This window comes from Myiozetetes cayanensis, unplaced genomic scaffold (assembly GCF_022539395.1).
Source record: "Myiozetetes cayanensis isolate MyiCay16 unplaced genomic scaffold, myiCay2020 scf2-11, whole genome shotgun sequence".
Lineage (NCBI taxonomy): Eukaryota > Metazoa > Chordata > Aves > Passeriformes > Tyrannidae > Myiozetetes > Myiozetetes cayanensis.
In genome coordinates this window covers 22,187,156-22,331,334 of record NW_026087411.1, presented here as the reverse complement: position 1 = coordinate 22,331,334, position 144,179 = coordinate 22,187,156, and the positions used below count along the sequence as shown (strand labels likewise).

General features: G+C 40.3%; 3 protein-coding genes across 4 annotated transcripts; all 3 read right to left on the bottom strand.

Moving 5' to 3' along the window:
- Window positions 1-1,782: 1,782 nt before the first annotated feature.
- Window positions 1,783-11,707, bottom strand: SLC30A1 (solute carrier family 30 member 1). The gene is made up of 2 exons (XM_050314381.1): window positions 10,967-11,707; window positions 1,783-7,616 (listed from the first exon to the last, which is right to left on the bottom strand). Exons 1-2 carry the CDS (start codon window positions 11,592-11,594, stop codon window positions 6,706-6,708), a joined length of 1,539 nt encoding a protein of 512 aa, XP_050170338.1. The 5' UTR covers window positions 11,595-11,707; the 3' UTR covers window positions 1,783-6,705.
- Window positions 11,708-27,419: 15,712 nt separating this feature from the next.
- NEK2 (NIMA related kinase 2) lies at window positions 27,420-35,374 on the bottom strand. Of its 2 annotated transcripts, XM_050314384.1 has the most exons (9): window positions 35,267-35,374; window positions 34,879-35,096; window positions 33,573-33,810; window positions 32,800-32,882; window positions 32,430-32,556; window positions 31,412-31,631; window positions 30,409-30,463; window positions 30,256-30,326; window positions 27,420-27,791 (listed from the first exon to the last, which is right to left on the bottom strand). In XM_050314384.1, the coding sequence occupies exons 1-9, from the start codon at window positions 35,360-35,362 to the stop codon at window positions 27,565-27,567; spliced, it is 1,335 nt and encodes a 444-aa protein (XP_050170341.1). In that variant the 5' UTR covers window positions 35,363-35,374; the 3' UTR covers window positions 27,420-27,564. The 2 variants fall into 2 exon arrangements, 1 of the variants encoding a protein (XP_050170341.1); XR_007628820.1 differs by having other exon boundaries at window positions 30,256-30,463; window positions 33,525-33,810.
- Window positions 35,375-63,939: 28,565 nt separating this feature from the next.
- On the bottom strand, window positions 63,940-130,721 carry LPGAT1 (lysophosphatidylglycerol acyltransferase 1). Its single transcript, XM_050314386.1, has 8 exons — window positions 130,566-130,721; window positions 129,898-130,165; window positions 103,055-103,173; window positions 96,008-96,103; window positions 92,372-92,645; window positions 84,116-84,242; window positions 74,561-74,667; window positions 63,940-69,701 (listed from the first exon to the last, which is right to left on the bottom strand). Exons 2-8 carry the CDS (start codon window positions 130,133-130,135, stop codon window positions 69,550-69,552), a joined length of 1,113 nt encoding a protein of 370 aa, XP_050170343.1. The 5' UTR covers window positions 130,136-130,165; window positions 130,566-130,721; the 3' UTR covers window positions 63,940-69,549.
- Between the last annotated feature and the right edge of the window lie 13,458 nt (window positions 130,722-144,179).

Here is a 144,179-nt window from a genome sequence, read left to right as displayed (position 1 = left end):
CTCAGCCAGGAGGATCACACGGTAACATCAAACCAACCCGTGGAGATGAATCCAGGTCTGCAGCAGGCCAGCAGCATCCGCTTACACTCAGCAGATGTACTCTGCAGCACGAACGGCTGGCAGCAAGTAAATATTTCACTCAGCTGAGGTTTTGCCTATACTGCAGAATGAAGTTGCCTATAGTGCAGAAGGCAACTGAAACGAGTGTGGGCCAACCCACAGCAAATCGAATCCAATAAATTAAATCTCACAAATTCACCCAGTGAGTCCAGCAGCACTAGCAAGGAAGATGAGGAGAACAGGCTTCAACTCAGGCCAGCAACACAAGCACAAATGCAGGAAGCCCAGCAGGTTGCACATCCTGTTCCACAGCATCACCATGGCTATTCTTAGCTGCAGGAGCTGGTGCAAGGGAAATGCTGGGAAGTCGACCAACACTGTAACTAGAAACAAAGCTTGGGTGATGGGGGCGGGGCGGGGTTTGCAATTCGGTCTCAGCACTGATTTAAGGTTTGTGCTGATTGTCACAAAAAAACCAACCAACCAAAAAACCCCAAACAAACAAAAACAACAAGAACACAACCCCCACAAAAATGCATATATATTAACACTAACCAAAGTTTCAGTGCAAGGGCTTCATGCCAAGTTTGGGATGGATGAGACTGAGAAGGTACCTGCTGAAAGTGCTTGTCTGCCTGGGGTCAGACACTGTTTCACTACCATCCTGCCCTTCTCCTGTGGCATCAGCTCCTCCGATACAAACACAGCAAGGAGCTGTTTTTCTGGGAGCTGGATCTGGTCCTTGAGGTGGTCAGGCAACTATCTGGGGTAGGAAGTCTAGGAACGACATGGTAAAGGCAGGTGTAAAAGCAAAAGTAAGCCACAGATCTGAAGCCTTCCTTCTTATTAATTAAAATTCCCAGAACAGCATGTCTCATAAAGGATATTCATATTAAGTTTAAATCACATCTTTTCATGATGAGGTAGAAGTAGCTTTGGAAAATGGCAAAACTCAAGCTCATGTGTGATGCTTACAGCACACCCAAACACACCCTCCTGTGCATAGAAATAATAATATGGGATCACCTTTCCTTGAAGCAGTAAAAGGAGCTGCTGAAGATGCACCAGTAAAGGGCTCCAAAATGAACTCATCATTGCAAGCTCATTAACAGCTCAAGGCAGGTATTAGTAACCTCACTACCAGTGCTGGCAGCCACAGTCAATCCTTTTCTCCCAACAAACTTCACAAACTGCAGTGCTTCTGAATTAAATCAAATGAAGCTGAAAGGTACCAAAGCATCTTCTGATCTAAAGTAGCTTTTTTCCAAAGACATTAAACAGAATAGTAGACTTCTATTAGGAAGCCTACCTTATTGACTCTTACATTAAATATTTAACCACAGCCAATTAACAGGACAGGAAGAATTTTTTATTCTTTTCAAAAGCTGTTTTTCTTATGGGAAAAAAAATGTGATTCTTTTGCATAATTAACTCTTCACATGATACCAGAACCGAGCAACTGTTCTTTTAGTTACACCTGGAATCCAGACAGTTGGAGGCCAGCACTTCACAACTCATTTACTAACCTCCTCTTCTATTTGTGCGCTTTGCATTTGTTTCTGAGGTTCTGTGAGACGGTGAAAGTGCATTCCAACCAGTTAAACTCCTTCCTAGGAACTGATCTCAGAAAGAAATCCCAACTAAAAGCATTTGATATTCAAGAGCTCCATTTATTTTCTCAGCATTTTAATACTTAAAAAAACCAAAACAAACAAAAAAAAACCCTGAACGTTATTATTTATTTTAAAAGAAGGCAAAAAGAAATATCATCAGTGAACAAGCTATGCCAATTATATTTTAACATTGTTCAGAAACAGGATCCAGGACATAAAAAAAAGAAGCCAAATTAATCCCATGTGCTTTTTGGAGACATATAGATGAAAGATATTTTTCAGTTTTGTGGTTTTGCTCTTCAACTAATTAGACCACATGGTGAATGCAAAAAAATATAAATGTGAGCCTGCTAAAACATAGTGCTGTACCTCATGGGCAGCTAACCACACAAAGCAAAGGTCACAAGGAATAATCAGACCCTTCTGTTATCAGTAAAGCTACACTTGATTTAGAAAATTGTCAAGTCTGGCTTTAGCCCAAGTAATTGGAGCATCCACCTCTTTCCATCTAGATGAGAAAGAAAAAACCAAAGATGTTATGGAGCTGACAACTTAAATGCATACCTAAAAAGGGTGTAGCTGATGCAATGCTATGAAACTAAAATAGTCAGAGTATATTTATATGCTTTTAAATATAGTTAGCATTATTTCCCATTCCCTCCACGTGGACCTTGGAACATCTAGTTAAAAAATTCACCCCCTCTGTCCCCCTGGGTCTCTCCATAGCTAAAGAGATTAGAAAGTGCAGTCAAAGCAGGGGGCAGGGGAACGAGAATGGCAAGAATCTTTATCCCTCCTCCCCAAACTCTACCAGGCAGTGTTTAATAAATTCAGATGGCCTGATTTCAAAAGCAAACGGCAATGTCAGTTTAGCTAAACTTGTTAACAAGTCTTAGGACACTCAGTGAGCTTTTTTCCCTTTCTTTTTGAAGAACGGGGAAAAGGAACAAATCCTGGAATTGTATCAAACTGACAGTATTTCTGCAGCAAATTTAGAAACACCACAGTAGTCCTGATTTTAACATAGCCATAAAATCTAGGTACTTTCACTCTTTAAAGCACTGGCAGAAGCTTTGGACTGACTCCCACAAGTAATTCTTTGCATGCAAGTAAGTACTCGTCAGCCCGATGAAACTATTCACGAATACAGAAATTTTCAGGAGTGAGCCCTTGCCATGACTTTTGGGGAGTCACAAGTCAGGGCTAGTTCTTTTACCTAACTCTGTGTCTGCCCATACCGCACACCGCGATGCGGCAGCAACAGTTACAACCAAAAGCCCAGAGTGGATGTTGAAAGCAACCGAGCTAAAATTATTAGGGGTTCCAAAGAAACAATTTACTCTGCTACAAAGGAAGCTTGACAGTACTGTGGCTAGCCCACTGAGTGTCTGAGTTAGTTCTGCACTGCACCTTAGGTGCAGATATAATCTAAGAAGTGATTCTAAAACAGCATGTTCCTGGATGAGACGCAGTAAAATATTTCACCCAGTGATGTTTGATACATCTCTGACACATTTAATCAGAAGCCTAAACAATCTAGACATCGAAGTAAAAACTTATTTTTCCTTAAAATCAGTGTTCCATAGGTTTTTTTATTTTAAAAATTCAGGAATGTGATACACAATACAATTAGCTCCCCCTCCACTGCAGTGTTCGCGTACATGAGATTCACAAGTTCCATGCTTTGTGGGAAAAAAAAAACCAAACAAAACAAACAAAAAAAAAGAGACTGTGCAGTGTTTTTGAATGATCTCAGTATTCTGAAACTGTGATCTTCAGAACAAATCAAGTCTGTATAACCCCAGACAGATCAGGTTAAAAAAAAAAAAATATCAAGCTCTATCACAAACTAGCAGGCTACAGTCGGGTCTCATACAGCCAGAACAAACAGAAAAATTGTGTTCCTGCTGCTGCACAGCCACCACCTTGACCTCACTATACGCTTTTAGGGAATTTGCCATCAAGGGCTAAAGAGACTAAAGGGCCCCGTTAACACCAGCTGGTGCTGCACATGCAACACAGCACATGACAGAGAGGCCACACAACTCCCCCTTCTGCCCCCATCACCATCACTGCATCTGCATCCCGTAACTAAAATAACGAGGGGGAGAGCTTTTTGTCTTTGAAGCTAGCCATTGCCTGCAATGGACACAGAAATAGAAAAATATGACTTCTGGCTCAAAAAGAAAAGATTAAATAGTTTAAAATGGAATAGTGACTACAACTTCATCTATCCAGATGCGTTTACTGAGACTGTTAACCAGCGATGGCAACTGTTATGACTTAATAGTTGCTCTGATTTATAAGAGAAATAGGAGAGAAGTCACAGTCAGTGCTACTACGGTTTGTCTTATTGGTATCTTTTTAAATAAACTAAAGAGCAGTAGTACTGTGGTGCATTAGAGATACACAGCAGGACCTCAACTAATGATTGAGACCAATTTTAAACTAGTGATCAAAATAATTAGTGAAAGTTTACCATAAAAAGCAAGGATACACGTTTAAAAAAAAATATCATTTGTTCCTTTCAATATTTACTTGCTTAATACTCTGTAGTATACTAGCAGTGGTAGCATATTCTGCAAATATAGTCTCATACAAAATCTCATTTAACAGTCAACTCTAGATCATATACAGGTAACAGAAGAAAAAGTTAAGATAATTCAGACAAAACAAAAACATATATAAATACTATATTAACATATTTAAGTTAGTTTATGAGACTGTACAACAAGCATAAACACAGCAAAAGGTGAGCAATGCTGGTGGCTGTGAAGCACCAACACCCCCAAGCCAGCACAAAGCTGAACCAACCCATCCACACTCCGCAGCTTCCTGCAGCTGCATCTGAGCAGCCAAGAGGCAAAATAAGTGCCTGGTGCTGTGCTGCACCCAGGCCAACACACCCTGTGAGAGGGGCTCCTGTGGAACCAGGCTGAGTGCCTCTGCCTTTCCAATGCTTTGGCACACAGCACTTGGCCAGCGCACGGCACGCGATGCAGGGCTGGTCTGGGCTCTGCAGACGGCACAGTTAATACACAACACTGGTAATCAACCCATGGATAATCAAGAGTTGACTGCAATGCTCTGCTGAGAGGTTGGGTAAGACCACTGACATGACTTGAGCCAATCCAGGTCCGATAAGCAGCAGGACTATTTTGAACTATTTAGGAGCAATTATGATATGAGACATGGTAGAAATGCAAACTAGCAAGGTGTTCTGTTTCTGGAGGCAAAGCTACATTCCCTTCACTAACAAAACATTCTTTTTTAAAAAACTCTACATTTAAATACTGTTAAAAACCTGAAAACCACAGCATCAAAGAATTTCATAAGGCCAAAACTACCCTCTGTTCCCTCTGGTTGTGCCTAGGTGTTACCATACATTTGTAGAAGTAGCAAACACTATGTAATCTAGCATCTTATACTCTTTTCAGTGCCTTCCAGTAACAGATCTCAGAGCTCTTCACACAAGAATTAAGCCTCACAACACCCCTGTGAGGTAGGTATTATCCCCATTTTAAGACAGGGAAACTCAGGCAAAGTGTTTATCATGTCCAGAGTCATAGAGCAAACAATGGAAGATCTGAGTTGTTTTCCAGTTTTGAGCATAGGAGAGTCAAATAATCACAAGACATTGGTTCCTGTACGTAACACGAGAATGGATCAAAAGGGTTGGGGTTTTAGATTACATTTCTCGTGTGTTTTATCTTCAGCTCTCACCTAGTCTCTGCCAAATTCACACAGTCCACCAACCAATTCGTCCTCTGATAAAGTGTAAGTTGGCAGCATACTGTAACAGCTTCTTTAGAGCCAGTTGTCAATTAACTGAGTCATTTCAAACCACAGATTTGGATATTTAATGAGTGAAATTACGTGACACATAAACATCTCAAAGTGTGAAATACAGTGAATGAAATCCTGCTCCCTGCGCCACTTCCTCAAAAGTCCTGGAGGGCTCCTGAGGACACAGTGGGGACCAGGACTGTAGTCACTGCAAGTGCTTCCACTCAACTAGAAGCAAAACGCACCACTGTGTTACTTGTTGCGAAGCTGGAAAGCGCAAATTATACTGTCGGTGCTTGGCAGACGTTCCCTGACTGCGCACTTACTGATATAACTAATTATTTTGTCTTAGTAAACTCGGCATCAGTTAAATATAAAGCTCCAGCTCTTGATTCACAGCACTGTGAGTCAAGGGTTCTTTAAATATTGAAGACTTCCAAGACACAACTTGGAAGTAAGAAAAGCCACCAGAAAATACATAAAATATGAAATTATGTGTTACTGTATCAATCAGTCTCACATCTTGATCACAGAGCAGTATGCAGTAGCTTGAACTTCCATTCTGGTAGAAAAAAAACTCTTTCGCATCTGTTGTTTTCAATTACTTTGCTACCTTACCAAAAGAAGTGGGAACCATTTCTAACAATCACAGGATGTTCTCTTCAAAAAATGCAATAAATTCAGTTGAAAAGCCTTCACATTTATTATTATTACATAGCTTTAAGAAAAATACGTGAAACTGCAAAGTGTTTTCCTGTTTTTAGTAGCTATATCTTTTAAAATGTTCTATGAACTTTGGTTTTCTTAGGGCTTCTAAATAAACAATATATTAAAACATCTACAAATCAAATATTAAAGGAAAAAGTAGGTCCAAGAAATATGTAACACAAATTGAGTTCCTACATGCTTATCCCTCAAATACCTTTTCACTTGAAAAAAATATCTTAATTTGAAGCACAGCAAAAAGTGTCTCTGCTGAAATGTTGAAACTGGTTTTCTGAAGTTGCTACAGCATAGGTGCACTTTCTGTCTGTCTCAGTCAAACAAAGTCAACACAAACACATTGTATCATGACAGTGACATTATATTCTTTAAAACGAGCATTCTATATTTAGCAATATGACAAGAACAAGGACTTCAGCAATTACACTACTTGGCAAAATTGCATCTCAAACGTCTGTCTCTTCCTCTTGCAACACAGCTGTTGACAAAGTTACCACAACTCAGGTAGCACCCTTCAAGGGAGTTACAAAGATGACTCAAACTGCTCATTTTGATCGGTGTTTGCCTCTAGCTTCACTGAAGGGATGCTCTCCGACTTAGTCCTCCTCGTTTTTGGAAATTCAATGACAACTTCTGAACAAGAAATACTAAGTGACGAAGATTTTTCTGTCTTCTTTGTAGTACTATCTTCCCCTGTTCCGCAACACTGCTTCAGAGCACACTGAGTCCTGCAAGGCAACTCACATTTCCCTCTCCCTGATTCAGAGCCAACGCTGGCAAACTCAGGCTGAATGGTAGTCGCGTGAATCCCTTCGTCATGAAAGATCTCTTTAATGCGCTTTGCCACCATCATGTATGTGGAAGGGTCGGGACACTTGATGTGAGCAGTGCCAATGATCCTGCTGCCTGCTAGCTGCCAAATGTGTAATTCGTGGATTGCTTCAACTCCTTCGAGGGTACGTAACTTTGAGTTCAAAGAGTGAACATCTATCTGTTTGGGAACAGTCTGCAGAAGTATAAGGGCTGACTCCCTAAGTAAAGGGTAAGTTGTGTAAAGGAGTATACAGACCATAATCAAACAAAGGACGGGATCTAAATATAGCAACCAGCAAGGACCAGCCACTGTAATGCCCTCTTGCTCAGACTTGTTAGCTCTGCCAAGTGTTTGGGATAAAGTAGCATTTTCCATGCAATGATTATTGACACATGGATTAAAGCAAGGCCCATCTTCAGGGCATGGATTCCACAACCCATAAAACAGCAAGGCATTCACTACCACAATTACTGAACCTAAGGCATCTCCAAAGACATGCAGAAAAACTCCACGCATGTTAAGTTGCGCACTGGAGTCTTCTTCAACCTCCTCTTCATCCAGAGGATAATGGCCAGCATTCCCGTTCACTTGTAGGTCAGCCATGTCATCTTTCATATCACCTGACAAGAAAACAATAAAACAATTAGGCAGATGCTAGAATACTACACATTACTGTAATTCCTTATAAAATAATATCCAACACTAGCATGCCACACTGAGTATGAAACCGAAAAACAAGTAACTCTACCCACACTTGGCAACATTTTCTCTGGCTGAGAAACATTCAGTTGTCCCAATAAGTGATCTAAACAGTCTAGAAGGCAACTGTTTCTACATGGAGCTTGAAAATGTAGATTGGCAAAGAATGAAGATGACCATGTTTTAATTTATTCTACTGAAAAACGATGGTCACCTTTTCCAGCTGTTTAACCACTTGACTATGTTTGTTTCTTAAACAAGAGCATATGTAAAAAAGCTGGTTAGGTAGCCCAGTTAGTTACATTAGTTCCCTCTTTCGAAACACTAGAAGACTAATCACACTGCTAAAATCTCTCTTAAACCACAGGACTGCATTGCTCTTTTGTATTACAATTTGAAGCCAGAAGCTCAAAAGCTGTATGAATAACAGCTGTATAGCAACTTCTCTTCAGGTTCAGTAATGCGTTTTCAAAAGGCTTCTGAATTCAAGGAAAAGGAAGTTTTTCTGAGATGGTGCATGGAGCCAAGCAGGACCGTGAGATACAATCAGCTGAGCTTCTAGGTCTGAAACACAGAATTTATCAGCAGTATTGACTACAGGACAGTGCAAGTTATCTCAGAAGCTCTCAGAGGCTATGAACTAGTGTTATTTATGTTTCAGAATGTAATGTATAAATAAATAAGTAGTTACTAAAATTACTTTTTTTTTTTTTTGCAAGTGACATACAACTTCTGATTCCAATGCCATATGTCATGGACTGTGCAAAACATAAATGAACATTTCAGTGCTCTTCTTTGTCAAAACTGCCTGCGCTATTTACCATTCTAATACAGCTAAACAGCTACAGGGGAATAAATACACACATCACATTTTCTGAAAGAAAATCACGTTCCGTTGTTTAAATTTGAAAGGATTTTACATGATTAACCTCCTGCTTTTCTTTGAAAGTTTTTATGTGGACACTTCCAGTGCTAAAGAAATGCAACAGGCACTGGCCTCCAGCCTGACAAACTGCAACAAGGAGCTCTTACTGCTTTTGAGGTTATTCAGTTCAGAGCTTTGTAAACATTAACACGTTAATAAGACCTGCAGCTTCTGCTGCTCTGCTCTCGTGGCTGCAACTCTGCAGTGGTAAAGTCCTTTCCCCTCTGAAGAAGGGGTGGGCTCTTAGAAGGCAGCTGAGCACTGAGTTCCAAGCCCCAGGCTCATTACCTCATGCATCCTGCTTCTGCCCTAAAGCTCCAGCTAAATTTTCCACACTACCTCTAGGAGTTATGGAACATGGGACCTGTAACTTTCCAGAGAAGTCAATAAATTATATGAAAATATCTCAGGTTACAGAGTTCAGACCTCAAGGTCCATGATGGAAGTAAGGAAAGAGGAATGCCCTGCTCTATACCAAGTGCTTGGAATAAAGGAGAACTGAAAAGCCAGTAGAGCTATCTATAAGAGAGGGTAACAGGAAACACAGTTCCAGAAAGCTCTTGAGATTTTTTTAAAAGGCAAATGGTTAAAACATGTCTATCTGAAATATGCTCATTGAAATAAACTATAAACTGATTACTTTACATAAAGTGTATGCACAAAAATGCCTGTGGAGGACTAGCCCCTAAGGCTATCCCTAGCTTTCCACTTCTACCTTAGGAAATCAGGGACTACCTCTCTTTGCAATTTCCAGTGAAGGCACAGGACCACCCTAGTCTTTACCTATACATCTTGCACCTTTTCTTCCAAGTCTCCAATCACTTTTACCTGTAACCTTTCCATGGGTAAACTATGAATAACTCCATCCATTACATAATCATGACAGGGCACAGAAGGAAATACAAACTTATTTCAAAGTTTCACTGTGACCAAAATTATGCCCTATTACCACCTAAATACCCACAACAAATTATTTGTTATTGCCAGCAGCACATCCATGAGACATTCCAGACAAATTAGGTCAAAACAGTATACATTTTAATTGATGCTGTAAGATAATCTTTTGGTCTAACTAGTCCAAAACTTGGCTAAAAGCACAACTTTTCACCATGTAAGAATAATTCCCAAGGCAAGATATCTATCAAACCAATGGTTAAGGGAATTTTACATTGTTTGAAACTAATTATTAGGATATCTTTGTTGGAACTAAACCAACATTAAGAGCTTATTACGTGGTCAAGAAAATGGTGTTGTGTATTCAGAGGAACTCTCCTATCCTCTTACAAAACCTCTCTTTCCAAAGCCAACATGGAGTCAGAAAAAGAGAAACTGCTAAGTTTCTCAAATGTATACTGGAACCTCTGACCACAGAAAAGCGAAACTGTAGCAAAGTTCACTCTGCTCAATTAAAGCCCCATTGATGTCATCCTGAAACTGAAGGAAAGAGACTTGGGTTCCAAAGCCTTAAGCCCTTCCTCGAGGTGACAGAGGATGCCACATGCATAAAGAAGTGGCAATCACACACCTTTCACTCTGCTACCATGCAGGACTTAGGCTTCGACCAAGCAGCTTCAAAATCCAGGCTTTTGGATCCTTCAAAAAATAACCCAAGAAATTCCCACCCACGGAACAGACAGTTTGACCACAATGGGAAAGGGAGGATTTTAAATTTGTGTCTGTGTGAAGCTGAGTGGGAAGATGCATGCATGCTTTTGAAAGCTAAAGAAAACTCATTCCAAGACACCATGAGTGTGCTCTGACACCAGTGAGCTCCACATTCCGACTTCCACAGTTCTGACTGGCAATTTCCAAGACTCCTATTAATACCGATGCCACGAAGAGTACAACATTACTGCAGTGGAATATACTTCAGATGTTGCGTTCGGATGGAGAGCAGCTTCTCAGGTGGCTGCCCCAGTGGAGCTGCCGGGACCAAGGCGCTGAGCCGAGCTCCATTTGATGTGCAGCCAGTTCAGATGGCATTAGGGCAGCGTCTTGTGACAGTTCCTGTCGCTAGGCAAGAAACGCTCGTCATGTGCCTTCCCTAGCAGAACCAACTTTTCCCACGGCACACCGCTTTATCCCAAGACTCTTTCACACTCTGACCCGTCTGCAAGACAAGCATGCAGCTCAGGGCATCTGAAGGAAAGGTGTGAGGCAGAGGTGCGGCAGCCAAGAGCCCAACAGCGCTGCCGAGAAAGTTTCTAGCCTCTTCCCCGGCAGGAGGGACAGGTGGTCCTCGCACAGCCCGCGGCGGGTGTGACCGGGATGCCACCGCCCTACTCGTGGAAAGGACCCCTCCCGCTTTTCTATGCTCGGACGGGGCAGTGGCGCGGCGGGGCTTACCCAGCTTCTCCTGGCTGACCCCGTTGGAGCTGCTGCAGTTCTCCACCAAGGTGCTGGTCTCCTCGCGGTGCAGCGCTGCCTCCCCGTCCCCGGGCGGCGGCTCGCACTTGGGGACGGCGCGGGGGTGCTGCTGCCGGGCGCCGTGCGAGTGCCCGTGCCCGTGCCCGTGGCCCCCGACGCCGTGGTGGTTGAAGAGGCAGAGCCCCAGCAGGTTGATGATGAGCCCCGCCACCCCCACGGCGATGACCACCAGCGGCTGCTGGATCTCGTGGGGCTCGGTGAAGCGCTCGATGGCCTCCAGCAGGATGGTGAAGCAGAGGGCGGTGAGGAACACGGCGTTGACGAGCGCGCCCATCACCTCGGCCCGCACCCACCCGAACGTGTTCTTCTTGGTGGCGCGGGTGCGCTGGGCGAAGCGCACGGCCACCAGCGCCACGACCAGGGCCATCACGTCCGAGAGCATGTGGAAGGAGTCGGAGAGCATGGCCAGGGACGACGTGACGCGGCTCACCGCCACCTCCACCACGAAGAACAGGAAGGTGAGCGCCAGCATGCACAGCAGCCGCGCCCGGCGGTTCTGCCAGCACCGCGGCCCGCCCAGACCCCGCGCCGCCATGCCCCCGCACATCGCGGCTGCCCGGTGGGGGCGGTCGGAGCGCGGCGAGCGGTGGGAGCCTCGGGCGCTCGGGCGGCCGCTCCGCTCGGCTCCGCTCGGCTCCGCTCCCCCCGCGCCGTCGCCGCCGCCGCTCCCTCCGCAGGCGCCGGGCGAGCAAACTTTGCACCCGAGCCCCCTCACTCTTTCCACACGGAACACAAGCGCCGCCTCGGCCACGCCCCCGCCCGCGCCCCATTGGCCGCCGCGCCCCCGCCCCGCCGGGCCCTCCCGCCCCCGCGAGCGGCCCCGCTCGCCATTGGCCCGCACGCCCTCGCGACAGGAGGGCCCCGCCCCGCCCGGTAACGCCCATTGAGCCTCCCATGCCTGGGAAAGGGGAGGGGGCGGGGCCACGCGTGACGCGCCCGGGAGCGGCGGCTCCGATTGGTCGAGCCCGCCGGCTTTCCCCGCCCGCCCCGCCCCCTCAGGCCCCGCCGCGGCGAGCGGGACTCGTGCAAAAGGTGCGCTTCACACGGCCCCGACCCGGCGCGCGCCCGGGGGCGGGGCTCCCCCCGCGGGCCGGGAGGGCGGGGCCGCGCCTGAGGGGGTGCTGTGACGTCACAGGCTGCGAGCGGTGAATTTCGTGAGATTTGACCCTTTTTCTGTGAAGTTTGGCCCTTTTTGCAGTCCTTTTTGCTGTTTAGTTCTTCTCCCATTCGTACCACCGAAGACAGCGAGATGAATCACTCATTCATCTCATGAGAAGATCAATAATAACCGATGAACTGCTAAAAAAAAACTGGGAGAGAAGATAGGAGTTTTACGCAAAGTTTTGAGAAGCTGAATAATATCATAGAATAATATATAATAATTATAATTGTTATTAAATAATTATTAAATATTATTATTATATAATAGACAAAAAATCAATGCTAAAAGGTCAGTCCCTGCATACTGTTTGGCTTAGTGCAGAATCACAAAATCAATTAGGTTGGAAAAGACCTCTGTGATCAAGTCCACCGTTTGACCTAACACCACCTTGTCTACTAGGCCATGGCACAGAGTGCCATATTCAGTCTCTTCTTCCGCTTGTAGTTAGGGAAGGGAAAGAAAGTGTTTTGAGACATCCAGCCAAAAACAACAGCAACAACAACAACACACATAAAAATGTAATTCTCAAAAAATTTACAAAAAGGCCGAGCTGAGCTCATACTTTGCCCACTGTGTTCCAGGGAGCCAACAAACACAGCAGCCAGAGAGAGAGTGCCAAAGAATAAGGAGGGAGATAGAAGAGCCAGCCATGTCTCTTTGCAGCTGTAGAGGTGTAGCTGTGTGTGTGAATACATAGAGGCAGGAAGAAAAATGCTGCCCTGAGAAGGAAGATCTAGCAAGAATGCAAAAGCCTGTTGCTATGCTTGGAGATTCCAAAGGGATTGTGATTTGGGGTCTGTGCAAGAACTCCTGACTTCATTTCGTTAGTAAGCCGACAGAAGGTGTTCACATTTTGACAAGGAAAGATTTATGTGTTCACATTTTGACAAGGCAAGATTCATCAATAGGCATAACTGAGGGCAGTAATTCAGGACAGGCTTCCCCTGAGCTCGGCAGTGACCCCATGAGCCCACACCTGAGCACCATGCTGCTCTAATCTGTGTGTACCATCCCCTCACATTTACTTAATTTTTTTTGAATGCCAGACGTGGCTTGGGCATCACAGGCACTGCTCTACTGACCTGTGACCCTGAACCCTGTTGTCTGTGAGATTATCCTTGTGTCAAAATCCAGGTCTGCTGTGGAGTGTAGTGGTAGGGACCCACAGGGAATGCTTTAATGACTGTTGTAAAGAGAGTCAGCAATTAGATTGCTGTAACACTCTCTTCCCCTGCCTTGCTTTCTGTATGCCCTGATGTCACTTACTAAGAAGCAAATAATCAGGAAGCCAACCGGCAGTTATATGGAAACGGAACATGTCCGTGTCCTCTCCTCCTCACTCCCACATGAGGCCATTAGTTAACAAGGAATAATTACCCAAATTTAGGATATATGGGTCAAAGAAACTGGTACAGCTCAAACCTTTTTTGTTTCCTGTAGGTGAGGTGGGTTATCATTTTGCAGGGATTGGTGTTAATCCAATGGAATTTTGCTAGGAAGGCAGGGAGGACAAGGAATTTAATATCTCTCATTGGCTCTATCTCAGGAATTACTGAAGCTGTTAGTTGGTCGCTCCCATGATGTTGTCATAGTTTTCTTGATCAAAAGTACTCAGTCCCCTCCTGGGGGAAATAAACAGGATATTGATATCAGTACCACCCTGATAAATAAAACTTCACCAGCACTGAACATAAACTGTGTTAAGAGCTTTGCCTGACTTGAGGAAGGGAGTTAGAGCCTTTGGGGCTTCTTTCTTGGTATGTAAAGAATGTCCAGATCAATTTGTCACCCTTTTAACATTTCTTCACGGTGAGACCTACTAATCTTCTCAAGGATACCTCTACCACTGGTCCATGTACTGCAGTCTTCCCTTTACTGGATGGCACGCTCTTGTTCCTTATCCATGTCCAGGAATGGCTTTTCTTCCTACTATACCAGGCTGAATGCTGAATTTCTTTTGGGGCCAAAAGCCACAAGGCATGGACCGTATACCTTAGCAGAATGGAAGGAGATGGTTTCTTCCCAGGTGGAGAGTAACAATGTTCCTCAGGCCTTCCATTGCTTCCCAAGGAACAGGGCTGCGCATATAGTTTTGACCCACCAGCCACCATTGTCTCCAGGGCCTTCAAACACGGGGGCTTAATGTCTAATTCCCCTGTGGCAACCCAGTCCTGCTGCTGGACATGCCAGGCACAGACCAGCAGCTGGATCACACAGGAGTTCACATCGCTACATCTTCCCCAGACTCTTTCTCATAACCCAGTGTGCTGCATGCTGCTGTTTCCACGCCTTTGTATTGTACTACCATACCCTGGCAGCCAAGAGAAACAGGGATGGTTCCTAAATTTAGGGCTGCCCATCTGGCAACACTATCAATTTTAAGGTTAATGGGAAAGTGACTGATAACAGTAGCTAATGATGCCATAAATGGTGTGTTACAGAAGAACATTTTGTTCCTGCTTATGCTTTTGAGGGGAATAATTTGTCTTCAAACTAGGGAGGACTCAGGGTTTTTGTTGTGTTTTCTCTTTTAGGCTTCCAGGCATTGTTTGTGACTCACACAATTCTTTCTCGGCTCAGCTTCTGATCCACACATGTGGAAGGACCCATCTGAAATCTGTTTACTTATCATAAATGCTCTGTGTTCCGGGGGGAGAAGGGACTCTGGGTCTCTGTCACACAGCTCCATATCACTCCAGAACCTGCTGCCAGGGCAGAACAGAAAGCTGCTGCTTGTCGCCAGTTCTGAGAGGAAATGTATTGTACTGAGTGCTGCTGAGCCCTCCTAAGCCAGCTGAGCACTGTAGGAAGAACAGGATTTTGGCTGGGAGTTTTGCTATTACTCAGCATGTTTGCTGAGCAAATAAAGTCACTGCTTTTTTCCTTTGAATTTCTGCACAGGTTTGCAAGTGGAGAGATCTCCACCACGGAGGGCTCTTCATCACTCCATGCCTTTCCACTCGGAAAAGGTGAAACCCTGCACATAAACCGCTGATGAAGTCCCATATTACAGAGCACACTGCCTCCTTTTAACACCTAACTTTTCCCCTTTCCATGCAGTCATCAGACCTGTCTGCTTTTAATGAAGGCCTGTGGGACTCTGGCAAACATGACTCCATCTGCCTGTTCCACTTCAAGGCTGTCAGTATTCATTTTAGGCTGTGTTCCTTGCAGGCAGTGTCTCTCTCTGGTAGCTCTCCTTTCAAGATTTCTTTAAATTAGGTCCAGTCAGCAACACCAACACCAACAGAAGCATTCACTGCCCAGTTACCTACATAAACAAGTTTGTTCCTTGTAATGAAAAATAAAACAAAATGACAAGTGAATATTACTGTTCACATTGGTCTGCATGGGATTCACTGTTATGTCCTGGTTCAGGAAAGCACCTTTATCAAGGAAAGGACTTAGACATGTGTTTGCAGTTAATTCAAAGGCCTTTGAACAGAAGTGAGTTAAGGGTGAGCTTATAGGCTTTTGTGACCTGTGAAGAAAGACTATAGCTGTAATTGGCATTAAGATAGGAAATTAAGGACACCTTGCTCTATAAAGAGATTTCTTCTTCTACATGGTTACCACGTCTGTGAAATATGGGCTCTTTGGAATTGGTAGAACTCCAGACAAGTTGAGGGTGTCAGTACATCATCCACTATACTTCTTCTGAACCTTGAAAAGCAGATTAAAAACCCCACTTTTTTCCCTTCCAAGATATTTTCACCTCAATAAAGAAAAAACTGTTTTTTAAAATATGCCTTTCTTATGTCCAGTTTTGTTTTTTTCTAGGTTAGTTATTTTGCTTTCTTACTCTCCAGATGTTCATTTGATCCAACGGCATTCGGAGGCCTCTAACTGCCTCATGATTTCTGGCACAATTAACTGCACAACCAATCTATAACTGTTTCTAATAAACAGTTGCTTTTTTCTGGTGGACTTAAGAGTATTTCCTGTCTGCTTTGATTACCAATTTGTCTGCTTATGATACAATTAGTATTTTCTAAAATCCACTAGTAGGCAGGCAAAATAGTTGCTCTAATCAGCTGTAAAGTTAATACTAATAAGGTATTAGTTAGAACTAATGCCTTATTCAGCCAATGCTTAAGTGGATCCTACTGGAAAAATCACCACCATATTAATCATTAAAGGAAAAAAAGTCAAGGAAACTTGCAGTGTTACTCACTTTGGCACACAGTGTGGCTCTCTGCTTGAAAGACAGTAACAATGATTCAACAGGGACAGGAAAATTCTGTAAATATGGAATTCTGAAATGAAAAAAATTCTTTGCAGCTGATTGGTTGGTAATATTTTTTATTGTTGCTGAAATAAATTATCTTTCATATAGCATTTTAATAAATCATATTGTTAACTCTGCTTTTTATTACCTTTAGAAAGGACATGAGATTGCTCCCTGTAATCCAAGCCAGTTCTCTTGGAGCTGTGGCAATGAGTGTCCATGAATCAATGGGTAATTGCCAAGGACAGACACTGAGAGATATGTGCTAATCACTGTAGCGCCTGTTCCACCTACCTACAGTATCAGGCCCTGTCAGAGAACATATGATACTTTCTGGCATCTGAGCTGGTTAATTCAGGGCGGGGATTTTCACTGTCGCTATAGGAAAGAGGATTTCATTGGTGTAGGATCTCTAAAAGTCTCTCGTTGGAAAAAGATCACTCAGGTCCTCCGAGGTAAGTCCTTACAAGAACATGGAATACTGTAGGAAGTAATAAACGTGCATGTTCTGGCATTGGAAAAGTCAGTTCAAACTAGTTCAACAAGTGCAGCTTTGAACTGTGCGAGGGTGCAGAGCACCTACCTCTGAGTAATGCTGCCAAAGAAGTAGTGCCCTATAGTGGCACATTTTGCCCTGAGAAATGGGGCTGTGCTGGTACACCTCCATGTCTCCTGGGAGCTCAGTGACATCAAGGGAACACTGTGCAAAGACCCGACTTTGGTCCCAAGGACTGAACTAGGCAATGTTAGAACATGGTACAGGAACAGTACTGGCCCAGAAGAGGAAGATCCCCAGGCAAACTGGAATGGAAGCCGTCATGCTGGCTGTGGATTTACAGAGTTTACAGGGTGGTTCCTGGCACAGCCATGAGCACAGGATATGGCACATCCTATAATTTCTGCTCTGCAAGACAGGCCTGCCTGCAGCAAAGAGCCTGGTGGCACAGGATGTGTAGGGCATGCTCAGGCACGGGGGCCCCTGTGCAACACACTTTGACAGGCTCCCACTCTGACCTGGCACCAATACATCTGATCTGGAGGGCAGCCTCAGGCTCACCCTCCACCAGCAATCCAGGTACTCCTGGTGTTTCCAGCCAGCTCGCCTGCTCACATATCACTGCTGCTCTTGCTGCCACAACACACCAGGCAAGAGCTGCATCATACTCATCATTTTACCATTTGTGTATTAGATATTAACTGCATCAGCTTGACATAGATGTATTTCACTTTATTACACTGTAAATGCTGCTGTTTTTATTTGGAATGTGCTGCAATCCCAATCTGAGACCTGCTGGACACCACTTCTTTCCCCAAACACCAAATGTGACCTTCACATAAGGACAGAGACATGAAGGCCTCTTTTGAAGGATCAATTATATTTGATGTTTGTCAAATCATATCCCAAGGCAGTAAGCATAGACATATTATCTTTATGTTCTGTAACTACATCTATTCATTTTCAGAACTGCCTTCTACAGAGGCTATTTTGTGGTCAATTTAAGCTGGTCCAAATAAAAGCTGGTGCCAAAAAGGGCTACCACAATTCCTTTTTAGAAATTACATTCCTGCTCCCAATCAGGCCTCCGACCTAGAAATTAGGGCATGTGAGGGGCATCAGCTTTGCCTGACAGTGCAACCAAAACCAAATTCTTTTTCTTCATCCTTACTTCTCAGCCAGTTCAGCAAGTTAATCCTATTTACCTAGGGCTGCAGGCTTGCTAGAACTGACACACAGAACCATGTGGTTGGGGCAGGGAAAAGTGTGTGACTGTATACTGGCAACAGCTGATGCTGATCCTGAAACCACAGCCTCAACTGGACAATAAAGGAGGGATTCATGCTTGGGAATTGGTAGCTGATACACAAACATCTTCAGATCATGAGTCTCCCTTTAGAGTCAGCAGAGATCTAATCACATTTGTCGGTGGAGTCTGCAATGTGGTTTATCTCCTCCTACAGTGCTATGTACTTGATTAGATGAATCCCATCCTTAGAGTGCGCATTTCTGTCATGGATTATAATGAAAGCCTGGTGTAAATTCCTTGGAGATTAGTTCAATGGTTAATAATGTGACTCCTGCCCCAAGTGTTAGTTCTGCCCATTTTAGGACAAGGATTTTTCTTATTCATACATTAAAGCGTGAACTAAGTAAGCCCATTAATGTCACAAACTGAATAATGTCAGAAGAAAGAGTAGAATCCAGTGGTCTGTCCTGCTAATATTAACACTTATAGCAATATATTACAAATGTGATGTTCAAAGCTGTGTCTCCAAGCTAAAATTCACAGGCATAGAGGAAGTGTCTTGATTTAATCAGTCCCGGGCAGTTCCCTCAGAAGGAAACACAAGGGGTGGCTGCTTTTGGAAAGCAGGTCATTTATGTAGATGATTAAGCATGGAGGAGCCTCACTTGGGGCACGAGTTTTCAAAACACCTTCATTTAAATCTTACAAGCTAATTCTATACAGTTCATTATGAATGGCTATTTGCATAGCAAAATAGCAACTGTGAACATTGCTTCTTGCAAGCTTTATCTGTGTCGACCTGCTTTACATTTAGCCAGATGTTTTGATCTTAATGTTTGGGGAAACTAGAGTTCACATCAGCATGGGTGGATTAAATGCAGAGCCAATGGAGGGAACCCATTTCTATCACTGCTAAGATGACAAAGCAGTTATCAAACGCAGCACTTATCGTGGCTGTCCCAGGAAGGACTTGTCAGTCAAGTTTCCAAGTAATCTGTTTGTGAAATACGTGCTCCGTCTCCCTTACTGACTAACAATGTATATTATCTGGTTAGTTAACTGTGGGGATAAAGGTCTTTCTTCCTGTCATTTGTCAAGCTCTTGTGCAAAAAGCTGCAGTTAAACTGTGTATAACCTTAGGATCCTGAACAGTGCCAGCTAAAGTTCTAGGAATATGCTTATTCAGTTTTTTATTAGCCACATATGGTAGGCATACTTTGTGCCTTTGCCAACTAGATAAACCGGAGCCTATCTCTTTCTTGGAAATTTCCTTATAGGAAGATATTCTCCTTGTAAACAGGGGAATATATAAATAATTAAAATGTGTGCCTATTTGATGATAATAATAATGGCCAGTCTTCGCGAGCGAAGATCCGGGGAAGGTCTTTACACCTTCCAGCCTGCGCATTGGATTTTTTAGGTGAGACACAGTGTGCGCGGAACTGAGCCCACCCTTTAATCCTAAGGTTCATCTGCCGGGGCCAAGCGAGCTTGGACGGTGGCAGCGAGGTCCTTAGGACGTAGGTGGGTTGCCTTTAAGGGCTAACGAGCCCCACCTGCCCGGGAGTGGCCCTGACCGGGAATCGAACCCGGGTCTCCGCGGTGATAGCGCGGCGCCTTTACCACTAGACCACCAGGGGCTAACTATTTGATGAGAGGTGTTGTTAATGCACAAGTGCATGCATTTTACACCACTGTAGTCATATGAAGTCATCATAAACACTACCAAAATACATAAAGACACTCTTGTTAAAAGTAAGTGAATTAGTGGATCTTTTTCAAACTGGTCTTCAGAGCTTCTGTGTTATTAGTAGTTATATCAAACACCTTTGTATTTAATCCTAAGTGGTACAAATGTTTCCTATATGGTATTTCAAACTCATGGAGACTCGATTGCAGCATATAAGCACACAGAAAGGCAGCCAATAGTGTTTGTGTGTTCACATTTCCCCAAGGAGTTGTAACAGATTGGGCTGACACAGTCCTCCATGGCAGACTGCCATACCAGTGGATTGTCCTCTAGGACACTGCGTGGGTGAACAAGGATTTGAGTGTGCACGTGTGTGGCCCCTCCTGAAATCTTCTGTATGGCAACATGCAGGCAGCATGTAGGCTGGGAAGTGTTATGGCTGGGGAGAGGAGGAGCTACTCGATCTCTGTCATTATAATTTGCCATAGCCATATGTGATGGGTTCCTGACTCTGTCCTGCTCTAGGAGTCAGGGCAGCAGGGGCAGTCTGGCAGTGCTATGTCGCGGTCGAGGCGGGAAGGCGACATGGATTTCAGGATACCAGCAGCTTTTTTATTGCAACAGTACAGCTACCTTTATACAGTTCTGGGGTAACACATGTACACACAGCATTGGTTTACCACTTCATAACAACTCATGATTGGACATACAGCCACATGTCCTAACACAATAGGCTAACATTCTAACAGGAAATCCACTGTGTCACAGTCCTACTGTCCGTGGTTAACCCTCTGCCAGGTGTAAGAAGTTCCATCTTCAGTATCTCAGTTTACTGAGAGCCCAGAACCAGCTGGGCTCCCCAACAGTGCTACACGGCCCAGCACTTCCTACCAAGGTGTGTAGCATGAGTGAGCCTTCCCTCTACTGAGGTGACTCATCTTAGCCCCACATTACATAGCATCCTCCTGACCTCCTTAGTCCTCTTGGCCTCCTTAGTCTCTCTCTGACCTGCTCTTACTGTGTCACACAGTTTGTTTGTGCTGGTTGGGATGGTGACACAGCTCACAGCACATGGACATCACTCTCTGGCAGCCAAAACCCAGTGCTCAGCCTGCCTGTGGGAGGGAGCAACCCTTTAAAGCACCTCAGTGCTGTACCCCCTGACTGACATGCCCCAGTGTGACTCCAAACTTGGAGGCGGCTCTGTTTGATGTTTCTTTGTTATCTGCTCCACCCAGCAAGGGAACCCTCTGGGTCAGTGGGATAGCATGGGTGCTTGGAGATCCTCCTGCCTGCAGAGTGGCAAAAAGCTCCTTATATTCACTCCTGCACAGGTGTTTATCTGGGAGAGATGGAGCCTCTTGTGGGGAATGGAAATCTCCAGCTCTTCCTTTCAAGACTACCTGCACAGCCTTTGGGTGTGCCTGAGTGCCATGATCTACAAAGTCTGCACTCAGCTTGCTGAAGTCACCGAGGTGGCAAAACAGCTAATAATTAAACCTGCTTTTTCAGTTTTACTGCTGGAGAAATGCTTCTGTGGCAAAGCACTGAGAAGAGTACAATACTCCTTTCACATCAAAAGAATATGCAGATCCCCAAAGTAAATAGTGGCCTGCATTGAGCACACTAATTTCTATGCTGCTATCTACTTACCCTGATGGTTTCAGTGAACGAAGTGAGTTCTTCAGCCCTCTAAACAGTTCTCAGCACAGCAGTCAAACAAACAATGTAATATTCTGGGTTTTATTTGTTCCAGATTAAATAAAGAAAAGGGTGACTGAAAAATACAAAGGAAGTGGAGCTGAGAGTGAAGATGGAACAAAGACAGCAAGGGCGGGGGGGGATCAGAAGCAAGTAATAGGCAGTGTTAGATTTAGTAATTTCTAGTAATTCCAAAGTTCTTGCTTCCTTCTGCCAGCCTCACTTGATTGCTGGGCAGTGTGGGTGGTTTCTACAGGTTTCTCTTTACTTAAAATGATTTGTTTGAAGACATATTATTTGTAATAAACATAAGGGTATCACTTAGTAAAAACATTCTTCTTCAGGAAGTAATAAAACGCTTGCTCAGTTTAAAGTCTGTCCTCAAGTGTTTTTGCTGGATGGGTGTTATACTCCTGTGGCTTTATTCCACTGAATCATCCCTGGGGAAAGTAAAAATGAGGGATGGTGGGGAAAGAGATTTGGAAACAAATAAATGCTCTAAATCAAAAAGACAGGACTTTGTACACAGCCCAGGCCACAATAGCATCAATGGCTCCCACAAGAGCATTTACAATCCAAGGACAAAACCTCATAATCTTGCCCTAGCTTTGCATACTGTCACAACTTTCCTCGGTAGTCTGCAAACCTCGGTTCGTCAGTGTCTGACGTACGGCAGATGTCTCCCAGAGCTGCAGAGCACCAACACTGTCATTCTTCTGATGCCACTCATGCCTGAAACTTAAAGGACTTATCAGCGGGGGAGTGGGGGAAATGCATTTATCAGCAGCTCTTAGTAGGATAGTTCTTAGCAGGTTATATATTTTGTGAGTAAGGACAGGTTTCTTTGGGAATCCCTTGTCCTTCACAAATGCTCTAAGGGAGATGAAAGACAATTTACAGAAAATCTCGAGGATTCTCAAATTATTGCTCAAAGGTTGATCATTAGGAGCTGCAGCATTGATACAGCTTTAAACCCTGACTCAGAGATTCTCACATCAGAGACTCCTGCCTAAATTGTGAACTGACTTTTTGAAATCCAGCCAGCAGTGATGGAAAGGTTTCAGGTCATGGGGAAGCCGACTCATTCCTCAGCATTTCAGCCCTGCAGTGTGACTATCCCCTTGCAGCCAGTGCCTTCTGGCAAGGGCAGCCCCAGTCACTCAGGTCCAAACACTTGAAATGTTTCAGAAGCAGATAATCAAAACATTAATTAGGATCATATAAGAGAAAATCCAGAAGCAATACACTGCAAATGGATGACCCTAATATTAGGATACTAAGCCCAAATTTTGAAAAAAAGCTTTGTGAAATTGGTACTAAATTATACTTTCCATTTACAACACATGTCTTGCAAAGGCAATTGCATGGAAATCCTTTGCTTCCAATGGTGTTGAATTAGGGTTAATATTTCTACCATTCCAGAAAAATTACAGTGAAACCCTAAGTACCTGTAAATAAACTACTGGTTTTTTAACAACTGCTCTCCCTCCTGTACCAAAAGACAATTAGCTTAGACAAGATCAAAAAAAAAAAAAAAAAAAAAAAGGAAAGTATATCAAATATTATCCTTTGCTTCCTCCTCAGGAATATACATAAAATTACTTAAAATTATCCTTCCTCTGTTTTTCAAAGAAGTAACCACTTCCTCAAACAGATAAGTAAGAGTGACACTAATCTGACCAACCTACATGAGAAAGCAGAGCACTGAGTGCAGGTAGAGACAAGTTCTCCCTGTTAATTCAAAGTGAATTTCCTCTCATCAAGTACTGGGCTTAATTTAAGCAATAAAATAGAAGGGGTAGATGTTGCCTTGGAGATATTTTCACTTCCACCAAGTGGTCTGCATTGGTGTGATGCGAAGGACCCAACAGGTGTGCAAAGACAGTATATCAGCATGGGGTTGTTCCTACTAGCTACATGCTTAAAACCAACCAAAAACCTCACTGCCAGGTTACACAAATCCTAAATATGAGTTTCCTTAGATTAACTCCCAGGTTAAGAAATGTCTAGTGCATTATTATATTATATATTTATATTATAAACATTTATCTATTAGACATTATATTTTATATATTTATATATTATATTATATATTATCTCAATTGCCGAAAATAAACATTATATTTTTGGTCCCCTTCCTTCAAGGTAATATTTTTGTGTCCTTACTCATCAGCTTCATTACAGTTAGGAGGGGGTTAAGCAATGCAAAAAATGAAACAGCAGCCCCTGTTTCAAACTGCAGCAGCCACTTCAGTGGCCCTGAAATGCTACCCAGGCACACGTGCATTCATTTACTAAGCTTGATGGTCCTCTCTGTTTACGTTTGATTTTCTCTGAGCATTTTGCCTGCCCAGCACTTTCACACTGTTCAAGCATTGTAATCACATGGAATGGACTGTCCAACTGGCTGCAGAGGGGACACTTGACCAGGCTAATCGTTAAATAAATTACTTTGGTAACTCACCACTATTTTCCCAGTAAATTCTATTCCCTACTAAATGCACACCTGTCTGAAGTACGAAACCAAAGTGGTTACACCACTGTCACCAAACCTCAGCACTGGGATGCTCTACAGGTCTGCATTTGAGCAGTCTCTGAGCACCCTGCTGTGACAAGCCTCTTACACATGGGAACCTAAGGCCTGGGACAGGATACTGATAAAGGTCACACATGAAGCCTGAAAATTGGGAAACTGGTCCAGAATTTTCAAAGATGATGCAACATCCCCTCTAGACTATCCTTGAGCTAAATGATGTTCTTATGCATATAAACCTGTAATTTCAGAAGTGCTCACAACTAATCATATTATTAAAATTCCTGACATCTGTATTAAACATTAATTTATCTCACAACATTCCACATAATAATGACGTACACCATAATAATGTATTAGTAGTGTACACCATTATTATAATCCTGTAAGGCTTAAGCTGTACCATATCCATACGTACAAACTTACCTTCTCTTTTAAGATACAAGTATGCCCATCTCATGATGGCAATGTTTTGCAAGCACTCTACAGGCAGTCACTTTTCCCATAAATATTCTATTTATGAATGTTCTAATTCCTGAATATTTTTGCAAACTGCATCCTGAATGCAATTCCAACGCTACACACATCCTATTTGAAAAGCAACTATGCCCTTGTGGAAAAATGTCAATTTCAGGATTCTAAAGCAAAAATCTAGAAAGAACAAAGACCATCTCCAGGATACCTTTCCTCATACTTGACACATACTGGTATGAAGTTCTTATTTCAAAACCCTCCAGAAACACTGCGTTTGTGATAATACTTCAAGAAGACATCATAAGTAATACAGCTGGATAGCTTAATGCTACGGCTGTAACTTAAGCTGTTCTCAGTTATTACTGCCGTTGTGATTGATACAGTTTGCACTCCCTGTAGCATTTTGTATTCATAATAGTGTAATTGTTAACTGGGACTTTGATTCAAGTATTTTTTATGAAACATGTATAAAAGATGCAAACTGGCAAATCGGGGATAATTACAATTAATTGCACCAGCAAGTACTAAAGCATCCGTGTCCTAAGAAAATACAGATCTTGCAGCAACATGCATAGAACAAAACAGGTAAAAATATGTTTAAATCAGACGTTAAAGAAGAGTCTCAGCAAAGACAAGGCAACAGTGCCATCTTGAGGTCACTAGAGAATTAAAGGAGGAGGAAAGCTGCAAGCATTACTCTGAAGGTATTTTAAATGCAGAAATTACTTGTTCCATCTGAATGTTCCAAGAGCAAAGAAAAATACTCTCAAGCCGTTTTCTTAATTTGGTGTTGTTAAAAGCAAAGCATTTGCAGACACCAGCCCTTTCACAAGTTGATTAGAGGGAGGGAGGACCTCTCCTATGAGAAAAGGCTAAGAAAATTGGGATTGTTCAGCCTGGAAAAGAAAAGGCTTCAGGGTGACCTAATTGCGATGTTCCAGTACCTGGAGGGAAACTACAAGAAAGATGGAGAGGGACTTTTTACAAGAGTATCTAGTAACAGGACAAGAGGGAATGGCTTCAAACTGAAAGAGAATAGGTTTAGATTAGTTATTAGGAAAAAGATTCTTTGCTGTGAGGGTGGTGAGCACTGGAACAGGTTGCCCAGAGAAGCTGTGGATGTTCTCTGGATGGTCCCTGGCAGTGTGCAAGGCCAGGCTGAATGGAGTTCTGAGCAATTCAGTCCAGTGAAAGGTGTCCCTATCCATTGCAGGGAGGTTGGAATTATGTGATCTCTAAAGTCCCCTCCAACCCAGGCCATTCTATGATTCTACGGAAATGACCTTTCATGACTTATTCATTATTAATTTATTTTCTCGGCTGCTTGGTTTCCTCCTTTCACTAATTGATACCTGCATTTTACAGATAACAAAGTATGCAACATTCTTATATCATACATATTTTTTCAGATTGGACTCACACCAATGCATATCCTACCCTTTAATGTTTTATGGGTTATACCATAAAAATGCACATGAAGGCCAGTAGAACTGCATTGCAGGTCTTCTGACTGAGGCACAGAACAGAAAGATCCAAGTGTACAAACATGGTGAGAAAGCAGGGATTCATCCTCCACACATGTAGGAGGAGCTTCAGCAATATTAAAAAATGCAGAAGGGAACCTGCACTGATCCATTTGGCACAGCTACTCTGGCTGTGCATATATACGTGCCAGACATTTCCACCACACCTACTGCTGGGGAATGGCCACCAGGATGGTGGTAATCTTAGACTAGCAAACAAAATGGTCCTGTTCTAATTCTTTTGTGCAAAGGTTGTGGTGAAAACAGCAACCTCTACGCAAGCAAATATGGTAAGTTCTGCTAGGTGGTTAAGAATCAGCCAGAGCAGAACTATTGTTTGGTGCCACAAGTACTTGTCCATCAGCAAATCACAGAGTGATTAGGGTTGGAAGGGACCTTTAAGATCATCTAGTATGTCAAATCAAATTGATGTTTCAAACAAGATTTGTCTCTTAGGAAGTAAAAACCATCTTGAATACCTCTTTAGATAACATCCATAGCCCAATAAGGAAAAAAAATCCTTATATAAAACATATGCCAGACATTACAGTTTCAAAGGATATTTTTAAATTCATGAGTCTGAGTTAGTTCATGAGACTTACATCACCTTAAGTGAGCAACTGCTACTCTGGCAGAGAATTGTTAAGGGTAAGATGAAGATACCTCATAAGCTTCAAGACAATAAGGATTTACTATTCAAAGCACAACAGCTGCTCTGCAAAACACAGATGCTAATATCCAGGATGGTGTCCCATCCTGGACAGCAGTCTCAGGGGATTGGTTTATAATACGGTTTCAAGGCAAAGCAGAGATGTTATTTCAAATGCCACGCCCTGAAGGAACCAATGGACAAGACATTCAGCTGCTGAGGCAGAAGGAATATAAACTCATAATTTACATTATGCTGACCCATCACACTCATTAGTCAGAGACATTGAATTAAAAGTAGCCTGCTTTGATAGGTCATTTACTTAGTAGGAAGAGATACTATCAAATCTTTTTGCTCTTTTGTTAGAAAACATTTAAAAGCACAGAAAAAAGTCATTGTTTTTCCACATGTACAGAATATCAATATTTCCTTTATCAATAACTGTGCTTTACATACAACATCATTTAAACCTATAGATTGCAAAACTCTGTATATATTTCACCTTAAGTTTTTCATATCAGATTTTAAACAAATCATTTATATATATTCATTCTTTATACTTTCAGAAGAGTAATGCAGGGTAAACAGGAGGACCAAAATATTTTTTCTTTAATAATACAATTACTATAAAATACCTATTTTCATAATATAACATCTTACGCTTTTATCATAAACTACCTGTCACAAACTAAGAGTTTGTACAAAAACTGTTAAAATCATTTTTCAGTAGGTTCTAGCTTAAAAGAGGGAGGCACAAGGATCTTCCTATAGATTTAATTATCTTTTAAAAGGTAAACACATCTTTTACAGTTTCAACGCATGCCCAAGATTTGTCTGCTCTTTAGTTGGTAGTTTTTTTCCAGTTCAGATAGTGCTTGAGCTCGTAGATTTGCAGCATATAGCCGTTTTTTGAGATCAGAGCTTTTTCCTTTAGAAAAGAGATAGTTTTCCATATTATTAGGAGACACCGCTTTCTCTTCACTTCCTTCAAAGGGTACATTCTTCTTGGTTGTAGAAAAGGGAAGCAGGAGTGGGTTATCTAAAGAAATCAAAAAGGAAGTACTGAATTAGTGCATCTTCCAGCATTTATTGCTTTTTATCCTGTTGCCCATTTTGTCATCTTCCTATGGCTTTGAGTGATCTAATTAAGCGTATTTCAGTTAAGAGCAAAAATTCTATTTTTTGAGGAAAAATTAAAACAAGGTTTTTAAATTATTGTGGTAAAAGGATATATGCCAGAGTAGTTTTTAGGTGCACATCCCAACACCAAAGGGAATATTAGTTGACATAAGGAGAAAAGACATGATGTTTCTTCTGAAGGACAGAAGTGAAACAGTAACATTATTCAGTTCCAAAAGAAAATAGAGAAGTAGGCTCTCCATACTGAAAAGAAATTATGTTTCCTTCACAGCAGGAGCAGATCCAACCTGTTCAGTGGTCTTCCTACATTACCCACATTGTTCCAACTCTATCTTTGTACTAAGCCAATGGGGTACAAATTAGGCTCTGACTTGATGAATAATGAGTTCAGGTGCATTAAAAATTAACAAGTTACTTTCACTGCAGCCTCCAGAACAAGAATTTTCATAGTGCAACCTATAGCATGCCACAATCAAAAGGCAGTTAGTTTGTTTTTAATGACATGAGTACAAAGACTACCGTATAAAGCCATTATAACAGTTGAGTTGCCTCTCATAAGAGTCAATTTCACAATACTCAATTTAAGGTGTGATTTTTATTTTTATTTAATCAAAGTTCTAACTATTCTAATCTTAACACTGTTGAAGCTCTAATTTTCAATTTATTAGGCTACAGCAAGGATGCAATAAGCACAAAAGAGCAAGAAGGAACTGAAGAAGCCAGTGCATATTTTAGCATTTTATAGTTTCATAGCAGTAAGCCAGATCTGTTTTAAAAGTAAATCTTTTCCTAAAAATTAGAAACCCCCTGTAAAATAGGATAGTGCCTAGGTCACTGTCTTAGAAAACAGAATTTTACTGTGAAGTAAACCACACAACAGACTTTAAGGAAAAATTAGAGATCTAAAAGATGTGTGAGATGTAATCTGGTTGTGAAAAATACAGTAATGTGAGCAACTGAAGATAACAAGTAAGTGATCTTGGTACCCTACTGGAGAAACACTGAGTCTATTTATACAAGAACAGGGAGAATTTTGGAAACAGTATTGCAAGAGCACCATGGAATGAACTGGAAGAGTAGCAAACCAAGTACTCTACAGATACTGCAAGATATCTTGTAATAACTATGTTTACTTTTCTGTACTATCTATCTTGAAGTATTAGCTGCCCAAAGTAGTTTTGTCTATCTTCAAATACTCCTGATAAGGTCAAAACATTATGTGAAAGGGTGGGAGATACAGTAGAGAACAGAAGCAAGAGCTGAAGCTCATTTGCCTTCAGGCATCTGGTGTTTGATGCAACATCAGAAAGCTAAAAGTAAGTTTATTCCCAAATTAAATTCTTTAACATATCCAAGTCAGACAGTATATTGAGAGACAGGTGGAATTCCCAAAGTTGACAGAAGTGTTAGAAATCGCTCAAGTACCACTCAATTCTAGGGGCATTTTACTTGTGTTCTTTCCTGTTGTGATAGGCACTTTGTAGGGAGGGGAAAAAAAAAAAAAAAAAGCCCCTTCAGTTTTATTCATATTGGAGGCAGGGACATGCTTATCTTGCTTTATTGGACCAAACTCAAGGAAGAGAGTGTTGCTCCGTATTAAAGGGTGTTCATATGTCTTTGTTCTAGAGTACTACTTCTGACTCAGTCATTCACTGTTCCTACCACTATTTCAAAATGCATTTAGAGACTTGAATCATTTCTAATAGTAAAAGATGGGTGCAATGAACAGATGATAGTACCTCTTATGATAGTGAGGACTGAATAACCAAGGCGAAAGTCAGTGTCAAATATTACTGTAAAAACAATTGGACTAGAAGAAGGTAAGGAGCGTTATAGCGTATTTTCAAACCTAGAGGGTTTTTTCCTATAATAGCAGTTTGCATTCTTTATACATCATATGATGCACCAATGACATCTGAGTCACTTTCGACAAATAATATTGTTCATGTTGAAGTTTTTGGAAGTTTAATGAAAGCTGAATTGATTAGACATATGCAATTTTATTAAAATTAACTAAATCAAAGGTCTATAAAAAGACATCCATCTGTAAAACAAGCACAGCTCTGAGAAAGGTTTGGGTTACAAGTAGGCACTTCTCTTAGCTTGCCATAAGAACTTAATTTCCAAAACAGCAAAAGACTGCAGTGCAAACAGTGGTAACTCAAAGACTTATGGTTGAGCATCACTCCTGAAGTCCTTTTGCAAAGCAGAAAATCAAAAGTCTCTTCCCAACCATGCAGGGATAATTGGGCTTTGTATTGCCCCGATGGGACTATGAACAGCATGTTGAGCATCAGGGACATTCTTCTGGTCATACCAGCCTGCATTTATCTGGGCAAGTGCATTCTTGCGTATTTGCATACCTGGACCATCTGCGTAAGTTACCGCTCGCTGCTGCTTGTGGAGATTGTAGCTCCTCATAAGGCTTTCAGCTCTGTTTGGGAAAGAGAAATTTAAGCTTTTTGTTGTCAGACTGTAGATTTTCTAACACAGACAATTATAGGTTAGTAGGATACCTAGCAAGTTTGTCTTCTGCCAGTCTCTCTCGCACACAGAGCTCCCGTTCTCTCTCTGGAAGTAGAAATATGTGGTAGTATGTAGTGTTAAAATGTTAGAGTGATTGTGCATGATGGGTTTTTCTTGCAGGAAAAGACAGCAGCAATAGACAGCTGCACACATATTTCTGATTCTATGGCTCTAAACAAAGGTAACTGCTGTGTAGATACACCTTTATCAATGCACCAGCAAAGCACTGGATGAGTACTCCGAAATGCCAGGCATGCTCTTGTTCCCAAACTTTGGCATGTCTGCAACAATGAAGCCAGAGTAGTTTTCTATTCTGTACATTAACTCATGGCACACGACATCAGATTTAAATATTTATATGCTAGATACAATGATTCAGCTATAACTAAACACCCTGTTTACAACATCAGCAGATGTCATTCAGGCTCAGAAAAAAAAATATAGTTAAAAACTGTATTGCAGAGCCTACTGCCTATGCAAAGACATTTTACGTGGGCAGGAAATACCAACATCTGAGAACTAACTATCTGTACAGATTCACAGGTAAGCTCCCTGCAGTGCAGCCTTTATAAAAGCAGTTTACAGTTTACTCAAAGATGTTTTTCGCCAACATCAGGCTCACCTTAGGTTTCATTTTAGTACAGTCAACGCTAACTTACACAGTGGGTGAAAAGCAACCTACACGGCACAGTGAGGAACAATATCTTCAGACCATGCTTTTCTGTATATTTTCCTAATTGCCACTCATGTTTAATAATCTTCACAAACCAGACTGCTATATCTAAACTGCCAGTTATATCTTAATAACCTAAAACCTAGTATAGATGACTAAGTCCCAGGCATTCTTGCTTTGGTCTTTAGACTCAATTCTAGTAGTGAATGCAATACCCTAGTGCATTAAAACAAGGGTTGTAAAAACTGTCTACCTTTCCTTCCTCCAACTGAATCAGAATCCCATGCCAATCCCCCCCTTCCCAAAGTAGTATATCATACGCTCCAAACGTTGCTCTCTCTCCTTAATGGCTTGTTCTCGCTCCTGTAGTTGCTGTTCCTTCCGTTTCAGCTCATTCACTGCAGCATCTGAGTACTGCAGCCTTTCTGGCTCCCACGATCTCCAACATCTTCTGTCAGAATTCTGCTTTTGTTCTTCTGTCACCAGGTCTGCTATCAAGGGGTGCTGCAGAATATCTTCAACAGAAGGTCGGCAATAATCCTAAAGGAAAGACATTACCAATAGATTCCCTCTGTAACCAAGAAACATTATGGCCAGAGATTCCCAAGCAAGAACAGCTGAGATGTTATACAGTGAAGAGGTTGTGGAAAAATGGAGTTATGAAGGGGTAGCACAACCAGATGACAACAACTAAGGGAGGAGTCTGTTACCAGCCTTCAGATCCATAGCCACAAGTTTGTCTCCCCAGCCCAGACACCCACTCCTTTCAGAGCCTAAATGGGGTGGGTGAGCCTACAGAGACAACTGTCAGTAGATTCTGGAGCTACCACTCTGCATTTCTGCCTGCCACTTGATTCCTGAAGGATCCATACCTGCTGGATACTTGGGACAACAAAGCTGTAACAAGCACCCATGCAGTATTCTTCTCAACACCCTCATGCCAGCAGCAGGGAGCAAGCTATACATTAGCCATATAAAGAAAAATCCAAAATGAAGACAAAACAACCCCTTCCAACTTCCAAACACACTAGAACCATTTTAACCCTGAAATTACAAGACCTCAATAGCTTATTGAGGTTCTTAGGAAATCCTATATAGGTCAATACTGAGGCAGCCTTTTTGCATCCTTTGAACCTGACATAAAAGCTTGAGCTGCTCCCCCTTTTTTCCATGGACTCAGAGCACAACTTCTCCCTCCTTTTCCTACAAGTGAAACTGCCAGTGACAAGGTGATAACAACCAGTGCCTCAGGTTGGTTTGTTTCATAATTGAGAAGAAAATCTAGTAATTTGAACTAATACTGAAATACAGGTGCAAACATTAGTAATTGAGTCATACCTTTACATTCAGCATCTGCTTGAGAAGTTCGTTCAACTCCTCTGAGTAACGATATGGTATTCTTCTGAACTTCCCTTCCCTTATCTTTTCTGCCAGTTCTTTTTGGTTGTAAGCTGTAAACGGAGGCCTGAAAAAGAAAAATTTTTCTGGATTCTTCCACTGGTTTCACAGAACGTATTTTCAGAAAAGAAGTATCAGACTAAAAAGCTGCAATCAAGGGTTGGTTTTCACTACCTGACGTCAAGACCAACACAGAAATAAAAATCTAGGACTAGACCCTGAAGCCTTTAAGCTTTCATCTATACAAAATTTAACCATACCTGCATTAACAACTATGTTTCCATATTCCTTATTACACTACCATACTTACGAGAGAGCACATAGTTCATACAGAAGACATCCTAGAGACCAAATGTCAGATTTTTCATTGTATGACATGTGGTTCATTTGTTCCTAAGAAAAGAGAACAATCTTAGGTTTAATAAAGAAGACAGTGTTCCAGTAATGCAGGATAGTCAACTGCTATTCAAACCTGAATTAAATCATTACTTATGGGGTTTACTTCTAAGATTCCATCTTAATTAATCTCCACATTTAATCATACCAGCAGGATTTTAATAAGTTGCGGCAGTACTCCACTGCAGAAGACTGACATGTTGCACCAGTCTTTAATCAACACAACTCTATTTCAGTCAAAATTAATCTTCCCCCCAAGAAATGCATTATATCTGGGTAATAAGTAATTCCTGTTCACTTCACTACAGACTAAAATCCTACCATCAAGAGGTAACTTAAGCTCTTTACCTTAACAGTACAAAACATAGAAGCTCTCTAGATTCCCTGTTTCTTTTCAACATACTCCAATACCTGCAATATCCCAAGAACATAACAAAGCTTATACAGTAAAGAGTAACTTTAATTAGAAAGCAGTTGACTATGTGGGGAAGAAAGGAGATGAAAAGAACCGCAAAATAACCTTGTGTTCAGAACATATACAGTCTATGAAAAAAGTCATCTGCATTTCAGACTAGTAAGTCTTCATTAAAACATCCCAAACGTTCATGGACTCTGAAACCAACCCTGTAGAAAACACACCTTGGAGGGGCAAAAAAGGGAAGATAAGGCATAGAAGGGAGGTCTTACTGGAGACATATAATATGGAGTTCCAACAAATGTTTTGGCAAAGCTGGTATCGTGATGCAATATTCTAGCCAGTCCAAAATCTCCAAGTTTCACATTCTGTTTGCCATCCAGAAACACATTTGCTGGTTTTAAGTCACGATGCACAGTGACTGCACCATCACTCCGTCTGTGACACTCCTTCAAGGCCAATGTTAACTGAGTCAATACTCGGAGAATAAAGCTTTCTTCCAAGAAATGCCTGAAAGATGAACATATTTTTTAACAAACAGATTTTTTGAACGTAGATCAGTTCAAGTAGTTGCTGCCAGTCTTAGTTCTGTAACTTTTTTTAATATTCCTATTATAAAACATCACTGAAACAACCACTATCAACAACAGGTATCTATTAATTTTATTTTTAAAATTGTTTTTTTTTTAATCACTGCAACTATGTTGGAAGACATTTATACTTTTGTTGCAAAATCCCTGTAGTATTTCCTTCCTCACCCAAACAGTCTCTTGTATACATAGTATTTTCATTACTTGTAACACAAATATCAATTTGATCCTTTTGTGATGGTATTAGTCCCTGTGATCACTTAAGGTATATTGTCAGCTGTTTATAACAAGCAACATCCAATAACAGAGCCAAGACATGGCTGATTTTTAATATAACCTTCCTGAAACGAAAAGACTAATGTTGTTAGGCAGCTGCAGTACTATTTTAGACTATTCTCACAAAGTAACAGCAATGGAGTCATGTACTTGTTTAACATGAAATGTGAAAACTGATACTATACTTAAGCAGGCTCCTAAGTCTAAAATTAGATCAAGGTGAAGCCTTATCAACTTGACGTCTCCCCAGGCTTTATATGCAAGCACATAAAGTAGCTTTTCACGTTGTGCTCATAATCACTTTTCCCTTCCACATATTTTGGTGTTCTAATACAACACAGGATCCAAATCGTTTTACTGACAGGGAAGCCAGAACCCGCGGACCAAGCAGTCTCTAGGACTTCCTGATTATGTTTTCAACCCCATGTATAGCCAGAACCCCCTCAATAGCTTCTACCCCACAAGAGACCTATATTTTTAGTTTTTTACTATTTCAGCATTGACATCCAGCCTGATACAGCACTCAATAGCACAATTCCCATGGCTGCTGTAATTTTGTACAAAACCTTTAACGTTTGAGAAGAGTTGTTGGGTCCAAGGGGTTAAACCCGAAGCTGCTCAGAAGTTAAGAGATGCATTCCCTTCCTCCCTGGATTGGCCAAGACTCCTCGTGTAAGATATTCCAAGCGTGCCACAAACAGATTTCACGTGCCTATCTTTTGAGCATTTGGCAATCAAGGTCGCCAGGTCTCCCCCATCGCAGTACTCCATCACGATGTACAGGGTGGTGCTGCTCCTGTCGATGATCCGGTCGTAGTACCGGACGATGTTCGGGTGCCGCAGCTCCCTCAGCAGGTTCACCTCCGAAACGAGCATCTGCTTCTCCGACTCCGTCATCGAGCCATAGTCCAGTTCCTTCCATACCAAGATCTGGGGAGGGAGGAACACCTTATGGAGCGGTGGGGGTGCCGGCCGGAGCCTCGAAAGGGGAAGAGAGAGGGGCTTCCAGAGCCGCCCGCTCGCGTATCTCGGAGAGGCGGCAGCGCCGGGCTGGGACCCGCGCCAACGGCACAGCCGCGCCGCCCCCGCCTCCTGCTCACCTTGCCGTCGGCCTTGCGGCGCACCTTGCGGCACTTCCCGTAGGAGCCGGCGCCGATGGTGAGCAGCACCTCGTAGTCGTCGGGTCGGCCGGGCATGGCGGGCGCGGACGGGGCGCAGGATCGGTCCCCCCTGGGCTCCGCTCGGCCCGCCCCGCGCCCCCGAACCCGCCGCGCCGCCCGCGCCGTTCAAACGCACCGCCCCGCAAGCCCATTGGCCGCGCCGCGCGCGCGCCCCGCCCGCCCATTGGCTGCGCCGCCGTAAACAGCTCGCGCCGCGGTGGGGCGGGTACGGCCGTTACCACCGGGGGGCGGGGCCCGGCGAGACCCGGCGAGACCGGCGAGACCACGCAGCTCTCGCGATGCCCTTGGCCCCGCCCTCCCACGCCTGGTCCCTCACACCCTTTTCCCTCCCTTTTCCCTTTCTTCCTCCCCTTTTTCCTCTGTCTTATTTTTTTCTTTTTTTTCCTTTCTTTTTCCTTTTTTTCTTTTTCCTTGTTTTTTTTCCTTTGCTTTTTTTCTTTTTCCTTTTTTTCCTTTCCCCCCTTATCCTCTTTTCTCTCTCTTTTTCTCTTGTTTTTTCTTTCTTCTCTTTCTTCTCTCTTTCTTCTTTCTTCTCTCTCTTTTTTCTTTTTTTCTCTTTCTCTCTTTTGCTTTTTCGTTCCCTCCTTTTTTCTCTTTACCCCCTCTCTTTCCTTTCTTTCCTTTTTCCCCTTTTCCCCCTTTTCTTTCTCCTCTTTCCTTTTCCTTCCTTTTTTCTTTCCTTTTTTCCCTTTTTTCTCTCTTTTCCCCTTTTCCCCCTTTTTTTCTCTTTTTTCCCTTTCCTTCTCTTCCTTCTGCTCAGATAAACCACCAGGCCAGAAAGTATGAATAAATAACTCACATACTTATAGCTCCTCAAGAAAATACACTTTTTCCCATTAAAAGTGACGTTTCCTGAAAAACTTACTTCTGGTGAACAAATAGTGACAGAACATTGAAAGATCTTAGCAGAGTTTTTTTAATACTAAGAAGTGCTAAAAAAACCCTCAAACTATTTGAAATATCAATCTGTTCTGTACTTATTGCAGTCACAACTTCCTCGTGAGGGGAAGAGGAGGGGCAGGCGCTGATCTCTTCTCTGTGGCGACCAGTGACATGGCCTGAAGTTGTGTCAGGGGAGGTTTAGGTTGGATATTAGAAAGACCCTCACCCAGAGGGTGACTGGGCACTGGAACAGGCTCCCCAGGGACGTGGTCACAGCACCAAGCCTGTCTGAGTTCAAGAAGTGTTTGGATGATACTCTCGGGCACATGTTGTGACTCTAAGGGATATTCCTGTGCAGGACTAAGACTTGGACTCAAAGATCCTTCTGGGTCCCTTCCAACTGAGCATGTTCTGTGAGAAGAGTCCTTTAAAACCATGAGGAAAATTCCTCATGATTCTTCAAGAATCATACATTAAAAACTCCAAAACTCATGGCAGCCATACTGTCACACCACATATGAACACCTGTGTTATACCACACCCAAACCACCTGTTGAATATAAACCAAATAATGTAATGGCTTAAATTGCAAAATTTGAAAACAGGAATGTGTGGGTTCATGTCCAAACACTGAGCCAGTAAATACTATGGTTACATTAAATGGCACTGAATAACACCTCAGTATGACATTATAGAAATTTTAAGAAGCATGTAGTGTATTTTCTAGCATCATTTATGATAATTCTGGAGTGGTGCCAGGGTGCAGTTCTGGATTCAGTTTAATCTGTCTCCACATGGAAGTGGCTGTGACTGAAACAAGAACTCCTAGTTCTTCAGCAAAGAATTGTAACACACTTGTATAATTATAGAATCATAGAATGGCCTGGGTTGGAAGTGACCTTAAAGATCATCTAGTTCCAAACCCCCTGTCGTGTGCAGGGACACCTTTCCTGAATGAGGTGTAAAAGGGAACAGTTGTATTTGTTGACCGAGAAATCCAGCAACAGGACAGAGCAGTTCCTCATAGTGCATCTCTGCATGGCCTCAATCATTTCCAATTTTATTTCAGGCTTTGAAATAGGTTTGAGGGGATTAGGTGTCATGTTATTACTGAATATTTATGAAATATTCTTCTATTAGTCTTTAGAAAAATCTAAACCTTTACTTTCATCATCAGGAGGTGCAAAAGCTCCTGCTGTCCATAAAAATCCTATAGCTTTCTATCTGTAGATAATGTCTGTTCATTAGAGGAAAAAATGAGCAAATGAATTATACAGTGTAAAGACATTTTAGTTTTGTTGTTAATGAGGAACAGGGTGATCTAAAGGGTTCATTTCCATCACCAGTTTCAATTATCTTAAAAGAAAATCCTCACATACACCATTAGCATAGTAAATAAATTATGGTATTATACAATAAAAAAGACAAGCAGTACAGTATGTATTATTCAGCTATAAGCTTCATTTCTGGTTTCAGATATCTCCGTTTCAAACTTCTGTACTGTCAAATTAGCAAAAGGTCATCATGCATTCCCACTGTTACCAATGGGAGCCTTTCTATTTATATTTCAAAAGAAATAGGGTAGGTTTTCAATACTGTGTTTTGTCTATGGACTGTCTTGAAAGTTTCTTTAGAAAGGTTGGTTTGAATCACAGAAATGTCAAATGTCATGCTTTTAAAATCAGCAGCAGAGTAATTTTAATTTTTATTATACTTATTTCTAAGAGCCAGCTAATTTTGAGGAAAATGCATTTCTAAAAGTGGTCATTAAAATTTTCAACAGGCACTCCATTTTCTTTCTTTCTGATTTTCACACTTATAAGAATTATAAGACTTTTTTTTTCTTACATATGGCCATAGAAGTGAACCTAGATGCCAGTGATTCCAAAAATATATATTAAGTTTTAAATGGAGGCCTCTTCTGTCGGGTATTGTATTTTCAACTTTGGTCTCTAGTTCAGGAGCAACCTCAGATTTCTAGTCTTGAAAATACATGTACTGACTTCAGGTCTTTGAAAGCCACTGAATAGTTTTTAATAACCTACTTATAATATCGCTTCTAATATTTTATTCTGCCTTTTTTTGTTGTTGTTTACATCAAATGGCCCATATAATTTCCCAAAACTTAACCAAAAAAAAATTGCTCTGTAGTTCTCCACCAAAGCTCGTCAGTTTTGGTGACATCTCTCCTTTGTGCTGTAAGGAGTACCCTTTCCCTTATTCCAGGGTCTAGTTTATCTGACAAAATATTAAAGACTGAAGATAAATAATATGGTAGGCAATTTGGTATTTCTCTGAAGATGTTTTCTTTTTTGCACATGGAAATAGGTAAAAATAAATAGCTAACACTTTGCTGTGGGAGCCCAACACAATATAATTATACAGATAGATAGAAAACAAATGTAGTAAGGCACTGTAGCAAATTCAGTTATGTTTCTGGCAGCTATTTTTTTGCTTTCCAATCAGAGAAGATTACATAGGTTCAGAAGCCTTAAAGGAGCTCAAAATTGAAAATAAAACCAGACAGATGATGAATAATAAAAAATATATGCTCTTCATAAAAATAATTAGAAAAATAGCTGATAAAAATCTTGAGGTTTCTGTTCAAAGAGATGAAATATATGTAAAATCATATTTCAGGATCTCAGAAATGTGCCCAAGTCTTCTAGCAAAAAGGAGGAATTGAGCACTTAATATTGACAAGGTAAGATATCTTAAGAATGGTTTTACATGACAACCAGAGGAATTATAAATATTGGAGTGACTGAGATGTGAGAGTTTTATTTTAGCTCATTTTCTCCACATAAGTAGTTTGAGTTTTTTAATATTCAATTGCACTTGTGCTTACATGTCTTCATGCACACTGAGTTTTGTTCCTCACTTTCTCTTATTTGGTCCATGCCAAATTTTAAATTTACCCAGGACTGTTGTACACAGATGACACCATTTTTTTTCTAATGTTCTAGTAACTGACTTTAACGTCTAAACTCATACATAGGATTAACAAAACCATATAAAATACTGGCATATTACACAGAAAGACTCTAAAAAGTACCAGAAGGTAAAATTTCTCACTACTTTTCCTCTATTGCTCTGTGAGGGAAACAAGGAGTATGTTCCTTTAAGAAATTCTGCACAGCACAGCTGCGGACAGGACAGCAAAGGAACAGAATTTAGCAGCATTAATTAAAGTGCTTAAAACCATGGTACTTTTCATCTTTCATATCGTTTGCATTCAAAGCCAAGTGAGACTCCAAAAGCAATGTGTGCAGCAAGGCAAGCTTCAGTAAGGGAGTTTGTTGCAGCAGCTGTACCTTCATGGTTTTGCATTACAAACCATTTAAATGAGGAATACATAAACCCACATGAAATAAATTCAACAGCAGGTCAAGTTTTTACATGAAGGACTGAAAAATCAAAAATCTGACAGCATGGGAATTAATGAGAAGGAGAACGAGGAGAGTAGAAAAGACTCATTTTTGCATTTGGAGAGGGGAGCATATGAACTCTACTAACTCCAGATTTGCTTTGTTATCCATTCCTTATGTTCTGTAAAGTAATATTTAAATACAATACATGGCTGGACATTTTGAGTTACTTAGCTCTGTTTCTTGTGATCAAACTAACAGCCCTATCCATTATATATCTTCATATATATGCTAATTTTCAAAATCGTGAACAGAAAGTGCTTCAGTTGATCTTTAAGACCATTATTCAAACTGATTAGAAGACCAATTATTTGAGGTGCATGAGGTGCACAGAACTTCAAAAGTGAAATTCCAGAGTATCCTTAAGTCCTCAGTTAATCAAAATTTGAAGAATTGGAATTGTCTCTAAGGAAGAATTCTAGTATGACAATCTATGATTTCTGGTTTTGACTTGCTTACTAACTCTCTCCTAGGAAGGTAAACAAGTTCAGGACCTATGCCTCAATTTGGCCTCTTTTGAAAGGGAGATAGTGTACTACCTCTGAGATTAAAATTTGTAGCTAGTAGCTCTCAAAATATTTGTCAAAAATGCTTTAAATGATACAATAAATACAGCAAATACTTTGCTGACTTGAGTTGCCTAATTTTTCTAAAAGCAAAAATATTAGGTTTTCTTATTGTAGAACACCTGGTCTCATGTTTTTCCATGAATTTATTTGTACTTACACTCCCTCTAGGTATATTGGGACAAAGGTTTTCAAGTACAGTCATCACCAGATCTACGTGCACCATTATTGTCACAGATTTTCATTACCATGTCACTATTTCTCCAGCTCCCAATGTCTACAAACCCATGCTGTGATACAAATAACATGATTTTCCTCTGCTTTGTTTCTCCTTCAGGAAAAAAATGCACAGAAATCACACGGAAGTGATATTGCTGGGAATGACAGGAGAATCTTTTCCACATTCTCTCACAGGTCACCACACCAGCAAAGTGTTGTGCAGCTCAGGCTTGCCCTGAATCCAGCAGCTTTCTGTGCACTCAGAAGGCACCAAGGCAGTATAATAGCATGCACTTAGAGCCAAGTATCTCCTGCCTTACAAGCCAACATGCCTGGAAATACAGGCAGCAGAGCCTTCTAATGGAAGGCTTCAGTGTACTTTGGGGCACCCTTTAGTCATAGAATCATAGAATCAGCTGGGTTGGAAAGGACTCTGAGATCATCAAATCCAACCCTTGATCCACTACCACCATGGTTACTACACTATGGCACTAAATGCCACATCCAGTCTCATCTTAAAAACTTCCAGGGACGGAGAATCCACCACTTCCCTGGGCAGACCATTCCAGTGCCTGATTACCCTCTCTGTAAAGAATTTATTCTTAACATCCAACCCAAACCTCCCCTGGCAGAGCTTAAGACTGTGCTCTCTTGTCCTGCTACTGGTTGCCTGGGGAAAGAGATCGACCCCCACTGGCTACAACCTCCTTTCAGGGAGTTGTAGAGAGTGATGAGGTCATCCCTGAGCCTCCTCTTCTCCAGACTAAACAACCTCAGCTCCCTCAGCCTCCCCTCAAAGGACCTGTGCTTGAGTCCCTTCACCAGCCTCATTGCTCTTCTCTGGACCTGCTCCAGCACCTCAATGTCTTTCCTGAACTGAGGGGCCCAGAACTGGACACAGCACTCCAGGTGTGGCCTCACCAGTGCTGAGTACAGGGGCAGAATCACTTCCCTCATCCTGCTGGCCACACTGTTCCTGATACAGACCAGGATGCCATTGGCCTTCTTGGCCACCTGGGCACACTGCTGGCTTAATGACACTAAAGCTTCTACAAAGTCTTGATAACTCAGCTTTTAAGCTTGGAAGACAGCTAAGCCCTCTGTAGTTTCATTCACACCACACTTCCTTTGGCTAATACTTCCACTCATTGACTAAAAGTAAAAAAAAAAAAGACTGCAAGCAGAGACACTGTGTGACCCCTATTCCTAGTCTGTTTGGACAAAAACAGAGCTTAGTTCTCATCAGTCCTACATTTTGCTTATTTTGTAGCAAAAGGAGAAGAGAAAACCTTAGTTCTAGCTTCAACGTGAGTTTTTTGGGAGCAGATGCTGAAGGAATCGTTTTGCATACCGTACTGATCTCCAATTACAATGCCTAGTTTTATTTGGGCACTGCCCCTAATTGACTGTCAGATTTTGTAATGTTAAAGGTTACCAGTGCATTAGATAGAAGGGTTAGAGACAGTATTTTCCATGGTGCAAGATCCATAAACAGCTGTAGCAGTATTTTAGCAGGTGGCAGCTGTCACTGTTGGTAGCCTTGACAGTACAAGTACATGATATATGATAGCTCCTGGTAGAAACATGCAGAAACCTCATAACAGCCCTTTGCTTTTAGAGACGGGTAAATTCTTATACCAAGAACATCAGTTATATCTGATGTAACTGACTGTTAGGAAAAAAAGGCCAAGTGGTTGTAACAAAGGATTGGGAGACAGAAATTTTTTGCAGAAGACAAATATTCTGGTACCATATGGTACAGAACTCCCTGGTGTCCCTAAACTCAAAATATGGGAAACCGGCTGCCTGATTTTCAACAGTGAAGACTTGAATTTTGGAGCTGCTGTACAACTGTAACACCCATTGCCTTAGTGGGGATCTTGGTATGTGGGTTTCCCAATGACAATGACAAAAATAGATTTTGAAAACAAGGCAGTTCAAATAGAATAATCTGGAGTGGTATTTTCCACTGCAAAAGTTTAAAACCCAGAGTTTACTTTGCATAGAACTGATTTTCTTTTTTTGGTCTCATCCTTTTTCATGGAAATGTAACTTAACTGATCATATCACCTGAATATATTTCTCTTGGTCTCTATATCCCTCCTCCTCCTATAAGTTCCAAGAAAACTAGTCAGCAGAGAGAGAAGAAACATCCCAAAGTGCTCAACTAAATTACTAGACCAGAGTCCACATGGATGATGATGATGATTTGATGATGATGAAGAATGGGTTCACTACTGGGAAAATCTGGTTTTTGTGATATTTGCTCTTGAGACACCAGAGAATCTAACTACAAGATACAAATCCACAGGAAAACAAACTTCATTAGCTCCACTGTTTCCTGAACTACATGTTTTTTCCATCTGCCATGTATTATTTTGAAACCAAACTGAAATCCAGTCCCATTTATGTTACAGTAAGATGATTACAGTGAATAAGTACTTTCATATAATAAGTGAATTTCATGAATAAGTGAAGAAAATGCCTGGTACTTACAAGCTCTTGAGGCTAATGGAGAAAAGCGCAACATGAACCGATTTTTGCAAGATGAAGTCAGACAAATTAGGGGGAAAGGCACAGATTTTTAGCTGAGAGAACAAGTAACCTTAGGAGCAGGTAACTAAGGTAAACGGAGATTCTCTGATTTTTGGTGTTTACAAATCAGGACAGTGTTTTTTTTGAAAGATAAACTTTAAACCATAAACAGGTTATTAAGTTCTGTCCATATTGGCAGGGTGAAATCTAGTCAGGAAGTCAGACCAGATGACAACACGCTTCTTTCTGGCTTAAACTTTATGAGCAAACAAGAGGAGGGCAATGAGGCTTGTAGAGACACTGTAATCAGTGGAAATAACAGAAGGGAAATAACGTCTGAATACAACCCTTTAAATAACTCACTGCCTCAGCATATCCCTTGTGTAAGGCAGGACTCATCTATGCCTGTAGAACATTTTGCACCTGACAGATATAGTTTAACAAAATTTGCTTTCATGCTCAAAGATGTTTAAATATTTTCTGCTGTCCTCATTTGAAACAATTAGCAAACACAGTGGTTAGACAAAAGTATTTAAACAGCAAGGGGGACACGTTACTTTTTTTTTTTTCCCCTCGCAGTTTTTAAGCTTTATTTCTGTAGGAGGCTTCCAGGAAGATACTTAATGACATCGGTATGACCTCTTGCCTAGGGAGCACCAAATTCTGAGTGGAACTCATTATGGAAAAGACAGCATATTCAGGTTAATTGGAGAAAGGAAGCCAACTACTGCAGAGCTGATATAGCCAATATGGTTATGAAATCCTGTCCTTCGCATAAGATTTTGTTTATATAGAAATATCTCAAGAAGGAGTACTTCAAAACAAAAGTATATCTCTACATATCTATCTATACATCTCTCTCTCTCCCCCTCTGTATGTGTATATATATATGCATGTATCTTATGCAACCAAAAATTTGTTTGCCTTCAGTGGGAATCGGTTGGGCTGCTTCTTAAGAGTAGCACAGCCCTTTAATGTAGGATTCTCCAATACTCACAGTGTAGTTGACTTTTCTATTCTTCACCCATGAACCCAAATGCCATACTGTAGCAACAGCCTGATTTATCCTCTCAGAGGATACTGATGTGTTGCCTAGATATACATTAAGCTCACTGCAGAGATGAGGTATGAGGCTAGGACAGGGAAATCAGGCTCAGAATGCTTCAGTGAGAAAACTAAAACCACCTATGATCACACGTGGGAGAACTTCAGCAGTTTCTGCATAACCACAGGCAACAAGCAGGCTCAGCACTAAGGCCATATCCCTATGACTCATGTTACCTACCACAACTTGACAAACAGTGAGACTTGGCTGCTGGTCGCAGCATCGGAAGTTCAAGGCTAATCTTCCAAGGGGAAGAGAAGAAACAGACCATGATTTTCCAGGTCAGTGAAGCTGTTCCTGTCATGTTCAGAGGGGAGTTATTTTGGCACTTGGCAAATCCAACAACAGAAAATGTCAAAAGCTACCTGGAAATATCTGTGACCAGAGGGAGAACCTGCTGCATATCAGGACTGATATCACTTTCCAGGGGATTACCTATTCAGTTTGGTTATTTGGTCTCAGCCCTGTGACAGAACACAGGGGAAAAAAGTCAATGCAACACAGGGTATTTTTATATTAAAAAAAATATCTTTTGTCAGGCTTTCCTGGAAAAGCTGGACTACACTATCAGAAATTAGAGGCACCTCAGAGTGCTTATGTATTGGACAGTAAAACGTCCAATAGGGACACAATTCAGTCACAGATGGCAATGGCTATGCTTCAATTATCTGTGGAGGGAGTGGACCCTCAAACACAGCAAGAGCACTTATAAAAAGAGCAGAGCTGTCTAAAGAAGCTAAATGCATCAGGAATGACTGAATTTCGAGTGAGGACAAGCTCCTAAGACAGCATCCTCAACCAGCATCAGTCCTTGCCACTCACTGCTTAATGTCTGATAGAGTATTATCTCAGAATCATGTCTGGTTGCCATACCAGTTGACAACATGTTATGCTAAATCCACTGCTAAGGATGAGTGGGAAACAGGAAAGCAGCTAGCCTGTGTTTTGCTCCCACTCCTTAATGCTGTCTCAGAGTTTAGAGCCTTTTTCTGGGGAGGAATGAATTCCATCTGGGGACAGACAAAAGTTGATGGAATGACTCACCCACCTGAAAGACCCCATGGCCCACCATGAAAGCCTCCATGCTAGTGAAATGTCTTTCTAAAAGGTGCTGGCTGTACAGATGTCTTCTGCTGCAGAAAGGCCCAACTGCCTTAAGAACCTCTGCTGGAGGTCAGGGTACCAGAGGTAAAGCAACAACACCCCATTTGTTCTTAAAGGATGCCTTTGTGTTTAGAAACCTCGTGCCCTTCAATCTGACAATCACCCTGTCAACCTGCTGGGGTTATGGGGAAGGCCATAGTCTTGGGTATGTCAAGTCCAAGAGAATGTCCCTCCAACTGCTGTTAACAGGGCCGTAGGTTCTCATGTTTAAGTTATACAAACTCCTTTTGTTTCACCTGTACCAAAGACCTAAAGTGTTCTTGATTTTTCATGGCAACTGTCTAATCATACATCCAGTAATTTAGGATAGTCTGGCTGTTTAGCAAGTCCAAGTGGTACACAGCCTCCCTCCTGCTTCTGTTAACATGCATTGCAGCAGAAAATGGGGGAGAATGCATGGCTGATATTTTAAACCTGGTAGCATAGCAAAGAGGTGAGGTTTCAGCCTCAAACTACGATTGTGTAACAACCTTCCCAGAGGACTCCAGGTAGCCATAGGCTCCTGAGCCCCGGCTGTGCACAGCACGATGCCTTGGGCACCATTCTCAGCTAGTGGGCCACAGTTCTGGTCTCCAAGCTGGGTATGAACAGAGTCACTAGCTGATGTCCTTGGCCTCATGCCTGCCAAGGTTATTCCCTGTAGATCTACCTGCTGTGTCAAACAGCCGCCACAGTAAGCCCCTTCTGCAGTTTGTACGGGTGACTGGCACTCCATCAAAAGTCAACTGTGGAGCTGTGGTTACTCTTACAACCAAAGCTCTTTCCTACAAGGCTTGTGCAAGATACTTAGGAGAATTCTATTAAAAAAAAAAAAAAAGAAAAAAGAGAGAGAGAGATGTCCCTGCCTTGGGGGAATTTATTCCTATTTAAGAAGTCTTAGTGTTGGAAAAATTTTTAAGTATTTAATGAGGATTATTCTGTGGCCTGTCAGAGTCCCTTTAAATGCTGTTGGTAATTCTGCATTGCCCTTGCTATCTGTCACCTCCAAAATACTTATCAGCAACTGCAGCTACCTATCAGCTGTTACAGAACCATCTGTGCAGCCTTTATTTGTGTATACTTTTCTTCCAGATTGCTACCATCCTTCTGGAAAGAGAGAATGGGACAAAATGTTGCAGTGGTGGTGTACAGTAGGGCAATTTATTGTGAGTGGCTACAGTATAAAAGAGACAGTTAAGAGTAGTGGCTGCTGACACCTCAGGCAGTCCACAGTCCCCAAATCTGCAAAATTAGGATGGTAACAATTATTGTGGTATGTGACAAATACCTAAATCAATGGAAATCTTCTCTCTCTGAATGTGAAATCTGGTTTCTACAAGACCTTTCAGTTTTGGAGGGGGTGAAACTCAGAATCAGAGACTATTTTATTTGTTTCCATGTTGGTGATTTCAGTATCATCTCGAACTTAGCTTGAAACCTGGAAATATGTAATAAAAATCCAAATTGGAATGTAATTTTATGTGTCACATTGTTCTGTAATTGCCCTCTCTTTTTCTTCTTACAGAAAGAAAACTTTACTTGTACCTGCATTCTTAGGTACAATTTTCAAGAACCTGATTACTTCTGTTAGAAGCTTATCTCGACATTAAAAAGGATGAAGAGTCATTACAGGCACTGAGGATCAAAATTCAAGAGCAGCCACACAGATTACTGATGATTTAAATCAGAAAGAACAGGGGAATTTTTTAGAAAATAGATGCAGAGTTTCACAAGGAAAAAGATGCAACCTTGACGCAGGTTTGCGAGGTCAGCTAAAAATAACAACACTTTTTGTGGTCAAATGCATATTTAGTTAATTAGATCATTTGATTCACAGAATATTACTTTGAATAAATACAGGGCTCCAGGGTTCTGCAAAGTTAATTTCCTTTTGTCCTCAGGGAAGTACCTACATGGTGTAATCCCAGAGAAGACAGCAGCTTTGCCTGGGTCCCTGGGGCATGGTGCTCATCCCTCAGCACACGAGTGCATGAAGTTCCTTACTATTTGCCATCGTGAGAAGCCGCTAATTCAATTTCTCAGCATCTTCCAACCTTCTCTCTGATCTTTTAATCTCGAGAGTTCAAGGAGTTAATGTGTTCTCTGCGAGAGGTGATTATTATGTTAATTAGTCATGCTCCAAAGCTTCATATGGATAAGACTGAAGCACTTAAAAGTTACAATGCCACTGCCTAGAATTATGGCAAAGTGACCCTGCAAATAAAATCTTCGCCGGGTTGCTCACCACAGAAAAAGCGATTCTCCCTCTGGCCACAGGGAGCCACACAGCTACCACGATGAGCCCAGGGAAGAAAGCAAGGGAGAGGGCAAAATCCGTAGTCTGTAAACTTAGTGCCAGGGGAGTTTACGACAGGGGTTGCTCTCTCCTTGAGGGTACCCTACCAGTTACACCTGGGCTCCCATTACCTGTTTTCTCACCGGCACCTGAGGGTCTTGCACTGTTTTTAGCCAGGCATATAGAATGTACATGCAGCAAAATACTTGCACCTACTTGCACCCACACAGAGTAATTAGTGCAGACTGTCATTTTGATCTCTAAGTTCCTTTTTGACTGCAATTTAAAGGTAACTTTGCAAGATGTAGAACGACCATTAACCTGTGAAGCCTTAAGCAACAACAGCAGTTGTTTGACCCCAGAGAATAATCCAGGGTTTGTGTAATCAACCCCAGCATACAACTCTGAAACATTTAATTCTCTCAGTACCAGCAGCATTCTCACCAGTAACATCATAGATCAGAAGGCCTAATCATTATCTCCCCTCCATACATCTAAGATAGTTCTGGCATTAATGTACAGGTCTGGTAGCACTCAGCTTCACTGTGCTTTCTAGACAAGACCATCACATTAAACTCTTCCAACATCATTACCTTCTTTCTTGACACCTCTACCTGGCTCACTGAGGCAGAACTTGTGCTGCACCTTCCCAGTGTCTCCTTCAATGTTGACCAAATCTCAGTTTGGTAAGCTGGGGGAGTCCAAAAAAACTTCCTGTAGATCTTCAAGTGAGGGCAGGAAACAAAATTTCAGCGTACCAGCAACTTGACAGGGAGGCATCCAGGGAATAACTAAGGTCCACGGAGGGATCAGTTTCCTTTGTTTTCAGCACATGCTTATCTTTTCCTTATTTCTTAGACACAGTATGTGCACTACAAAGGTAGAAACAAACTTCCTTGTGGATTTTAATTCTAACTAGGCATCTAAATAGGTATTCTTTCAATTATTCAGATACTTAAGGCTCATTGTCATGCAATCTCATTTATCAGAGTGTGTAAACACACGTCAAGATATCGCCTAAGGGTGCAAAGACTGAGACAGTTTGGACTAGAAGGTCTGCTGCACTGATTCTCACTGTGTTGGATTAGAGGAGTGCCGACAATATTGTGGAGCTGCCTGGTGTCACATGCCCAGTTAATTGTTTATCCAGAAATCAATCCTGCTAATGCTGAATTTCAGTCTGTTATCCCATCTACTGATCTTTGCTACTCTCAAATCATAAGTATAGCTGCTTGTAGGTGCAGATTTTATCTGTAAGACCAAATGACATTGGCTCAGTTCAAATGTAGCCTCAACTCCAAACACACCCAGCTTCATCTGAAAGCTGATACTTCCTAAATGAAAAGTTCCCTCTGTTTCATATATCTAGTGCAGATAAAGTGTATAGAGCAAATAAAGTGTATAGAGCAAGGACTATTCCTTGAAGGACTTTAAAAATACTCTTTGACCAGATGATATTTGACATTTCCTTTGCCACTCTGCAAGGCTCCTCAGAGGGCTGAGCTCCTCTCATTTCTGCCACGGAAGCAAAGCCACCATTTCACTTCCCTCAAGCTAAACAGTGTACGATGGGCAACAATTCAGAATTAATTTGACAGTAACGGAGTTGACAACTATTACTGTGAGGTATTTCTGCTATGAACATTATCATCCTGTCCTCATTTCACACACCCTCCACATCCCCCCTCCAAGTTTTTGGTGTTACAAGGAATCTCTGAGCAGTGGATAACCCCACACACACGATGCATACACGTATACTCTGCTGTCTAGGCACAGCAGCAACCTGGGATTCGGCTTCTTTGGATACAGCAGCTCCAGCTTGGAGACAGAAAACAGCCCCATCAGCATAGGGCTACAAAGTGCATTCACACACAGGTCCATGGGAAGTGGCAATTCCTTCTGAACAGGAGTCAGGCACAGAATCATGGACTAATTCTGGTTGGAATGGATTTTTGGAGGTCTTGTGGTCCAACACCTTGCTCAAATCATGGGATATCTAAGCAACAACGCTTTTTATTTTCTTAATGGTTCTATTTCTGCTTAAAATGCCCAAAACAAACTGGTGGTAAAAAGATGCCTTCTGTGTACATAGCTAAGAAAAGCAGTGAAGGTTAAATTTGAAATATGAACAATTCCCTTTTTTCATGCAGAATGAATAGCACTGAGACCAGCATAGTCATAAAACCAGACACAACTGGCTACAATCACTACACAGTATCAGAATGGATCTACAATGATTTCATGTATTAAAACACACACAGTAATTTAGGTCTTGCAACCCTGAGAATGAGGGTAAAGTCCTGAAATAATGAATGGTCTGAGCAGCAGTCTCTTTATACCACACTCAAAACAGCTTCACTTCTCTTTGACTTCTCTTCCCCTTTTTAAAATGAAATGTGATTCAACCTTCCTTGTGGGAGCTTGGCTCCTGCCATGCCAGATATCCCTACTCAGCAGAGATCTGCATTCCACCCAGCCTTAAACACTTACCCACAGAAAGCGCAGCGTGGAGCTGCTGGAGGCTCACTGCCAATGTCAAAGGCACAGCCTCTCCTTGATCCCAACCTGCTGTACATAATGAGTTTGTGCCCTTTCTGTGGAGAACCAAGCTAAAGACAGCTTGCAAGGATGTGCAAGAACAGGCATTGCAAGCAAGGCAGAGCCAGGTAAAAGGGCTGGGAAGAAAGAGTTTGGTCTGATCTGCTCCTAACTCATTGCCCTGATAGCTTCCTTTTAGCTCAGAAAACATTTCAGGGGTTTTTATATTTTTACAAAACAACATGGACAGGTTCCTATCCAGCCAATGAAAGAAATTTCCTTAGCTCTTAACGTCTTAACAGCTGAATTTATAAAACCAGAACTTAATGATCTACCCATGAACATGAAGTCTCAGCTCCATTCAAGTCAAGAGGTGCCTCATCTCTGACTTCACTCTGAATAACTAGTGAAGACTTATTTCAGTAACCGGCCCTGTTATCACAGCAAATATAATAAAAAAAATCATGTAAAAAAATCAGTTTGAGTATTATACTTGGAAAGCTTCAGGAAACAAGATGATTCCAGAGGCTTCTGTAAATGTAACTTCTACAAGAGTAACAGTATCATCTTGGTCTAATCTAATATGCAACACGATTGCCAAATTCAGGTAGCAATTATTTCAGTAGGCTCAACTGGAACACAGTCACCAAGCTCCATATTTGATTAAGTCCTTTCCTTTCCTTTAAACATGGACAACAGGAACATCAGTTATCCACATGCTGCTGTTAAAAACAGGGAGGCTTGTTTTTCTCAAACCCTCCCTGCTGGTTTTCCTGTGTGGCCACAGGCAGGTCATACATGGAGACTGTGTGGCACTTCTGTTTCCCTGGAATAAAATGAGCTCTGCAAGTAGCTTCTCAGGAGGCAGGTAGGGATCAAGATTTTGATCTTTTGATGGGCTGCAGCATAGAAGAATGAGATGCTTTCATTGTTAATATTCTCATACATTTATACTGTAATAATTTATTGCACGAGCCAAGAATTATTCCTCAAAGATATGTAGAAGATAAATCCTCTCGAGCTGTTCTGTGGATTCCTACAGATTTGAGCTCTTTGCCTCCTAAACTCTGCTACCTGCCCATAAGAGTAGCTATGCTGCCTGTTCCCTGCAATGCCCACTGGGCAGGCACAGCACACACTGAGCCATCCACAGACTGACCAGTTGACCAGGTTATATAAAATGCCTGTATTCTGCCTACTTTTTTCTCATGGGGGGTCACTTAAGCTGGGAAGTCTGTCCTCCATGTAGCTATCATTTTTTCAGTAAAGAAACCTCTTTAGGTCACACTTGAGACTTCTGCAGGATTTAAACATAGCTGAAGATGGCCAATAGGCCTGGAAGCTATGGGTCAGGATAAGAACAGATGGATTAACCACAAAAATCTTCTCCCTTTGGGAAACTAGGGATGTTCCTCCCAACCCTAATGTGGGTTGGAAATACAATATCAAGACTCCGAGACAAGCTTCTGTTTTATGGCAATAAAATGCAATACAATAAGCTAAAGGTATCTGTATGTTTTAAAGATAATTTCCCCATGTTGCCATGACAGGGCTGAATCTTTTTTCATGTTCTAGATAAGCATTTAATAATCCCGTATCTTAATATAATAATTCTAGATTTTCAAATCTCTTGGTTTGGGGATAATTCAACATTCCTATAGCATATATTATTGCAAATTGCTAATATAATGGATAGATAGAGACCATAATTTTGTCTGTAAATTTCATAATGAAAAATGTTATATATCAAGAAACTACACTTCTAATGCCTTGAAAATATAAAGTATTGAGCCTAATTCTAGAGCTGTCCTTTTCACAATCGAATCTAGCTTTTCCGTCTTAAGATCAGTATTCCATTAAGTCACAGGCTGATGAAAGAAGTGCAGATAAAAATAGAAGAAGCCTGTTCTTTGGCCTGGCTAACTGCAGACAGTCTAAATAGCTAATTTTAATACATCCTCTTGTGTTTACAATGTTAGCACTGACAGGAAGGTCACAGGTGAGTTCAGTTTTTTATCTGAGTGTGATTTTTACCTAAGCTAATAGCAACACTCAGGAAAGCCTGCAGCTGTGCATACACCGAAAGGGAGTAGTGCTGCTGTGAAAGTGCCAGAACAGTATGGATATTATTCATCTCAGTTAATTCAGTCAGTGTAAAATGTTGTTTATGGAGATTAAGTGCTGAGCTAGTGTGTCCAGTTGAATGTGGACAATGACTCACTTCAGAAGCAAAGGAGCAAGAGTAAAACTTAAATGGATGTGATGTTAGACTTTCAATAGGAACTTTTGGGAATACAAACCCCAACATTTCTTCTTTCTCTTACATCAATGTCTCTAGTAGAAATTGCTTTTCAATTGCCTTCCTACACGTTAAACTTCCTTCTTTAAGTGTAGCACACTTGCTTTGCCTTGTTGCTCACTTTGCTGCCATATAGTGTGTAAAAAATATATAAAAATGGATTCTTACCTTTCTATAGATCACTGAAACTACATGAATATGACTCAGACAAGATTGTGTGAAGTGACAGTGACTTTTTTTTATTAAGTCTAGTAAAATACATTTCTTTTCCCAAGAGACTTTTCCTAATGTCTTCAGTGGAAAAACATACCATATAATTATGTGACTCCTAATTTACAAGGACTGGCTCTGAATCCTTCTGCTTAAGATGTGCTGGCCTGCACTGCTGCAAACTGTCAGCTTTAACTCAGTATATTCAATAACGATGTGACCACTTGCTCTGTGCTTCTCAGTGGGACAGATCACTGAATTCCACACAGTCCCTGTGATATCAATCAATCCTGTCTCCTGTTGGCTCACACGGGCAGCTTAGTCAGCTCCAATGAAAGGTTTCATTTTTTAAATGAAAGATTCAGATGAAGATTGCTGCTTTAGCTGTCTGTGGTTCAGCTGCTTGTGAAATATAGCAATGTCCTCTAATATTCATTGTTTGAATAGTTCTGGTGTAGTGGAGTGACAATCAAAGTAAGATAAATTGTAATTTTGAGTAAAAATAAGGTCTCTGTGTCTAGAGCATCTGAGGACACAATTTATGGTCACATGGAATATCCAAGAAGAAAAGAGGAAGCCCAGGAGACATACCACAAGGTGCAGGACTCCAGTTTAAACCTCATTTGAAATGGAGGTGTTGGTCCTGTGTTTCTTAGGCAAAAGTCATAATGGTCACCTCCAGCAGGAAACACTGACTCCGTTACCTAACCTCTGTAGTTTCACTGTAGACAGAATCACAAAATCTGGTGTTTGTTTGATGCCTCCACAAGCTAATTTAGCATATTGTGCTGGCAGAAAATTGCTAGTTTTGGTTTGGGTTTTTGTCACTCTTATTCAGTGCAGAACACAAAAGCATAGGGAGGCAAAGCCACTTGCTAGGCCAGAGTGGCATGGCTTTCAAGTCTTTACCAAGGCCAATCTAGTGGACTGACCATAAGAATTCATGTGTTGTTTAAAATATTGAAGTGGCTTCCATCATTTTAGTGTCAAAAACAAGAGCATTCTGATGAATTGGGACATTAATTTTCTTTTCCTCCCTCCTTTCCATATTTTTAATCTCTTTCTCTCTGTTGGTGTACTAAATATGTTTTGAGGTTTCAGACAAATTTGGAACATATTAGTTTTTAATTTTAATTAGTAGACATCAGAGGACCTGACCCCTTTTATAATAACTGTAAGGGTTGAATAATTGAGGTCTGAGTAGTCAAGGTCAAAATATATTGCTTAATGTACACCTAACAGATATCTGATACAAACTCTATATACCACTAATGTGTATGATATTAAACTACAAAATCTTTAGAACCCAAAGATCCATTTTTTCTTCTGTGAACAAATTAAACAAGATACACTTTTTAAAATGAAAATTATTCATGGCATGGTTGCCTGACATTGCATGTCATAGCAGTGCATCTGCTCATGTTTAGGTCTGTTCACATTAACAATAATACTCAGGATAAAGCTGCTTCTGTCTTTAATACAGGATCTGTTATGTCACGGGAGGTTCAATGTCTGCAGTACAAGCACAATTACATAACGATGCATCTATTAGTGTACATTAGTCAGCAAGGACGAGAGGCATACGCTTAGAGGGATCAATGTTCCTGTTAACACACTGCATCAGAGATGTGAACAGACACCCCCATGAAAATGGGTCCAAGGAGCAGGTGGCCTGGTTTCTTAAGGCATTGTTCTCATTCTTCCTAAAAGTAAGAATGAGATCATTTATGTTTGATTATGCTAATCTGTTTTCAAAGCTTGATACAGTTTGTCAGAGCAGGCTATTTCACCTTATAAAAACTCTTAACTCGGGGTGCTTCTTATGCAGCAATGGATTTTAGGAGGGAGAAGGGAGAAATTGGTCTACACACAGAGCTACACAGCAGCACCAGTTCATGGGACTGCTTACAACACTACAACTAGTGCATTTGGACACTTAAGAGGAACACTGGAAGCTAAATAAATGTGCTTGCACATGCACCAGCCAGTTTAACTAAACCACTGCAAGCTTGTATATAAGTAGATAAGGTCTTTTCCAACCTTACTGATCGTATGATTATTTCTACAAAGCTGCTTCCTACCTCTAACATTCAAATTACCTGCCTCAGTCAAGTAATTATTTTTCTTCAGATTTTTAGATAGAATAAACTAAAAATTATGTACTTATATTAGAAAAGAATAAAAGTCAGGAAAATACAAATTGTGATACAAATACTATGGGTCCGGTTCACAAGGAAGGGTTCAAAGGAGGGCAGGGTGGGGTATTTAATTGCTGCTGAATGGCCAACCAACCCCCATCAAGGTGAATACTAAGTAGTCATCCCATAACTTCATCTTCAGTGATGAGCTCACCAGACCCTTGTCCTGAAGTGTATTTTTGTATCACTGAACTTTTCTTCCCCTCCTCTAGCTCTGTTTGGAAACTCCTTGGAGCAGTGCAGTGAGACATAAAGAGCACTATTATTCTGCTCCCTGTTGCTTTGGTTCTTGGCCTGGTGTGTTAATATGGACTGAAATCAGGGCCTGTTCAAATCAATATGCCACACTCTGAATGGAATGTCTGAAGGCAAACTGCCCATCTACAGTTTTTAATGCAGTGGTCACCACTGGCAGAAAAGCTGAAAGGTGCAGTAGTAGGCTCTGCATCTGCCACAGATAAATCAGATAAGGAAAGTGAATTAGGAACTCAGTGCTGGCGGGAGCCAGCACTGCAGAGAGGAGAGGCACTGCTATGAAGAGGCATCTTTAGAGGCTGCTTGTCAGACTGCACACAGCACCAGGAACTGATTGCAGACTGTGTTTTAAACACTGCCCAGTGATGTACAGGTGACTTGGTTTGAGAGATTGTGCTTGAGCAGTACTCTTCCCCAGGGTGTCTCACCCAACTGAGGCAATCAGCTGGCCCAGGCATTTACTTTGAAATTTACTCCCTCCCTGATACATCTTTTGTTGAGAAAAAGGCATTATACAACAGAAAAGAGGAATTAAACCTCAACACATTTGCTACTCCTAACATTTGCTCTATACAAAACCAATGCTTCTTCTAGAACCTGAATGATGTACAATAAAAACAGAAGAATCAACGTTTCATAAAGCTGAAAGAAAAAAACTTTCCAATACAGTGCAAAAATGACATGCATCCCTCACATGTTTACTCTTCACTTTAAGCAGCTGTAAATGCCATTCTTCTTTTTCATTTTGCCACATATGCACTTACAGCCTTTTCTTTCAATTTTTATGTAAATGTTAAAGCAAATTGCAGTTTCTGAATAGCCTTCTAAGTCCTTCTCCTGGGTCTGTGACATGACCTTGAAGCACCTTTCCACCTCTTTACTTTCTGTGTTTTACCAGTGCAGTCCTGAGATAAGCAGGGGAGCTTTCTCTTCGAGTGAGGTTTAAGTGTGAGCTATTACTCAGCTAAAAATCCAGAGGGAATGTTGTCAGCAGAGCTCTTTCCCAGCTCTGGGACAGCATGTGGGCAATGAGAAAGCAAGGCTGATAAGAGAGCAGCATCTCACTGGCTATTTAGCCGAAACATTTATTGTAAAATCTCTCAGTCAGTGAGATTACGAGCAGCTCATAATCCCACTGGTCTGAGGAATTCCTATTTGGAATAGGCCAGCACAGCACAGCAAGTGGTACCAACGCTAAACCAATGCCCCAGGAGCCCAGGTCTAAATCGTAAATGTGGCTGATAGTCACCTTAACAAACACCTGATATCTACCAGAGATCAGGTGAATGTAATATAATTAGTAACCTGCTACATCACCAGAGAAAACTAATGCCAGCAAAGAAATCATGCAGTTTGAAAGATCTTATATAACAAACAAGTCAGGTCCAAAAATCTCAGCACAGATGTAATAATCCTCTTATTTATATATCTCCTTTTGGAGGGGATGAAGTACTCTTAACATTTCAGTATTGGAAACTTCCACTGATGGTGCAAGTTGGAAGAAAGATACTCAGCGTCCTAAAGGACTGAGGCAGCTGAGCCTCTGCTGAACCACTACAGGCGAGGTAACGCTGTCAGGCTGCACTATTCACACAGAGGGTACTGAGCAATCCAGGTGCAGCTGGTGGCTACAGGATGCTCTTTAAGGAATGTTCTCCCACCTTGAAATGAAAATTAAGAGAGAAACAGCACCTTTCTCTCTAGCTGTGGGAGATGATTTCCAGAAGGATTTTGCATTTGGGATGTGTTTAGCAGAGATTTATCATCTTAAAGGAAACAGTGGGCTTTGCCCAAAGTCAAGACAGGATGGCCTGTGCAATTATGTTTGTGGCAACTCTTTGGACTGCAAAGAATAAACAATAGCCAGTGAGAAGCCTAAAGCCTTATGCACAGCTGAAACCATAATTTTATCCTTTACATTAAACTTCATTTTTTCCCATGTGCTCTTAAACTTCTGGTTTTCAACCTAAAACAGGATCCTGGGCATGAAATAGCAATCCAAAAGTTAAACCACCCAGTTTTTAGTACCATAGGGATTTACTTGACTAGAAGTCAAGTTTAAATCAGACCCAAGTTAACTTTTGCCGACATTAATGTCACATTCTGATACAGGAAAAATTCTGGTCTATGTCTTATCTGAAACAGTAATATCTAAAAAAGGCTAAATAATCAACTGTTATTATAAATCCCTACAGGACACCAGGACTCACCCTAGTTTCCCAGCTAAGATTAATCACCAGAAAATATTTTGTCCACACCAATGTTTGTATTGCAAATGATGCCACCAGCTCGTGTAGCATAGCAGGAAGCACTTCATTATCTTTTCATCTCCCCAGAAAATGTACTGGAATACAGACACCTACCAGAGTGTGCCAGTTTTTTGAATCACCTACCCAAGGAGAGGGTGCCCTCATGAGATCCAGTCACCCTAAAAATATATGTGACTTTGTTCAGGTAAGGATAAAACTAGTGATAAAAAGTGTGAAAAGTGAAAAAAATTTATAAAGGTTTATAAGGACGGGAGAAACAGTTACACTTTACTTTTCTGAACCCAATCCTGGAAACTTTCAAAGGCAGGTATTAAGCTGACAAACTGTAGCTGCTGGGCCTACCCACTTAACCTGGTGTGGGTTGCAAGTTCCAGGCTAGATGGTATTTACAGAGAGATGCCAGGTGGAAGAAACAAGCTGGCTTTCTATCCCCATCCCTTTCTGAATGTGATTTAATGATCCTTTATAAGCTGTGCGCTCCCTTTCCCATCTCTTAGGATGTAAAAAGTTGTTTTGACTTTCCCACTGATTTGCTTTTGTCTGCCTCCAGCTTTTCAGCAATGCAAATGTCTTCCTGGCAGAGAGGAGACACCATCTTTGATGTTTGATTTAATTACCAGCAGTCAGCACACGAGGCAGGAAAGAGAGTAAGCAAATCTCAGTGTCGAGCTCTTCCATACAGAGAACATATATTTTACATAAGCATGTAAGTCCACTCCCACTCCTTATGGAAACACCTGCCCAAGGCTCCTGCAAGTACCTCAGTGCTTGATCATTAATTTAGCCCTAAGTAACATCATCACAGGACCAGGCCTGGAGGAACTGACATTCAGCTTCACCTTCGAGGCATATACTGACAGCAGTGACCTAAAAACATAGGTTCCCATTTCAAAGAAACGTGGGGTGGGTTTATTTTAATTTTCCTTTTTTAAAAAATTGAAATACCTTGTGCTTTCTAGGAAGGAAGTCTATGTACTATCCTGTATCCTGATTGTGAAAGACTGGGGTGCTCAATAAAGCATTTTGGATTAACAATATTTAGTCCTTTCACAAAGGCTCAATGCTTTAAAATTATTTGATTTTTAATTATTTTTATACAAATCATAATTAAAAATCAATGCAAGCCTAATCATGACAGGACACACTACAAAACCAGAAACAGATTCTCAGTTGTAGCTTACTCAGTTGTCAGGTTTAGGCAAAGTAACCTTATTGCTGGAGTTTGTTCTGGTTCACTTTCAGCCTGTAGCCTGTGAAACTGCTACATGGTTGTGCTGCCTTGGGACATTCTCTAATCCAGTGCCACAGACAGTAATGACAACTAATTGACCAACTTACAGGCAGGGCATCTCATTCCTTAAAACCACAAAGAATCCCTGATGAAGTTAAAACACTAAGCTTAAACCCCATTTGTCAGATTGTAACACAGAGAAAGACCGATTTGTTCAAAAGCCGCATTTTAATACAGCTCCTTTTTGCTGTTACTTTTTTTTCTTTTAACAGTTTTAGCTTTCTTAACCTTCAATAGAAAATGATGCAGCAATTAGAAGAAATAAGTATAATTAACCATTAGTAAAATGTATTTTGTTTCCCTCCTGACTTGTAAACACTGAAGTGTTAAAGAAATAAAAAGTCTTGTCATACTAATTTCCTAGGTGGGTGCCACACTTGTACATTACCTTGTCACTGTATGTCTCACACGTACCTTCAGTAGCAAGTAAGGGTTACTGCCATAACCTGGAGAGTTCCATGAAGTGCTGTAAGTGAGGAACTTCTTTTTCCTGCAGTTTTGATAATTTAGCTACAGCTCTGGCCTGTCTTAGTATGCAGCTTCTTCCTGATTCATCTTCTGAGCTTACAAAATACCATATAAAAATAGATTATTGTTCTATCCAAATTCCCATAATCCTTGTGCTCTTTAAAAATAAAGTCTTGTAGCTGTTCTTAGTCAGGATTGTACTAATTAGTACAACTGGCACTTCTGACCTTGTGATATCTACCCTTAATACACTCAGGTTGGCTGTGCCACCTGCATTACCATACACAGCATATAAAACACCTCCTTACAAAACAAAGTGCCAGAGAGAGAGATGCAAAGCAGAAAATAAAGGTCAGGAGCCTTTTGCATGGTTGTATGCAAAGAATCACATCTTGATTCTTTGGCTTGACTGAATATTTTGTATTTTTTTTCATATAACAAATTAAAGGGTCACAAATAAAAATCAGAGGACAATTTTTTATAGATTCTTTAGGGAGACAGAGCTGTTCCCAAAGAGCTCTTGGTGGCCCTGGTTCAGGTTAGCAGCATGTTGGTTTCTATAGCAGCTCCCTGAATCTCAAAGATTTTGGGGAGATACCAGCAGAAGCTTATAAAACTTAACCTGAATGTTTTCTAGTTTGTTTTTAAAAGAAAGACATACTAGGACCAAGAAAGCAATTTCCCTCTTCTCTCTCTTTACCTTATGAAACAGCTTTATCTGTTTAGTCTTCTTCAGTGTACAATAAATTTAAATGCGTGTATTTTTGTGCAGGAAATGGAAAACTATTGGTAGCAGGTTTTTTTTTTTTTTTTTTTGGCTGTAGCTGCTAACATATTTATTGTTTGATTTATATGTGTCTCTGGAGTCAGGAAATCACTGATGCATTAATAAATCTAATCCTCTCAACATCAAGTTGTATGGATAAGTATTTAAATAAATTATACTGATAGGGCAATCAACTCTCTGAATGTTATAATAAAAATCAAAAGGAACTTAACTATGCAGGTGATGGATCTACCAGAATGAGAATAGAAATTTAAATAGTTCAGAGAAATACTCAATCATGGTAGAATGAAAGAGGTATATAAAACAAGGAAAAGTAGGAAAAAAAGAGCTACATCAGGATTTGGTTTTTTTTAAAATCTCTCATAACACAAGAGAGAACAATCAACCAATACAAACCCAGAATATTTATAAAGAATGAAGCTTTTTCTGAAAGAAAGTGGACTTTTGACAGAGCTTCTGAGTGGCCTGCAGGACTCATTCACCTTCCTAAGCTCAAAAATCATCAGGTCAACAAACCCCCCCCCAAATCCTGACACTAAGGAGGCAAAGTAAAAGCAAAACAAAGCAGGGAATATAAATTTCAGTGGGCCAAAACATTAGGCAACTTCTAATTAGAAGGGTTAGGAAGAAAATTCCTATATATAGCAAGGTTATTCGAGGCTTGTCCACTCCAGGGATCCTTACAGTTTTCCCTGAGGCACTTGTCCTGGCTATTCTGGGTGAGGATAATGGCTCAGACATATCTGGGGCCTGATTTTCTATGCAGCTCTATTCATCTGTGTTTACATAATAAAGGAAGGCATTTTAATAGTTACTCCAAAGATGAAAATTATGAAATATTCTGAAAAATTAGCATTATATTTATTGCTATTTCTTGCAGAATCAGGGTTTGTAAACCTAGAGCAGAAAAGAGAAACATTGCATTGAGACCGTAAAAGCATAAAGAAGGAACTTGCCATCTAGCTACTAATAAAATTAAAAGTTTCATAGGCTTTTGGGCCAAAGCCCATCAATTATGTAGTCTTGTTACCTGCATAATGTAGGTCACAACCTCCCACTGTAATTAGGCTAAATAGTATCTACTTCTATTTCAGCTCTGTAATAAAATATTTAAGACAACAGTTCTGATTTCAAGACTTGAGGAACAGAGAACAGAACACACGCCCGAGCTGGGGCTTTCCTTCCCTTCCTCGTCCTGAGCTTGGCTTTATTCTGCACTGAACTGCTGCACATTCAGTAATTTTTTCCTGACTGTATTCCATGACAGCACCTGCTGAGCATTTGTACATAACATAATGGTATTTTACTAAACTCTTGGATAAACTAAGCAGACTAGACTCTCTTCTTTCACTTAACTAATTTTTTCCAGATTTCTTTCATAGCTTTAATTGGCTTAGTTTGGGGTCTTTTAGGGCTTGTGTTGGTACAGCTTCACTCTGTGTGTGTGTGTGAGTTTTATTCAATGAATAATGCTAAAAATTGATCTTGATAGAGATCCTTCTCTCAGCACAACAGAGAGACTTGTGTAAGGGGCACACAGCAGCAGGTATTATAGGCAACCTTTGGTAACTGTCCTCATAAGCATGTCCGTCTGTCCACTCAGCAAATATTTAGTTGCCTGCAGAACACACTGATGTTCTGAACGCTTTGGTAACAGCTGCAGTGCAACCACGAAACATCAAACCCCACCTTACTAGTGTTACTGCAGGGGAATGGCTGGAGTAAGAAAACCCATCAGTTACAACCTTAAGTGACAATGGAATCAGTACTGGAATAAACAGAAGTGGGAGAAAATTTATTTGACGGAAGTTAATCCAGCACTAGCTAAGCGGCATTATTTCAGCAAATGTTACTGCAGGCTTGTGGGCAATTAACAGAGCTTATTTCTAAGATTCTACTCAACATTAAATACTATTTACACCTATTTTTGTTGTTAGTTTTGGCTTAGAACCTTCCTGAAAAAACAACCCCACCCGAGTTACAGGATACAAGGTTCAGCTCCGAAGGCTCTTAAAATTGTGCTTGTCAGGCGAGGCCCTCTAAGCTGTTGGCTGTGGTGTAACAGCAGAGCATTGTACATAAAATGTTCCACTACTTTTGCCAGCTGCAAGAGAGTATTTAGTCAGAGCAGTGGAAAAAACCCCCAAACACCAAACCAAATCCAAACCCAAGCCATCAGTTCCGTACTACAGATTTTAGGTTTGCCATTTTCAGTGCAGGAAAACTACCGTCTCGTCCAGTGGAGGGAGTTCTTTTTCTTTTCGTGGGTGCCTAGCATCTTGTGCACTTCAGACAGAGGTGCAGGACAGCCCCTATCTACTAGCTCTGGGTTTCTTCCCATCAAATCCTTGCTGACAGGAAAGGCCTTGTGTGTTGGCCTAAGAGAAACACAGAGAGAGGGGAACACAACAACAATGAAAGCATCTTCAGTGTTTCCAAAAGTGCAGAGGGGAAAGAAAACACAGCAGCTTCACCCTGGGGGAAAGCACTGGCAGGCTGTGGGTTTCGCTGTCACCTCCTCCTCAGGAGAGATGTGTGCAAGACAAAGGGAACAGGAGTGCTGAAGGGAAGTGAGGGTGAGACAGATATTAATCAGCAGGAGTGTTTAACACCATTGCATCTGAATCTGAAGTTTAGGCTTCTAATGTCTTGTGTAATGGTGTCTACTCCTTGAGTGGATAAAAACCAACTAAGAAGGCAGGGCAAAGGGAGAAAAAGAGGGTTCAGAGTATAGCAAGCCAATGACTTAGAGAGCCACAGCTCGGAGCTGGAGTGTGCAGTTCCACCAAGGGGAACAGCTGGAAGGAGCAGGGAACAGCCAGCCACCCCTCAGAGGTGAAGAAAACCTTGCTAAGAGACCAAACAGTGTTTCATTTCAGCTCAAAGCCTGCCAGCCAGCCATGCCTAGCCTGGAAACAGTGAGACACTGGGGACAGAAACATTGGTTTAGAAATTCTTCTCTTCCACCTTGCCTAGCCATTTTGAGTCAATATTCAAAATACGGTCTCACTAATGCACAATGGGAAATTCTACTACTCTCTCCTCCTAGTTGGTCTATCTGCTTAAAGGGTTAAATCTGCCCTTCTATTTATTTCTATGTCAGGATAATTTCTCTTCCTGGGCCAGATGACCCTCCTTTTGGTCAGTATCAAACACACACTTTACTAACTGATTTGGGCCACTCAGCAACTTGTCCTCATTAATAACAAATTGGTGGACCAAAAAAATTGTATTCTATTTCAAGTCATTTATGAAAATATTGTACACTGTTGAACAGATCTGCAGAATTAGTTCACTGCAAATGAAAAATTTCCTCTCCTAAAGTAATTTAGTATAAATTGACCTTTTTATTTTTCTCCTTGATTCTCAAGTGAGATTACAAAACCCTCAACTGTACTCTGTCAGACAATAATCAACTCTGCCATACAATAATCAGCCAGATTTGCCATCTCATTGACTTTAGTCCTGTAGTTTTGTTTAGCAAAGCCAGAGTTGCTTTTTCCCAAAGCCACGTGGAAGGGCCCTACTGAGGTTAGCTTATTATTTACTCACTGCAGAAACCTAGAGTTTGATCTTATTGATCCCTGTCACACCATCCAGTTTTTTGGAACTTTCCCAATTTTCCAAGGTAAATTAAAAATCACATCATCACCATTCAGGGAGCTCCTTACCACTTTAGTGTTCATAAATCCACTATTTGCTCTTGTCAGCCTTTAATACTTGCACAATAATGTCCTGTACAACCAACCTCACGATTTATTTTTAAGCAAAAATATCAGTAGCCTTTATTCAGCCGCACCTGATGCTACCACTAGCTGCTCTGAAATTCCTGATGTACCACTTCTCCAACCTCACGGAGAAGTCTTAGGCAAACCAACTGGCTAACCTGGTACAAAACCAGACTGACATTAGAAAGGACAACCAAACCAAGAGACTTCTTCCTCATTCCACACAGAACCTAAGGACATATGGGAAGTTTAAGTACTAACAGATTCTAGATACAAAAAGGTATTAACAAGAAAGCCTTTTCTTTTCAGGAGATACCTTTTCTTTACTTTTGAGATCAAAGTAACTGCAGCAGAACAGTAAAAATACAATAGAGTCCTGAGAGATAAAAATTTATTTATCTGATCAGCATGTCATGATATGGTCACAACTCATACAGCTGACATTCTCATAGCCAAAAGAGGGATGTTTTTTCTTTTTAAAAATACATTTTTCTTTCCAGCAGGAAGGATTTTTTAAAACAAACATTTCATACTAGGCAGGAATTAAAAACAATGGCTTTTTCAATATGACAACACGGCTGGTAAGCACTGGATCCTCCACCAGTGTCTTAATATTCAGATTTCAAGAATATTTTCCCTCCCGCTCCCCGATTTCCCCCACCCCTCACAGAAAAACACCACACAGAAAAACAAGACAAAACCCAGAAGGGAAACAAAGAGGTAGACGTCACTACAACCATGGCGCTGTTTTGGAAATTGTGCAAGATGTCTCATGATGCTCCAAGGAGTTCCTTTTTCCTCTGTTACACGTTGCAGTATTGCACACCACCAGTTAACACAAAAGGTGACATGGAGCTAAGAGCTATTGTTAGGGAGAGATGCCAGGGCCACAGAATGAATGGTGCTGTTCCACTTGATATTGCTTTGCCCAGCTAGAGAGTTGTTTAAAAACAGACCACTCTTTAAAAATACACGTAACTCAAAATAATTATGGACTTGCTTGCAACAAGGTTGGAGTCACATCATTTTAGGATGGTGGCAAATCCAGGGTCGTTGGGGGCTCAGGTTCTGCTCTTGGCACACCCTCAACTCAGAAACTCAAAGATTCATTGCTACACAGTGACTTGCAGAAATTCTGCAGCCTGAGCACCGGCACAGCTTCCAGAGGGAGCTGGAGTGAGTGAGGGCTGCAGAAGCTGCTTTCCCCTCTCTTCCCTAGTGCTCCACACTTGTGCCCTTACCACTTCTGGCATAGAAACATTTGTCTCTGTGTCCTTCCTCATGAACGCTCTAATAAACAACGATATCTATCACAAATTAACACTGCAGCTGTGTAGTGACCCAAAGTGTTATTTTACTGTTTTTTGTGTTTATGGTAAGCACAATAAAGGGTGTGTATCTATTAGTTATAAGTATAATAAATATAACTATCAAAGAAAATCATCTCATCTATTAAGGATTAGAAGCATATGAAATAATCTTGGGGGAAAAAAAAATCAACCACACACACAAAAAAGAGGGAAAAGAAACCTAATAATCTTCACATAGAAATGCTGCTTCTGGTATCTGTCTACATTTCTGAAAGACATTTTGGCTGCTGAAAAGATCTTATTAAAAATCCAATGAAATAAATTCAGCAAAATAACTCCAAACACGACCAGCCCTCTGCAGAACCACTGACAGTCTCTCCAGGCTTCCACATCCATTTTATCACATGAAACAAAACCACAGGTAACACAGGAGAGGAAGAAATTGGAGGTGAAAATAACTGGTACAAAAAACCCCTGTTGGTCATACAATACGAACATCATGGTAGAGTAATTTTAAGGAACTAACTCACTTTAATAAGACAGTTGTTCAGTGAATAATTATTTCATTATCCCATGATAAAATAAAAGGTCTGACTTGAAAATGCATAGAATCCTTTCAATGACTTATTTTGTATCACAGCCAGGTAGTCTAGAGTTTCTACAGAAGAAGTAGAGCTGCTCAGAAGCATTCATAATGTGTGCAGACATTTTAAACCAGAGTAATGTTTCCATTTGCTGTTCCAATTGTTGTGTTTTGTTGGTTTTTTTTTAAAGAAGTGTAAAAACTATCAAATATGCAATTTTGCAAAATAACCCTTTATTTCATATGGCTCCATTATTTCCAAACAATACAGAACCCCAAATGTATAATTATTTAATGTGATTGTTTCAGATCACCACAAAGTCTCCAGCTGACTGTCAAGAGAACCCACCCAACCCTGGGCTCATGATTTGGAAATCCCAGTTTTAAGTACCTTTGGTCCCAAAATTGTGTCAAGGCAAAGCGGAGCAGTTGAATCCTGTCACACACAGTGATTGGTATCTGTTATTGTCTCGTACAAACAGGTGAAAAAAGTTAGCAGCACTTTACGGCAGTGTCAGACAAAAAAAAGTTACATCATTTGCAAACTAAGTGAATAATGAACAGTGCCACAGCGATGGCTGTATTTTCACTGCAATAAGATGCATCTTATTTTTGATGCTGGGGGTGGAGGAGGGAGAGGGAAGCTTTTAATTTTCCAGTGAAGCGAGCAGAACTGAAATCTCACTTTTCAACATCTGGTGAGAGCAACTTAAAATAAAAATGCCTCCTGCAAGAGACACCATGGCTGCAAAACTAGACAGAACCACATGTGGAGTCCAAGTACGCCCACAATGAAGGCACACTCACCCCAGGGCACTGAAGAAACACTGCTCTATGTGGATGGGCAGATGCTTTTCACATAATTAGAATTCAAAGAGCAGCAAAGCTAAACCATGAGGACTTACATAACTTCAGTTGTAACAATGTGTTTATGAACAATTAAATGTAGAAACGTAGAGATGTTTTGTGCGCAATCCTGGCGGAGAATCACCTTTATTTGCAATTCACTCAAATTGCTCTGTTCTCACTCCTGTATGTAACAGCTTTCAGTTAGCATTTTTTTTCTGTGAATTTTTCATTCTTGACCATTTTATACATTTTTACGTTATTTTTCCCCTTAATATAAATTCAAAGTTATATTCATTTGTGATCAACTGTGTGGTTCATTAACATAATTTCCATCAAACGCATTTTGAACTCTCCAGAGGAGGAAGCCCATGGATGGTGCAGCAAAATGCCCACTATATCCATAACACCAGCCAACTGCCAGCAGGTAGAACCGAACTGCAACCGACAGGAATTCACGTTTCACAAAGTAGCCTGCTAAGCTCCACACAGTCTGGACCAGCATGGTATTTACAGCACAGAATTTCCTAGATATTGTATCCACTTTATGTTTTCCCCTTCACAGCAAAACTTCTATCCCATTTATTCTCTTTCATGAAGCAGCATCCGAGATCACGCTGGGAGGGTACGCTGGAGTTGCTTAACAACGGTTTCGTTGCACTGTCGTCTACAGCAACTCGGCCGTATGGAGACACAAGTCAGGCGCTCTTCACATTTTCCAGTGCAGGTAGGAAAGAAGCCTAGGACCTAATGCTATTTACTCACCCTACTGAAACAACAATCAGTGCTTGAAAACAAAGTAAGAACTGCAGAGGAACAAACTGAAAATGAACAGGACCAGATAAATCAAATGCTTATCTGAAACATTATTGCGCATTACTAATTTCTTTAGGCAGCAAGTGAACACTCGCTATTGACCTGCAACCCACTGTGAAAAAAATAAAAATACTGCTTTTGAAAAAACAAGATGCTCTTACAAGGAGTTCACAGCGTTTGTAAAGAACAATCTCCTGATGTGAGTAACTGCTGTGCAATCTGCTTATATAAACTTCCCTTTTTATATCACTCCAGTCTGTCCTAGCTCAAAATAAAACGAGCTGTACTATGGCCATCTGTGGTTCTGATCAAACTACCTGGTGGAGGACAGTAATAAGTAGCTTGCCACCTGTGTTTTGCAGTGTAAAGAGTCAGTCCCACATGCAGCTGAAATAACTACTTACAGGGTAATGGTGCTGGGCTGCCCCAACACCCTCCTCTACAATAGCAGGTTAAATACATTCATTCCATCAGCTGGACTTTAGCAAGAGCAATATGAAAAAAACAAATACTCCCCAGACTGCCTCCCTGTCAGGGCACACCTACCTCTTTTATATGGGTTTTACGCTACACCAGAATTCTGGTGTAAAGAGATGGTATTTAGAAACGGTATCTTGCCTAAAACAAAGAAGCTGTTGGCAACCACTATCTTTCACCTCTAGGCTGCACTGGTGCAGCTACACTGCTGCATTTGTGAGGACAGGAGTGGCATTTTTGACAAGTTGTTCTTCCATAAAGCCAGGGAAATTGGCGTTGCCTCGTGTTTTGGTATGCTCTTTGCTCCCCCACAGAAAGGGAACAGTAGCTAGGTTTTGTATTCTGCACGCCACCTACTGTGATTCATATAGCAGCAGAGGGAGTGAGAAGGGGAATCAATATTGCATGCTCAGAGCCAAAACTACTGAGGGCTTACTTTGTTCTCAACAAAATTACTCTGTAAAAGGCAGTATGCCAACATCTGAAGTTCTGGCTACCCTGTTTGTATTTAGACAGATTAGTTTTATTTTAGGAACAGTTCTCTCAAATCTCTGTATAATCACATAAACACAATGCCAACCAGACCTGCCAGAAGCAAGGCTGTACATCACAGACATCCTTTCAAAAGTATCCTGTGCTACACATCTGAAAGTGTCTTCTGTTCCCATTTGCCCTTCAGTTCAACTCATCTTCTTTCAGTAAGATTTTAGCACAGTGGTGAGCTAATTAATACTGCCCTCCATGTAGTTATTCAGAATAATTACCATACTTTTTTTTTTCAGTAGTATCTTCTTATAGATTTATGATAGCAATTATACCTATTTTTTTCTTTTTAAGAAACTAGTTTTTCTTCTATTACTCCTTAGTAAAACATTAAGATGGTTGGCATTGAATTATTTAAAAACTCTCCCACAAGTATATTTAGCACTGTTGCAACTAGCAGGGAGAAAAAGGCCTCTAGAAACCACTCAAAGGTCACCTTGGTTGGACTGCAGTATACAAAATACAAAGGTGGCTAAAAATCCCCAGCAGCACCAGCAGACCTTCAGCAATAGCTAGAATTGCTCTGGCTTCCAATGTGTGACAATAAAGCTTTCTTCTATTCCCTAAGTTTAATGTCTTTCCTTCACTGTATTTTTACCTTTAAAAGTGCATTTTCAAAACTGATGTTGATCACTGAGAAGCATTCTGAACAGAGAGAGAAAATTAACCAAGTGACTTTATATTTTCCAAGTTTCCTCACAACACGAGATACTGGTAGCACACGGAATTGGGAGAGCTGATGGTAAGACCACAGCAGGGATGGGCTGATTCATCATATGTGGACAGCTTTTAATCACACTACGATGCTGCAATGCATTTTTGAGGACCAATTCCTCACAAAAGGGACCTGACATTGGATCTTATTTGGGTCTTGGGTTTAGATCAATGTGTCTAGTACAACAACTGCTGACTGTGTAGCCAAAAAGATACCGCTACCAGCTCTGTTGAGTATCTTTGACTACAGCACAATGAGCTGCAATAAAGTACAAGTTGTGCAAATGAGGAATCTCTACCACACCAATGTTGTACACACTACTGAAGAGACAAGTTGCTGAATTTTCTGAGCTCTAACTACATGCCAAGAAGTGCTTGTGGTGACAAAGCTTCCTTGTCACAGACATTCTTCTACGGTGGTTGTACGATTGCACCTTTTGTCCAAATGCTGAATTTGCTTAAGTGTGGGTGAGAGTATACATTTTTAAAAATACAGACAATTCTTAAAATAATACATCATCAGGTCACTATGTTACTGATCTTCACTTTTAGTGGAGTTTAAAATTCCCTCAAAGAGAGGTAAAAGTCCGTCCAGTATTTTCCTTTACGCTTGAATATTCACATTTGCACATACAACATGATACTCATTTGCAAGAGCCTGGATTCCCATTGTGTCCTCAGGTCCCATTCCACTTTTAGAATAGGCAATGATACAAATACTGAAAGATGCAGTACCACATACCGCCTGACAAAAATGCAAGTGATTGTATGCCAACTAGCCACAGGTTACTGAGGGTCATCTCCCGAGAAATAGCTTTTGTTTGACCCTTCGGTGGAGGAAAAGCTCCTACAAGAGAAAAGAAAACACATTTAATGCTTCTGTATGGGAACGACAGCCTTAGTGCACAACTCTTTACCACCACTGCTTGTCCCCAGCAACAGTGCCCACAAATGATTATTTAGTTTCTTATGTGCTGTGCTGTTAAAACTTCTAAAAGATTCTCCAGCATTACTGGTTATCTTCAAGAAAATAAAAAAAACCAAAAAAACCCACAAACAAATCAAAACCCTTAAAGAGAAAAATTTTCATTTCCTTAAAAACTCTAAGCATAAACTTCAAAGCATTCCTTAGAAGCAGCAGTCCTCATTGTACTCAACATTTGCAGGGATATCCGACTGTCAACTAAGTTTTCTGTGTTATTTTTGAAGTTTTATTGATATCGGTACGATCAAATTGAATGGATTCCACATTAAACTTTACAGCTGCCTGGTGATGGGTTTGTATACTGTGAAGAAGCAACATAGACATTCCTGAGGTTCCTCTTGAAAACATAAATACACACACACTTTTTTTAACACCCGTTTGCACGTGTTGTTTGAACATTCACTGGCCAGTCATACAGACTAAGGAAACATTGTAATTTGCCATGGATTTTCACACAAATACTTTACTGAAATGCTTGCTTAGATGGGAAAGACTGGCAAGAGATACAGTTGACAATAATAAAGTTTAATTTTTCCATATTTTCGCTTCTTCTCATTTGCAACACTAAATTAAATGTGTCTGAATACATCAGAGCTTTATGATCACAAGCAAACTATTTGCATATATTTACATCAGCATATTAAATAATTTGTTTTACATTTTACTGAGATGCACAATGCCTTGATGATACAAACCACTTTCGTTGTTGTTCATCCTGAGCACTGCATATAAAAACTCTTAAATATACCAGAGAAGATGATGTATTTGCTGCAGCATTATGGAGTCTCTGCTTCTCACAGAAGAACATGAAATTAATGATTCAAAGAGTCAAGATGCAGCAGTCTCAATTTTTAATCTCAGGAACCACATAATTTGGGCAATTAGATATCATCAGCAGCTTATCTCTGTGCTTCACATTTGCAATCACTGGAGGAATTGCAATCAAGCATTTAAGACTAAGCTTTTCTTCCTACATGAATGCTCTTTAATAATAATTAAAAAAACAAAAAAACCAAAAAAACCCCACACCAAAACAAAAAACGAAACAAAACAAAAACTCAACTAACTAAGAAAAAGCCTAAAGAAAACCCTTTCAGTGATACATATATTCACACACAGGCAGAAGTGCCACATCATTTGTTCCCATGGCAAGGTTCTGTTTGTCCACTCTATGCTGCATTTGTACTTCCATGGCCCATTGGTTTTTCTGTACCAACAATGACTTCTGGTTCAAATATCTTTCCTTTTTCTTTGGTACATACAGTTGGCAACTGTCTCTTTCCCCTCTCCCAAGCCACCTTGTATCTTTGATCCTTCACTTTCCCAGTTGAGATAAACCAAGTACTTTCAGTCATCCTTCACAGAAATGACAACTCCTTCCCTTTAATCATCTTAGCTTTTATTATCTGTCGCTCTTCCCAGTTCAACTCATATTTTTCAAACAGGGATGATGGACCTATATGCAGAATGTCCACATGAGGTTTCAGATTTGGTATAATGAGGAGCGGAGCCCCTGGTGGTCTAGTGGTAAAGGCACAGCGCTATCACCGCCGAGACCTGGGTTCGATTCCTGGTCAGGGCCACTCCCGGGCAGGTGGAGCTCGTTAGCCCTTAAAGGCAACCCATCTACGTCCTAAGGACCTCGCTGCCACTGTCCAAGCTCGCTTGGCCCCGGCAGATGAACCTTAGGATTAAAGGGTGGGCTCAGTTCCGCGCACACTGTGTCTCACCTAAAAAATCCAATGCGCAGGCTGGAAGGTGTAAAGACCTTCCCCGGATCTTCGCTTGCGAAGACTGGCCATTATTATTATAATGAGGAGTGTTTCCTGTTGCCCTGTAGGATGTTGCTGCTTATTTTTTAGTTATCTCACACCAGTTGGCTTATGAGCATTTAGAGGAAAGATGGGCCAAGAGTATTTACAAGAGCATCTAGTGACAGAACAAGGAGGAATGGGTTCAAACTGAAAGAGAGCATGTTTAGATTAGGTGTTAGGAAGGACAGTGAGGGTGGTGAAGCACTGGAACAAAATGCCCAGAAAATCTGTGGATGCCCCATCCCTGGAAGTGTTCAAGGCCAGGTTGGATGGAGCTCTGAGTAACCAGGTCTAGTGGAAGGTGTCCCTGCCTATGGCAGGGGGATTGGAAGTAGATGATCTTCAAGGTCCCCTACCAAGCCAAACCGTTCTATGATTCTATGATTCACAGTGAATGAGAAGCACAATGACTTCAGTATACAATTACTCCTAGTTTATGGCTGTTTTTTTTTAATTAGTCCCCAAGTGTTTTTGTCCTGATAAATGTAATCTCACTTGTATTACTCTGATGTTCAAGGTTATCCTGCTGAAAGCTTCAAGGAAATCAAGAACTTGCCAAATTTTCTACCAGCTGCTAAAATATGAGTCCTTCTGTTACTTACACCTAAAGCTATTAACCCTAAATGGTTTTAATTTTATAAGTGAAATGTATGAAATGCACCTGTAAGAAATTATGAGATGGTTTCATTTCAAATTTTAGGCATATACTTTTCTTTTTTGGTTTAATATCAGGAGGTCTAACATTACAGGTTTTCCCCAGACAATTAAAGTTCTTAACACTTAAGTATATAGCAAAAAGGAAAAAGGTGCTTTAGGCTTTGTTTCTTTCTCTTCCCAAATAAAAATATGCCAAAAGAATACATTCCTGCTAATGATATTGTCAATAAAAACTTTTAAAGTTTCATGTAGCATTAAATGTTACTCCAGCTTTATGAAATAAGCTTCATGAACAGAGACATGTTCCTAAGTGGTGTGGATTTTAAAATAAGAAAAAAATAAGAAAAAGAATAAAATAAAATCGAAATGCTGAAAGAGCACTAAGTCTTAAAACCACACTAACTTGTGAGCATGTAACAGATCAGTACAAAGAGGGCTCTTGAGCAGCTTCAGGGATTCCCCTCACATTTGGCCTCAGGACTTTTCCAGGGGGTTTCCAAAAACTCTAACAGCACTTTTCCAGTAGGCCAACAAAATCAATGCAAGGAAGTTCTCAACTGGCATAAATGGTAGTAACTTTAAATTATGCTAATTTATGCCTAATAAGGTCCTATGTCAGAGAATTTATATTTAAAACATGTCTTATTAATTCATACTGATTAGACTGGCAAATTATAACCAATTATCCCATTTTGGAAGTATATTTCCATGAATAAATCTGATTATATTCATTATACTCTCTGAAATTCTGGACTAGTTAGATTTTCTGGATATGACTTATTTCAGTGGTTTTTATAAAATAATGTCTTAGTAACAATAATTCTTTACAATCTATTGACTAGACTTGTATTTTTAAAGACATTCACAAAGTTATTTGTCTAATAAAGTCCGATATATACATTTGGATGCGATTTATATAGCCGGGTCTGACTTTTGTCATCAATGATGGCTGAGTGACAGCAGAATTTCATAAAATAAAACTCTGGGTTGTTGAATAATTCTGTTCATCTTTTTAAGCACTTGACAAATTAAGCACTCAAAAGTGAATTAAAGCAGCCTTGGCAATAAATCATCTGATAGGAGCAGCATCTTTGTATAACACAGTCACCCCGGAATACTAAACTCAGCTGATTTCAGAGACTGAACACTTTCCTCCATCAGCAACCGTGATTTGCGAATGAAGAGAATATTTTCCCTTAGAGACAGTCTACATTTTATAAACTTTCTTGCCTGTATATCAAAACAAAACAATTTTTTTCCTCTCGGGACTTTGTTTTTCTTTTTTAATGTGATGAATTCCTCCGTTTTTTATCCTGAACACATCCTCTCAAATCCTCCCCACTGGAGGGCAGATGACATACTTCAGTATCAACTGGATGGAAAAAAAGGGCCTTGAGGAAACTTCTCCAGCTACAGTTTCAAAGTATTTACCTGATATTTTAAACCACGTTTGCCAGTATCCCTTCAGTAACATTATCAATCCCCCAAGTTTTTTCAAATTTCTCTGATCCATTAACATTGAAAGTTCATGTTGACAGAAGTGATCCTCGCACAAGGAGACCAGTACTGACAGCACACGGCTGCAGAGCAAGGCTCCAGACTTTCTGCAATGTCATTTTCACAGACCCTTCCAATAACAGCATCTTTTGGTTTACTTTAACATGAAACAGAAGAGGACTATGGGTTTGGAATAGACCTGCAGACAACTTTGATCAGTTTTCTCTAACAGCACAAGTGTCAGAGGAACACAATAAATAGCCAGACTAAGCAGATAAAATAACCTGCCTCACACAAGGGTCTTATTTAATCCTTTTTAGTCAAAAACTTGCTCATTTTGAATCCTGAAGGTTTTATATCCCCTCCAAGCTTAACATAAGCTCTGAATACTTTTACTATACATTTTAATGCTCACTAGCTCTTTGCATCTTGTTAAATTATTCCACTCCATGAAATCTCATGGCAGCAAGGTTCACAGTTGAGCTGTATGTTACTGCAGAAAAAAAGTATTTCCTTAGATCTGCTTTGAATGTGACAGTTTCAAAACACTACCCTAATTCTAATGTTACTCATTAGGTAATTCACCTTCCCTAGATAATTTTTTAATTATAGTTCTTTGCCACATAAAAAGTAGTAAAAATTATATCTCCTGTATTCATGTGAAGAATGCTTCCATATTCTTACACCATTTTGAGATCCTTGTAACAAAAGTCATTAGCAAAGCACGATTCTGTTTGCCAGATATTGTCCTACCTGTTTCATAGAAATGTGTCAAGAGGTCCTCCTTTTCAATGAATCGTTGATACAGCCAGTCTGTGAGAGCTTCAGGCTCTGCAGGTACATCTTTAACTGGAAAAATCCTACCAAAGAAACAAATGTAAATTGAAGCTGAAAATGTATTCTGTGTGTGAAGAATAAAAAACTGTTCTCCTTTTGCCTCAGCCCCCCACAAAACACAGAGAACAAGACTTTTTTTTAAATTGAACTGTATGGTTCATGCATTCACTGCAATTCACAGACCACATAGGTATTAAGGATAGAAAAATGGAATACTCCAGGTTACCATCCAAAAGCACATAGAAGACAAAGGCATTAGTCTCTATCAAATAATGTACTACAGCATTTGATAAAACCTAGTAAGCTGCTGGGGTTTTTAATAGAATACCACCCCACACTATATATATTACTATCCATAAGAAAAAATCACAGACCAAGGAGCAATGAAGTTCATACACTGAATGAAATAAAAGAATGAGAAAATTCATCTGCAGTTTTGAAGAAACATTTCAACAGGCAAAAGCCACATAATGACATCACTAAGTAGCAACAACTCTTCCATATAACCCCAGATAACATGTCTTCTGTGTTTTTCAAAGGATGCCAGCAGCTTTGTTTGAAATTTTTAAGGCAAGTTTTCCACTGAAAATTGACCACATAAGTAAGTGTACTCAAACATTGCTGCTCTACTTTGAAAACACCAATGGAAGAATTACTTGATGTTTTTGTACTTCTATGCAGAATACTTTATCTGCTTAGAAAAACATATCTCCAGGGCAGAATCCACTGAGGTACATACATATTGAAACCCCCAAAACCCCTCACTGGATTTTTTTCCAAGTCTTACAGTAACTGTGAAATCCCCTCAGCAGACCCCAAGTGCCTTTTGATATATACAAGAACTTATCTATCCACTGTGCTTCAATGGGAGGCCAGTGCAGAAGAGATCTGTGTATCAGGTTGGCCTGAAAAGTTCATACTTTGAAATGCAAGGTCTTTACTGTATGTTTCTCTTCCCAGGTGAGCTCCCACTTAGCCACGTCATTTGTCTCTCCTCCCTTCTGTATGATGCATGGAAAAATAGGCTGTAAGTGGGGGAGATAAGCAGCAAAGCATTGCTCTAATGAGGGAATTAAAAATAATGGTGCTTCGGTACACAGAGGTAGCTCCAACATAAGGAGATGAACAACTTTATTTACCACCTATGGTATCACCATGAACTCAGCTATTTCTGCAGCCTTTGTAGCAATTATACCTACATCTTCCTCACACTGTGGACTTCTCTGTGCTCCAGCAAAGCCACTCTCAGAAAACAGAAATTAACAACTGCTATCTCAGATAAAACAGAATCTGAAGAAAAGTCTTTGGCGAAAGACAATTGGTATGAAATGCCGGTTCAGTAAACGGTTCAAGTCTTAAGTGTGCGTACTACGAACAATGACAAAGACAGGCAAAAGAGAACTATTTTATCTTGAAGCCCAGACGTTCTACAGCAGGTTAAAATTAAACCATGTAGAGGCAAGTCAAAAACACCAACAGAGAAAGGACCATTTCTGTTGAGGGTATAATACTCTGAAAGACTTACTCTGTGTCCGCAAACACAACCAAGCTGCCAAGCACTATTTTTACTCTCTTCTGCCTATCTGCTGTGAAGAGATAAAAAGGCTCGGCAACTGAATATTGTGTTTCACAGTATATTTTTGAAGGACAGATGCTTGCTTACGCAAGTTTTAAGATGGTTCAGGACTGACAGAATGTGTGTGTGGGCTCAGGACAAAAGTCTAGGGTTACCTGGCTTTATATGCAGTCTCCATGGTAAACTGTAGATACTCTTCACCTCTGCCTTCACTTCTCCCTTACCTAACGGGTAACAACTCTACAGCTCAATCACCTAGTTAAGCCTGATATTTTGCCAAGAATGTACCTTCTAGTCGGAAAATATTATCATATGACCTTGCAAGATGCCCACTAGAAACAATTTTTGAGCTGCCACTTCAATGGAGTAGCAGAGTAGCACAGGTGACACCAGTACTGTGAGAGATCAATGGAACACAGCACACCACCCTCCTGCTTGAATCCATCCAGGCTCTTGTGGGAATCAATAACAGTGCCATAATACTTGAATTTCTGGATATAAAATCTGCTGCTAAAAAGTTTAAGAAGCAATCACTGTTACAACCAGTTTGAATGCATATTAATAGAGCGGAAAACAAATGGCTTTCTAATAAAGCTAAACTGGCTGCCACAAGTTAGCAATGGTGAGTGCTAGTCTATTTAAAAGCATTTTCGAATGTATTTTTAGATTATCCAGAGTTATTTTTACCGGCAGAACATTCTTACTAATGACTGAGCTAAATTAGAGATTAAATATAAAAAAAAATAAAAATCCTCAAACTCTGGAAACAAGCCCTTTCTGTGCTAGATAAGGCAAAGCTACCCCCCCCCAGCCCCGTATTTATACTAGACATACTGAGATATCATCATTCTCTGCCCGTCAGATGGCTCAGCTGGCATCTGTGCTTTAAAAGAACACTCTCTTTAAGGAGACTGGGTTCAGGAAAGGTAACTGAATAAGGCTATTGTTACAAAACTCTAGATAGATGATCCAAAACAATGGCAGAGAGCCATTGCTCTGACTGGAGCAGAGTCATCCCTGGTCATTGGATGTGACATCTGCCAGGTCTAGTGTTAAAAGATGCAGGAAACAGTTTCTGCTTTTCAATGAGATGTGTAAACAAGTGTCACCATGATAATTGCATGAGCACCACCTTGGCTCTATCCTACTTCTGAGTATGCAGCATCAGGAACGCCATTAAAAGCAAACAGACTGCTGATCTCCTCAGGAAAATAAAATGTCATCATCACATAGAACTGCCCAGACAAGAAACAAGGTCAATGTGTAGTATCTGAAGTTCCTAGAGTCTCTTGGGCTCTTGCATCTTTCTAGCTTTTGGACCAAACTAACCTCATATGGCATGAAAATAAGAGCATCTTGGTTCTCAGTGTAGCAAACAAGGAATTTAATAGCACTGGATAAGATAAATTGATGAGAAAATTCAAGTGGAATGGAAATACCTTCTTTCATTTCTCATCACAGGAACAGCTGCTTTGCTATCACTGGGGGGAGTGGGGAAGAGGCTAAAAGCAGGGATACCACAGGCTGCACCCTGAGAAGTTAAAAGTGGTGTCAGAAGTAAAGAGGTACTCTGATGAGAATCTGCAAAGCTGTTTCAGTAATGAAGCTCCATCTTCTAGCCGGATGTTCCCTACCAGCAGCTGAGAGGTGACAACAACTGCAGGACACTCTGGGTAGGTGACTGAGGGACAGTGACTTCCTTAAACCACTACACAAATTGTATCTATGTGCCAAACCAGAACATATGAGGATTAATGACAGTCTAGGAAAGAAGAAAGGATTTTAAAAACTAGGAGATGTAACTGCCAAAGATGTGTTGGCATACATATGAAATTGTGGAGAATTAGCTACCGATAAGCCATTTCTCAGAAGACACCAAATAATTTTCAGAAATACAGCATTTTCAGAAACATTTAATCTCTTTTAAGTGGACCTTATTGGAGAAACAACCTCTGATTCTGTATTTAAATTCTGAAGTTCACAGATACCGCTAAGTACTACTACGTGCCTTTTATCATCTGTCCTACCCTGAATTCAAGTTCTGTATTACCTGCTACTCTTTATAAATCATATTACTTGCTCTTTCAGTGACTCCAAATAAATTTAGGACAGTGAAGGTTGTCAGTAGATCTCAGGCATGACCAAAAATAAGTTACTTGCGTAAAAAAATGTATTAAAATATACTGCCAAACGGGATGCCCTTCACAGACACTTCTGCGAAACTCATTCAACAACTACGATGTATTTCATCTTATCTACAGCTCGGAGCCTCGTTTATTTCAATAAATCTGTATTAGCGTGGACACAAAAAAAGAACCTCCTCAGTAGCTGAAAGTTGTATAAATTCAAGAGTGGCACAGTACAAAAAGTGGTATGAGGAACAAAGGTGACAGAGCACTCATCCACGTTATGGCACAAAGACAGCCGAGTTAGCTCGGGAATAGCGAGGCACCTCCACATGGCACAGACGCAGCACGCTCTGAGTCAGAGGTGACTTGGGCTGCCTCTGACGTCAGGGCTGCCACACCACAATCCCTGTCACATAGTGCCGAAGTGGGATGTGGTCATCCGAGGGCAGCACTCACCAGGAAGGTAATGTAAAAAAAAAAACCAACCCCACGCCACTCCTGAGGGGACGCTTTGAGTCAAATAAGCTTTATACGCAGCTTTTTTCCAATTTTTAACTCTCGGGTTTTGGCAACAGAACTGCAGCACGTGGGAAATCTTACTAGTGGAGAAACTTGGACACCAGCTGAGAAACACCAAGTCAATTAGGCTAAAGAAGTGCTTGGTGTAAGAAGAAAAGAAATAATCCCGAAACTCAAGTCACGGTGGGGAAATGGTGGAGTTGAGAATAGTAGCCAGTACAAGGTCTTGCTACATGGACACCAAAATCACTCAGTTTATTTCTGCTGAGTGGAAGCATAGGGAGTTTGAATTTAGGGTCAAACACATCACAAAATGACCCAAGCATAAAACTAAACCATCTGAGAAGAGGAAACAAACCTTTCCAACAGACTCATTACAAGGCAGGTCTCATAGTAATGCCTCTAGTTAGAGATGATTTGCACCTTCCAGCCCTTTTTTTTGGTGCTTACTGCTTTAACAGGTGGATTGAAATCTCCCACAAAAATGCCAGTAACATCTGACCTGGAATAAGTTCATTAGGTATTTTCCTTGAGTTGTTTCAGAAAGCAAACCCAGTTTTGCAGTACTTTCCATTAAGTTTTGAGACAAGTCAGTCAGGGCCAAAAAGTCATTCAATAGTTAGATGCATAAAGTTCTTACACCTTTGTGTTTTGAAGATTCAAACTTGGCAAATGTTCTTTTTTCTACGGAAGTTTCTGACATCCTGAGGAAAATCAGGCCACAGCTTAGCCTAATTATGAACTTCTGAAATACATACCATTTGTACTGAAAATTGAAGTTTGAAAACCAAGGTTCAACTCATTATCAAAATTGAGCCTTTAAAAAAAAAATATTACTGGTTTAAACTGATCCTTCTCTGCCATTTTCATCAGCTAGAAAACCATCTACAAATGATAACATAAGACTCCTTAATGTGTTCTCTACACTCCTCTGTTTCTCCCTAGTAGGATGTAAAAGAAATAATCCTGCAGCAAAGGCACTGGCTGTGAGAAAAGGAAATCATTAGATTTGAAAGTCTTTAAAGCAGAAGGAGACAGGTTGTGATCAAGGGGCACAGCAGAAGGGACTGACTGAGACATCAGAACAAAATCAGCTCCACAGTCTCCTCTGCTCCAGTTTGAGTGGCAAGAAAATGTTCCTTTTTTCCCCACTGCTGTCATACATCAATACCTCGCTCTGGACTACTCTAGAAGGGAATAAGCATGTTTAAATCCCAAGAAGAGATGGCATCTGGACAAAACTATTCTTTATTTTTTCCAAAGGGGTCCACTTTTTTTTCCTACAACTTAGTTAAAAGAAAGGACAGATGAGAAAACAGTGTGCTCTCTTCCCAGTTATTTAAAAATTACCCTTAAAATTAATTTAAAATGTAATTCCACAAGACATTATGAATTTTAAATTATGAGCAAATTTTTATTGCACTAAATTCAGGAAAAGGGGAGAATAACAACAATCCATACGTACCCGAGACACATTTCATGAAAATTTCAGGGGCCATCCATGTCAAATGTAACAGAAAAACAGAAACACACCTCTGACAGTTTCCATCTTTTTAAAGATGAAGTCCACTTTACCTCAGGTTTTCCTTTGGTAATGGAGTTTGTTTCAAAGAGTTAAAGAAACTCTTTAACATCAACTTTAGCACCAACTTTACCAGGGACATCTCAGGGCTCAGCACAGCACAGGCTTTTTCAGACCTCAGTCAGTGATTTAATCCTCGCCTACACTGGTAAGGGCAAAGATTACTTAATACCCAGTTGTAACCAAAATTAAAAACTACTGAGGAACCACCTTGAAATAGCAACCTCCAGAACAAGTGCTGGCATTCCCAGCTGACAATCCCAGATACTCTCTAATGGCTCTGTTACACCAATGTTTTGGTCTCCATAGGGAAGATGACCTTAAAGAAGTAGTTTAGGTTTCTTGGTCAAGCTGTACAGCTATGCAGATGAGGTGCATCATCTTCCACTCTTGGCTTCACCAGTTCTCAGGGAGAAACACTGTACAGAAACTTCCCTGGACCCTTTCCAGTACATTAAAAGGCAGTTCTGTGTTTCCAAACAAAAGTGGCAGGGACGAGAGGAAGGAGGCTGACATGGCAAGGATCAGCTAGCTGGTCACAAAGTACAGCTGTTGGTAGCATGCACTGCTTAACTAGCACAAGTGGTTTGGTGTTTTCCCAGAACTGCTCCTGACTGAGATGTGACGCAGACACAGGCTCAAGACATCATGATATTTCTGGCCAAGTGAGGACGCTACCTAGGAAGCACACGTGCAAAACTCCTGAGAGACAGTTATCCACTGTTTTCAAAACCAAGCTCTAAGGAATTGATGTCAGCTCGCTAGTCTTTCCAGTCTTGGAGAAGGTTCAATAAAGTGACAGCAGAGCTGTAAGGTTTTCTTTAACACCAGAAACCCTCCATGAGAGAATAGTTGTTCCTTACTCTTCCTATCCACCACTCCCAGTTTCCCAGGCATGCATTCTGTCTTCACAGGTTGACAGTGGCACCAACAACTCTGTTCAAGTCATCAGTACATGGTGTGAAGCTGTAAAAAGCCTGAAGGTGCCCAACAGATTGCAGCACTCTACTAAAAAATAACCCTTAATGAGTAAGGTCATCTGGGAAAAAAAAAAAAAAATCAGTTGTTGTAATGCCCTGGAGGGAATCCAACAGGAAAATTTCCATATAGGTAGAAGAAGAAGATGATGCAACATGAGTAAATTCATGTACACATGCTGTTCAGTCGCTATCTGCTAATCCTGCCATGGATAAATATAACCTTTACGTAAAACTGAAAAATATTTTTAAAGCCACACAAAAATATCTAAAAATAAATGTTATTGTCAAAAACACTGAAGGTGAAAATTCACTATATTATTTTCAAACTACAGCTCTAATTCCGGATACATTGATTAGCCTTTAGCATATCATATCTAGATGCTACACTAAATCTGAAGAAAGGATACAGAAGTGGTATGACTTTTTTGGTATAGAATTATTCTGAGTAGTCAAAGAGAAAGGACATGACCATAGTTGCAGATGAAATTAAATACCAAGAAATGCAAGGCAATGAACACTGGGGAAGGAAAAAGCACCAGCAGTTACACGTGTACTGCTACAGCCTCTAAGATTACCTATTATTACTCTGGTAAGTGATCCTGAAATCAGGGTGGGGAATTCAGGATGTCAGTGAACTTAGAAACTAGTTATAGCAGAACCAGAAAAGGCACAGACAAAAGTAACACCATAATGACGGAGAGGTTTTTATATAAGGAGACATCAAACAGATGAAGATTCATTGGGTTGGGAGGAGGGATGGGGACAGCTAAGGCAGGATATGAGCAAGCTCTATAAAATCATAGAGGGCGTAACTGAGGAACAGCTCATCCACTACTGGCAGGATGTGGGAAACAGGATGCTCCCACTGAAGGCATCAGGAGGAAAACTTCACATGATCAAAAAAGGAGATGGTCCTGGTTGCCACCCTCACAGTCAGTTACAGGTTGTGTCATGGGACACTGTACACGTGTAAGGAGGTTAAAAGGAGTACTGGAGGCCAGGTCCATCAGCACCTACCAAAGAGTGCTCCAGGTGCAAGGCCTGTTTGGAACAGGTTACAGCACCCACATGTCCATGTGCAGAGGGATGGGATGGCACATAGGCAGCCTTCCCACACCTGTGCTGCTACTGCCCCACTGTCACAGCCAAAGCACTACGTTAAATGCATCTTTACCAATTCCTACCCTGCATCCAACTAAAGCCCTTGCAGTCGAGAGGATATCTGCCTAAAGAATTACCAGGACTGGAAAGTTAACCAAACCTCCAGTTAAAACCAAAACACCCTGTTCTCATCTCAGAGCTATCACACCCCGCACTTGGCCTTCAGAGGATGCTGCTGCATTAGTTTCCATTCGGGGCATACTTCAAATGTTTTTACAAAGTCAGCCAAAACAACTAGAGGTTATTTTAAAAAAATAAAATAAAATAATCAAATAGAGAGGCTTGCTCCATCTAAACCAGTGACTTACACTGTCTGGAAGAAAACAACAAACCTACATGCACCAATAAATTTCTGATATTTTACTTAGAATTTCAGTACTACAAGAACTTTAACATTCAAATTCAATCTAATGAAGGTTGCATCATATTTATGTTTGTGCTCAGAAATAGGTTTGAATATATATTTAGAAGCAGGAAGTTAATTGAACTTAAGATAACTTTCTCTTGTTTTTAAAGCAAGTATTTTTGGAAATACTCTTTAGTAGAATTCTAAATACATCTAACTTGCAATTATCCTAGAGATCTGAGAGAGTACTAAGGTGACCTGAATAAAACATAATGGATAAAATGATATCTTATATAAATTAGGGTGTAAGTATGTTCACCTTCAGAAAAACTTGTAAGGCAGCTTTCTATAAAAAGTAAGGACAGATTTAAACACGGTCGTGGAAAGGAGCTCCAGTGAGCAGCCTGCACTCTGCATCACACAACACTGACACAACAGTGATGCTGCACAAGGTCATTCCCACTTAAAACTGCCACCCAGGGGATTCACACTAGGAAATTTGAAAGCTTACTTTAAGTCTAAAAGCTCCCCAAATCATCAAAACGGAATAAGACAAAAATTTATAATTTTGGGATAAAATACAACTACTTATTTATTATGGTTAAAGTGTTAAAATACTTCTGCATATTTCAGAGTTGCAATAAACTGCAAAACCAAAAGCAAAATGCAGCTTTTCTCTCCATCAGTTCAGGTCTTGAGACAAAGAACTACTGATGAGAAAAGTTTTAATTAGCTTCCATTCTAGGTGTCAATGAGAATTGCTACTTTTTCTAGAGTGTTGCTCTGCTCAGGAGTATGGTTTGAGTGAAAAAAATCATATTTCTTTGTCAGAAAGTTAAACATAATTATCTCTTAGGAAACTTATTTATTCAACAACAGTGATTTGTAATTTCTTGTTTAATTTCTTGTCTTTCTTTATTAAAAAATAAAATAAAGTAAAAAAATCAAGTTGGGTTTATCAGCACCTGAACATTACAATGGAAAAAATGACCAAGCCTTCAAATATATTCCCCATGACTGTGTTTAGATAACATGAGTCACCCACCTGTGTGAGACCCATTAAAAAGAACCCTCATTGCTATTGATTTCCCATTTCCTGAAACATGATTTTACCAATTTGTGAATACTTGTTTTTTAATATTTGAGTTCAGTGTAAGAGTAGAAGGCTTATTTCCTACCTGTAATGTACATGTGTGACTGTTGGTTGTCGATAGCCAAGAATCCAAGTTTGGATGTCTATAGGTTCACCTTTGGGATATGCAATAGTTGTATCTATCACCCACTGGAGGCCTTTTGCTTTGCTCTCTAGGAACAAAAAAAAAAAGAGATATTAAAGGTAATCAGAAAGCGCATGTCACTTATTTGAGTGTTATTCAATTTTTATATTACTTTATGAGGTACGAGGCACAAATAAAATAAGACCTTCAAAAATCAAATTCAGATTTCATTACAGAGCACAGAAATACTCTTAGAAACTTCAGTCAGACCTAGATTTTACTTGCATGGTTATTTCTCTTATTGCTACACACTGCAGTACACAGAACAAGTACTATACTGGGTATGAGCACAGTCATGTGATGTGTTGGCCCCAAAGTTAGGTGCTTCCCACTCCTCAGCAAAAGAGAAAATTCCAAAATAAACATTCAAGCTTCTTGGTCTGCATTTTAAGCACATTTACACCTGTGCCTTTGTAAAAACTTGCATTTGCAGCTTCCTGATGCAGTAGCAGCCAGACACATCCCTCAAAGGTTCTTAAAAATCTGAGTTACAGCACAAAGAGGAAAGATACCACTTTGAGTATTCAGGATAAGAAAGCAAGGAACAGAAGATGGTCAGTTTTCAAAATGGAGAAGATACTGCACCCACAAAGTCTCAGGAAAGGTTGATACCAGTACATGCTAATATGCTGCTCAGCATATTTGCAAACTGAAAAAAGGATCAAGGACGTGAAAATACTTGTTATGAAGATTATCCAGGAGAGTCAAATTTAAATCTGAATATAGGTTACTACCAGCAATAGTTCAGGTCACATATCAACCTAGCCACGACACCTCTCTGGCATGTCTTCAATTCACAGGTTTGCAAAGAGGGAGAGCAGCAGATTTGTAAAGCAAACCAGGAAAGAGGGGCAACATTGCCAAGGCGATGCTTTGAGTTTAGCCTGTCAATTTTTATATCTGTTCTGGAGCTGCCCTGTATTTGAGGTCATGGTATGTTTGGACTAGTATAGTTATGCTCACTTAATCACACTTGATACACTAGTATACCAATATGCTTACATCACACCCAGCAGTATCTCTAAGTATTCAAAAAGTTGACTATCAAAACCAGACACCCATTGGCAAAAGCATGTTAAGAAGTGTTAGCTTTTAGTACAAAGTACAATACTCTTCAAGCCTGCAGCTGAGATAGCTAAGAAACAAGTATAACAGAGGCTGACAAGAACACTGTCAGCATGAAGAACATGTACAGGGATTGACTGTTCACCATCTTTCTCAATACAAAAACAGATGCATTCAAAACTAAGCCAAAAGGAAAAGTTTTCAAAGGAAACAGAGAAACTATTTTTTCAGAGGAGAATAAAAACGTGGGGAATCCCTTGTTAAAGGATGTCAAGAGTTGGGTTCAAGAGGGAATTGAAAAACTACATGGAAGAAATCCACTGGAGGATTAACTAAGCAGAAACTCCCATCTGGCTTGGGAAACCCATCACCCAGGAAACAGTCAGAAGCTAGGAGTGTATGTGGGAGAAGTATGATGCATGTTTGCTTTGTTCACACTCTTCCTCTGAAATCCACTTGGAGCCATGGACAAGACGTTGGGCGAGACAGATGCTTGGTCTTGCCCAGAGTCATCGCCCTAATTCTACAGAAGACCTATGATGAAATCTGCAACACACAGTCTCAGCAGCACTTGGAAAGCCACCCTTATTAACTCCAACTAGAATGCACATGCAAGGACTGACTTGTGAGTTTCTACCTGCATTTAATTTAATTTAATTTGCATTTCATTTAATTAAGTGTGAAAAGACAATTACAGCAATGTATCTATCAATTATTTTAACAAGCAGCTGGTGTTTTCGTGATGTCTGCTCATCAGTGGAGTGGTGCACTGCTTTGTTACAAATGCACAGGCACTACTTGAGTCAGCCTTTCCTAAAATTTAGGTTATGAGTTGCTAGCAGCAGGCAACATGCCATTCCAAAATTTGACCAAGGGCAAGCTACACAGGTCAAGCTGAAACATTCAGTGCTACCTTCTGGAAATACAGTATTTAAAAACCCTGACAGACACATGAAATGAGAACACAAGATCCCATTAGAGGCTCTGGGCTTGCCAGCAGCATGACAGAGTGCTTGTCAAGTCTCTCTTAAGAAAAACACTAACTACAGAGTCCTTCATTTTAAAAGTAGCAATGAATCAGAGAAAAGCCAATATGAAATTAATAGTAAATTCACAGAAGTATTCATTTAGAAACAGCTTTCATAACAAAGTAATTCAATTTATTGTTTTCCCAGATGTAAAGCAAGAATGGATAAAGACAAGCAAATTGTCTGAGTAAGCAACAAAGACCACTAACTGCAATTAAAAAGTGCCAAATGAAACAGGCACATCAACTACTTATTTACAGTAAAGTGTTTTAAAATATTAAATATTTAGTTTGTATTTAAAGCTGTTCTTTCAGTGGATAATGGTTTGCACTTCATTACAGGAAGACTCCTGCAGTCTTCTGCTGTGCTGATTTCCTACCTTCTGCTTTTGTGGAGCAGAGCTGCTGCAATGGATTCCTCAGACCAGCTCCAAACTCACTTTCAGAGCAGGGTGGGGAGAAAAAACTCTGACAGCCCACCAGGAACCCCAGGTTAGGAAAAAGAAAAAAAAAAAAATTAATTCTGAAGGTAACCAGCCTCTATAGATCTTCCTCTAGAGCAAGCAGGTCTCAGTGCAGCTACCTCCATGTGCTATCAAATCACAGTCACAAGCCTATTTGTGCATGCTCTGGTTTAAAATAAGCTTTACATAATCATCCAAGATCTCAGACTGCCAAAGAAACCTAAGTCACCAAGGATTTAAGAAAATTCATTTTGAAATAAATCTTGATGTCCTTTTGAGGGGAGTTATACTATGTTGCACCCTCCTCATGAGCAAATTTATTTTAAAGCTAGGAAGATCTAGAAGATGTTGAAACTGAAAAACAGACAAGTGCACAAGACACAAAGGGGTAGGACCTTAATATCTCCAAGGATGCTGCTTTCAGGTCTAAGCAGATCTTTGAACAAGAATAAACCCTATTATTTTTTAAATGGAGCACATTAACAGGAGCTCAAAACCGAAAAATTGCTGTGTTACTTGCAGTATGGTGTGAATCTCAGTTCTGGCATTTGCAGCTGAGAAAACAGGGAGTTGTGTGTACCTGCTCAAGAACTCCCTCTGCCAAGCTTCTAGCATTTGCTGAAAGATGGAGCAGCCTGGCTGTCAGAGACCAGCTGAAAAAAATGCTGCAGAGGCCATATTTGAGCTGATCTCTCCAAGCACTAGTTTTAATTCAGTGGCATCAGTCTGCATTGCCACTCGTGAAGGTGCTTTGCACAGGTGGAGGATTTTGATTTCTCAAACTGCTTCCAAATGCTAACAGTCTGGTTCTTTTTAAATAGCACATAAATGTTCAAAACAGACCCGCAGGCACTTGTCCTATATAATTGCATCCAAACCACACAGTAATAATGTCCCTTAGTATGAATGGTACAAACTTGCTTTATGAGTGCTAAGACAAGACTGAACAATCACATGTAACAATAGCTTTCTGGCCTAGACAAAAAGACAAAAAACAGAAATCAAAATAAAATTTAAACAGTCTCCTAACTTGTTTGGGTTTTGGTTTGCTTTGTTGTGTTTTGTTTGGATTTTTTTAAAATCATCAGCAGACGCAAGTCTTCAAAGCTATCTGCCTCTTTATTTTTGTTCTAGATGTGAGTTCAATGATAATAAGTTGCCCATATTTACCTAACAAGCAACTCATCATCTTTAAGACATTCAGTGATCTGTCATCTCTGCGATCCTCTCTTGGCAGACACTTGACTGTCTACAATCGCAAATTTATTGTGGTTCAGTTTCTTTCCCTTCTCTGTATGTCCTCCCTGGGGTTACCACTCCCTGGGGTCAACTAATGCTAAAAAATGGATCAGACCATGTGTAGAACTCCTCAAACCCGCCAGTAGACTGTCAGTGTTTACCACTGAGAAAAAGAGCAAGTTATAAAGATGCATTTCAGCAGGAAACTTTGCCTTCAGCTGAGCTCTGGATGGTGCCACACTGTCAGACTGAATCCAGAGCAGAAAAGGATGTACCAGCCAGGCGTGAACTTGAGGGCTGCACCTCGCACTTGAAAACCAAAATATTTACTACCACTCACTATTATTCAGGTGTGGTTTCCTGAACACTTACATCACCCTGAATGCAGCCAAAAGAGGCTGTTGCCTCCCCTTGCATAGCAATCCATTCTTGTAACTTGCCCCTTGTTCTCTACCTGTCCTTATATGATCAGCTGGATCACTGACCTCAGAATTAACTTTTTTATCCAAAGATTAACTTCCAGACTGAACGTCTTACTCATCATTCCTTGGAATGTTGCCATAACAAATCACCTGGAACAAAACAAGATAAAAATTTTCCAGGATTAAAAAAAAAAAAAAAAAAAAAAAAAAAGGCGCTTTCTTACATGTTATTCAAATCATATTCCTCATATAACAGTGAATTGGAAAAGTCTGTTAAAAAAAATCAATTATCAAATTCAGTATCCAGCTCTGCAGAAGGGCAAATGGAACTCCTCTGACAAAACCCATCAGAACTGAATGTACTCTGCTGCATTTGAAATCAGTAAGATAAGATTTCAATATGGCTCTAACCAAGCTCATAGCAACTTGTTATCAGACAAAAAATGGCTGCATGTTAAAATAAAGCAGAATTTTTAAAAAAACATACTAGAATAAGGTTAATCAAAAATAAGCTCTGGAATGTATATCTTTGAAGAACAATTTCTCCAGATTCCTTTGAATTGCTAGCTGTTTGACATTTAGAACATTTTGTTACTTCTAAAACTCTGAAAATTAGTTCTTATCAACTGAAGAAACCATTCTGCAACCATGTCAGGGACTAAATATTCTGCTAAGAAAAAATTAAAAATCCCCAAACCATAAAATACCCCTGCAAACACACATATTGGTTCCTACAGGGCTAAGGTGAGGATGGTCCATACAGGGTTAAGGTGATGATGGGTATTCATTAAGTATTTTTATGCTGCCCATATTTCTATACTGCACTAAAATCTTCATCTGGAATGTGAGTGCTGGCAGCAGTGCTTTGTCTTGGGGGCACTGCACATCTGCCCAGAGGAATGCTCTCATCAGACACCACAGAACTACCTCATACTCTCTTTTTAGTGACAGACCTCGCTTAGCTACATTCTTTGGACTATTTACCTTCAGAAGTGTCATGCTTTCAAGTGATAGTACTACCTTTCCTATGTTTTCCCATCCTTCTATTTATTTAGGAATAAAATGATATAATTTCATTAAATTAAACAAGAGTTTCAAAAGGCAGCAACAGCAACAAGTGTTCTAATTGTTTTATTTAGAATTTACCAGTAAAAAGTTAGAATTCACCCAGACGAAGACTAGTACTTGGGACTTTAAATATGAACGAAAACTATTAGGAGGAGGAAATTAAGACAATAGGGGTTGCTTGCCTTAGAAAAGTCACTGATAAAGAATTGATCAGTTTAAGCACAAAAGTAATCAAACAGTAGCTCAGGAACATTCTTCATGCTACTTTGCAGAGGAAAAATCCTCTAATAAACTGTGGTAAATTTATAACCAGTACAAAAATAAATTGAAAAGAGGATTGGATATTAAGAATACTAGTAGCATAATAAAGACTAATGAATTTTTAGGCAGGCTACTGAACTGCACACTTCTCAACATAAACCCACCTCTACCAAGGGGATGACATAAATCAGATTAAAGACCATATAGAAGGACAGATGATGTAACACTGAGCTACAATTAGCCCAGTTCTTGAACTACTACTTGGAGGCCACAACTTGAGTGACACGTGACACACAAAAGCCAGCTGGGCTGAGGAGCTGGGGCGTGACAGGATCAAACAACTGTATCTGACTTGGTTTGCGTCACCTATGGTGCAGCATAACAGTATATTAAGAATGAGCCACCTTTTATTACAGTTGCTTTTGTCATCTTTTCTTCTTTCACCCAGTATTATACCCCATTCCAGCTGAGAAAGTAGAACGGTATAAAATTCGCAATGGTATAAAAGCTGCAATTATCATTTAAAATTAAATAAGTACTAATACAATGACAGCAGTCAAGAACACCACAACTGTGTACCATGACTCATCAGAACATAGTTATCCAGGAAACTCAACAGGAAGGGAACATAATTTTTGATGAGGAGTTACTCTAATCTATAAACCAATTTAACTCAAATCAGGTGGGAGAGGAATGTGAATTCCCATGAGTATCAATAAAGCTTGGTGGGAACGAAAAGACAGAGAGAATAATAAATAATGGATAAGAAAGCTTATTATAGTAAGCTGAATAATTTGGTAACCCAGGACACTAAGAGCATTGTTAAGTAAGACAGTACAGAGCACAAAAAGAAGTGGTGCAGAGGAAAAATGTTTTCGACGAACCATGAAGTTCAAGCGCGATGCTGCTGACAAAGAACCCCTTTCTCAAGCAAGGCAGCACAGTAACAAGGTACAAAAAGTTTACGTGTAGTCACTGTGGAATTCACTGGCAAAACCCTTACTGTATACAACACATCTGGCTCTAGCACCCCCAGCTCTACAAAGGCAACCCAAACAGGATGCAAGCTTGATTTCACTGAGCCAAGTTTTTCATGTGATTAATAATAGGGAAAGAGATTAAAAGCAAACATGATCAATAACTTGTTAGCCTTCTAACTTTAAAATATAACCCTATTAATTTATACAACTGTATTTCATTGAACTGCACAAACATTTTCTGATGTGGCAAGGGAACAGTTAAAAGCATTTGAAGGGCAGAAGATAAGAGGAATAATGTTTTATACAAGATACAAATCAAGAATTAACATTTCATACATCTCTGAAAGGGAAGTTTTACAATGTTAGAAACATTTTTGTGACCTTAAAAGAAGAAAGGACAAAATACCTCAGTGTCATTATGTATCAAACATTACTTTTCCCTTGCATATAAAATTTACTTTCACTTTTCTCTGTCATCCTTTTAAATATGTTTTCAAGTCCATTACTATGAGAAAATGACAGCTAAAAACATACATTTTTGCCCACTTTTCTTCTGTCTTTTAAACAGGTTGGACAGATATGGTTCCATTTTATTTCTGAGATAATTCTTTTATTTTAGTATCCAGTTACGTCAACTACTATCAAGTGTTCATTTCTCTGGAGTCTGAATCATGCTACCCAAAAAAAAAAAATCCAGGTTTGATGGTCAGTTAGGAAAATATAAAATTGGTATCTGACAAGTGCTTTTGGTCTCCTTCCAGAACTAGAAAACTCGTAATTCACTTGGGGAAATTCTTGCTTTTCATACCTTTGAGATGGGAAGAAATAGAACAGGAACAGGTCAAACTTTTCTCCTCAAAAAAAAAAATTTTAACAAGGACTGGGGTGTTCCGTTTCTCCCTTTAAACCTAAAATGTTTAATGACACCAGTTTTCTTCAGCCTTTCTTTTCTGAATGTTGCCTGACAGAAAATAGTCTGATGTATTCCACAGTTTGATTTTTCAGTTCATTTTAAACTCTACCTTCACTCCTGCAAGAACATCATCTCAATTTATTTCCTATATTGACAAGAACAACTTAAAAACTAAAAATCTGGAAGTAATTTCCATAGGAGAATTCTTGCTAACCCTAGAATTTGAACTTCAGACAGAAAAAAACCTCAAGTCCTCTGCATATGTGGCTTCATTAGTATGAATCTTTGTTTCAAATCACTAAACAATTGTCAGAATATGCCTAGCATATTCCAGAAATACTTTTACTATCATTCCATGCTATCACAAAGAAGTGCAAACCATCAATCTTGCCAAAAGGAGCAGCTCATCTTCTTGCTCACCTTGGGTACCTGTTCTAGTATCTGCTTTACCCATCATATGAACCAAGCCACGCATTCAGCAGCCACACCACAGAATAAATCAAATTAAAAGTAATATTTTCTTCCATTTTTTTGGTCTCAAGGTCAAAAATAAAGTTAGTAGAAGTAAAAGTAAATATGAAAACATTTATGTAAAATACAATGGCCCATTCTGAATGTATTTAACATTTAAAGAGACCAATTCAACACAATGTTTTTCTTAACTCAAACCTTTGACATTCAATTTGCTTTTTACCCAGAAGAGTGAAGCAGTCTTTACCTTTCATCACAGTGTCTCCACTGGCTGGAGTTCCATTTTCTTGTGGTGCTACAAGTGTTTTCAGAATTACTTGTGTTGCCCCAAGCCTTGGCAAGGTGACATGTTTAAGAAATGGTAAATTGTTTTTCTTGGCAAATGCCTGACTTGTTTCTCTCCTTTTCCTAAGAAAGCCACCCTCTGGAAATAAAACAATCCATTTCCGATTGCGGCTCCTGTAATATTTTTCTAGATGATCCTTGAGTAACACAAGCTGCTGGTCACGGTGTGTTCTTCCCTATAAAGATAGAAACATAATAAGTATGTCTGGTGTTATGTCTTTTAAGCATTCATTTTATTTAGATCATGTTTTAAGATTTCTCTCTTTTCACAGATACAAATAAGCCCCTAAGACAATAAAAAACAATGTTCTCCTTGGAGTACCTCCTGGTGGCCAACTAATACCACTTTACAGAAAGGTTGACAAAAAGCCCCTGAAACTGAAGATGAAGCTCCTGATTTGATGACTTCTCTGCAAGAGTGACATCCAGAATTTATGTGGGACCTTCACTTAACAGGAAGACATACTTACAGAATTCCCTTGTTACTGGGCCCAGAGCTGAGTTTGCTAAACTGAATTCTATAACATAGTCTAGGGGTCAAGCTATGACTTTGAGGTCTATGCATAATCAGTAATTTCCGCAAGCCAAACGGTGTCTCTGCTTACACTGTCTCCCATGCACCTCTCCCCACACCCCCATCCCGCACCAGAACTGCAGAGGCACCACAGACAGGCCAGGCCTCAGCTCGGTGACCACAGCAGGACCACAGATTTCACTCACATCTGCACTGCTTGAACGACTCATTCATTCCTCCTCTTTGATCTATTAGCACAACTTAGTCACTTAAGACAGTAAGTACTTAATTCCTTAATTATTGAAGAAATATCTTCAATAACAATCTTTTCCCATCTCTGCATGCACCAAGAGCAAGCTACCCAATTTTTCAGAGGAATCTGTTTACATTAATTATCATTTCCGAATTCTCTGAGGTGACTTTGTCAAATCACTCAAAAGACACAGGAGACCAAAGTTAAAACTCTCCTCAGCAAAGGTGATTTTAATTCTCTGAAATGTCAACAAAACTGACCCAAACCTTGCACTCTCTGGTGGTTGGTTGGGTTTTTTTGGCAGAGGAAGGAAGAAGGAAAGAGTGGGGTTGAGTGAAAGGCAACAAGAAACAATATTTTACTAAGATGAGTTTTGTGAAAGTGTTTCTCCTAGATTTAAGTCTCACTTCCAACTTACCTCATGAGAAGGAACCAAAAAGCTCTGCCTGCTCATATTAATGCAATTAAAGAGCAATACAAAAGTTCCTCAGTTAAACCAGTCCTTTCTCATCAGACCACAGGACTCCAGGCTAGCACGACAGTCAAGAAAAGAGCAGTGAACAATAAACTTTTCACATTAGATACTAGAACTCTCCAAAACCTAAAAAACCCTAACAATATGACTGGTGAACAAACTGCAGTTTAGCAAATAATAATGGTCAGTCTTCGCAAGCGAAGATCCGGGGAAGGTCTTTACACCTTCCAGCCTGCGCATTGGATTTTTTAGGTGAGACACAGTGTGCACGGAACTGAGCCCACCCTTTAATCCTAAGGTTCATCTGCCGGGGCCAAGCGAGCTTGGACAGTGGCAGCGAGGTCCTCAGGATGTAGATGGGTTGCCTTTAAGGGCTAACGAGCTCCACCTGCCCGGGAGTGGCCCTGACCGGGAATCGAACCCGGGTCTCGGCGGTGATAGTGCCGTGCCTTTACCACTAGACCACCAGGGGCTCCAGTTTAGCAAATACCATGAGGTTTAAGATGCTGGTGCAATAGAGAAAAGTCTAGTAGAGTAGTCGAAAAGAGCGGAATATTTAAAAGCAACTGTATTTAGTGAAACACTGAGGAGTCCTGGAAGATAAAAAGCAGTTAATAAGCTCTCCAGAATGAAGAGAAAGTAATTCATACAGAAGTAAAAGCAGCTCCTTAATACAATCAATTCTTGAAGACCCTGGCTAGCTGATCACCATCACAAGGAACAGGCTCAGCCATCATTCTTTATAAGAAAGAAAACAGATAGTGGCAGACTGCTGACAAATCTTTAGGATGCCAAACACTTTTGTACCACTGATATGGCAAATTACCAACAGTCTCGGGACAAAGCACTACTCAGCTTCTGGTCAACCTCAGAGGGATTCCTAAAATTGCCATTGGCTCTGGTCACAAAAGTGATGCTACTGTACACTTTTAACAAAAAGGATGCATTGCACCATGATCAAATTATAATATTTTACAGGGGAAAAAATGAAGTATTTGCTCATCCAAATATTACTAGGGCCTTTCTAGAGCTAGGCAAAGGACCATTACTCACTCACCTAAAGTGTTTTTGCTACATCCCAAGGCTACCTGAAAGCCAAGAAACATCTTATTTTCAATTAGCTTATATTTAGGTTCATAATGACATAATTTTATTTCTGATGTTGCATATGTGAGCCACTTTACAAAAAAAGAAGAAAAGCCTTAGTTTTTGCCGCTCAGTAATGGTTTGAGTTTGTAACTGGAATTCCAACACTACATTCAGAAATTAGAATTACAAGCTAACAGCTGTGTGTACCTCAAAATGTGCATCTTGTGAATTCTAACTACTGAAACAGATTCATATTTTACAAAGTGTCACACACTGTTCCTTTCCATATTCTCACAGTACACGGTTGTATACCTCTAGAGACCTTTGTTTTCTTATCTAACTTTGCCTGAGGTTTTCTAGCCATACCTCTAGTCTTAGTGAGAAATCTCACTTTAGCTGTGTACAGCATTTCTTTACTTTATTCTGAGAGAATCAGCTCCTCCTTCTCTGCAAAGTGATAATTCATTAATTCTCTCTGGTTGCCCATACATTTTATGTCCAGACAAATAAAAACAAGGAGAGAAAAGAAACATGTATGCTAAATACAACAGTTCACAGGACTGCAGCAGGTTCATGCTTAACATTATCCATCTAAGTTTCTACTTTTAGAGCTACTAAACAACAAAAACCCCATCCAAACTGTATGAAAAACTCCGAGGCTTTCACTCAGTATTTCCCTTGCTGAATTCAACAGACATTCTTTCCTGATGCTCCCATAATAACTAACCTTGAAAAATAAATTAATTACTATTTATGCAGGTCCATCACCACCTTGAACTGCTCCGTTACCATGTCACCACCAAAAGGAACAGTCCTGCCTTTCCTTATTTGAAACTCTGACAGTCAGAACAACGACCTAACCAGACTCTTTGCATGGTTTCAGGATCACTAAGGAAAGACAAGAGGTGACATCAACACGTGTTCAGAAACACAGAGACAAAAAGTACTGTCCATGTATTTTCCTTGAACACCACTCTCATAATAGGTTGCCATCACAATTGGATTCCATAAACAATCGTGTCCAAGCAAATAATAAAATTAGCTTGGAAAATAAAGCAGTTTCAGAACAAAGACCTCCCAAATATAAACTTTACAGCATAGTTATTTCATCCTGGAAACCATCCAGGCAGTTATAAGTAAGTCCCATAACACCACAATGTTCCAAATATAAGGATAAAACAGAGCTCTATTATGTGTTTCCATTTACCTGTCTTATAAAGAAGTCTCCGTGGATTAGAGACACAATGCCAAAGTTTGTATATTTAAAAATATGATCCATCAGCCACATCATCTGACGGACAACCTGAAAAGTAAAAAAAAAAAAAAAAAAAAGTTTAGTAAATATCAATTGCAGAGAATTACATCTATACTGGTCACATTCTTGTCCCTCTTGCAGCAGCAATAAAACTAGCAAATATATAGAATAAAGTCCTTTATGTTCCAAAGTATAAAGCAACACAGGTTCTTACAATTCTCCCTCAGGAGCAGGATCAAACAGCTCCCTTTTTGTAATAATACAGAGTTCTACAATATTAGCCATATGCTAGTTATTTCTACTCTAGCTTTTCACTCAGGTAGTGTAATGCTTCTTATTGACATACTACCACAGTTTTAAGCCAGTTGCAAGCTAAAACCATTTTCAGTGCTTGTTTAAGCACACAAAACAATACAGTTGTATTTGAAATCTCTAACAGTTTTACATCTACCACACAGATAAGTTTCCTTACATTATTTTGTACTTGGTAATTTTGGGGGATAAGGTCATGCTGTTCTCCCACTTCCAATGTGCATATGCTCCATATGCTCTCAGTCCCTGAACAGCAGCACTCACTAAGACCTTTGTACAGCCCACATGCCATTAGCAATGTCTCTCATGGTAGAGCAGCCACATGCATCCCTGAGAATTTAATTAAATCCTATTCCTTATCCCAGGCAAGTAGCACAGTGAGAAAACAAAAACAGAGGCTGAGCCACCGGATTCACTTATACATACACTTACGTCTTGCAGGACAGTGAAGGCAGACTCTTTACCTGCTCAATTCTTTGAGATTTAAAATGGAATAATTACTCCCAATGAAGTAAGTAAAAAAAAAAAAAAAAAAAATAATGGCCAGTCTTCGCGTGCGAAGATCCGGGGAAGGTCTTTACACCTTCCAGCCTGCGCATTGGATTTTTTAGGTGAGACACAGTGTGCGCAGAACTGAGCCCACCCTTTAATCCTAAGGTTCATCTGCCGGGGCCAAGCGAGCTTGGACCATGGCAGCGAGGTCCTTAGGACGTAGGTGGGTTGCCTTTTTTAAGGCTAAGGAGCTCCATCTGCCCGGGAGTGGCCCTGACCGGGAATCGAACCCGGGTCTCGGCGGTGATAGCACCACACCCTTACCACTAGACCACCAGGGGCTCCTAATGAAGTAAGTAACAGAAGGGGAAAGCCTCTCCTCTCATGAGGTCTTTCCCTTCTTTGGGAAAGACATTGCTCCTACATGCAGATTTTGAAAGGGGTAGGAATTGGTTCTAGTAAACTGGAAAATATCCCTTACACAGTCTCAGTCATGGACTAGGCTAGCTGCCTTTACTTTTCCCTATGTTATGAAGACTGAAGTTTAGAGAAACCTGAAATCATGTAACAGTACTCTTCCATTTATCATTATTAAAAAAAAAACCAAAGAAACATGACATTTCTCTGGTAGTCAGATGATCATTCAAGCACCTTCCCCTTTGCATCATTCAGTTGCCTACAACACATACTTTCAAGTAAAGACAGAAAGCAGACTAAGATATAAAGATTTCTTCTAGAAAAACCAATGTATTATTCATGTATTAGTCAATTAGATCTACTACTTGAGTGTACTCTCCAAACACCAGAGGTTTGCACAGTAACTGAAATACTCAGACTCCACACCCATGCCTTCAACAGTATTTCTAACAAAATAGTTTGATACAGTGAGCTTTTAATTGTTTCCACATCTTCATATGTCTACATGGAATTTGCAGAAAGAAGCAGATCACACTTTATGCAGGAATTCTGCTTTGTAAAAGCAGTTCCATAAGTGAATTGTGGATTATATATCTTGAGAAAGACAAGTTTCACATACCCTGTTTCTCTTACTTATCTGTAAAAAACTGAAGTCAGATGCTCAGCAAAGTGAAGTTTTTACACACGTGCAAGAACATACCTGTCATAGAACCTTTAAGACACACTATAGCCTCAGACATAAAACGATCTCCCACCAAAATCTGAACATCACATTTAGAAGCTGTCTAGCCTCACCTAAGAGCACATGATCTTAACTTTTGTGGTGTTTTAATGCTATCAAGTACTAGATCTTGAATGCAAAAGCACCCATTTCTGGACCCTCTTAGCATATGTGGAAACCATGTCTGAGAGAAAAGGACAGCTCACAAAGACATGAAAGGTTCTGTTTTGGAAACAAGCATTCATCTCATCTCTGTGACATGCTACTATCCTTTCCTGTCTGCCAAAGGTATTCCTTAGTAGATGGTATTCCTATGGTATTCCTGTACATCCAAAGGAACAAAGGCACACTATGTATTTGTGAGTGACAAAAAAATTATTTCCTAGATACAATTCCCCACGGGAGACTAATACTGGGGAAATGGTTTATCCTACAGCTATCTCCAGGCCTGTGCAAAATAAAAGGCAGGATTTTAAAGCAAAAATTCTTCTCTGCAGATACTCACATTCTTTCCATTTCAGTAAATTAAAAAGCCTTAAGGAGGGGAAAAAAAGAAAGAAAAGGTGTACCCTAAGGACAAGAGTTAAAAAAAGGCATCACTGAGAGGTGTTACTGCTCTTCAAGGCACTACAGTGAGTTTATGCCCACACATCAGCCCAACGGTGACAGGTTGGTGTAGGGAACCATATCCTTTGATAAAAACACCACCAACATTTCACTAATGATGACTTAGCCTGCAGCAGTACTCAAGTCTGTCAGTGTTTATCTACTACTTTGGTATTTTGACAACTGTTGTTCTATTATATCAAAGAGAAGTTAAACCAACATAATCTATTTTACTGGAGGAGATAAGCAAGCTTAATAATCTGCTTCTCTGGAAAGAAAACATCTTTTGAGGAGTCAGCACTGGTCCCTTGATGTTCTATGGTAATCCTGGAAGAGGAACTCTTGCCCAGCAATGCCAGTGCTTCTCCCCTACCATACCACTTTTTATTGTATTTTTCTTTAGATGATGGTAGGTTTACCCTCAAAGTTGATCCCTGCTCTTCAGAATCTGAAGTCCAACTCCCCATATTTTAGGTGACACAGTGCTTCTAACTAGCATCCCTGGGCTTCCTCAGTCTTTCTGAGAAGGAATGGCATGATTGTGTCACAGATAAGTGTGACGTGCAAGTTATAATTAAGACAAAACATACGGGCAGTTTGCTGTGTGTGGGCTACAAAGAGACAAACTCCAGAACCCAGCAATTATAAATCTGCCTATAAGCCTTGACAGTGGTAAGAAGTACAAAGAGGAAATATTTTTATGTATGAACTCTTAAGACAGGAAATCAAAAAAGAGTTCAAAGAATAGGACACAATTATCTTGTTTGCAATCAAAAGGCAAACTAGATTAATGGATATTCATTCTGTTGTCACCAAGGGCAGAATAGAGGACACTGCAAGTGGTGACTATTCTATTTAGTATCCTGAGGAATGAAACAACACTTATCAGATGAGTCTCTTATCACTTACATTTCAAGGAGGTTTAACCAAAGACATTCAGAATTATTTTGAGCACAGATACATAGTTGTTTATGGACATGAAGAATTTTTGGATGTCATTTAAGGTCCTTTTTCTTTCATCCTTCCTGCTTAAGTTAAAGTTCAGAAAGTAGAAAAGGCTTTCACCAATTATATGAAAAAATCTAGGTGCCTTCTATTCACAGACTCACTTTCATTTCCCTCTACATAGATTTCATAACAAAGCAACCAGGATAGACTGACTTTCATCTTTCAAGCACTTCTAACTTAACAATGAGACCTGAGAATGCATGTCTTGAAATCTGCACTCAAACAGCTGCAAGCTCTACTTTTTTGTCCCCACTGCACCCTTCCTAGCACTGCTTTCTGTTCCAAATAAGAAGAAAAAAAGCCTCATTAATCAGTCCAAACCCAGTCAGAAAGCACTAATAGCAGCATTTCAACCTACTTCTTTTTGTTAAACACATAACCTTTAATGTTTATGAGACCAGAACTAACTTACTAAATTTGTTTTAACGCTTATTTTCACAAAGAAATTGGAACAATTTCCTGAACTGTATAAAAAGTGTAATTAGTTCATTTCTGGTTCACCTGAAACCTTACCGTGTGGCTCGTCTTAAGGTAGCACATATTAATCAAACAAAACCAGTCCAATCCTTCCATTAAAATTCTAACTTTTAGCTAAAAGTTCCACTTCCCTAATAAGAGATCATGGGTTTTTACTCACATAAGTGAATCTGAAAGACCAGAAACATTTTAGCACATGTATTTTAGCTTACTTGTCAGCAAGACTAAATTTGCTTAAAACAGATAGGCTGCACTATCATTTGTATGTAACATTTTATAAAACACTAGAAAAAAATACCATCACAGTTCTCTACATGATCCTTAGGAAACACTGTCAAGCTGCAAGACTGTTTCATTCCTCAATATACACAAAACCACAGAACTTTAAATCAAACACTTCTGATGTCTTCAATTAACTTCTTTTTTTTTTTAAAGCAGCATATAATAATATAATATATATATAATATATATAATGGCCTGAAGGTCTTTCCACCTTCCAGCCTGCGCATTGGATTTTTTAGGTGAGACACAGTGTGCGCGGAACTGAGCCCACCCTTTAATCCTAAGGTTCATCTGCCGGGGCCAAGCGAGCTTGGACAGTGGCAGCGAGGTCCTTAGGACGTAGGTGGGTTGCCTTTAAGGGCTAACGAGCTCCACCTGCCCGGGAGTGGCCCTGACCGGGAATCGAACCAGTGTCTCCGCGGTGACAGCGCTGCGCCCTTACCACTAGACCACCAGGGGCTCCTAAAGCAGCATAAGCAGTAAGCAGTTAATATCTGTTTTCAGCCTGTATTGACCAGCAAAAGCAAGTAAAAGAAATTTTGGACTGCCACAGGAGGAAGGACTTCCCTAGGTCTGCTACTGCAGAATCACTGTAGAATCACTACCTTTGGTAAGCTGTTTTACCTGTTAGTATGCCCTTCTGAGCAAAATGAAATTGAGCCTTTCACCTCTGAAAATGTTTTGAGACCTAAAAAGTGTTGCCTGACTGGTAAAGTCTTTAGGAAGTAGTGCAGTTTAACTCTTAAAAAGAAAATAAAAATAATTCTTGAAAATTACTATCTTGCTACTAACAGATGAGTATCGAGTTTGTGAAGAACTCTATGTTAAGTTTAAGACAGATTTCAAGAAAACCGAATAATTTAAACAGTTGCAATACTGTGATCGCTTCTTTCTGGACAGGGAGGTTTATTCCCCCCCGCCCTCCAGTACTTTCACAGGCACTAAATAAAGACAATTCTCTTCTGTTCAGAAATATGAAGTATGCTATTTAAAACCACCTGATTTAGCAAGTTCTAGCAAGGATAAACCATCCTAATCTTCCTCATTACTTTTAGCCGCTTGTACTACTCATGCTATATTCTAAGCATGTATTGAAGGTCATACTGTTTTATTTCTTTATTAGCTAAAACCATTAAAGCTACATCAGGCTCTGGACGTGTGCATTCCAAGAGCAATGATTACAACTATTTAAAGGAAAAACAGGGATTTTAAGGGTGTTTTGCTTTTCTAAACATGACACTAAGAGTTTGCATCGTGAAGGTTATTTGTGATCTCAACTCCTTCCCCCGTTTTTAACATGTATTACATTCAGTGAAACTTACTCTGTCTTGACTGAAACTCAAGCTATGGAGTCAATCAAGATAAATTTGATTTAGTTTTATATATACAACCTAGAGTACACACGTGAGTTAATAAAGCTCTGTGATATTTAAAACACCTTGGACATCAATGGTCAAGATCATATGCAACCACATACCCACAGGACTACACCCTCACAGTGATATCTTCATGACAAGATTGTCCTATGCATAATTTTGATTAAAGGGAATTAAAGAGTTTATTCTGTCATTCTACTCATTTGGGTACAGTACAGAAAAAAATATATACCAAACTTCCTCAATTCCAAAAGAAACGAAAGCAATTAAAAGTACTTTAAAAATAGCCTGCTCTAGGCTATAGTAGAAAGAAAGAAATGAGTTTCTGTTCCATCCTCAGTAGCATTTTCATACTTTCTTTGTTGAATTTGGTTTCTTGGAGGTTTTTTTTTAAATCTGCTCTCATAAGTAAGATCTGTAAAACTTCCTGAAAAACAGTAAATCACTGATAAAGATACAGTATATACATACTCTATATTAATATGTGCTAGGAAAAATAGTGCCAGTTACAACTTGTGCAGATGCAACAAAAAGCAGTTGTTTCTTTCTCCATTGTATGGGTCAAAGACAACACTAAGATATAGCTGATGCATTTTTTCAGCTTGCCAGGTAATTTTCCACCTTTTGCAGCCTAATCATACACAACTCCCTTCTTCCTGATTTGTATATAAATTTTGTTTCCTGTTTAGATCCTATACTCTCGTTTCCACTTCTTAGACATGAAATTTCTCAACAGCAAAGCATGAAACCATTTACATTAGTTGCACTTCTCACCAAGAAATGCTTAAGAGCTTGTGAAATAAGAGCTCAAGCAATTTTGGACTTAGCTAGCTAGCTTAGTTTTGGGATGCCCTCACTGCAACCAAAATCCCATGAACAACTTGCATCTAACTTGGACAAAAATTCCATGCTGGAATGAAGTCATAAGCAAGAAGCTAGACCTGTGTTGTGTTGAGCAAAGTTGGCATGAGTTGTACAAGGGCAGGAGGTGAGAGGAAGAAGTCAAGTACATGATTACCTGCCAGGAGATCTGCTTCCCTCTGTGTTAACCTTGACTGGATGCACAGTGACTCAGCTCACATTTGACCTTCTCCAAAAACAACACTTATGGTCTAAGACCTGCACCAAGCTACTGGGCTGTCTCATTAGACCAAATCTACACAAAAAGCCTCCTATTCATGGCCTTCATTGATGATTTGGTGGATTAACAGCCCCAAGTCGGCCATCAGTAAGGCACACAGACGGAAGCATTCCCAAGGGAACAGACTGCACACACACAAGCTCTCCCATGCCCCGGTTGTAGCCTACCGTGCCTTTATCCTGAAGGCACATCATCAGAGTGCAGACGTCACCCGTTGCTTGATGGTTCACCAGCACCATGGCTTCATCTTCTGATACTGCTTTAACATCATCACCCCATTCCACTACTATTAAAAAAAAAAATAATAAAAAAAAATAAAAAAGGTAAATTTTACAATGAGCACAGGGAAATTTTACTATCAACAAAACAATAAAAAAAGACCCCACACCCAGACAATTATAATAAAGAAACCTGCATGCTACATGTCAATTTAAATTGGCACATAGCATCAGATAGGAATATTAGCAAGACCATTTTTCCAAGCAGGGGGTGTCCAGCTTAGTTTTAAATTGCATGCACAGAATAAGAACAAAACAAAAATACTCTACCAGAACATGTGCATGGAGATTGATCTTTTTGTGTCATCACACCATTCTATATTTAGGGTCTCAAAATTACATAAGCTTTTGACCCAGCTTTCATATTTGTCTATCTCACCTCAACAGATGTAAAAAAAGTTGTTGTTGAAAGTGGTTTTTGTTGGCTATTTGTTGGGGTTTTGTTTGGTTTGTTTTGGGTTTTGTTTTTGGGGTTTTTGTTTGTTTGGTTGGTTTTTTGTTTGTTTTGTTTAACTTACCAAATCTGTTTCATTTCTACACTTACTATTGTTATTCTACTCCAGTAAAAGCAAAACCAAAAATCCGTAGTTGGGTCATTAGGTTTAAAATGCTACATTAAACAAACTCAGTCATTCAAATCTAAACAAGTTAGCTACAGGCAAGAAAGTAGGCTCAGAAAATGCTGCTCAGATGACAGAAACTATTAGCCACTATTTCATAGACCAGATGCTTCAGTGGCAAGAACTGATGGCAGGAGGAAGATACAGCTGTCAATCATCCAACATTTACACTGACTAACAAAACCATGCTGAGATAAGGAAGAGGGGCTAAAGTTGCCAGTTCCATCATCACAAAGTAACTAAGTGGAGAAAGAGAAGACTGCCTCCCAAAGAACACAGGATGGAAAACTAGAAAATATATGCTGCAAATTAAAAACTAGAATATGTCTAATGCTATTATTGGGGCAAAGAGACAAGTGAGCAGAGACTGGCTTTCTTCAGTATAAGGGATGGTTACTGCAATGCTGGGTAAAGGGAAAGGATGGGCAGGCAGAGGAGCTCTGTGAAGTTCCAAAAGTAAGATGTATTGACCCTGCATGTAGGATATAATTATTTTTCTGGGTTTGTTCAGAATCTTAAATGGTTCTTACTGGCTGTTATTTTCAGTTCTGACAACAAAGGAAATATTTCACCTTCACTACTGAATCTTTTGTACTGTTATTAACAGGTTTACAGGCAGTGAACAACTCTCAGCACAGAACAATTACTTTATTACTGTCTTTTAAGGCATGGTTTAAGTGATGGAAAGGTAATAAGCTACACACTGAAAACAAAAAGCAATAATCCACGCATAGGTTCCCTATCCCTGCAGAAATCGATTCCATCACACTTTTGAAAACTGCCACTTCTATTACTTTCTAATTGCTCCCAAATTAGTACTGAATTGAGACTTGAACATGTAAAAAAAAAAAAATGCTGTATTTGGTCACAAGTAGGTAAAATTAGATTAGAGATATGAAGGTGAGGAGGACTGTTCATTCCATAATGTTCAACCTCCTTTCCTTTCCCCAGACAAGCTAAGCACAGATCCTTCGTTATTTTTCTCAGCGTGAACTTGGACACCCCCTTTGTCCCTTCTCCTCACTATGTGTGAATTTCCTCTGATGGCCTAACTCCATGGAAGTTGGAAAATGCTTCAACATGGCAGTCATAGCTGCCTGTACACCTCCCTTATCAAGTATTTCACATATCTGACTATGGCAGTATCCCACAGGGCAAGAAACTAAGACAAAATGAGAATTGTTTTAAAGGAAAACAAATAACCACATACTGACTTTGAAATTATTACTTCAGTGTCTTTATTAAGCAGCCAATATACAACCTTCTTACTGAACTGTGGCTTTTTAAAAGCAATAAAAACTAAGTACTAAGTACATCGAGCATCTGCAAAATCAGGTTTCTCATACCTAATTATTTCCAAATAAAACTACTTTATTTCTAGATCACTAGGAGGGAAAAAAAAGCAATACTTTACTGTAGATACTTCCCTGGAACATATCAATTTATAGTACTAATCATTTCAACTGTAGAACAATTTAAAAAGCAACTATTTTTATTCTTCAAAACTGATTCACAGATCTAATTTTCTGAAGAATTAAAATAAAGCTCATGACTGAAAAATGTAAGCCATGAGAACCAGCACTCAATTGAAAACAACTGAAGAACAGACCTTATGACGCTTAGTTTGATACAAAAAAAGTACACTTTTAGGTGAAGAGCAATGCCTAACTTTGAAACTTTCAGACAGGCCCCAGTCAAACAAACACAGGAAAAAAGTCTGTGGTGGTACCTATTTTACCTCCTCTTGTTAAATCCATGAGGGTATAAAACACACAACTAGATGCACTAACAAGTTTCAGATGACAAGTAAGAAAAAAGGTGGGCTCTGTTAGCCCATTCCGAATGCAAGGTAAAAGAAAAATAAAGTTTGATTTAATTCTTGAATTGATTTACTCAGTTCATTTTATCTACCAACCAGCCAGGCTAACAGCTCAACTTCTGCCACGAGGCTGACAAGTAGTAGGTTATTAAATCACAGTGAATCAGCTGGCCCTCCTCTAGCTTCTTTTCTTTCCCTCTGTCAATTCTCCTCAGGCAATCAGGCTGTCTCTTGTGCTTAATAACGCTTTATGGTCAATTGATTAACCTGATTATCAAGGAGAAAAGAATCACTTTGTGCAAGTCCTTCACAGAGCATTTCTGGATCGGAAACAGAACAGCAAACCACAAGTGTGCAGAAAAACCACTGCCATTACTATAATTTTTTAAAGAAGAAAAAAACCAAACCCTCAAGCATCTAGAGTTTTAAGTTCACAGTGTCCCTTTAAATTCAGTGGGAGGAATAAATGCTTGCCTTCAATTTTCTCACCAGACTGAAATTTTCCAAAGGAGAATCTTTTGCTTTAAGAAATACTTGTGCTATTACATTCTTCCACTGCAGTTGGAAACATTCAAATCAAAACCTCAGCTGCATGGCAGCAGAACCAGCAACACTGCTTTGCTCTACTGTAACAAGACCAAAAAAAAAAAAGCTTCAAAGACAAGTATTTGTCATTTGGGGGCCTGAAATCCAGCAAACATTCCTCCACAGCTTCTTTCTATTGCCAGAGCACATTTTATAAGGATGCCAGTTTTGTGTCTACAGCCTGGCAATAGTTAGACTTCTGCAAATGCAGTTTAACGTAGTAAAATAACATAAAGGAAGGAACGGCCAGGAAATCAGTTTAACATGGTAAGACAGAAGTGATTTAGCTGTGAGAGAGACTTCCTTTGTGACTTAGGGTTGTAGGCAAAGGGCTTCTCCGGGAAAGGATGAAGACAAGTATACTTGCAATTACATGAGCCCTAAGACAGAAATATTTATCCTTCTCTCATAACAAGAAGTCCAAGAGCTAAAATGTCAAGCAAGTATTTCATATAATGAGCTGTAGATTTAGCTTTTTATGAGCTAATCCTTGCAGAGCTTAATGAAGAAAATAAAGGCAATAACAGTTTTTTCCATGTTTTTAGTGAATTATTAGACATCTAAATGCAGCTATTGAGAGATCTCAGAACACTTGGCTACTTTGTAATCACATCCTTAATGTAACTGTGTGCATACAAGTGATGGTATGAATAAATATTCAAGAACTTTAATTGCAGTGCGTCACTACGCTGGGCAAATGACTACTCAGCTAACTAACAATTCAGCAGATTTATTTTATACTTTTGAATATACCTGGCAAGGATGGCAGTCTAATGTTCTGTGTAACTGTCTAGCCGTTGATATGAAAAACTTCATTGTGCATACTATATTTTAAAACCCTAAAAACGCTCTGAATTTCTTGTTATAGTCAACAGTTTCACTACAGTCTGTACCATAAGAACTGGCATACATTTTTTTTGGCATCACAACACCTAAAATCCTAATTTATTATTTCAAAATCTGTTGAGTTTTAAAAGACTGATACATTAAGGCAAGGTCAGGGAAAGTCTTCAGGTGTTCTAATCACAACTGTTAAAAAGTCCAAACCCATAAAATGGCTAGGTAGATCACCATAAAGTTACAGTATATGTTAACATATGATTTATTTGTATATCCACTTTATTTGCCATTGAGATTTGAGTAAACACAATATTCACAACTCTTTCTAGAAACTGGAGAAGTTAAGAACTTTCTCTCTAGAACTTCTCACAGAATGGGTAAAGTTGGAGGGACCACAGGGGGTCAATGTGGTCCAACCTCCCCACTCAAACAGGGCTGTCCTAGACCACATTGCACAGGATTGTGTCCAGACAATTCCTGAATGTCTCCTGTGAGGGAGACTCCATAACCTCTCTGGGCAATCTGTTCCAGTGCATGGTCACTCACACAGCTAAGAAGTTCTTCCTCATACTCAGGTGGAACTTCCTGTGCATCAGTTTCTGCCCATTGTTTGGCATCACCAAGAAGAGCCTGGATACATCCTCATGGCATGCTCCCTTCAGGTACTTGAATAGATTGATGAGGTCCCCTCTCAGGTGTCTCTCTCATCCTTTCCTCATAAGAGAGATGCTCCAGTACCCTCATCATCTTTGTTGCTCTCCACTGAACCAGCTCCAGGAACTCCATGTCTCTCTTGTAACTGAGGAGCCCAGAGCTGGACACAGCACTCCAGATGTGCCTCACTAGGCCTGAGGGAAAGGATCACCTCTCTTGAGCTGCTGGAAATACTCTTCCTAATGCATCCCAGGACACCACTGGCCTTCTTGGCCACAAGGACACACTGCTGGCTCAGGGACAGCTTCTTGTCCACCAGGACTCCCAGCTTCTTCTCCCCAAAGCTGCTTTCCAGCAAGTCAGCCCCCAGCCTGTGCTGGTGTACGCGATTATTCCTCCCCAGCTGCAGGACTCTGCATTTTTAAACATATCTTTAGTTTATTTTTCCTTCTGATCACCTGTAATCACTTGCATCCATGATGCAAGACTTCATGAAAGCTTGTTACAGGAAGCTGCAGATTGGCAACACTTGGAACTGAACAGTACTACAAATAAACAGTGTTACTGAGAGACAGCCTCCTTTGCTTTCTCAAAAGCCAGCCTGCTTTCTAACAGAAGGAATATTATTATTAGGTATTTAATAGTGATTGCAACCCATGACAACCAGGTTTCTATGTTTGAAACACTCCTCCTCTTACTCAATCATTTATGTCTGGCAAGTTGCAATCCTGCTTTCCTGTTATTCACAAATGACTCGTCAAAGCATGTTTTAGCTACAGCAGCTATGTATGGTTGTTAAACTCATCTGTCTCTCCTTTATAGATGGAATTCTTTGACAGTTGGCAGTAAGAAATCCCAGAAGTGATGCCAGAGATTAAATACTACTTAGTATGATGACTATGCTGCATTAAAACAAATAATAATAATTAAAAAAAAATGACAAAGACATGCTGAAGGTGTTTTTTCCCCTTAATAAAAAGGCTAAATCTCTGGAAATTGGTTGCCTACAGCAAAAAAAAAGAAAACAAACAACAGACTAAGCAAAATTGTATACAGTTACATTTTACAGTTTTTTTACATTTCTTAAGCATGTACTCTAGAAGGTATTTAAAAACACCTGTATAAAATCAGACACGTACTACTGAAAAGAGAAAAATAGCTCTTCCTATCCCAACCATTCCTTCCAAAATTCATACTGCCAAGGAAAACTTCATATCTTGTCTCTAAGTACATACAAGACAGATGATGATTAAAAGCACAGCACAGAAAAGGAAGGGAAGAACATACATACAATATCGTATCTCATTAAACACAGCTTCACTTAATGTGCTATCCTTGTGCTATTAAAGAATGTGCCCTTCCTCACAAAAGTATTGTCCACTTCAATGCTATTGTAATATACATATCTTTAGGTTATTATATCAATAATAAACATGTAGCTTCAAACAAGATTTTGATATCAAAAAGAGCATCTTTTACAGATAACTTGATTCAGACTTTTATGATGATGAACTGACCTGCACTGAAAATTTTATCCTTTTATTTCCATCACGAAAAACACTTATAATAGAAAAGTCAGGGTAGAAGCAGCAGCCTGGGAAGGGAAGCCTGTAAATAAAGGGAGATTGTTCCTCCAGTACATAAATAATATTAATACATAATAATGTTAATAAATCAAGACTGGGTTTAAGATGTCCCAATCACCATCTTCATTTTTCTGCAGCAAACCATTTTGCACACCTCTACACTTCACTGTAGGAAACAACACTATTTTCTTTTGCTTTCAATCCTATTTTTCTTAGTTTTCACCCTCTCTTTCTGCAGTTTACAGTCAGATCTGCTTTGTGCAGAAGAGGACTTTAGCAGTCACAGTATTTGTTCCTTAAGTTAGCCCACACTCTTAATTCAATTAACCAACAGTTAGAGGTGTTAAAAACAGGAAACAATTACAACAGAAATGCCCAAGCTCTGTCACCTTTCTAACCAACCCAAGAATCCCGTTCTTCCTAAAGTACAGCAATTCCTTTTGGAAACAGGCTCTAGTAATGACTGCTTTTGAAGACTGACTTAATTTTCCTGGAGTGCACATTGAAAACCTCATGAGTACAGTTTACTTGAGTTCCATAATTCACTGGCACAAGAGATGATGCTTGTGGCTGAAAAGAGGGCTCCTTTTACCCATATGTGAATGAGAATCAATAATCAGCAAAACCTAAGCTCACCTTCAGGGAAGCAAACCTCTTCCACCAGCCTCACTACTGGCAAAAGCATTTCAAGAGCTTCAGCTCTTGGCAATTATGTTGGGCTAGCGGTTTATATGCTAAGAAAACTCTTAAAATTAACAGAATCTGTCAGAATATACAAGCTACAATCACAGTAGATATTTAAGGAATAGTTCCAAGAAGTAGTACAAGACAGTGTTCTTAGCCACACAGGTAAATGGGAACTGTGAGACATGAAGATTGTGATTGATGCCAGCTTTCACGACTATACTGGTCACAAACTGTAGCAGCTGAGAAGGAACTCCGCTGTCTGTTTTGCTGCTTCTATTCTTAGAAAAGCAACTGCAAGTCTGAAGAAGGAGACAGAGCGCTGAAATCCTTTTGAAGTACCTCACGCTCATGAGTCAGACCACTCGCAGAAGGAGCAGGTTGTACAGTACATTCCTCCCCAATGACAGATAAAATACATTAACCACCCAGGGGAACATCAATGCATTCATGAACTAATATCCTAATGCTCTAATACCTCACATGCTGCGGAGGTTATAATGACCAGAAAAAAAAATTAGTTTGTTTGAAGCCTAGAAGAAGGAGAAGCAAAACAGTAGGGCAGTCTTGCAATTCTGTTGTTGTTGGTTTTGTTAGTTTTGTTTGTTTGTTGTGTTTTGGGGTTTTTAACAACAAGCAAATATTATTAAGGGATACTGCAAATCAGAAGGTCAGGCCTGAAAGTTAAAACTGATACTGACAGGTTTTAAAGTATGCACACAAAAATCACCTAGTTAGAAGCACACTGTCACCAAGATCCTAAAAAGACACAAGAATGTGAGCCAGCAGTAAATATACTTCAGGTTAACTGTTATCACTTCAGCTTATATGTAAAGCTGACATCCTGTACCATTTTGGTCTATCCTAGTTACAGTGTGGAAAGAAACAATGGTAACCTGTGTTCAAAAATGTTTATTTTCAACAGCAAAGAAAGACAAAGTTTACAGGACTGTATTTAAGATGACCATACATCAAAAAAGGTATGTACGCCAAGGATGAACTTCTGCCTGTTCCCAGTTAAAAGTTTTTGAACGCTGGGGATGACCAAAAAGCTGTAATGTCATAAATGAGAGAAGCAAAGAAACATTTTTGTAAAACAAACATCAAAGAAACTCAGGACAGAAGGATCTCACCTAAGTTGTTACACAGAGCAAAGACAAGATTTGCAGCTTACTAAGACTGCACAATTTTACAAGGAAAGAAACAACAATCATAAGTCACAAGACCATTTGCATGAAAAAAATATCCCATGGAGTTTTGGTCCACTCATGTTTTATTGGTCCTCAAACAGATTGCATGGATTTGAAAACTTTAAGAAGAAGAACCAAGACATACAATTTTTTTGTTACCAGTCTGCACTTCGTGATTCAACCCCAAGGTCAGAGACAATGATGGAAACACCAGAGTCAATCCCTCAACACAAAGAGGTCAGCACTTGCCTAAGTAGACCCTTCTTGTCAGACAAGGCTGTGGGTCCTGTACTTCAGCTTCTTTATTTACAAGAATAATTTTTATAAGTGAAGATGGATTCTCACCACTCAAGCACGTGACTTTATATACTAAATCCACATAATACTTTTCCACTGGTTTAAAACACAAGAATCAAATGTTTGGGGTTTCACCTGTAACACTGATGCTTACTCTTAACAACAAGGTAGTCCAACATCAAATTTGCATAAGTTGATATCTTAGAAGTCCTTTTCAGTTTACTGTACACTGAAACTGCAATGATTTAACTATGGTTACAATGCAAAACACATTCTATCAAGAAAATTCTATCTGTATGACTGCTTTATGAAAAACAGACTGGCTTTTCTAGAATTAAAAAGAAAAGTTACTTTGAAAACAGGAGTTTTGGAATACAACACCACTGCAACATTTCAAGCACGTTTCTTTGTAAAAGGTCAAGTACCACAGAGGAGCAGTAAGAGCAGGAAGGAGTTCATTTTCTCCAATGAAAAACCATACCAGTGCAGCTGGGTAATGAAAAAATGCTACAAATACAAAGCTTGCTATTATTGTTACCCTTATCACCCTTTCAGGAAAATAACAGTTGGCTGAGTCTCTGTATTTTTAATAACTTGAACCCAGCAGGTTACTACAGTACTTGACTCATACTCATCTGCCCCATCACTACTGCTGTGCAACTAAGCAAGCAGGAACAGAGATGACAAACAGGGTCTGACTCAGCAAACACCAACATACAAGAACAATTCAGTAAAAGTGCTATGGCACTTTTGTCTTTATTTTTCCTTTAAAAACTTCTGGTATCTCACAAGAAATTTGCATCTGTTGCATGAGCTGGAGAACTCATTCCCTCTGGGATTCAAATCAGAAAATACCATATGACTTCATGCTCAGTATATAAAAGAAGGAAGAAAGGAGATGTTCGGAGTGATGCTGAGGGTCTTCCCAAGTAACCGCTAACCATGATGGAGCTCTGTTTTCCTGGGGATGGCTGAATACCTGCCTGCACAGGGGAAGGGGTGAAAGAGTTCCTTGTTTTCCTCTGCTTGTGTGTGCAGCTCTTGCTTTCCCTATTAAACTGCCTTTATCTACACAGATGAGTTTTTCAGCTCTTAAACTTTTGGCTCTCTCCCTGATCCCATTGATGGGGCAGTGACCAAGCAGCTGTGATGTATTTGGTTGCTGGCTGGGGTTAAACCACAACAGTCCAACAAAGGGCCACTGAGATGCGTAAGGGACCAGAGCATCTTTCATACAAGCAGAGGCTGAGGGAGCTGGGACTCTTCAGCCCGGAGAAGAAAAGGCTTCGAGGCAAGAATCATACCCATGTATCAGTACCTGATGGGGGTGCAGAGAGAGCAGTAAAGATGACTTAGCCACACTCTCCCCTGTAGTATCCACTGACAGTTTGAGAGGTAATAGGGGTAAATAAAAATACAAGATATCCCACTTCAACACAAGGTAAAAAGGAAAAAAAACCAAATATTTTTACTTATAATTTTTCCAGGTTGTGAAGTGTCCATCCTCGGAGCTCTTCAAACCCTGACAGGACATGAAACTGGGCAACCTGCTCTAACTGACTTTGCTTTGAGCACAGGATTCAACTATATGATCCTCAGAAGTCCCTTCCAACCTAAACAATTCTGACAGCCTGATACCAGGAGGAAAAGCACAGTGTTAACAGACTTCTTTCTTAGTGGATATGTTCAACTGCAACAAAACCTACAATTTCATCCTGCAGCATGAAAAGGAACACTTTACAATCACAAACACATGCTGCAAATATAAACTGGCAGGGTTTTTCTGTTTTTCTGCTGCATAACTGCAGCAAAGACATAGATCTGAAGGATAATTCAAACCTTAATATGAAAGAAGGAGAGTATGATTCATCTGGGATCATCAAACTCAGGCACAAAAACAGGACCTGTAACCAACACCAGAAACTTGAGGCAACAACGTATTTTTGCCAGAATAAGCCATTGTGTTCACTGCTAGTCTTGATATCTTCATCTGAAGATATGAATTTCTTAATTTATGCCTTTATCTGTATCTTCAGCTATATTATCAAATACTGTGGCAAACTAAATTCCCCTATTGAAACTGTTTTGTCTGCATGTCACACGTGATGTGAGTAAACAGCTACTTTTAGTTACTCAAACACCAAGACATTCAAATTACTATTTAACACGCAGACACAGCTACTGACACCTACCTAAACATAAAACTTAAAGCCTAGAATAATAACAACTAAACAAAAAAAACACCCCAACGTGTGAAGGGTGAAGGCCTCAGTTATTTCCCCTACTATCTTTATCTCAGATATTTATCTAAAATATTTACCTAAGTTGTTCTTATACTTGAGAACCAGAAACGTCACTGCAACATCACGTGACCATCTGTGCTAGTAAAAAATAAACAAGGGGCAAGCCAGCACAATCAGAGCTATCAGAAGACAGCAGGATGGGGCAGCAGGCACCAGTTGGACTAGGATGAATCCTTATAGAACTGTGGGTTGCTATGCTGGAAGACCTGCTGGGCAAGTCTGGTTTGCCCGACAAGCAAAGCGTAACCAGTACGAGGCACTCAGGTTACCTTTGAAATTGCTATGAATTTCTTTTTGAAACAAAGTTGCTGTTCATTTAAAGAATATGTTTAGAGCACGTTAAAAATGTGCGACCCTCCACTCTCCTCCTTTTCTTTCTAAGACTAAGTACATAAGATAAATATCCTTGTTATAAAAATTTCGTTGCCATGTGTCACAGAGACTACGGAGCCACTATTTAGGCAGGGACAGGGTGACGGTTGTCTGATTTTTAGTGGGCTTCATATTTGTTTGGGGAAAGCAAATTAAAGAAAGTATTTTCTCTGTAAGAAAGCAGTCTGAAAGCACACCCTCCATCCCTCACAATTAAAGTACTACATTGCAGCAATAACCTGAGCTGTCTTTGCAGAATCAACTGACTAGATAGCAGAAACTACCCAGAGGCAATATCAAAAACTACAATACAATACATATTACTACAGTTTCCTTTTGAGTCACTGGCAATGGTATGCATTACTAATTTGATCCTGTTGCTTGTCTTTCCAGATGTGAAATTCCCCTTGATGCCAAAAAAGAGTCATTCATAAGGTACTTCACCTCCCAGAACTGTTAAGGTGGCTCAAAAAGTACACTTTACCACATCATAGAGCCTTAAAAATCTAACAGGTATGGGACAAATGCAGATCTTCTTAGTCAGGTTCCAGGACAGGCAATGCCCAGAGAATACACCCAGGTTTGTGGCTCTAAGTAAAGGAGTACTTTTCAGATTGTGTAATAAACACCAAAAAACAGTATATCCAAACCAACTGTGTGAAAAATCCCATTAGGGTAACGGTCTATGCAAAGCAAATGGCTTGTGAAATCACAGGCCTGTTTCCTCCAGACAGAGAACTATCACTTTCAAAGCCTCAGCTGTTAACTCTGAGAATCCTGATGTAAACTGGTTTGCCTGGTGCAAACTGGCCAAAACTAACAATCAGCAAGTCAGTGTACAGGAATGCAGCATTCCCACAGTTTCCATTCAGTTGTTCAGCTGCTTATGCAGAGATGCACACTGCAACATCACAGAATTTTGTTAGAAATCAAACTTTCTTCTTTATATGAGAGAAAGAGTCTGCACTATGTAGCCCAGAACAATATGGATAATGGGAAAACTGGACAAATGAAACTCACTGAAAAAAAATGCATCCACAAGGCAGAAGGAAGCCTTTAAATAAATAACTGGGGAAAATTTGTAATGCTGTTTCAAGAAAATAAGACATGACCAGAGTCTGAAGGCTATAAAGAAAGAAAGAAAAGAATAATCTATTATCACAGATAGGTAAATAAGGGGATGCAATCCACACCAGATTTTTTTGCCTTTAAAGTGGACAGATTTGAGTCCTTGTAGCTTCTGGGCACCAATACATAAGACTTAAAGGAATTTATTACAAAGACTTAAGTATATGCACTGATAACTGTTGAGTTGCCCAAAACCAACTCCTGACAAAGACTGTACAGAATTTTAATTGTTACTCAAGATGGAGCAAGCTCTATCACAACAAAGTTCTGCAAAAATTGCTGGTTTACTCTTTAGGAAGAAAAAATTAATGTGAGGTATTTGGAGAGCCACAGTTTTAGCCATACAGAAAATTCTGCTCTCACTTGATCTAGATTCCCAAGACAACCCAGTTGACAGTAGGGCTTTAAAGAGCAAGTAACTGTTGGTATATAGCAATGAACCTGTCCAGGAAGAGATGGCCATTTCCTCTTCTTTTAAGATTTGCAGATTGCACGCTTCCCATATAATTTCCAGAAAACCAGGACAGCTTGAAGATTTTCAGATGTTTTCCCCCAAAAAACATAGCTGCAGAAATAATACGACATACGCAGTAATCTTCCAACTAATATCCCAAGGCCATGCCATATCAAGACTTTCTGGGGACAGCAGAAGAACTCAGCCTAAATTAGTTATTATCTACTCTATAAGGGACTGGAGAGGCTGGCCATCAATAAACCAACATTACTTGAAGTTTCATTCACGTTTTTAACTGCGAGTCTTAAGCTACTGCATAATTTGGGACCACAAACTTTTCAGAGCACTACCCAAGAGGTTCTTTGAGGTAAAACACATACAGAACGAGAAAATCAGCACTGGATTGCATGAAGAGGGAGAGCAATTTCTCACAGGAAACTGATAAAACACACTATTCTAGTACAGTTACATAGTAGCTACAGAGGTAACTAATCAAGGGGTTTCTGGTCCTCATTAAAATCTCTGAAGTGCCTTGAGGGTTATCAAATACAATAACCAGAAAACTGTAATAGGACTGGAAGTGAGGAAATACTACTTTTTCTTTAGACAAGATGTGGAACTTGTCTGAAACTCCAAGTGAGACTTTGCATTCATCTCTCCTTACATACAAACCCTAAATAAACAGCATGGTGAGGTGAAAAGGCCTGATCAGACTCCAAGCATTCAGCTACTCAGCTCTAGAACTGCACCACCAGGACAGGGCACAGGCAAGGGTTACAGCCAAAAGGGTGCATACCAAGAAAAGCTGTCAGACTGACTACAGTTAAGAACTAAGGCTTTGCTTTTCAAAACATATGCTAGGTTACAAAAAAAATAATTACACTACTGAGCAAGGAAACTCTTCTCCAAGTACTCAAATCCAAGGGCTTAGAAAAACATGACTTTTCATATACCCTTTAAATAAGTCATAGTGATTAAAAAAAAAAACCCTAACCAGACCTTCATCTATTTTTCCTCCTAACAGAAGCAAACTTTATGACTTTAATCACTGGCTTAAAGTTCAAGGCAAGAAAACCAACAATACTATTATTACTGGGCATTAGGATTCTAAATGTGGTAAGACTACCCCTATTTCCCATATCTGATCATTATCTTCTGTTTACTCAAAGAAAGTTCAGATACCTTGCAGTTACCTTATAACATTCCTCAGCTCCTGCCTAAGTTACTACAACATGCTGTTGATGATGTCTTGGTTTACAGGTGATGTTTTTCAGCCCAGCTCATGGTACCGTACAAATAATCACCACATAAAAGTAGTGCCGGATGTACTTGGAAAACCCTTTACTTTCAGATTATCTCAGTTAAAAAGCCAATATGGGAAAGGCAAAAGGCCATTCTGTGCATTTATTTGTTGCCTCCCTACAGTGGCCTCAGAACTGACTCTGAGCTTGCCTCCACCTGAAGGACACTGAACATCTAAACCTCTTCAACTTAGTCAAGTCTGGACAGAAAAAACAGAACGACTGAGCACCTGAATGATCGTAAGAACACCGAGACTGCAGATGTAGTGTAATTTAAAAATCAATTATCCTCAAGCAATAAAACTGACTACTAATCACGAGCTGCAGCATTACTCTCTTCTCCACCCACATACCTCTGCACCACTTTCCAGTTCCAGCAGGACAGCATTGCCCTAAACCACAAAACAGGACCAACTCATTGGACATTTTAAAGTAGCAGTGTGGAGGGGAAAACTGAATAATGAAAGGCCTGCAAAGAATAAAAAAATAACTGGATGCTGATGCAAGAAAGCAGAAGGACAAACCTTTTAAAAGAAGCTTTAAATGCTTCCACCATCAGGTTTCAAGGACATTATAAAACTTCTCATCCGTGCTACAAATACCAGCCTTTAAAACAAGGAAGCTATAACATGAACAAGAACTGTGAAAACATTGTCCCTTTGACTTTTTAGGTACTACGTTAATTTTGTTCAAATAATGGATTTTATAAAGGCTGGGGGAAAATGATGTTCAGTCACCACAAATTTCATTAAATAACTTAATCAAAAACCAATTAAAAGCTAATGATGCAAATAAATATAACAGCAAAATCCTATATTTAGTTTTATGTTTCTGTTTATGCAAATCCCATTATTAAAACAAGAGGCCACAGTAAGTTCTAGTTGGGAACTTAAGTATTGCTTTTGCTGGTATGACACAAGCAATGATTCAAAACAACAAAGCCTCTTATTAAATTTACCCCAAGTTATCCTATACCAGTTCAGTGACTTTAAAGAATTAAGTGTGTTGCCAGGTTTCAGGTTGACAGCAAGCAGAAATCCATCATCATAAAATCAGAAGTGATGCCTTAATGGCACACTCAGGCTATCACAAATTAAGTAATTAGCAGGAAGAAACAGCCTCCTCATTATATTGTTCTAGCTGATGTACCTCAAAGCAGCAGCAGAAAGTTTATTGTTCCTAATTAAAAAAAAAAAAAAAAAGTGTAGCTCTCTGGCATCTGTTACTATTACAAAACAAATAATCCTCTTACACCTGCTGACAACTGTAAAAAAAACCCTTGGATTTGTGGCTGACAATCACTACTGGGAATTTCAGTAGTACTTTTTGCTAACATAAAAGGGTCAGACTCTATATGAACAAATGTATTAAAACATTCTGAATGGATGATTCCAATACCTACCCTTCATCCTCAGTCCACAGACTAATATTCAGTGCACCTTTCAATTAAATACCCAGGCTCCAATTGTGAAACATGCTGCTTCAAAGGCAGTAATTGGGGCCTCTCTTCCTCTCTCTGCTCTCACTCCTCAAATTCAAAAAAAAATCCACAGCTCAAATCAAAAAATTTTTCTACACACTGGGAACTAACAGAAAAATGGCAGCAGACCAATGTTGGGGACTAAAAATAGAACAAGAACAGACTTCAGAGTACTTCAATTAAAAACAGTACTTCAGTGCAAAGTAGTTTCTCTGGAGAGTATCCATAAAGGGGTTGAACAACAGAGTTGTGGAAGACTCTGCAAATGGGCCTCTCCATTTCAAATACAAATATGGTGTGCCACAAATGAAAGAAGATATTATGACTCAAAATTCTACTTTACAATTAAATGATGAATGTGAATACTCTGAAGTCTGTGGGCAGCAGTAGGCACTGTAACCACTTTACATGCAATTTATTATGATCTGTGGCTATAAATGGGCTGAATCCTGAAGCTCCTGCTGGAAGTCTTACAAATCTCTTTTTCTTCACACAAAAATAAAACTAGGCAAAAAAAATATTATTTATTCAGACAACAGAAGTCTAGCACTCCCATGGAGTAAGAGCTTTGGTCAAGCTTTTGATGTTCAAACATCAAATTCTACCTATGCAACCAAATCCTCCTGCTTTCCTCAAAGAACCTCTGCCCCAAAGTAAAACCCAGTGAGAGACTAGACACACAGATTTAGCACATGGTTTTTGCAAAGTATCAGGAAAGGGTGGTAATGGGACTGGAAAAGGAGGGAGGAGGCCACCCACCACAGTTATTTCCCACAGCAGCCACCCAAATAACCCTTTGCATCCCTGCAGTGATGCAGTGACACCACTTGTGGCTACATGAACTCAGCTCTGCATTCTAGCTTTTAAAAGTTCACTAGGCTGTTAAAACATTTGCAGAGACTGTAAGTAAGAAAGGAAAAAAGAGGTACACTTCAGTATTTTCTCCCTTTGAAATAGGTGAGGAACAAAAGTGCTTCTCCAGCCTGTAGAAATCTCATCAAACTCCAACAGCCTGAGGTAGGCATCAAATGATCTTGAGTGTTTCAAGATGTGTTAACCAAGACAATGGAATTTCCTGGGCAAAGGCCTTTGCTGTTGTCACGTTCCCTTCCTCTGTTACTAGTTTATAGGACCAAAGTATTAGGTTTGATGATACAAATACAAGAATTTCAAATACAAAAAAATATTCATCTGTTTGTTTTCACATAATCCACTACATGCAAGAGGTTTAACAGACATTTTTATTAACCATACCTGCATCTGAAAGCATTTTTACAGATGTAAACTGAACTTCATAGGTTCTTCATTCTGTATTAGTACATACACGGGCTACGGTTGTATTTATTTCCAAGTAATGCTGTTGACAGGAGCAACAATTGAATTTTACGCCAGAGACAACCACAGGAAATAAAAATGGATGAGAAAGAAAAATGCATTTGGAAAGGAAACTGGCAGTTATCAGAGTTGAAGATTTGCCAGGCCATCTATATATATTTATGCATATCAAAACGGAATGGGTTCAGGTACAAAACTCAAGAGGCCACATTTCTAAGGTAATGCCCTCAAGTGTGCTACACAGTGGTACAGAACACTTCCTGGCAGACTCTCATTTACCACCCACACCATAGCTTTCTCCCAGGTCTCCCCAAATATACTCAAATACACCTTGACCCTCATGTTTCTAAGTGTCCCTGGGTCAGATTCATAAACAATTTTCACTCTGATCTGCCTAGAGTAATCTGAGCATCATTGCTCTTTCTTGAGAGTTTGTTGTGGTTTTAAGAGGGAAATTAACAGGATCCCAGCCAAAACCAGGATGGAGTTTCAGTCAAGTTGATGTCCTTTCAGTCCTTCTTTTAGGAAGCTACTAACTTATCAACTCCAGTTTAATATACAGAGTAGAAAGTATTAAAAACTCAATATTTTAAGTTCTTTTTATCACTTAGCCTTTTTTCTCAATACTAAGACTAAACAATTTTCTACATATGCCCCTTGGATCTAAAAGGCTATGATAAGCAAGGTGGGCTAAACATTTTTTACAGGAAAGGATGCAGCTTCATGCACCATCTGTCACTGCCAGACTAATGCATTGCTCCAGAAGCAGAAGTAAGAAAAGCCTGGTTTCCCAGAAACTTCTTGTCTAACAGGAGGGACAAGAGATGCTGGCACTATGGTCAACTCTAAATCACTGATGCACTGGTTGAGCAAGCAGCAGATGTCAAACAAGATACACAGTGTCTGAGTCTGTATCCTGTGCTACCCTCAGCTGAGGCACAAACTTGGGTCTCTTCTCCGCTCAGCTGTCAATTTTAACAAAACTCAGGAGAACACCGTTGGGCTTGAAATCTGAACCATCTGATCAATTGCAGACAGATTTGCAAGGAAGCAAATCAGAAGTGTGGGAGAGGCGAGAGAAAGAATAGCTGTTAAACAAGCAGCTTAATCCCACTGGGAAACGATACTTAAAACGTGGTCACATTTATCTACATAAGGTAATCAAATACCCAAGTCACAAAATTACATCAAATGGTGTTCAATGGCCCACCCTAAACACCACACTCAAACACAACTGACGCTTAAATTAAAAGTACGTGTTCTTAATGTTGATGGGGTTTTTTTCTCTCCCAGTTCTGCCAAGCAAAAACAGACACTATGGACTTCCACAGAAACTCCATATGCTTGTAACTTCCGGATGCAGAAAACAAACCAAATTAAAAAAAAAAAAACACAAACAGTCAAAATACTCCTTTTTGCCACGAAAAAAAACCCACATCCACAAGTACTCATACCATGTCCTCCCAGCCAGCAGCAGCTCTGGCCCTTGCTTTCAGAACACCATTTCTATTTTTAGTTCTACATAAGTGAGAAACAGTAATAAAATTAGTACTCTTTTCTCTACTCTATTACTTAAATCACACAATTGAGGTGAATCTCTAAGCTATAAACTATTAAACTCTTTAAACAGGGACAATACCTTTTAAAACTGGAACAGTTAAACAAGAAGTTTTCAGATTACATTGCATGAATCAAAAGTAGTAACACCATTTGTATTATCTTGTAAAGTATCTGTAAAATGACATAATGAAAGTATTTTTAAAAAATTAACAAACAAACAAAAACTCTAGGCACTGCTGTCTTATTAAATCTCAGACTCCCAACTTTCTACCTTCCAATGGGGACACAAAAAATCCCCTTCTTTACACAGAGGCAAGGAGATTGCATCTCTTCTACTTCATTCTGACCAGCAAATAGAATCACTGAGTTGTCCAGTTCAGTTCTGCTTCAATGAAATGGTTCTGATTTGAATGTGAACAAAATGGTTCTGATTTGATTTCAGCCTGCACTAATGAAGCTGATGACCCTCTTAGAGACCCTTCTTAATTCTTCAACAGCTTTAGAAAAACCAAAACCCACTGAAGTGTGAAGGTGAATCACTGATATTTTTTAGTATTATTCTCCCTCCTGATCTTTACGTACTGTATAACAGAAGGTATAGTTGTGCACTGAGAAAAAACTTTCCCTAAGCTCTCCACCATGATCTCCTCTCTTCCTAAACTGCTACTTTACTTAAGTGTTTATTGCTTTTTATTGTTCAACAATAAACAACTTCTGCATTTTGTTGGCTATTCATACAGCTTAAGTACTTTTGAAGTTCTTTGTATTTGTCTCTGTGGCTGATAAACTCAAATAGTACACATACAGGACTTCACATGAACCCCACTGCTACGCTTTCATCAAATGAACTGGGTTTTTTTTTTCTTTGTCAACTAGTCTTCAGTTTACCACAGTCCTTTGTTCTCACCCTGAACTTCATTCTGTATTAGTATATACTAATACATACTAAGCTGAGCTTTTTTCTCTACAGCAACTTGGTAGAAGGCTCTTTTCCAGTATAAATATTAACCAGTTAACTAAATACTAAGAAAAGATGAAGAAGTCTACTTCACTGACATTTTATTCACATACAAAAGCCCTATCCTCCACAGGACTGCTCTCTTGAATTTGGACCATAAGCAGTAATTCAAAAAATACATTAAAGCTGGTACTGTCACTAAAAGATGCATTTCCTTCCTCTTTCCCTTTGCCATTTGTACCTACCTTCTTTCACCACACCCACAAAGTGAACTGGGTTAGGAACTGTGTTTTCTAAGTAACCCAGCAAAAAAGGGGGTGGGTAGTTTTAGCGTGGATCAGGACTGTGATCCAGAACACCATACTATCATTAAATATCTGGCCAATAAAACCGCAGCAATGGTGGTAGGATGAGTCTGAAAGGCTGGGACTGGCTTTCTTCAGTGGCACCCTCTGCTTGAATGCTTGTGGGGGGAGAGGAAAAAAACCGGAACAGTCCCGTATGCAGAATTCCCCATTAGTGTCACAGAACATTTTTAGGTATTAGCCTTCTTTATCAGTCGCTGCAAATACAAGTGGCTGGACTATTATCTCAACTGTGCTGACTGCAACAGCAGTGCAATTACATGCCTACACAATCACGCATTGACGTGTCACCTTAAGCATCAGAGTTCATATCCCACTGTAACAAACATGAGCAGATTACATATCTTGGAGCTGTAGTTTGGCTCAGTTCACATTGGAAAGTTACACCACTAAGATTATATCCTGTAAAGGATTTACTAACTACTCTGTGTAATTAAGGTTGCACAACTCCTCCATTTTTCAGCAGCTTAAAACCTTGCCAAACTAACTTTTGGCAAGGAAGAACCTAAGGTCCTTTGTCCCTCACACAAACCCAAATGAAAAAGGGAAAGTGGTGTATTCTCTTCATCTGTTTTAGTCTCATTTCAAAAAAAGTCATTTTGCAGAACAAAGTGTCAGAGAAAATAAGTATTCTCCATATTAAACATTGCAATTTTTTTCTTCAGCTTTCTTGAAAAGCTCTAGGACTTCTAGGCTTTAGAACAGTTAAGTTGAATGAGAACAAGAAATTGCATCTCTGACATAAAGGCATCACCTCTGATATGTTCCAATATACACAAGATAACATGGTTGAAGTGAAAAAAAAAATCCTTCTTCATACACTGCAAAGAATTTGTGGACAAAGAATTTAACCCTCTAAGACTTTGCTTCTCCAACCAGAATTGGACAAAAGCTTTCCTGTAATTACTTCAGGAAGTTCTTAAAAGCCTACCATCAAGAAGAGGAACAAGAAAAGGTACAGAGAACAGAGACACACCTCTCAAGTATTCTTAGTCATATCCTTTCAGGCACTCAGCCAGTAACAATGGGAGAAGTAAGATGACTAGCATGAATAAATGTGCTAAAAACAAAGGTCTAGAAGAACCAGGACAGATAAAAACACACACTAAAAACAGCACACTCAGCCATAAGGAGGAATAGAACCCCAAAGTACTAAAACTCTGTCTTCCTTTTATTTGCAAATAAGCTAATTCAGAAGTATCCCACAGCCATTCCTGGACTTAAAAGTATAGAATCACACCTTTCCCTATAGGTATTAATCAGTAATTTCATCTTTACTATCCTTAGGCAGATGTGACACATTTGGTATGCATGCAATAGCTTTTGTATTATCCAGAGTAAGCGAAACATGAGCAGAGGCTCTAAAAGCCAAAAAGAAAACAAACAAAAAAACCAAACAAAACCCCAAACCAAACAAAAAAGAAACCAAAACACACAAAAAAACCAAACAGTAAAATCAAACCAATCAATAAACGGACAAAAAAAAAAAAAAAAAACCCAAACAACAACAACAAAAAAAAAGTAAAAAAAAAAATCCAGAAAGGACTTAAATAGCAACAAACAACGAAAACAACAGTGTGTGCTCTTACTGTTAAGTTTTGTGCCAGAAGGCAGTAGCATTCTGAAAATAAAATTCAGAGAGTATTTCAATACCTAATCTTTCGGAATGATCCTTTACAGTTAAATGATAAATGACAGACAAGTTTTAGTGCTTTTAACACATTGCTGACACTAGATGAACTACAAAGAAGTATGGTAACTGTAACTCACGTCCCAAAAAGGAGATATGGGAATTTCCTGATGTGATTCCACATGTTACTAAAAAGGACAAGGGTCACTGCATAGCACTCTTTACAGACACATCACTTGCACAAAGAAGTTGACTCGAAGTTCACTGCACTCGTTACCTCCTCTTACGCAAAGGCACAATAAGCCTTTGCTCTGAGGCCATGGTGGAAACAGCTCCAATGTCCCCAGCTCTTTCAACTCCGACCTCTTCTTATCCAGACAGCTCACAAATGACACATAAACTTTCTCTTACAAACATCAAAATAAATTCAAAGACTCCTGCTTGATCTCAGCATAACTTACACATCAGAGAAAGCTTCGTCTAAGTCAGAGATTGCCTAAAAACTCAACACGCACCCACAGCATGAAGTAAGTTTCTGCGTGGTATATGGCTACCCAAATGTACTGAGTCACGTCAGGTATTTTTGCACATTCAAAGAAATCATAAACAAGAATAATTTCGTTTCTCCATTTCACACACTGCCTGACCTCAAAAACACAAGTTGTTTCCTCAGTGACTCTCTCTGCTCAGTCCTCACAATAGTGACCAGACGCAAACCAAAAATACTGCCAGTGAAAAACCTCACTGCAGGAACTCAGGAGGGCAGAATCAATCTCAGGGTTAGAGGCACAGATAGATCTCCTGAAATAACATCATCTGCCTTATTTGGGGAAAAAAATTCCTTTATTTCATCTGCTGTCCTCCAGCCTCTGCTGCACTTCCTGCCCGAGGAGAGAGGACGACTTGTCATGAGAAGCAGTGCAGACAGAGATTGCCGTCTGCATGGAGGAAGTGTTGTCACAGCAACTCCACCTGTATCTTTTACAGTTCTGGAAGATAAAAATATTTGCATTCTTAGAAGATTAGAGGAGCTGAGGCTGTTGGCTGATAAAATGAAAATAAGATTTTGAATTAGAAGGAAAAAGAAAAATATGACTGCTGAAAAATTATGGAGTGGTCACATATTAATCAGACATATAAACCATTCAACAAAAATGAAATCATTTGAGGGGAGAGGAGGGGGGGAAAACTAAAAATCAAAATCTCAGTTTTACTCTGCTTGGGAAAAATAACAAAGGAGTAAGAAAGGGAAATTCTCTTCACTCAACAAAACCTGACAATACTTACAGACCAGACCCTCTTTTAAAATCACCATCCTGGCTGACACTGAATAGGAATACCATAAGATTAGTTTACTTTTAATTAAGTACTGCATCATTATACTACTACTACTATACATACTCACAACATTAAGACTTTTTTGTGTGTGGTAACAGAGGTGTATTACTCTTTCATCAATCCACAACCCACCGACCTGCCCAACGTTACTGCAAGACAGTGTGTGTTGTTAAGAGGTTGAAACGGAAGGTTTGGTCAAGGTGTCCTCCTCACTGCTGTAGTGCGAAATACTCCAAGCACAACTCTCAAGAAAAACCCCTCCCCGAGGTACACAGAACCCCGCTGATCACATGCAACCTCCTCTCCCCTGGTGCTCTGACAGGCAGAGGAGCTGACATTGCTGCAGAGGACACTCACCCTCCACCAGCTCCTCCCTATCCCCAGCCAGAGGCATAGGCTGGGCACACAGCACTGCTCCCTACAGTGGGACTGTGTGGAGCAGAGAGAAGTAGAAGATCAGTACAGTGAGTATCAGGACTGCATTGCTAACCCATTACTCTGCTGTCCTAGAGACTCCTAATTGCAATACTGCAACGACGCTATCACAGGCTCACACAAACTCCTGCATTTAGACAGCAGGAGAAGCAACAAAACAGTTTGAGTGTAATCAAGCAAAGCAAGCTTCTCTCTAGCAGTCCTATTTTTGGCAATTTGATTAGGTACAGGGATATTAAACTTTAGTCTGCAATAGTTACTTGACCAAAGAAGATCAAATCTATAAGACGGTTGCTGTAAAACTAGTTTTGTAGGTGAGCAAAAGGTCATCAGGAATTCGTCATCACAGATATTGCTCCATCTCCCTCCCATTACATTTGCTGCACTATTTAGTGCTATCTGGTGTACTCATATATTAAATGACAAATTACAGTGCAGGAGAAAAAAGGTACTTGCCAACAAAGGATCAAGCACTCTTGAGTTTGCTTTTTTTAGAATGCATCTTCCAACAAATGCAGGAAAATATTTAGAAGTATTATTCAAAGGTGCCTTTCAGATGCAGATTCTGAGTGCCCTAACTGCATAGCTCCTAGGAGAGCAATACATTTATATAAAAAGCCTTTAAAAAAGAGACTTAAGAGTTATAAGAAGGCCTTTCTGAAATCATATAAAAACAAAATAATATTGCTAGACTGTCTGAACATTCTTCATAAAAAGACACTCAGTTTTCATTTTCATAAGAAGCACTACAGAGCTCAAGAGAACAACACAGATATTTATCATACTTGCCCTTTAAAAATCAAAGGCAACCAATCATACCCAAGCTCTCTCTCATACTTGCATCTTAAGAAGAAAAAGATGAGGGAAAGGAGAGCGACCTTTACAATTTCTCTTCCAGTTCCTTTCTTTATTTTGTTTGTCCAGTTATACGCTATCTCTTTACATAACATCAAGTGCATCTGCAAACAGAAACACCTACATTTATCAAAAAGTACAGATTAGAGCTGCCAATATGGACACAGATCATGTAATTTCTGTAACAAATCCTCTATGATCCTAACACAAAACCACAGGTTTATGCAGGGGTGAGGAAGAGAAGGGCAGACCTAGTTCATGAGTGTTCCTCAGCTCTTCCAGCTACATTCAATAAAATATACTAACACTTACACAACAGCAGCAAAGCCCAGAGGGATAAGCTAGCACTCACCATATTTTCTTCATTTGGTGTCAAGCTCTCTCCTACACATTACATACAGACTCACAGGAGTAAAAAAAAGTCTGCCCCGAATCTACTTTGCAGGTTGAGTTTAAGTCACGAATTACAAATGGTTTATGCCACTTCTTACCAAACAGATGACCCAAGCTTGTAAAAGGAAGAAGTAAATAAACTAATAAAACACACCTTCAACACAATTGAAGCAGAACACTCCCTCCAACTAAAAGACAAATAAACTTACTTACTTGGTTACCCTCTTAACATAGAACAAAAAAACCCCTCACCAACTACTCTGCTACTCAAAAGAAAAATCTCTAATCTTTTCAATGAACCCATGCATACCTACTACCTTGTATTTGCTTTAGCAAAGATGGAACATACCAAAGCCTATCTTTGACTTAGTTTTTGGAATTGAAAACAGAAGAACCCTGGAGCAATGTCTCTTTCAGATGTACCACTACAAGTCTTGGACACCAACTCTAATAAAGTAGAATTTCAATTCTGATTTAGTTATATCATACTATATAAGAAAGAGGGGACTGCACATGGTGGCAAGGACTGATGAGGTTAAAGAAAGGACAAAGAAATAAGCAGTTCTTGCTATTTTGTAGCTTTCTTTATAAAATACGATAATGTCTTCAGGTCAAATAAAACATATTTAAACTAAAACTGCAGACAAGCATTTGCTTAAAATCCTCCCCAAAAGCCATGCTTTATAGTGAAAAGCAAAAAGAAGGGCCTCCTTACCCATATACCATCCCATAAAACACTTCTGCATAGCTGTTCATAAATGATAGTTTAAACAAATGTACTAAGACATTTCAAGACTGTAAAACAAATTATTTCAAATAGTCAAGATACATCAGCAACGCCAATCAACAGATGCTTCAGGAAGACTCTAGGATATGCAGATCATGCTAAGACTACTTTCCAAGCAATAGGCAAAAGAAACCACACAGTTCTGCAGTCAGCAGTAGAACTACCCTGAGGAAACTGCTTTCAGAAATTGACAACCATAGTGTCATGGGACAATGGCTTGAATTTTAACTAGCACATTCAATATACAAAGTGAATCCTCGGGGCCATAAGTTGTATGACTTTAACATCACCATTATGCCCCTAAACTTTCCCATTTCCAATTAATAAAACACACAACACCTTAAAAGTCAATCCTTCCTTCTGGAAGGCATTTGTGCTTTGAGGCATAAAGCAGACTTTTACAAATATACCTGCCACTGCAAACACTATGTGGACTTCTTTTAATGAGCAAATACAAACAGATAAAAAGATTTTTAAACAGCGTATCTGGATAAGCTTGAGCTGTACCAGGCAAGGCAATTTTGAAGCAGTGCAACGTTGCGACAGTTCTAGCCCGACAGACCAGAATCTAGCTTGCTGCTGCTGCCACCATCTCCTTAAGAAGAACTGTAAGCTCACCTAGAGCATCCACAGAAACTCTGTGCATCTCGGAAAGGCACACGACAGGGTACCAAAAGGCATATTATCACAGAGGCTTCAGCTCTTGTTGCCTAACAAAGAGAGCGCTCCGTCTGGGTCAACACTGACTTTCTGACTAATCAGGAGTCTGACCAGACTCCAGAGCTGTGTGCTGCCATTCCTTTTTTTTCCTTGGTTACATGGACAAGACCTGCAGATGCAGCCTGGGCAGAAGAGAGGGAAAGAATTTTAGGAGGGCTGCTCATACTTTGCGCTCAGCCAATTAATTTCCTCCCTTTTCTAAGCACGTACAAAGAACTGATGGCTGTTTTTCTTGTACAAAGTGCAGCAGCCAGGATGAAAATCAGTGCAATTGAGGGCAAGACTAGAGCCTTCCTTAATATTTCAGTTCAGTCCATCACCTTGATGAGCCTATGAATACTAAACGAGCAAAAACAAGTTTAATAATAACCGCAAATCAAGCATGCAGAGGGAAAAAACACTACAGATACTGTAATTAGCTCTGCTAACAGTAAATGAAGGGTCATACAGTTGAGAAATACTGTGTATCACTACTCAGATGAAAGGTTCCTTCTGTTTCCTTCCATTCTGAAGCAGCAGAAAAGATAGTGGCTGTTGCAAAGAATAGAAGACCTACTCTTCCAACATGAACTTTGCTCTTAACACTTTGTTCTGAACACTTCTTAGCCTTGTGTCGCGATAGTTCTAAGGGAAGATGACTTAGAGACGCACAGACTTAATAAAGAAAAGTTTGGCTCTATCGGCTACATGCACAGTACAAATCAACTCTCTTTTGAAGAGACATACCTTTTTCATGTAACACTAAAATACAGTGATCAAGATACTTAGGAAAAATCATATTTCTCATTTATACTAAGACAAAAGGTTTAGAAACCCTTAACACATATTAAGTTTCTAGCTACGGTTTAAAAAAAAAACGTTTCAGTACACAGCATCTCAACGCAGAAACACAATGCATCTGTGTAAGAAAACCGAAAGAAAAACATCGTGTATATCCACTATGTTCAGGCATTCCCCTGAACATCTCCATACGAAAATATCTCAGTTTTAACACTATTCACATCGTTATATTAGTACATTTTAAATTAATGGCACATTCTTACCTGTGTATCCTGCCCACCAGCCCCAGGAAGCCACCATAGCTAAAAGCCACTTAAATAACACTCCTTCGATATACCAGAAGCTTTTACTATCCAGCATTCGGAGAGGCTGTAGCATAATTAAATACAAGACGTAGGACGGAATAGCGACCAGGTTATTGGCGACCATAAAAGCGAACCTGAGGAGTGCTTTCAGGCAGGTATAGCCCACCCGCCAGGCCTGCTCTAGAGTCACGGCCATGCTCTTCACAGCGGAGGGCGCGGGACCGTCCTGCAGGGAGAGGGAAAACAAGGGTGACACAGGTAGCGCTCTCCGAGCGGGGCGAGGGACAGAGGGAGGCGCGGGTGGCCGCCGTTCCCGGACCCAGCCCGCTCCCGCCTCCGCCGTGAGTCACCGGGGAGGCAGCGACCCCCGCTCGTGGCGGGGGCGCGAAGGACGCGGCGCGACCCTCCGGCAGCGCCGCCTGCCCTCCGCGGGCTCCGGGGGACCCCAGCCCGCGCTGCCCGGCGGGGCGCACACCCCCGGGGAGGGGGTCCCAGCAGCCCCCCATCTCCCCCTCCCCAGAAGGGCGGCGGGCGCTCCCGCGGCTGCCGGCGGCCTCCCCCCGCCCCGGCGCGGCTGACAGGGGCCGGGGCCCGCGGGGCGGCGGCGGCCCGGCCGCGGGACTCACCTCCGGCGGGGCGGCGGAGCGGCAGCGGAAGCGGCGGGGCTGGGGGAGCTGGGCCCGGCGGCGGCGGTCCCGGCTGGCGGCGGCGGCTGGCGGCGGCTCATGGACCCGGGGGTGGCTGGCCCGCCCGCGGCAGCGCCGCTCGCCCTGCGGCTCCCTGCGGAGGGAGAGAGGGGGGCGGGCGGCGTGAGCGCGGGGGAGGCGGGAGCGCCGGGCCGGGCGGGCAGGCGCAGACCGCGGGTTCACCTCGGTTCTCCCGCGCCCGCGGCCGGGCCTGGCACGCTTTGCTTTCCTTTCCTTTCCCTTCCCCTCCCTTCCCTCACCCTTCCCCGCCCCGCCGGCTCGGCTGGGCTCCACTCGGCGCTCCACGGGCGGGACCGCGACGAGACTCGGCCCCGCAAGGGCAGGCGGTGCAGCGGGCGGCGGCGGAGGGGAAAAAGGACCTTGCACCTGCCGGGGGCGGGGGTTCGTACCTCGGCAGCACCGCTACCTCCGTGCCCCCGCCGCGGGTTCATGCTGGGCGCTGGGGTCGCGCTCCCCGCCCCCGCCGTGACCGCCCGGCAGCGGGTCCGGCGCTGCAGCGAGCGCCGCCCCCAGCGGACAGTGCAGACCCCGCGCCCGCCCGCTCACACTCACATAGACACACAGAGACACAGATACACACACACAGCGGGGCCCTTCTAACCCTGGCAGCGCATCCCCAGCCGGCCCGCGGGACACCCACACCGTGCGGGGCGGGCAGAGGCAGGGGCTGCCCCCGGGGCTTCTGCGCCCGTCCCGGGGCCGGGCATGGCGAGACCGGGAGAACCGAAGGAACGGCCTGAAGTTGTACGTTGAATAAAAGAAATAGGTTCTTCACCCAGAGGGTGGTCGAGCACTGGAACGGGCTCCCCAGGGAAGTGGTCACAGCACAAAGCCTGACAGAGTTCAAGAAGTTTGGGCAGTGCTCTCAGGCACATGGTGTGATTCTTGGGGTGCCCTGTGCATGGCTAAGGGTTGGACTTGGGGATCCTTGTGGGTCCCTTCCAACTCGGGATAGTCTGTGATTTTGTGACCGGGGAGCAGCACAGCCCGACCAGCCCCACGACTACTCGCCCCCCACCCCGCCCTTGGAAACGCACTGTTTTAATTCCCTTTATCGGCTGTTTTTTGGTTAAAGTTGGGTAATCGGGAAAGGTGGAAGAGGGGACACTGTCACAGGTCCTCTCAGCACCCTCGTGAAGACCCTTAGGGCTCGACAACAACGGCACATTTTGTCTTGTCCCTGTAGTGGTAAGTCTCTTGTGCATGCTTTTTTTAGATAAACTTTTCCAGCTTTCTTCCTTCTCTTTCATCCCTCCCCAGCAGCCACAAACATCATTATGTACTTCCAAAAAAACTCTGCGAAGATCTCCAATCTCCGGTTGCAGAAACAGCCAGGGGAGAGACTTTACAGCCCCACAGAACCTGCACCTTTACGAAACTGCTCCAGGGTGAGGAATGTTCGCCCTTTGTGTAACTACAAGATCCCTTGTGGCAATTCAGGACTCTTGACAGTTCGCTGTGCCTGTCTGCTCCTGTCTTTTCTGTAACCCCTGAACAGGCCACGGAAAAGCACTGCCAGACCTCCTTCAGCCCTCTCTGGCCTGACCAGGCTGTTTTCCTCAGCTTACTTCAACTATTACAATAATACTGTGCAGAATAGCTTGTGCAAGTGATTTTAACTCTGCTTGGGTTCTTAAGGAAGAGCAGCAGCTGAAAAAACCACCACCACCTTAAGAAGGAGATATGCTAGAGGGCCTTTTGTGCTGAAAAAAAAAAAAATTTTTTTCAAATTGTAAATGTAGACTGAAAAATATATTGCTTTCACATACTAACCATACCATGTGTAAAGCTAGCCCACTGTTTCCTAGACAATGAGGCTTCAGAGACGACTGTGCCATCAACAAAATTAAATCCCAACCTCCATTCTAGGAAGAAAACAAAGTTGTTATTGCAGATAAATTTAATTTGAAAATTTAAAAATGCAAACAACCAAATAATACCATCATGTTCTATTTGAGCAAAACAAAACAAAACAAAACTAAACTGCTGACCTTTTTGACAAAAAGGACACGTCTTGTGTAAGTGTTTCCAAGCCTGAGCGGGTTTTTTTGTCTGTGTTATTTTTATTACTAGGCTAAATCTGACAGTTGCACTCAGTAATCATTATGCAGTCAGCTTGAGGTGTTGTGAAGTGTTACCAGCATGGGTAAAACTTGAGTTCTATGTTGGTATTGGTTTTGTTTGGTTGGTTTTTTTCCATATCTCATGCAAACAACACTGGGCATACACTTGAAGTTATTTTGCTCCAAAGTCCTGCAGGAGAAAAAGGACAATTTGTAGGCCATGATTAAAGATAGATGCATCTTATTTTTTTACATCTAACAGCAAAATGAAGCCTTTTTTATACACTATTCCAAGATTTAAAATAGGAAAAAAATATGTACAGTTTGGAATACTATTCTGAAAACTGATGCATCCAATGAGGGACTGCAGAAACGACATTAGACAACTACTGAATTAGGCAATTTATACTGCAGAAAGGAATTGCACATGGGGAAGCAGCCGTACAAAGCATTCATTCTTTGTCAGTGACTGCTGTAGAGCTTAGGAAGCTGTGGTTTAGCATTTTGCTGAATGAGCTCATAGCAAAGACCCACCCCTATTCCTCATTTCCTGGCCTTCCCATGGACAACCCAAGTCCTTGGAAATGTGCACAACAAAATACCCCTTTACTGATCTTGAGAAGCCCAACTGTCTGTCTTCCAGTCTGAGCCTCTGAAGAATCCCTTCTAGTAAAAAGTAATAATAATGGCCAGTCTTCGCAAGCGAAGATCCGGGGAAGGTCTTTACACCTTCCAGCCTGTGCATTGGATTTTTTTAGGTGAGACACAGTGTGCGCGGAACTGAGCCCACCCTTTAATCCTAAGGTTCATCTGCCGGGGCCAAGCGAGCTTGGACAGTGGCAGCGAGGTCCTCAGGACGTAGATGGGTTGCCTTTAAGGGCTAACGAGCTCCATCTGCCCGGGAGTGTCCCTGACCAGGAATCGAACCCGGGTCTCAGTGGTGACAGCGCTGCGCCCTAACCACTAGACCACCAGGGGCTCCTAGTAAAAAAAAAAAATTACACATACACATATATGTGTGCCGTTACTTCAAAGAAAAAGAAGGAAACAACTCAAAGCATCAGAATTGGTTGTGGTTTTGTGGTTTTTGTTTGTTTGTTTGTTTGTTTGTTTTTATTTGCTCAGTACCTGTTAACTCTGAAGCTCAGAAGTTTGCCAACTGGTTTTTGGGTTTGATTTTAAAAAAAAAAAAAAATTCTGATTTCTGGAAGCAATTCCTCAGTGTCTCAGCTTCAGAAGTTTTCATTAGATCTTGCTTGTCAGTTTATTATTATACATGCAAAAAAGGAAAAAATTAATATAAACAACTCTCAATGTGTGGCCTTTTGAATAATTTCTCTAATGTTTATATATTTTTTGTTTGAATACCCCCCTATAACATTTCCTTTTCAGCCTCATAGAAATACTGACAAGGATGTCACTCTTGATCATTGTAAAAACATATTTTAATGTGCTTATTAACTGGTAGATACAGATATGAACATTGGTAAAATTAGGTGATTCAAGTATTAACTGATTCAAGTATTGCTAGAGCAGATAAGTAAATACTGGAGTTGTCTCCCGTTCACCTCCAGAAAAGCCTACAGACCAAAAACACATTAAAAGGAGGTTAGGCTTATTCCTGCCAATAAAAAGGGAAAACATGGTATTATTTACTGAGATGTGGATGTTACACAGTAATAAACAAACATATTCTGTCATATTCAGTTACTTTAACAAGTTATCCTAAACAGTTAACATGGGTTACCTGCAGAAGATTCTTAATTCACACAGGCTGGATTTGAACACTGTACCTTGGCTGCAAGATTCAAGTCAGGTTTCAGTCATAAACTCCTTGAAAATCTTTTGAAGAAGATAACGTTTTTCATCTCTGGGTACACTTCAAGAAGTGATCAGCCACTGTCATTCTCACGTGCTACCCCTCCATGGCACATATTTGCATTCCAGCTTTGCCATAGCATTAAAATTACCTGCAAGTGTAGCCATGAGGAGGAAATGCACTGCAGACATTCAAGTAGTCCACGAGTCACAGAGGCATGGATAACCGTAATGAAATCCAGGTTTGAACCTGTAAACACCAATTAACTAAAAGATTTGTTTCTGGAGTTAGGAAACAGCAAGTTTTGGAATGCTTTTGAAACTCTGTCTGGGTTAAAGATTGGCAAATAAAAAGCTGCTTGTTTGTCCCGGCTGGATTCAATCAGTTCTCCCTGTTTGCTCTCCTTGTAGCAAACTGAAGTTGCGGATGCCATATGGTTGGAAGAAATGGTTAGGAGGATGCAGCCATGTGCTGATGACAGTAAAAACAAAATTGCCTTTAAAAATCACAAAGGTCTGTCATACAGAGAGCAAAGACAAGAAAATAGCTTGAGAAATCTCAGAAATTCTACACAGCAGAAAACAACTACTGCTTCCAATCTCTCAGAAAGAACAACTTGCTACATGGAGAATTTTATAAAATTTTATTAAAAAAAAAATAAAAGCATGACAGAAAAGATGGAAGTAGACAAAACTGCCATGAAGAGCTACAAAGATGGGAACATGTGCAGAACACAGACTGTTGGAAGAGGCTTAACATGAAATAGGGAATATACTCAAGGGAGCATAAATCCAGAAAGCATCTCAAGTGAATTAAGTAGTTATAATGGACTTGGGAAAATAACAGTTTAAAGAACACTAAGAATCTGTTTTCTATAGTCTGCAAGAAATAAAGGAGGGGGGGAAGATAAGGAAACCAAAACATAATACAAAAGGGAGGAAGGTTTAGGACCTGGGAAAAAATTATTACATTTTACCTTCAATTCTGAGCTGCTTTACAGTGTCAAATACCGTGGTGTGGAGGATTTTTGCATTACTGTTCTTCAGAGCATTAAACATTTTCATAAGAGCAGTTAAACCTTCCAAAATATTCTGTGATAGCAGCTTCCACCATGTGGTCTGTATGAGAGGCAGAATCATATTCTCCAAGTAAATTCTTAAATTTAAAGGACAATGTCAGTCACTCCATCTCTACCAGCTGCACCTCAGGAGGAACCATGCCTGCCCAAGACCCTTGATCTTCAGTGGCAAGCTGATCACATATTCCTTCTCAGTCATCCAACAGTAGAGGAAAATTTTTAAAAGATCTATTTTTGGTAATCTTTCAGATATATGTTCCTTTTGAAAACCCACATCCATTTATCACACACAAAATGTAAAACCCAGGCCACTTTCCTTTTTTCATTTCTCTCTGGGAAGTAAATGTTATCAGACTATTTGACCTTTTGGTCAAAGATGTTTTTGTTTGCATTTTAATTCTTTTAAAGACACTTCTGGGTGACACGAAGAAGACACTAAAAAGAAAGTAAATTCTGGCATTGACTTCAACACTTATCACATTCCTGTATTTGTGTAAAAAGGCTTTAACTGACCTGACACTCAATCTCAGCCCTCTGACAAGCTCCCTTCCAGTGCTCCCCACTACAGATCTCTTCCCCAAGATCAGCCAGTTGCAGACAAATCAGCCTTACCATGGCTCTAGCATACAGAATTGTCACTTTTGCTAATTTTCTCTAATGTTTTAAACTCTTGGAAGAGAGGCTAAGTTTCTTCACATTAAAAAAAATTATAGGCCTCAAAGAAAATGCCACAAGTGTGACCAAAAATTTCAGGCTTGTGATAAATACAAACTTTTCTTGTCCCTTCTGCTAGCTTGAGTTGACATCAGACCTCAGATAGTGTTCATTCTAACAAGACTGAAGGATGCCCAGTTAAGGTCTTGAGTTGTTTTATGGGCATTTGTTTTTTCTCTGGGAAAAGGGGGCAAAAAAAAAAAAAGATTTTTCTGGTTTTAAACAATCTATATAAACACACAATTAAATAAACAAAAAGTTATTCCTAGTGTAAGAGAGACTAAACAAAATGTATTGTTTCCTGAGTAAATTGAAGTAGCAGTGTTTTGGTTGTTGTTGCTGTTTGTTTTTTTTTTTTTAATCAGGAAACATTAAATATTATGCAAGTTGGATTGTTACATAGCTATTTCATATTTCATTCCAAAGTTTTTGTAAGCCTAAATGAGACTAAGTAAACATCTTATAACCAGGCATTATTGCATTTGTAATTTTGCCCTAGGGAATTTTATAGAGTTAGACACAGACAAAAGACCAAACTCTGGCCCCAGTGAGTGAGGCAACTTCAGTGTAATGCTTGAAGATCTGTCCAACATAAAGTAAAAACTAAAATTTGGCAAACAGCTTCCAGGGTGTTCTCAGAGCAAGCCAAGCGATAGCCAAGGAGGCCATATGACACAGGAGATACAGCTATGCAAAACCAGTGTACACATCATCTGTTATCAAGGATACTGGGAAAGAGGGAAGACCACTCACTTCTAATGCTGGGCCTGGCTACGGTCCCATCGCTCCATCTGGTAAATCCTGCATCAAAATGGATTGTTACACAGTGAGAAATCTTAAGACATGTACTGCATTCTCCCTGCTCTGCACTTCAGATTGAGCTCAGCTGGTGGATTTCTGCTACTTAATTTAATTGGCCAACATAGTTGGGTGCTTTCTATGGGAATGTATTTTTGTCCCATTTGATAGCTAATTTTTTTTATCATGTGTTCTGCAATTATTTGCTGAGTCCAAGGCAGTGTCAAAATAGATCTGCTGGGAATGGACACATATAAAGTGATAGTTTATAAACTTTTTCAGGTGGAGATTATGTTCTAAAATCTAGAAGTACTATGTTATTTGCGATTTGTCAAGGTTTTGGTTTTAACTATTTTTTGGATATATTTATTTCCTTTATGGCACAAAAGTAGTGTGATAACCAGTATCTGTTAAGGTTAAGGTTACAGAAGGGGACCAAGCCATATGATGCTTAAGTGGAGGCTATCCTGATCTCCCAAAAGAAATTGTGTAGATTAATATCTGAATATACTTATTCTTTCTGCAGCATAAAAGGACCAAATGAAGGTAGTTTGGAGCCACTTTAGAACAGCACACTCATCTTTGTTCATGACCTTCACCATTTGTAAGAAAGGCAAAGACCGGAATACATCACATTTGAACGATTTCCCAGTTAGTCAAGAAGGTGAGGCAGATGTAACCATCTCTTCCTTTCTTCTCCCAGCTATGTGCAAATCTCGTAATTTTCCACTTAGGCAGAGCTTTTTAACCTTTACACAATGCCACTTTTGGATTTTCCATTTCAGTCTGTTTTACATAAGATGTATTCCTCATCATTTTTTGGGTTGCTTTTGGTCTAGCATATCAGGAGTATAAGCCCTCTTATTGCAGCTACATGTTCAGTAACTCATATGCAGACCTGGTAAAGTATTTCACAGTTGTCCAAATTGATATAATCTTAAAAACAAGAGAGGTTAGCTCTCAAAACAAAAGTTAAGTTTTAAACAGTTAATCCCCTCAAAAGATATTTCAATCTACTTAAAGAGGCAGAAGTTAACTTGGCATTCCTTTTTCTGGCTACAATTTTCATAAGGGTATAAGATAAGAAAGAACCTAATATTAACTATAGAGGAACAATGCATTGAGTGTCAGGCTTGTGATATTTTCATGTGACCCTCAGTTTTGCAGTAAACAAATACATCTATCTCCCAGCATGAAAACCACTGTTGTTCCTGTTACCACAATGCCATAATAAAGTTTGCATACCATCACATGTAACTGCTAGCTGAATAATTCAGATGTTTGATTTCTCATTGAAACTAAACTAAGGACTTTTTGACAGAGAACACTTATTAAAGATGGGTAACAGATACACCACAATACAACCAGATGGCCAGCAAGCAACACTTTCGTTTGGTACTGTATGTAACGTGCTTCTGTCATACTGTGTGTGTCAATCAATGGACCACTTCAGTAGAGCACAACAAAGCTGAGTTCTTGTCTCAGTTACATGGGTGTTTTTCACCCATTGACACCACTGTCCCCAAGCTAAGTTTGAGCTGAGGGTTTGCTTTTAGTTTGTGTGGGGCTTGTTTGGTTGAGTTGTTTGGGGTTTTTCGAAAAAAAAAAAAAAAAAAAAAAGAGCTCTAGAGTTACTCCAACTACTTATTTAATCTTTAATCTCTGTGTCAGCTTGGTTATGAAATCTTTTGAAATCTTTTATCCATGACATTGATTTAGTTCAATCACATCTACAGAATCATATTACTTCAGGCAATGATAATACACTGATTATATATAAGCTTGCACTTTGCAAGAGTCTTATAAGCCCATAAAGCTTGCTTAAGGAAGCATGGTACAAATACAAAGATGAAGCCAACCGATCTTTAGGCAGATGGGACTCCTAGCTATCACACTGTTTTATGATTAGCCATTAAAAAGAAAAAAAAAAAGAACTTGATTGCCCTGAATTAATCTTTAATTTTTTTCCCCTCCATCTGTACTGGCAAATTAGGCACTGTACTGTATCGTTCTGATCATAAAGATCTTATGTTGTGTGGTCAGACATCAGATGAAGCTTCTATTTTCTTCAAACTCATTCAAGTTCAAGTCAACATTTACCACAGTGACCTACTTGGGTTTTGGTAACCTCTTAACATCAAGTCAATGTTTGCAGATCAAACCCTAAATACAAGAGAACTAAATAAATACTTATTACTGTTATTAAGATGATTCTCACACTTATATCCCTAGTGAACAGCTTGTTACAAACTTAAAGAGGTATTCAGACTACTTCATCCTTCTTATATTTGTAGAACTCTATATCACTGCAATCTAAAATTAATATTGATGTTTCAGGAAAGTGGTATTTTTTCTAGTTGAAAAAGAAAGTAAAGAGTCCAGTGTAACAACAACAGCTGCTTTTGTGGGGGAGTCTATTTGTCCACGTGCTGAATTCCAGCGAATTCAAACAGCACCGTGCAAAGTGCACAGATCCATCCCTTTTGAGCTGACTGGAAAACTGGGGACAAAATAATCAGGTCTGATCCAAGGTCCACTGTGCATTTCCAGGAAGTAGATATTGTAAAATAAATACCATAACTGAAATTTGATCAAGACAGAGGTCTATTAAAAAACTCCTCTTCCCTCCCCCAATTTAGCACAGCACGCAACCTCCTTGTCTTCTGATGCCATGTGCAGCTTTGCAACTGTTTTGCTAAGCTTCCTCAAGACTGTGTTTAACTTGGTTACTGAAAGAAGGTCACGAATACATCCATGTTGCAAGTTGGTTATGCGGTTTTTGCACAAGCTCAAGATGACTGAAGGAATAATGCAATGCTGGGAAATCCAAAAGAAGTTACACCATAATTTGCATTTAAACAGCCCACATCCTCTGCAGTCTCACTACCTGGCTGAAAAACAGTACTGCTGTCCCTGCTGAATGTAGAATACTGATGTCCACTGTTAACAATTAATCATTCCTTTGGGAAAAGTTCAGTTAAAGCTGCTGTTGGCACTGCTTAATGAGTAACCAATAATTAAGGTAGATAACACTATCAGTTATGCATTAAAAGGTATCCTACTTTTTTTTATTTTTATATTTTTTCCAAGAGACAAAGATCACAGAATGGCTTGGATTGGAAGGAACCTTAAGGATCATTTAGTTCCAACTCCCCTGTCCTGGGCAGGAAACTTTCCACTAGACCAGCTTGCTCAAAGCCCCATCCAACCTGGCCTTGAACACTTCCAGGGATGGGGCATCCAGAACTTCTCTGAGCAACCTGTTCCAGTGTCTCACCACTCTTACAGTAAAGAATTTCTTCCTAATATCTAATCTACTCTCTTTCAGTTTGAAGCCCTTGTTCTACCATTACATGCCCTTGTAAAAAAGTCCCTCTCAGTCTTTCTCATAGACTCCCTTCGGGTGCTGGAAGGCCACAATTAGGTCACCCCACAGCCTTTTTTTTTCAATTGATGTAGGAGAAGGTTGAATTCCAGAAAACCCTTATACATCTCAGTTGGAGTTTCATGTTAAGTTTATTATCCTAGGCCAGGGACAGCCCCAGTGTGCATCAGAGGGAGCAGAAGGGAGGAGGCAGTAATACAACTGCCATGTCATAGGGTTGGCATCAACAATAAAACCCGTTCCCATCCTCCCCACAGCAAATCCAAGCAAGGCCACTTTTACCTGATTTACACTAGCCAACAGTCATCATCAGTCAAAGAGGAACTTTAATCTAGATATGAAAGTAGTGCTGTTACATACTTCTTACATCCAAGACCAGTTTCCTTAAGTCTGTGCCACAGCACAAACATGTTTGTAAAGGACAAATACTCCATATTTTCATGCCACAGAGTCAAGTGTTCCCCCAAAAACTCCATAGATTGGCCTGTGCAGTAAGTGCTGGAAATTGTTCTTCCTAAAATACCACAATTGTTTATCATTAGTGCTATTGATGCATTTCAACTTAATAAAATGTTATAAAATCCATTAATAATGGCCAGTCTTCGCGTGCGAAGATCTGGGGAAGGTCTTTACACCTTCCAGCCTGCGCACTGGATTTTTTAGGTGAGACACAGTGTGCGCGGAACTGAGCCCACCCTTCAATCCTAAGGTTCATCTGCCGGGGCCAAGCGAGCTTGGATGGTGGCAGCGAGGTCCTCAGGACGTAGATGGATTACCTTACAGGGTTAATGAGCTCCATCTGCCCGGGGAGTGTCCCTGACTGGGAATCGAACGCGGGCCTCGGCGGTGACAGTGCCGCGCCCTTAACCACTAGACCACCAGGGGCTCCCTATATTACACCATCGTTAACTGTGGCTAAGAAAAGCAATCCTAATGGCGTGGATGAATCCAGCCAGACCAAGGGATTACATAGTTTGATTTGCTTAGCCTAAATCTCATTTCAAAAAGGCAGAAGGAAATAAAACTAAGGTTTTAAAACTATAGATATAACTGTAGTGCTATTTTTGCATAGATTTATTAATCTACTAAGTATTTAGAAAAAAAAAATACTAAAATATGTAAAAACACAACAAAAATGCCCTTTGTTAAAAGTAAGTGATGCAAGTAGAAAATAAAACCCCTTTCAAACATCTGCTAAACTATTACCCCTTTTTCTCCCTATACAAATACTGTGCCCTCATCCCAGTTTCACTGAGCTCCTCTGGATACATCCCCCTTGCCTTGTTGATCTCATATTGACCAAGCTGTAGCTCATCACCCTACCAGTGTTTTGTGCATAATGCCTCAAGCTGTCTCAAATGCAACAGGTTCACTATGGTCCCAGCTTTCCCCTCTCCACTCTACTGCTTCAAGGTTTCAAATGGAAGCTGGAGCCAGAAGAGCTCAGAGCAGGAGGAGGCAGAAGAGCACGACCTGGTCTGATGGTCTTCTTGAGTAGGACACAGCACCTGCAGTGTAGTTACCCCAGGACACTCACCATGTTGCTCAGATGGGGATCCATCCGCAGCTTTGAGGGTTAAAAAGCATTATTAAATGCAGTTTTGAGACTGATAAATATAGTCTGCTTATTGGTATAACTCAGGTCTTTCTGCTTGCTTCTACATTTAATTGTCAAGACTGAGAGACAGCAGTGGAAGCCACTATAATTAGATTTTGGGCAGGGGGAGGAGGGAGAAGAGGAAACGGGCTGATGTGCTGAGGTTCTGAAAAATTATCAAGCAAGATGTGCCTTGTGTAAATGCTGAATAAAATGATACATCACAGCAAATTCAGTATCATAGAACCATAACTGCTTATCACACTCAGCTATGAGAACTTGGTACTGATTTAATTGAGGTCAAGAATTAATAGCATGTCTTTTAGATAGCACTTCTAAATGGCAGCATCTGTCTAAAGAGAAGACACTAATTCAAACCTTTTAGGCCAAAAATTTACAGAGAAGCAGAAAGTTCCAGTCACAGCCAGAATGTAAAACGTTATCTTGTCATAAAATGTGTCTTGATTGGCAACCTATAAGTATGGATCAAAGCAGTAATATGCTGGAAAAAGAGCTAGACACAGCAGAGTGTAGACTTAAGTATTTAACCTACTTTTCAATGTTCTTTTTCTGTACTTGTATATTCCAGGGAAAGTTGCCTCCCAAAACCACCCTCACATCCTTTTTTCCATTGTTAATACTCAGCGATGACTGGTGTTAGACCCTTACTAAAGCAAAGCTACTGAAGATGAGATGAACACAAAAATAAAATCTACCAACAGCTGAAGAACAAATTATGTTGGATTTGTTACAATTTGCTACTAAGGATTCTCAAGCTTGACTGGTGAAGAAACAGGACACACCATGGGGTGGTACTTTGATTCCAGACTATTTTGGTGCCTGAGATTACCAGATGACAACCTAGTAGACAGCAGCCCTAGTCAGGGCAAGGTCGTGGACACAAGAATCTGCAGGAGTATCTACTATGCCCAGAGATAAAGTCTTTCTTTCCCTGAAGGCAGGGAGTAGTAGGAGCAGAGGCTTCACACCTTCCAGTTCCACATCAGCTATTGCTGTCTCCAGTTGGGGTGGAGGCCAGTAATTTGGACTATGTAAATTATATTGCACATTCCACTCCCTGCAACACACACTCATTGTGGTAACTTCTGTCTCCAAGTGGAGGTAGTATAGGAGTTGTTACATTCCTTAAATACTGATCATCTCCTCCCTAAGGATGTGGTATACATTAAAAAACAAACAAACAAATAACACCCCCAACCAACCAACCCAACCCAACATCAGACATTTGATGAGTCCACAAAAACATACCCGGGGCTCCACTCACCAGGACAGCAGAAGCAGTATCTAGGACTGCAAGCAAACATAAATTACACGTGTCCAAATCTATAGCAGAAAGGCTTACATTCCAGGTGAGGAATCTCTGCTCTTCATTATGCTGCCAAAGCACTTTAACACTTGCTCCTGGCCACTAAATTTTCCCAGTGAACTGTGAGGAAGGAAGAGAGCAGTCCTAACACAGCTTGGTGAGGCAGAGGCTGTCAGTGACTATAAAGCATTGAGGGTGAACCCTGCTGCTGCCCCACCACAGATAGCCACAGGATTTTGTAGCTCATTCTGCTCTTCTTTCTGACATAAACTCCAAAGTATCACAACTTTTGCAAAGATAACTTAAGGGAACTACAAAAAGAATCACTAGTTATATTTGGAAGGACTGGGTGCAAACACTGGTGTTCTGGACAACCTGTGGATTATGTCTTGAGATGGATGAAAAGGTGCAAGTTAGCAGCTGAATGAAGACACAACTGAGTAGAATCCACTTGTGAATTTGCAGAATGAAGGCAATAGATTGCAGGGAAAAAAGTTAATAAAGTGTTCACATAAGATTGCTCAAATACACAACATAATATACTCTGAAGAAGCTTAGACCCTTGCAGAAAGTCAGGAAGATTTGCAAATCACTACTGTAGCCAACACACCCAAAGCAGTCATTCTTCACCAGTATTTGCCAGAGGCCTTGGAGAACACCACCACTTGACTTTATCATCAAAACAAAAAGATCAAAACATGCAACTTGAGTCTTGCAATCCTGTAGCTCAAAGATCAGCAGCTGCCAAAAGC

Excerpts from the sequence above, each read along its gene's own strand:
- LPGAT1 (XM_050314386.1), bottom strand. The coding sequence starts at position 130,135 with ATGGCCGTGACTCTAGAGCAGGCCTGGCGGGTGGGCTATACCTGCCTG. Across the intron at positions 96,104-103,054 it reads GCCTTCAGGATAAAGGCACG|GTTGTCCGTCAGATGATGTG; the intron begins GTAGGCTACAAC and ends TTTACTTTTCAG. Across the intron at positions 92,646-96,007 it reads GAGACTTCTTTATAAGACAG|GGAAGAACACACCGTGACCA; the intron begins GTAAATGGAAAC and ends CTATCTTTATAG.
- SLC30A1 (XM_050314381.1), bottom strand. The coding sequence starts at position 11,594 with ATGTGCGGGGGCATGGCGGCGCGGGGTCTGGGCGGGCCGCGGTGCTGG. Across the intron at positions 7,617-10,966 it reads GGTCAGCCAGGAGAAGCTGG|GTGATATGAAAGATGACATG; the intron begins GTAAGCCCCGCC and ends TTTTCTTGTCAG.
- NEK2 (XM_050314384.1), bottom strand. The coding sequence starts at position 35,362 with ATGCCCGGCCGACCCGACGACTACGAGGTGCTGCTCACCATCGGCGCC. Across the intron at positions 35,097-35,266 it reads GCCGCAAGGCCGACGGCAAG|ATCTTGGTATGGAAGGAACT; the intron begins GTGAGCAGGAGG and ends CTCCCTCCCCAG. Across the intron at positions 31,632-32,429 it reads AGCAGATGCTGAATGTAAAG|GATTATTGCCGACCTTCTGT; the intron begins GTATGACTCAAT and ends TCTTTCCTTTAG.